The 144,179-nt window shown below is 27.2% G+C and overlaps 4 protein-coding genes, 1 long non-coding RNA gene and 1 pseudogene across 5 annotated transcripts; 1 reads left to right on the top strand and 5 right to left on the bottom strand.

Annotated features, from left to right (window-relative positions):
• Positions 1–11,311: 11,311 nt before the first annotated feature.
• Positions 11,312–12,946, bottom strand: LOC132924775 (uncharacterized; annotated as a pseudogene).
• A 22,662-nt stretch (positions 12,947–35,608) lies between these two features.
• Positions 35,609–48,891, bottom strand: LOC132924774 (uncharacterized). Its single transcript, XM_060989220.1, has 15 exons — positions 48,862–48,891; positions 47,418–47,508; positions 47,193–47,312; positions 46,980–47,096; positions 42,199–42,318; positions 41,881–42,137; positions 40,473–40,635; positions 39,503–39,596; positions 39,167–39,332; positions 38,770–39,080; positions 37,227–37,404; positions 36,891–37,165; positions 36,658–36,826; positions 36,248–36,586; positions 35,609–36,165 (listed from the first exon to the last, which is right to left on the bottom strand). Exons 1-15 carry the CDS (start codon positions 48,889–48,891, stop codon positions 35,752–35,754), a joined length of 2,844 nt encoding a protein of 947 aa, XP_060845203.1. The 3' UTR covers positions 35,609–35,751.
• A 3,476-nt stretch (positions 48,892–52,367) lies between these two features.
• On the top strand, positions 52,368–57,663 carry LOC132926337 (uncharacterized). Its single transcript, XM_060990685.1, has 6 exons — positions 52,368–52,638; positions 56,142–56,335; positions 56,433–56,558; positions 57,138–57,347; positions 57,418–57,489; positions 57,555–57,663. The coding sequence occupies exons 2-5, from the start codon at positions 56,245–56,247 to the stop codon at positions 57,477–57,479; spliced, it is 489 nt and encodes a 162-aa protein (XP_060846668.1). The 5' UTR covers positions 52,368–52,638; positions 56,142–56,244; the 3' UTR covers positions 57,480–57,489; positions 57,555–57,663.
• Positions 57,664–66,424: 8,761 nt separating this feature from the next.
• On the bottom strand, positions 66,425–69,036 carry LOC132926572 (uncharacterized). The gene is made up of 5 exons (XR_009661475.1): positions 68,099–69,036; positions 67,908–67,996; positions 67,606–67,834; positions 67,404–67,544; positions 66,425–66,675 (listed from the first exon to the last, which is right to left on the bottom strand). It is a non-coding gene; the product is annotated as an uncharacterized LOC132926572 (long non-coding RNA).
• Positions 69,037–73,385: 4,349 nt separating this feature from the next.
• On the bottom strand, positions 73,386–76,996 carry LOC132924773 (uncharacterized). The gene is made up of 4 exons (XM_060989219.1): positions 76,658–76,996; positions 75,570–75,667; positions 75,233–75,415; positions 73,386–73,926 (listed from the first exon to the last, which is right to left on the bottom strand). Exons 1-4 carry the CDS (start codon positions 76,893–76,895, stop codon positions 73,420–73,422), a joined length of 1,026 nt encoding a protein of 341 aa, XP_060845202.1. The 5' UTR covers positions 76,896–76,996; the 3' UTR covers positions 73,386–73,419.
• Positions 76,997–102,139: 25,143 nt separating this feature from the next.
• LOC132924580 (piwi-like protein Siwi) lies at positions 102,140–122,011 on the bottom strand. The gene is made up of 17 exons (XM_060988972.1): positions 121,667–122,011; positions 116,013–116,508; positions 115,866–115,905; positions 114,057–114,271; positions 113,801–113,983; positions 113,089–113,265; positions 112,208–112,363; positions 111,989–112,125; positions 109,609–109,717; positions 109,252–109,541; positions 109,021–109,178; positions 107,027–107,154; positions 106,765–106,936; positions 103,891–104,012; positions 103,621–103,796; positions 102,578–102,743; positions 102,140–102,498 (listed from the first exon to the last, which is right to left on the bottom strand). Exons 2-17 carry the CDS (start codon positions 116,487–116,489, stop codon positions 102,382–102,384), a joined length of 2,823 nt encoding a protein of 940 aa, XP_060844955.1. The 5' UTR covers positions 116,490–116,508; positions 121,667–122,011; the 3' UTR covers positions 102,140–102,381.
• Between the last annotated feature and the right edge of the window lie 22,168 nt (positions 122,012–144,179).

The raw sequence follows: 144,179 nt of genomic DNA, 5'->3' as shown, positions 1-144,179 counted from the left end.
TTAAACTAATAGCTGGAAATATTTACAACCCCAAAAATTCTTGGAAATCTTGATAAGACTTATCAAAGATTCCCATATGCGCTTGAATATCTTGGTGCAAGACACAAATTACTTGAAAAAAAAGTCGGAAATATTTACAACTCCAATAATTCTTGATAATTATGATCAAAAATATCAAAGATCCCCATATATGCTGGAATTTCTTGATGCAGAACACATAATTCCTTGAAAAAAATGGTCTAAAACAATAAAATTACCTAAAATTCTTGAAATGTATCGTCAAAAATTCTCATAAACAGCGGTATATATTGATGTTGGATACATAATTCCTTTAAACTAATAGCTGGAAATATTTACAACCCCAAAAATCCTTGGAAATCTTGATAAAACTTATCAAAGATTTCCATATGCGCTTGAATATCTTGGTGTAAGACACAAATTACTTGAAAAAAAAGCCGGAAATATTTACAACCCCAAGAATCCTTGATAATTATGATCAAAAATATCAAAGATCCCCATATATACTGGAATATCTTGATGTAAAGCACATAATTCCTTGAAAAAAATGGTCTAAAACTATTTAATTACCTAAAATTCTTGAAATATATCGTCAAAGATCCCCAAAAATGCTTGAATATCTTGATGTAGGACACATTATTCCTTGAAAATAATAGTTGGAAATATTTACAACCCCAAGAATCCTTGGAAATCTTCATAAAAATATCAAAAATTACCATATACGGATTAATATCTGTGTCTCAGAGAAAATATTCCTTGAATACAAAAGCCGGAAAAAATACATCCCCAATAAATCTTGACAATATTGGTCGTAAATATCAAACATCCCCAAAAATGCTTGATTTCCTTGGTGTGAGACACTAAACTCCTTGAAATTATGGGTCTATTATCTGTTAATTTTCTAAAATACTGATAAAATTGAAGTAAAATTCCCAAAAACTATTGAATATCTAGATGTAGGAGACATAATTCCTTTAAACTAATAGCTGGAAATATTTACAACCCCAAAAATCCTTGGAAATCTTGATAAAACTTATCAAAGATTCCCATATGCGGTTGAATATCTTGGTGTGAGACACAAATTACTTGAAAAAAAAGTCGGAAATATTTACAACCCCAATAATTCTTGATAATTATGATCAAAAATATGAAAGATCCCCATATATGCTGGAATATCTTGATGCAGAACAAATAATTCCTTGACAAAAATGGTCTAAAACAATAAAATTACCTAAAATTCTTGAAATGTATCGTCAAAAATTCTCATAAACACCGGTATATATTGATGTTGGATACATTATTCCTTGAAAATAATAGCCGGAAATATTTACAACCCCGAATATCCTTGGAAATCTTGATAAAACTTATCAAAGATTCCCATATGCGCTTGACTATCTTGGTGTGAGACACAAACTACTTGAAAAAAAAGACGGAAATATTTACAACCCCAAGAATCCTTGAAATTCGTGATTTAAAATATTAAATATCCCCATATATACTGGAATATCTTGATGTAAAACACATAATTCCTTGAAAAAAATGGTCTAAAACAATAAAATTACCTAAAATTCTTGAAATGTATCGTCAAAAATTCTCATAAACAGCGGTATATATTGATGTTGGATACATAATTCCTTGAAAATAATAGCCGGAAATATTTACAATCCCAAGAATCCTTGAAATTCATGATTAAAAATATTAAATATCCCCAAAAACGCTTGAATATCTTGATGTAGGACACATTATTCCTTGAAAATAATATTTGGAAATATTTACAACCCTTTAATCCTTGGAAATCTTCATAAAAATATCAAAAATCACCATATACGGATTAATATCTTTGTCTCAGAGAAAATATTCCTTGAAAACAAAAGCCGGAAAAAATACATCCCAAATAAATCTTTGTCAATATTAGTCGTAAAAATCAAACATCCCCAAAAATGCTTGATTTCCTTGGTGTGAGACACTAAACTCCTTGAAATTATGGGTCTATTATCTGTTAATTTTCTAAAATACTAATAAAATTGAAGTAAAATTCCCAAAAACTATTGAATATCTAGATGTAGGACACATAATTCCTTTAAACTAATAGCTGGAAATATTTACAACCCCAAAAATTCTTGGAAATCTTGATAAGACTTATCAAAGATTTCCGTATGCGCTTGAATATCTTGGTGTAAGACACAAATTACTTGATAAAAAAGTCGGAAATATTTACAACCCCAATAATCCTTGATAATTATGATCAAAAATATGAAAGATCCCCATATATGCTGGAATATCTTGATGCAGAACACATAATTCCTTGACAAAAATGGTCTAAAACAATAAAATTACCTAAAATTCTTGAAATGTATCGTCAAAAATTCTCATAAACAGCGGTATATATTGATGTTTTATACATAATTCCTTGAAAATAATAGCCGGAAATATTCACAACCCCAAGAATCCTTGAAATTCGTGATTAAAAATATTAAATATCCCCAATTACGCTTGAATATCTTGATGTAGGAAACATAGTTCATGAAAAAAATGGTCTAAAACTATTTAATTACCTAAAATTCTTGAAATAAATCGTCAAAGATCCCCAAAAACGCTTGAATATCTTGGTGTGAGACACAAATTCCTTGAAAATAATAGCCGGAAATATTTACAACCCCAAGAATCTTTGAAAATCATGATCAAAAATATCAAACATCCCCCAAAACGCTTGAATATCTTGATGTAGGACACTAATTCCTCGAAAAAAATAGTCGGAAATATTAACAACCCCATAATTACTTGAAAATCATAATCAAAAATATCAAAGATCCCCATATATGCTGGAATTTCTTGATGCAGAACACATAATTCCTTGACAAAAATGGTCTAAAACAATAAAATTACCTAAAATTCTTGAAATGTATCGTCAAAAATTCTCATAAACAGCGGTATATATTGATGTTTTATACATAATTCCTTGAAATTAATAGCCGGAAATATTCACAACCCCAAAAATCCTTGGAAATCTTGATAAAACTTATCAAAGATTCCCATATGCGCTTGAATATCTTGGTGTAAGACACAAATTACTTGAAAAAAAAGCCGGAAATATTTACAACCCCAAGAATCCTTGATAATTATGATCAAAAATATCAAAGATCCCCATATATACTGGAATATCTTGATGTAAAGCACATAATTCCTTGAAAAAAATGGTCTAAAACTATTTAATTACCTAAAATTCTTGAAATATATCGTCAACGATCCCCAAAAATGCTTGAATATCTTGATGTAGGACACATTATTCCTTGAAAATAATAGTTGGAAATATTTACAACCCCAAGAATCCTTGGAAATCTTCATAAAAATATCAAAAATTACCATATACGGATTAATATCTGTGTCTCAGAGAAAATATTCCTTGAATACAAAAGCCGGAAAAAATACATCCCCAATAAATCTTGACAATATTGGTCGTAAATATCAAACATCCCCAAAAATGCTTGATTTCCTTGGTGTGAGACACTAAACTCCTTGAAATTATGGGTCTATTATATGTTAATTTTCTAAAATACTGATAAAATTGAAGTAAAATTCCCAAAAACTATTGAATATCTAGATGTAGGACACATAATTCCTTTAAACTAATAGCTGGAAATATTTACAACCCCAAAAATCCTTGGAAATCTTGATAAAACTTATCAAAGATTCCCATATGCGCTTGAATATCTTGGTGTAAGACACAAATTACTTGAAAAAAAAGCAGGAAATATTTACAACCCCAAGAATCCTTGATAATTATGATCAAAAATATCAAAGATCCCCATATATACTGGAATATCTTGATGTAAAACACATAATTCCTTGAAAAAAATGGTCTAAAACTATTTAATTACCTAAAATTCTTGAAATATATCGTCAAAGATCCCCAAAAATGATTGAATATCTTGATGTAGGACACATTATTCCTTGAAAATAATAGTTGGAAATATTTACAACCCCAAGAATCCTTGGAAATCTTCATAAAAATATCAAAAATTACCATATACGGATTAATATCTTTTTCTCAGAGAAAATATTCCTTGAAAACAAAAGCCGGAAAAAATACATCCCCAATAAATCTTGACAATATTGGTCGTAAATATCAAACATCCCCAAAAATTTTTGATTTCCTTGGTGTGAGACACTAAACTCCTTGAAATTATGGGTCTATTATCTGTTAATTTTCTAAAATACTGATAATTTGAAGTAAAATTCCCAAAAACTATTGAATATCTAGATGTAGGACACATAATTCCTTTAAACTAATAGCTGGAAATATTTACAACCCCAAAAATCTTTGGAAATCTTGATAAAACTTATCAAAGATTCCCATATGCGCTTGAATATCTTGGTGCAAGACACAAATTACTTGAAAAAAAAGCCGGAAATATTTACAACCCCAAGAATCCTTGATAATTATGATCAAAAATATCAAAGATCCCCATATATACTGGAATATCTTGATGTAAAACACATAATTCCTTGAAAAAAATGGTCTAAAACTATTTAATTACCTAAAATTCTTGAAATATATCGTCAAAGATCCCCAAAAATGCTTGAATATCTTGATGTAGGACACATTATTCCTTGAAAATAATATTTGGAAATATTTACAACCCCAAGAATCCTTGGAAATCTTCATAAAAATATCAAAAATCACCATATACGGATTAATATCTTTGTCTCAGAGAAAATATTCCTTGAAAACAAAAGCCGGAAAAAATTTATCCCCAATAAATCTTGACAATATTGGTCGTAAATATCAAACATCCCCAAAGATGCTTGATTTCCTTGGTGTGAGACACTAAACTCCTTGAAATTATGGGTCTATTATCTGTTAATTTTCTAAAATACTGATAAAATTGAAGTAAAATTCCCAAAAACTATTGAATATCTAGATGTAGGACAAATAATTCCTTTAATCTAATAGCTGGAAATATTTACAACCCCAAAAATCCTTGGAAATCTTGATAAAACTTATCAAAGATTTCCATATGCGCTTGAATATCTTGGTGTAAGACACAAATTACTTGAAAAAAAAGTCGGAAATAATTACAATCCCAATAATCCTTGATAATTATGATCAAAAATATCAAAGATCCCCATATATACTGGAATATCTTGATGTAAAACACATAATTCCTTGAAAAAAATGGTCTAAAACAATAAAATTACCTAAAATTCTTGAAGTGTATCGTCAAAAATTCTCATAAACAGCGGTATATATTGATGTTGGATACATAATTCCTTTAAACTAATAGCTGGAAATATTTACAACCCCAAAAATCCTTGGAAATCTTGATAAAACTTATCAAAGATTTCCATATGCGCTTGAATATCTTGGTGTAAGACACAAATTACTTGAAAAAAAAGCCGGAAATATTTACAACCCCAAGAATCCTTGATAATTATGATCAAAAATATCAAAGATCCCCATATATACTGGAATATCTTGATGTAAAGCACATAATTCCTTGAAAAAAATGGTCTAAAACTATTTAATTACCTAAAATTCTTGAAATATATCGTCAAAGATCCCCAAAAATGCTTGAATATCTTGATGTAGGACACATTATTCCTTGAAAATAATAGTTGGAAATATTTACAACCCCAAGAATCCTTGGAAATCTTCATAAAAATATCAAAAATTACCATATACGGATTAATATCTGTGTCTCAGAGAAAATATTCCTTGAATACAAAAGCCGGAAAAAATACATCCCCAATAAATCTTGACAATATTGGTCGTAAATATCAAACATCCCCAAAAATGCTTGATTTCCTTGGTGTGAGACACTAAACTCCTTGAAACTATGGGTCTATTATCTGTTAATTTTCTAAAATACTGATAAAATTGAAGTAAAATTCCCAAAAACTATTGAATATCTAGATGTAGGAGACATAATTCCTTTAAACTAATAGCTGGAAATATTTACAACCCCAAAAATCTTTGGAAATCTTGATAAAACTTATCAAAGATTCCCATATGCGCTTGAATATCTTGGTGTGAGACACAAATTACTTGAAAAAAAAGTCGGAAATATTTACAACTCCAATAATTCTTGATAATTATGATCAAAAATATCAAAGATCCCCATATATGCTGGAATTTCTTGATGCAGAACACATAATTCCTTGACAAAAATGGTCTAAAACAATAAAATTACCTAATATTCATGAAATTTATCGTCAAAAATTCTCATAAACACCGGTATATATTGATGTTGGATACATAATTCCTTTAAACTAATAGCTGGAAATATTTACAACCCCAAAAATCCTTGGAAATCTTGATAAAACTTATCAAAGATTCCCATATGCGCTTGAATATCTTGGTGTAAGACACAAATTACTTGAAAAAAAAGCAGGAAATATTTACAACCCCAAGAATCCTTGATAATTATGATCAAAAATATCAAAGATCCCCATATATACTGGAATATCTTGATGTAAAACACATAATTCCTTGAAAAAAATGGTCTAAAACTATTTAATTACCTAAAATTCTTGAAATATATCGTCAAAGATCCCCAAAAATGCTTGAATATCTTGATGTAGGACACATTATTCCTTGAAAATAATAGTTGGAAATATTTACAACCCCAAGAATCCTTGGAAATCTTCATAAAAATATCAAAAATTACCATATACGGATTAATATCTTTGTCTCAGAGAAAATATTCCTTGAAAACAAAAGCCGGAAAAAATACATCCCCAATAAATCTTGACAATATTGGTCGTAAATATCAAACATCCCCAAAAATGCTTGATTTCCTTGGTGTGAGACACTAAACTCCTTGAAATTATGGGTCTATTATCTGTTAATTTTCTAAAATACTGATAATTTGAAGTAAAATTCCCAAAAACTATTGAATATCTAGATGTAGGACACATAATTCCTTTAAACTAATAGCTGGAAATATTTACAACCCCAAAAATCTTTGGAAATCTTGATAAAACTTATCAAAGATTCCCATATGCGCTTGAATATCTTGGTGCAAGACACAAATTACTTGAAAAAAAAGCCGGAAATATTTACAACCCCAAGAATCCTTGATAATTATGATCAAAAATATCAAAGATCCCCATATATACTGGAATATCTTGATGTAAAACACATAATTCCTTGAAAAAAATGGTCTAAAACTATTTAATTACCTAAAATTCTTGAAATATATCGTCAAAGATCCCCAAAAATGCTTGAATATCTTGATGTAGGACACATTATTCCTTGAAAATAATAGTTGGAAATATTTACAACCCCAAGAATCCTTGGAAATCTTCATAAAAATATCAAAAATTACCATATACGGATTAATATCTTTGTCTCAGAGAAAATATTCCTTGAAAACAAAAGCCGGAAAAAATACATCCCCAATAAATCTTGACAATATTGGTCGTAAATATCAAACATCCCCAAAAATGCTTGATTTCCTTGGTGTGAGACACTAAACTCCTTGAAATTATGGGTCTATTATCTGTTAATTTTCTAAAATACTGATAATTTGAAGTAAAATTCCCAAAAACTATTGAATATCTAGATGTAGGACACATAATTCCTTTAAACTAATAGCTGGAAATATTTACAACCCCAAAAATCTTTGGAAATCTTGATAAAACTTATCAAAGATTCCCATATGCGCTTGAATATCTTGGTGCAAGACACAAATTACTTGAAAAAAAAGCCGGAAATATTTACAACCCCAAGAATCCTTGATAATTATGATCAAAAATATCAAAGATCCCCATATATACTGGAATATCTTGATGTAAAACACATAATTCCTTGAAAAAAATGGTCTAAAACTATTTAATTACCTAAAATTCTTGAAATATATCGTCAAAGATCCCCAAAAATGCTTGAATATCTTGATGTAGGACACATTATTCCTTGAAAATAATAGTTGGAAATATTTACAACCCCAATAATTCTTGATAATTATGATCAAAAATATCAAAGATCCCCATATATGCTGGAATTTCTTGATGCAGAACACATAATTCCTTGACAAAAATGGTCTAAAACAATAAAATTACCTAAAATTCTTGAAATGTATCGTCAAAAATTCTCATAAACAGCGGTATATATTGATGTTTTATACATAATTCCTTGAAAATAATAGCCGGAAATATTCACAACCCCAAGAATCCTTGAAATTCGTGATTAAAAATATTAAATATCCCCAATTACGCTTGAATATCTTGATGTAGGAAACATAGTTCATGAAAAAAATGGTCTAAAACTATTTAATTACCTAAAATTCTTGAAATAAATCGTCAAAGATCCCCAAAAACGCTTGAATATCTTGGTGTGAGACACAAATTCCTTGAAAATAATAGCCGGAAATATTTACAACCCCAAGAATCTTTGAAAATCATGATCAAAAATATCAAACATCCCCCAAAACGCTTGAATATCTTGATGTAGGACACTAATTCCTCGAAAAAAATAGTCGGAAATATTAACAACCCCATAATTACTTGAAAATCATAATCAAAAATATCAAAGATCCCCATATATGCTGGAATTTCTTGATGCAGAACACATAATTCCTTGACAAAAATGGTCTAAAACAATAAAATTACCTAAAATTCTTGAAATGTATCGTCAAAAATTCTCATAAACAGCGGTATATATTGATGTTTTATACATAATTCCTTGAAATTAATAGCCGGAAATATTCACAACCCCAAAAATCCTTGGAAATCTTGATAAAACTTATCAAAGATTACCATATGCGCTTGAATATCTTGGTGTAAGACACAAATTACTTGAAAAAAAAGCAGGAAATATTTACAACCCCAAGAATCCTTGATAATTATGATCAAAAATATCAAAGATCCCCATATATACTGGAATATCTTGATGTAAAACACATAATTCCATGAAAAAAATGGTCTAAAACTATTTAATTACCTAAAATTCTTGAAATATATCGTCAAAGATCCCCAAAAATGCTTGAATATCTTGATGTAGGACACATTATTCCTTGAAAATAATATTTGGAAATATTTACAACCCTTTAATCCTTGGAAATCTTCATAAAAATATCAAAAATCACCATATACGGATTAATATCTTTGTCTCAGAGAAAATATTCCTTGAAAACAAAAGCCGGAAAAAATACATCCCAAATAAATCTTTGTCAATATTAGTCGTAAATATCAAACATCCCCAAAAATGCTTGATTTCCTTGGTGTGAGACACTAAACTCCTTGAAATTATGGGTCTATTATTTGTTAATTTTCTAAAATACTAATAAAATTGAAGTAAAATTCCCAAAAACTATTGAATATCTAGATGTAGGACACATAATTCCTTTAAACTAATAGCTGGAAATATTTACAACCCCAAAAATTCTTGGAAATCTTGATAAGACTTATCAAAGATTTCCGTATGCGCTTGAATATCTTGGTGTAAGACACAAATTACTTGATAAAAAAGTCGGAAATATTTACAACCCCAATAATCCTTGATAATTATGATCAAAAATATGAAAGATCCCCATATATGCTGGAATATCTTGATGCAGAACACATAATTCCTTGACAAAAATGGTCTAAAACAATAAAATTACCTAAAATTCTTGAAATGTATCGTCAAAAATTCTCATAAACAGCGGTATATATTGATGTTTTATACATAATTCCTTGAAAATAATAGCCGGAAATATTCACAACCCCAAGAATCCTTGAAATTCGTGATTAAAAATATTAAATATCCCCAATTACGCTTGAATATCTTGATGTAGGAAACATAGTTCATGAAAAAAATGGTCTAAAACTATTTAATTACCTAAAATTCTTGAAATAAATCGTCAAAGATCCCCAAAAACGCTTGAATATCTTGGTGTGAGACACAAATTCCTTGAAAATAATAGCCGGAAATATTTACAACCCCAAGAATCTTTGAAAATCATGATCAAAAATATCAAACATCCCCCAAAACGCTTGAATATCTTGATGTAGGACACTAATTCCTCGAAAAAAATAGTCGGAAATATTAACAACCCCATAATTACTTGAAAATCATAATCAAAAATATCAAAGATCCCCATATATGCTGGAATTTCTTGATGCAGAACACATAATTCCTTGACAAAAATGGTCTAAAACAATAAAATTACCTAAAATTCTTGAAATGTATCGTCAAAAATTCTCATAAACAGCGGTATATATTGATGTTTTATACATAATTCCTTGAAATTAATAGCCGGAAATATTCACAACCCCAAAAATCCTTGGAAATCTTGATAAAACTTATCAAAGATTCCCATATGCGCTTGAATATCTTGGTGTAAGAAACAAATTACTTGAAAAAAAAGCAGGAAATATTTACAACCCCAAGAATCCTTGATAATTATGATCAAAAATATCAAAGATCCCCATATATACTGGAATATCTTGATGTAAAACACATAATTCCATGAAAAAAATGGTCTAAAACTATTTAATTACCTAAAATTCTTGAAATATATCGTCAAAGATCCCCAAAAATGCTTGAATATCTTGATGTAGGACACATTATTCCTTGAAAATAATATTTGGAAATATTTACAACCCTTTAATCCTTGGAAATCTTCATAAAAATATCAAAAATCACCATATACGGATTAATATCTTTGTCTCAGAGAAAATATTCCTTGAAAACAAAAGCCGGAAAAAATACATCCCAAATAAATCTTTGTCAATAGTAGTCGTAAATATCAAACATCCCCAAAAATGCTTGATTTCCTTGGTGTGAGACACTAAACTCCTTGAAATTATGGGTCTATTATCTGTTAATTTTCTAAAATACTAATAAAATTGAAGTAAAATTCCCAAAAACTATTGAATATCTAGATGTAGGACACATAATTCCTTTAAACTAATAGCTGGAAATATTTACAACCCCAAAAATTCTTGGAAATCTTGATAAGACTTATCAAAGATTTCCGTATGCGCTTGAATATCTTGGTGTAAGACACAAATTACTTGATAAAAAAGTCGGAAATATTTACAACCCCAATAATCCTTGATAATTATGATCAAAAATATGAAAGATCCCCATATATGCTGGAATATCTTGATGCAGAACACATAATTCCTTGACAAAAATGGTCTAAAACAATAAAATTACCTAAAATTCTTGAAATGTATCGTCAAAAATTCTCATAAACAGCGGTATATATTGATGTTTTATACATAATTCCTTGAAAATAATAGCCGGAAATATTCACAACCCCAAGAATCCTTGAAATTCGTGATTAAAAATATTAAATATCCCCAATTACGCTTGAATATCTTGATGTAGGAAACATAGTTCATGAAAAAAATGGTCTAAAACTATTTAATTACCTAAAATTCTTGAAATAAATCGTCAAAGATCCCCAAAAACGCTTGAATATCTTGGTGTGAGACACAAATTCCTTGAAAATAATAGCCGGAAATATTTACAACCCCAAGAATCTTTGAAAATCATGATCAAAAATATCAAAGATCCCCCAAAACGCTTGAATATCTTGATGTAGGACACTAATTCCTCGAAAAAAATAGTCGGAAATATTAACAACCCCATAATTACTTGAAAATCATAATCAAAAATATCAAAGATCCGCATATGCGCTTGAATATCTTGGTGTGAGACACAAATTCTTTAAATAATGTAAACAATAATTCACTAGAGCAGAAGATGTGTCGTAAATTACCAAAATCGTGACGAAAATTTCATTAGAGAAAAGAAAAAAATATATATATATAATTATTCACCACATTCTTAGTATCAATACTCTCACTTCAATTTATACATCACTCGTAATGCAACGAGGACCTAACAGCACGTATGCGAAACGTACACACGAAAAGCACAGGCATGCGACATCCTATAACGCGGGCGATATATGTGCACTCCGGTCACCACGGGACATACAACTTATGGGCAACTTATAACTTAACATCAATGTGTTCACGGACCTAACGTGGGTAAAATATTTAAAATTCGGTCTACCAACCGTGATAATATGATTAGTTACCAGACCGTACATATCACGGTACATAGATAATATAATATGTTTTTTCATTATGCCATATACACATATAAATATCGATTACATCGATTTATCATTGTTATGAATTATATAATATGCGAACGCAGAAATAAATACGGCGGACGGAGAAGTCTTAATCACAATACGATTTCAGGCGAGAAAAGTTGACATACTTGCTGATTGGTGATAACGCCAAATCAGTAATAAATATATTGTACATAATATACTGTATTATATTAAAATAAAATAAAAATATTATAGTGTCGTAAATTAGAACGAGGGGATATGTTAATATTAATTATTCATTCATTCATCGCTTCTGTCATAAACGAAACAGGAAATCGCAAACGATATTGAATTGCCAATTAAATTAATATAGTGTTTAATTTAAACATTTGGTGCCAAAACATGTTGGAAAAATCTCCTTTCTGTTGGGTGGGAGGGTTGGCAAAAACCTCTGGACAGTCAATGTTTTTATTGATCTGCGATTGGTGGGGAACATTGTGTTCAATTTTTAAAGACTTTAAGTACGAGATATAGCAAAATTTTTACAGCACTGCTGTCAAATATTTTAATGGAGTCTTTAATAAGTTTGGCAGTCTTTCTTTTCCCCAATTTCTTCGTATTGAAATTTAATGCAACATACTCTCCTGCTGCCTTTATTATATCCACTCTTTTGTTTGCAATAATGCTTTCCTGGATATTTTCATCTGTCATGTATTTTATAATTTTATCAACATGACCACATCTAGTTAGGACATGTATATAATATATTTGATTTTTTTTTATTATTGTTATTGTTATTTGTATTATTTGTATATTTGTATATATTTTAGGATATTAATATTTAGTTAAGTAAATCATTGTATATACCTCATATTTGCAATTGATGTAAAATTGGATACTCTTCATATTTTGAATAAGAATTGTATCCATTTTTTCAATACTTTTTATCTTATAACAATAACTTTTTAATAAATAAAAAATGTGTTGTGATGTAATGTGGAAATAATCAGAAGCACTCAAAAAACGGATAGCCGACGCGGTTGCAATTAATGTATCCTTGAAAAGATAAATGTATTTTATTTTTAATTAAATGTTAATAAATTAATTATTAAGAAAAAAGTGGTACCTCAGATGGTGTATACGGCCTTTCATTATTTTAACGGTTTCAAACAATGACTGAATAGCATATGGTTTATAATATTATTTTCATTTATAAATTTTGCCTCACAAAACGGGCAGATTATAAACATAATCTGTATTTTGCGTATGACAATACATTTTTGATTTCCGTTCTCACGTTTGACGCGGCGAACGGCGATCGGCGTCAATACCGGTCCGGACTAGTGTTGCGTCAAAACGTCAACTAGCAAATTTTCGTTTCCCTATAGATTAGGTTCCTAATTAAAATTTTAATTTATAACGGTATATAGATAATTATAATAATATTTATTATATTAACTATGTTAAATACCCTGACCTTAATTGGTTGGGGTAGTCTGGTCCTCCAGGTTGGGGGTTTCTCGTAGGGCTAACCACCCTACAGTGTCAAAAAAACCTGGTTACGAAACAACTACAAAATATGCCTCGGATGAAAAATATGGAGCTTAAGGATTTTACAACTGGAACCTGGAACGTACAAACATTATATAAACCTGGAAATTTGACGACAGCGATATTGGAACTTGAACGATATCGGCTGGACATTATTGCGATTCAAGAAGTAAGGTGGACGGGAGAAGGAAGCTTAAAAACTGGAAATTGGACAGTGTTCCATAGTGGTGGCGATGAACACCAGGGTGGTGTTGGTTTCATTGTGAATGACAAAATATTACATAGAGTTAAGAAGTTTAAGGCAGTTAATGACAGAATTTGTCATATGGAGCTGGAGTGCCGATGGTTTAACGTGATACTAATTAACGGGTACGCCCCAACTGAAGACAAAGAAGATGAAGTCAAAGATAATTTTTATGAAAATTTGGAAAATAAGTGTGACCGGATACCGACTAACAAGGTAAAAATCTTATTGGGAGATTTTAACGCAAAAATAGGGCAGGAAGTAGAGTATAGACCAACAATTGAGAAGGAGAGCCTGCATAGAACATCAAATGATAATGGCACAAGATTAGTTAATTTTGCTACAACCAGTAACATGATAATAAGTAGCACCACATTCCCACATAAGGATATACACAAGGAAACCTGGGTATCACCATCAGGACAAATAAAAAACCAAATAAACCATGTTGTAGTGGACAGACGTTTCAAGAGATGCGTCATGGATGTCCGGAGCATGAGAGGGAGCAGCGCAATGTCCGATCATTTTATAGTAAGAGCAAAAATCAAGTTACGTCTGTCAGTTGAATGGAGAAAAAATAACGTCTCTATCAAAAGGTTTAATATAGAAGACCTAAAAAACCAAGAAATCAATAGACAGTACAAGAACAAACTAAAAGACACCTTGAGTCTGACGGAGAATTCAAATAACGTAGATAATAACGTAGATAATCTATGGAATGAGATTGAAAACTCGATTAAAACGGTGGCCACAGAAGTACTAGGATTTGAAAAAAGAAAAAGGGGGGAAAAATGGTTTGATGAACAATGTAAAAAAGCGAATAATGAAAGAGATATTGCCCGAATAAAAATGCTAAAAGACCCAAGTGAGGAAAATAAGAGAGTACTATCGACTAGACAAAGGGAAACTAAACAATTGTTTAGAAAAAAGAAAAGAGCGTGGGAAAATTCTAGACTTGAAATAATAGAAAACAGCTATAAAAACAATGTAAGACTTTTTTTTGAAAAGGCGAATGAAATTAAGAATGGATTTAAGACAAAAGCAACAATTATAAAGGATAAAGAAGGATTACTAATAACGGATAAAAAAAAGACTGCAAACGAGTTCAGGAACATGTTTGAAACAATGCTGAACCAACCTACTCAAGGAGAAGTGGAAGAAAACCTCAACACGGTCGAACAGAAATTAGACGAACCCACGTTAGAAGAAGTAGAATGGGCAGTAAATATGTTGAAAAATAGGAAAGCACCAGGGGAAGACGCAATTGTTGCAGAACTACTGAAAGAAGGAGGAAAAGAACTAATGACACGACTGAAACGACTAGTAGATAATATATGGAAACAAGAAGAAATACCAGTAACATGGCATATGTCAGTCCTATGCCCAGTTCACAAGAAAGGAGACGCCATGGTTTGCCAGAATTACAGAGGAATATCCTTACTAAACACATGTTACAAATTAGTTTCGATCATCATACTAAACCGTATCAAGCCATACACAAGGGAAATAATAGGGGAATATCAGGCAGGTTTTATGTCAGGGAAATCTACAGTGGATCAAATTCATACAATAAAACAAATAGTAGAGAAAATTCACGAGTTCGACATAGATGTGCACCTACTATTTGTGGATTTCAAACAAGCATATGACTCCGTAAATCGAGGTAGATTATGGAAAGCAATGACCCAACTCGGAATCCCTACAAAATTGGTGAGATTGATAAAGATATGTGTGCAAAAGTCCAAGTGTATAGTTAAGTTCAACGGAGAAATATCTGAAGATTTCTCAGTTGAAACAGGTCTTAGACAAGGAGATGCGTTATCCCCCACATTATTTAACATAGCCTTAGAATCGGTAGTGAGAGAAGTACTTGATGATGTCACGGTCCTAAGAATTGGAGGAGGACACCAAATCACACTAGCTGCGTATGCTGATGACATAATAATTATGGGAGAAACCGAAGAGGACCTAAAACGGTCGGCAGAAAAACTAATAAGTAAGGGAAAAGAGATTGGACTACAAGTTAATGAAGGAAAAACGAAATACTTAATAGTATCACGTAGAGAACAAGTACAAAATTCGTTAGTAGTCGGTGGATGTACCTTCGAAAGGGTAACAAACTTTAAATACCTTGGAGTAGATGCTAACCAACAAGCAAACAGCCATGATGAGATTAAAAGGAGAATAACTGCAGGAAATAAGAGCTATTTTGCGCTCGTACCTATATTTAAATCAAAATTAATCTCCAAAAATACAAAAATAAGACTATATAAAGTACTCATTAGACCTATAGTATTGTATGCTTGTGGAGCATGGGCATCAACAAAGTCGGACGAGAAAAGATTACTACTATTTGAAAGGAAAATACTGCGGAGAATTTATGGACCCAAAAGAAACGAGGGAAATTTATATGAACGAAGAACTAATGCAGAATTAAGGGCAATGTTCAACGAGCCAAACATAGTGGGAATACTTAAAAGCAGACGAATAAGCTGGGCCGGGCATGTATGGAGAGCGGAGGGCCAAACAGTACATAATGTCACAATGTGGAAACCAAATAAGAAACGACCGATAGGGAGGCCAAGACAGCGATGGACAGACCGAGTTAAAGAAGACCTCAAGCTCCTGGGGATTAGAGAGGGAGAACAACTGGCGAAGAACAGAGAATTGTGGAGAGGTGTAGTAGAAACGGCGATGGACCTTCAAGGCCCGGAATAAGCCAAAAAAAAAAAAAAAAAATGTTAAATCTATATTTTTTTTTATTAAAATAACTTATATTACATTATTTAATTTTAATTTATTTAACAAATGGTATCTTAATTTTAAAAATAATGACTATAATTTTTTTTGGATTATTTTTTAATTTCTAATTCATTTATTAAGGTTAAAGGTTTTAAGTTAAATTAAACTATTAATCTTCAAAATTAAAAATATTTGTTTTCGACCTTAATTAAATAATTAATACCTTTAAATTTGCAATTTAATATGATATAATTTGAATATAGTGTTAATGATAAAAATATTTTTAAATATATATAGATAGATTTACAATTTATCTAATTATAAAGATATTGATACTTTATACTTCTTATTTGGTATTTTATCAGGTATAATTGAATCTACTCTTAGTAACTTAAGTCAAATTAATTAAATCATTAATAATAATCAACTATATAATGTAATTGTTACAATTCATACTTTTATTAGAATTTTTTAATAACTATACCTATTGTTGTTGGTGGTTTTGGAAACTAATTCCTATGATAATAGAATGTCCTGATATATTATATTTTGTACGATTAAATAATATTAGATTTTAATTATTATCTCCATCAATAATAATAATAATGATTAAATGATATGTAGATTTATAATAATTAATAATGAAACAGAAACGGGATGAAAAATTTACCCACCGTTGTCAAATAACATTGAACTTAATAATTATTCAGTTGACTTAACCATCTTTTATTTACATTTAGCAGGAATTTCATCAATTGTAGGAGTAATTAATTTACTTACAAATTTTAAACATAATACCAAACAATATAAAATAAAATAAAATACTACTATTCCCATTATCAATCTTAATTACAGCTGTATAATTAATTTTATCATTACCAGTTTAAGCTGATGCTATTACTACGTATTTAACTGATCGAAATTTAAATACATCATTTTTAGACCTGGCAGGAGAGGTGACCCTATCTTTAGTAAATATTTATTTCAATGTTTTGGATACCCATAAGTATACATTTTAATTTTACCAACATTTAGATTAATGTCACATATTGTCAGTAAAAAATTAATAAAAATGTAACATTAAAATATAGAATAATTTATGCATTATGCTATATTAATTGTTGGATTATTAGAATTTATTGTTTGAGCACATCATACATTTACAATTGGGATAGACGTTGATACAAGAGCATACACCAACAATAATAGTCGGACTTTCAACAGAAATTAAAATTTTTAGATGATAAGCTACTATGTAGTTACTATGATCTAAAATTAATTTTTCACCATCAACAATTTGATCTTTAAGTTCATTTTTTTTTGTTTACAATTGAAAGTTTAACAGGTGTGATTCTCACTAATTTATTCATCTATTGATATTATTCTTCATGATACTTACTATCTAGTGGGTAGTTCATTTCATTATGTTTTAATTATACTCTATAGGAATTGTATTGGTTATTATTGCTAGTTAAATTCACTGATTACCTATTTTTACTGGATTTTCAATAAATATTTTTATTATTCTAATATTTTTTAGAATAAACATTACTTTTTTCCCACTATAGTTTTAACTATTTACTATAAAATAAAATGTCATCAATCAGATCAATAATTTATAAGTATAGCAGTATATATATACATGTACTCTCGGTGGCGGTGTCGCGATTTCATACTTTTTTCCTCACCCGCAAATGCTTTCTTACGGGGTGCCCAACGTGCTTAAGAAGTTTTCACTTCTACCGGCAGTCCCCCGACTGGTTAGGTTATTCTTTTTTTTTTACAGTAACATTACTGTCGAAGTAGAAGAAATGATTAACAGAGGAAAAACTATCTATTTTTGTGATGGTAAACCATATGAAATCAATCTGTACTTAATAGCACAGTAAGAAAATGTGATACAGGAAAAAAATATATATAAGGTATCAAAACATATCAAATATTAATTAAGACAGTTTACAATAAATTATATATAAATATATAATACATGTTACGTTTGAGGAAAGCAACTACCCATTAGTGACACTTTCATTTGGATAAAGAAATTTTTAGTTCTTTATATATTTCGAGTAAAATAATAAGAAAATATGTTGTGTATTTGTAAATACACAAATATTTTTAATGAACTTCTGAAATCTAAATTTCAAGACATTTGGATATTTTTCACACATAAAATCACGATTTCACATTAATTATATTTTTTTTAGGCTAACTCCAATATTTTACTGTTACTTAAATTATAATTTACTATACTCAATAATATTTTAAAAATATTATTTTTAAGCTATTGCCTACTTAAAGTTGTTTTACTAATATTATAATAAATGTATGTAATAGTAATTTAAATATACCTATATTATATGTAATTTTAATAGTACAAATTGTGGCTGAGCAAGTAAGGCGTCTACAAGATATACGCTCGATGATAAGCTATAGTCTATAAGTAAATTAATGATTAACAAATATTTGAAATACCTATTAATTTGTACATAGGTGATTAACTATTACACATGTGTTTTATTTGTCTTAGTGGTCATGCAGATGTAGCCAACACAAACCTTATCCCATGTGGACATGGATGGTGTTTTGATTCATGTGGGATAATGCTCAACAACTGTGCTATATATTCAGACCAATTTACACAGATACAAAAAATTCAAATTATACACATTAATTATAGAACAGAGTGTAAATACTTGACAATTTTATTTTTTAATTTAAGGTAAGTGATTTCATATTTTTTAGGAATCTAGTTACAAAATAACAATTTAATAGATCTAATTGAAAGTCGATGTTTGGGATGCATAAGTCAAATGGGGGGATGTGCGTATCTAACCCAACAAACCAAATGATAAATATAGCATATTTATAGAACACTAAATATTAAAATAATCACTTTATGATGTGAATATTCGTTGAATGTGACAGCGTAATGCATATGCATCAATTTTAATACTTGTATTATATTTAATCTTGATTTAATTAATTCTATTAATATTCTATTATTCATACAAAATAATCCAAGTATACTTATTAGTTATTACATATTCTTTAGAATAGGCATTATATGAATAATTTGTTGTATTTTTGTATAATATATATATATATAAATATAGAAAATTTGATTTTATGAATTTCAAATTTTTCAACTGTGATATAACTAATTATTTCTTATACAATTTTAATATCATACCTACTGTTCGCGCCAAACATATTGCTTATCGCTTATGCGCGACGATGACACCGTCTTAATTGCTTCTTTTCCTCTCCATATTCCACTCCGTCCTTATAATCAAATTACTATTCTAATTTATAATATTTTGTTATTTATTCTCTTTGTTTATGTATTTTTCTGTAAAACAATTATTGGTCGGCCTTTTGCCGCATATGTTTATTATCATATTTTTTCATATCAGTCGTATTACTGATTATTTCTTATTGTTATTATTCTGCGGCCAACGCCCTTTTTTTTGTTGTATATTATTCTTTTATATATCTTTTTATACAGTCGCTCTTATAGCACCTCCCCTTTTTGTTGAGTCGAAAAACTCCTGTAAAATGATATAACATCGTTACATACCCTACATATTATACCAAATTTCGTTGTGTCTCGTACTCTCGTTGTCATTGCGACGCGAACTATTTATTATATTATAATTATTGGGTATTATATCAAATAAAACCAAACGACTACGTCTACACCAGTTGAGTGAGTTTTCTTATTGTTTTTATAATTATTATTCTGGTCACAAATGTGTAACTGAGAGCCGTACAATCGTTGACATCAACTCACTCAACTGTAACTTCCATCCTGAGACAGCGTCGATTTTGGGTCTACCTACTCCCTCTTCGTTATCCATGGTCGCCGTCTGCTTTGCGTAAGTCCGCCAACACCCATTGTGGGTTGTGTGAGAGGCCGCCCCGGTCGTCCAGTCGTACCAGTCATCAGCCCACTAGTCACCAACCCGCCAGCATCTGCCTTAGTTATAAGTAGTTTTTAAGTTGTCCCAATATTGATAGTTTCCCCACTGTGGTTATTGCACCAGACCGGATCGACCACAGGGCCCCTCGGCCCCATTTAAATAACTTGCATCATCCTACTTCCCTTACATATATATATCTCTTCCCGTTCCTCCGTGTCATCGTCGTGCGCATAAATTGCCTACTCGCAATTTATAATGCGTAAATATATTTGGTTGCCTACCTGCCAATTAGTCGGCGTTGTAGTTTTAGGATTGGCCTGTTTTTTTGGCACTTATTGTTCTCGGGCATTTTCCAAGTGGTCCTTCGAGAGCCCATTGTGTTGGGCACCTACACCTACTAAATGTAATTATCAAAATTATTTTTTAAAGATGATCATTGAATCCATTGTCTATGAAAAATAAAATAATATGTTCTTTTAGTAATAAAATAACTATCTTTATATTGAGGTCAGTATTTATTCAGCAACATAAATTATAATCCACTCATGGTTCCTCACTACTAGATATTAGATATAGGCGATAAAGCTATCCTTACTCTGATCTACTCAAATCTCAATTACCTATTACTTATTTTTTAGATTATTACCTTAAATATATGATACTCAATAAACTATAGGTTACCTACCTATTTATACATAAATTAATTAATTTTCATTAATACCATGAATTATTTTACACTAGTTATAATGACCCCAAGCTCATCATGAAATCCAATCACATACTACAATTTTCTCATGTGGTCAAGAACCATTTAATTAATTACACCCAACACTAAACAAAGATTTTTATATTTAGAATTGTAATTTAAATAAATAAAATAAGTATTTATTAGAAATACAGGGGCGAACTGGGATCAAATCAGCCAACTGTTCTGCAAAAAAAATTGTCGCTAGCGTAAAGCATCATCACACCTAGTGTACAAAAACAGTTAACCTCTTTTTTTTTTTTTAGTTCTCAAATTTTTAACTAAATAAAACATATTTATATTTTTGGATATACTGTGATTTAATTTTGATTCTCCTTAAAATGTAATATACCTATAATATAATATATATATTGCAAAATTAAATTATTTTTTTTTTACTGTTGTATCCAAGAATAAATTATAATAAGAGTAGTTTAATAATTAAATTAAATTGGTATATATAGTTTTTACTTTAAATCACTGTTTAATAATATGAATATATAAACATTGTTTATATCAATTTAAAAAAATACTGGCAAACAAACTAACAAATGCTATTATAATTTATAGCTCATACATAAAATAAATCTGTAGTTTAATAATTGCATACCTAGTAAACAAATTCAAAAAGTAATTATTTAATAAACGAAATAATGTTAACATATAATAATTATAAAATATGTTCCTCAACCTATTATGTATCTAACGAATTGTTATCCATCTTATCTGCCGCCGTCAATAGCACGTAGGCCAAATTTCTTCCGCTCTTTGCCGTCCGACGATTACGTATGTGAGCAGATCATTGCCTACCGAACGATCGTGACCGAACAGGCGAAAGTGGTGTGAGACTGTGAGAAGCGCATCGACCAACGATGAAAAACGTGTAGATAATAATTAGTATTATAGGTCTCATTAAAAACGGACTATAGCATATTGCGTGATATCATTCAATTAATTATATATTATTATTATAGATTGCTCAGTGGCAATACTGGAAATGCTCATTGCTCACTGTTATAGAAAATAATATGTTGCATGAGAGTTGAGTTCAATTAACTGCCAATAGGTCGCGATGCTGGTAAGGATATAATAATTTATACTCTATATTCTATAATACATTTATTATTTTGTTTTATTTTTGGTTGCGATATAATATATAAACGATATATCGTTTTTCATATACAATGATACCTGTAATTGCATTCAAATTTAACACATCCATTATAGTGACCTACTCTCCATCTCTAATATACAGTAGAGCGATACCCACTTGCCCACCTTTTTTGTTATTTAATAATACAAATAATTTAATTTGTTAATAATAATTATGCTAATAAGTAAAAACCTAAATATTTTCACAAAGTAGTCGTCACGTACTTTATAAATTAGAAATAGGCAAGAGATAATAGATACACGCAAATATAGGGTTTGTGATTTTTCTACATAAAAACTTTGTACCTAAATGAGTAATTGTGCAAAACTAAAGAAATCTCAAAATTTATTAAATTGTAAACGAATCCGTTTTTTTTTTAAACGATTTAAAATCAAGAATATCATTTTTTAGTTACCTACTTTATTAATGTTTTAATATTTATGGGAGTTGTAATTTTTGTTTAATTTAAGAAGTAAAATCCACAACAATTTTTTTTCCATTTTTCGACTCATTCGGACTTTTAAAAGCATGCATAAATTATTATCGTTTATTGTTTTGAATGATGCTTATTTTTTCAGTGTTTTTTTACTTGAACAAAAGTGTTTTGGTGAAATATTAGGTAATTCATGTAACGTTGCCAATGATGTGGTAGATGTTTGTACATCAAAGTATCAAACCACTGATAAACGCATCATTTAAGAATAAAAAAATTCATTAATCGTGTATATTGTATAAAAAGTTACTAAATAAATTAATAATAAAAAAAATTAGCAAAGTAATATTTGGATTTGTTCTCAAACATTTTTTTAGATTTTTTTAGCAATTTATTATTATTTTTTTAATATTTTGAGACGTCCCAACTTAGAAACAATTATTGTATCGCGTAAGTATAATGCAAAATTTGCAAGTAATTTTTAAGTTGAAAATTCATAAAATTTTTGTGGTTTATAGTTTTATACCTAAGGTTAAAAAATCTAATACAAGGTTCTCCATAACTTCTTCTTCAAATAACTGTAAAAAAAACTCCAGTGTCTATTTAGAAAAAATTGTATGAGCGTATGAAATTTAATTTTTTACGAAATCACGTAAAATAATGATATATCCTAAAACGATTTAAAATATTTGTTGTTATTTAAAAAGTATAAATAGAAAAAAATTTAAATATTCACCAGTAGTCGAGGAAAAAATTACTTGTATCAAAAAAAAAATATGTTACAATTTAAATGTAGATAATAATATAATATATCCTAGACTGACAAATCATCTCCGTTCAGAATCGTTTTTCGTATACAATCAGGCATGTCGTCAAAAGGGGGCCTTAAGGGGCCTGGCCCTCTAAAAAAAGTCAGTGGCCCCAAATTGGCCCGCTTGATTTTATTTTTAAATATTATGGCGTTTAATCGTCACAAATCCTGAATGTATATAATATTATTATTATATAAATAATAAATATATAAATTCTAAGATTTCATTTTATTAATATTTGTAAAAAAAATAAAACGATTTTCCAATAAAAAGGATACTTTAAGTGCTGTCTCATATTTACATTCTGGTAATGAACATTTTTTAAGTTTTGCACACATTCAGCCCTTAGCCAAACATTATGGTGCCAATACTAATGTACTAGTCGAAATTAAATATATAACCAAACACTATAAAAAAATATGAATTACAAAAAAATACAGTAGTTAAAATCATGATGAAATTATTGGAGCTATTAGAAAAATATAAGTTGGCTTTGGATGCGTGGAGTGGAGTGGTACGGGGTTACCCCGCAAAATGCTTGTCCACTACTCCGCTTGTTTAAACTTTAAATACGTATAACTCATGAACTACTCGCACTAAATTCAATTTTTATGTATCATAATACTCAGAATAATATTCTGCTTTGGAATATAAAATTAAAACTATGTTGTCATTCAAAAAAATTAAAAAATTAAAAAATTAAAAAAAATTAAGGATAAAAAATATAATTTTTTAATAAAAAGGTTGTTTTTTAACAACTCGAAACCGGGTAAAAATCATAATTTGAATAATAATTTAAGCATAAAAATGGGGTAAGCATACTTAAAAAATCACCTTGTACATATTATCGTGAGAAAACCACGGACGCAACTCGGACAAAATATTATTTAGGGATACAATTCGAATGTGCCGATTAAAATTGTAAATATTTTTCCCCATCTTATAATTATTATTTTTAACTAAAACAAAAAAAAGTAAATGCATATTTAGCGCATATTTCGATAGTTTTTAGTGCATAAACTTCCGGACCCTAGCCATAATCATACATAATTGTATATACTATATATCATAATAATAATTGTTTTAATTAATTTTAATATCGATGCAAGATTGTTTTTACATTCAAGCTTTCAAGCAATACCTAATAACCATTATAATTCATAACATGTAGGAAAATACAAGCTTTTTTTATAAGAGTATGTAGGTCCTTGAATTATTGCTGGAAATTGTATGTATAATTGAAGATATCTACCTACTGTCTAAAAAAAAAAGTTTGTAGTGGCGTAGTACCTAATTAAATTCTACAAATGATTGAACAAAAATCAAATGAATTATCCAGTTGGTCGATAATTATGGAATGCATATTATATACCATCTATGGTGTTGCCGTGTTGAGACGTGGTAAGCAAGGATAATAAATAAATAAGAAAAACGTAATTATTCGTATATAATATGTGGACTGTATTCCAAAGTTAACTATGTTTGAATAATAATATTTATAAACGTCACGGAGGACGCGTTGCGCACTTCGTAGTGTGCTTTCCGTGTTGTTTAAGCGACTGATGAGTGATGACGGCTACGTAAATCGATAGCGCGTCGATCACAACTACGCAGATCGTCGCGGCAATATTATAATTGATAATAAAATATATTTATAGGAAGTCACACACTAGGTACTAGGTACGCAACATATGGCGATTTTCTTATTATACCTAATAACTGTATGTCTGTATTTATTGTAATTTCTATAATATAAATAATTCATATCATACATCTGTTAAAATCATATATATTATTATCTCTTCATCGTATTGTACATTTGTACCTACTAGTATGTACTATATATGTACAGATTATTGAATTGTCTAATAAAAATTTTAAAAAAAAATACTATTCACCACTACTATTGATAATTATCTATATCTATATGAATCCGTTTCTCACGTTATTCGCGATAGTACAGTGTGATCGTTGTTATTTTGTTAGTTCGACACCCCGTTCAAACGACACGTTTGTCGCCGACGACACATCATACAAACATTACAAAACCACGTGGTCCATGGTCAATGGTCATAGAGACGTGAACAATCGTATAATCGCGTGATCCGGCAGCAGTATTGCACACCTGTCGCCGTAATCCGTCGAGTCAAGCCGCCGCCGCCGCTGTTTTTGCGTATACCGCCTACGGCCTACGCCCTATACGCGATTGTCACTCGTCATCTCAAGTCGCTGTCGTATTGCCAGCGTGGAAGTCACAATTTATTCCAGTCGTCGTGGTCATTGGCGACGTTGTATTTTGATATCTTTTTTATATTGTAAGCCCCCACTTACGAATGGAGCATTTTTTGCTAAGTAAACTATTATTATTATTATATATTTTGTATATTTCGGGCGCCCTTTATTTAATTATTACTACCTATTATTATTAGAGATTATTCTTAACGAAAAACCGATAGCGTGTTTAATACACGTCCAAAATATATCTGTAATGATTCTGTATAATGAAACAGTTTGTATTTTTTCTACACGTGAAAAAACATATATTTTAAGAAAAAATGTCAAGCTAACGGCCAGATGCCTGCATCCAAGGTATTGTATACGCATTTATACATATGGACAGAAAGTACGCGCATTATTATTTCGTGTGTTCGAAAATCGACCACCTCAGCAGGGTGTTATTTCAACACCGATGTATTATTCGACATATTATTTTGACGAAGTTTGCAGTGGCGTCGCAGAGACGACGTTTTTGTTAACATTCTATGTAGGCGTCAATGGACATTTTATTACAATTTTTATAAAAGTAATAAGTAAGGCGGGTGTATTCTAATGTATTTTTCCGGCGAATCTTTAAATCGCATGCCCTTAAATGGTGAAAAATAAAATGTACATTCGATTTTCATTATATTAGAGCAGAAATGTCTTCGTTTATTATACATTAAGTATGGTTCGGTAGGTATCAATATACCTACCCATATTGTAACAACAGAGGAATTATAATGGACGCATTTAATATACAATAATAATATGATCGAACTATAGCCTATTTTTTTCAACTGGCTTTTGTTGTCATAATGATACGAGTATACGACGTTTATGTTCTATATTTATATATAATATTAACTCATAGGACAATGTTCATCATAAAACAACCATAGGAGTAAATAAAATATTTAAAAAATTGAATACTATCAAACTTACTTTTGAATATAAATAAAAATGTAGTTGTTGCCTTTTCTATTTATAACTTATCTATTCCGTGCAATGACTTTATTATCCACTCTTGCAATACTAGTGATTTAAACGTAAAATTATGCAACTACCAAAAATTATTAAGTATAAGTCGAGTGAAATATTTAGGTCTAATTATTGACTGTAATCTCCGTTAGAAATTGCATGTCAAAAATTTGGTTATGAAATTAAGATCTATTATTTCCAAACTTTTTAAACTGAACAAATTTCTAGTAATGTGAATAAGAATAATTATTTAACTAACAAAAAAGCTATTGTTAAGTGTTAACTATTTGTTTCTTGAACTATATTTGTATCTTATATAGTATTTAAGTATTTTAATATTGTTTGAAATCATAATTTTATGTTTTGTTTTAGTTTTAATACAATTTCTACTTATTGTTGTTATATAAACTTACTTGTGTATTAAATAGGAGTTTAAATATTTCATATATTGCTTAAGTAATAAAAAAAAAAGCTAGGGTATCTTCTATAATGTATTTTTCCGGTCAAAAATAATCAACAATGGACTTAATAATATAATATGTACAAATTGTGGTATCTTTTAAATTGCTTGCCCTTAAATAGTTAAATAGTAAAAATGAAAATGTACGTTCGATTATATATATAGAGAGAGAGCGGAATTGTCTTCCTATATGCGTATATCGGACTATTCGCACAAGCATTATGCCAAACCAACAATTAAAGGAACAATTCAATATCGTGAGCAATATAAGTACGTACAGGTATTTTGTTAAATAAACATAAATTATTTTATTACAATATAAATATTATATAGTTCTTACTCAGGCCTTAGGGTAACTTACACAAGTATCAGTTAAGATTATGTTGTCGGATCCAATGTTATTTACCTACTGCATCAATCAAATATCATATGTTATTATAGGTAAGTGGTCACTTTGTACGGTCCATTGTTTAAATTTCATAACGCGGATACTTTGTACTATTATAAACATAAAATACATATTAATGTATATAGTAATCTATGTGTTATGTGTATATAATTTAAATTATTAAGATGTAAAAATTAAATATAAAAAGTAAATTTATTAAAAACGTTATAAACTATGGTATATTAATTTATAGGTACTATTATAGTCAAAATAATCAGTTTAAATCAATTAAAAATGTGTAAAATATAAACAAATAAACATATGTCAAAAAACGAGAAACAATGTTAAAACCAACGTATATAATGTATGGAATTTGAAAATTCAAAATTATTTCTTTGTTTCAGTGCTGGTTACATAAAGTTAAAAGCTTATTATTTTCACCAGAATTAGATTTTTGCTTCTATTATGTAGCCTATTGACACATTCGTCGACTCGGAGAATATATAAGATACTTAGATTTAGCAAATAATATTTAAACTTAATAACAATTTTAATAAAATTGTATATTATATATACATATGTATATATTTTACGTATATAATAGTACAAAGTGTCCGCGTTCTGCAATGTACTTTTTACCCGACCGTACAAAGTGTCCGTGTTCGCACTTTTGATGCTCGACCGTACAAAGTGACCTAGAACCGTTATTATAAATTGTGGGTAGGTGCTTCGACCTAAATCTTAAAGACTAGATGACAAATTCAAATCCGTTTTCAAAAATAAAATCTATTAATTGTTTATCGGCACGTACAAAGTGCAAGTTTTTGGATAAAAAAAATCAAAATGGTTTTTTAATGGAAATTTGTTAACAGAAACCTCAATTGAAGTTAAAGATAGATAATTTTTTTCCTATACGAATAGCCAATATACATAAAAAAAAAAAAAAAAAAATATTGTAAAACGAATACATTCATTACATCTATATACAGGGACTATAGGCTAATATTGCTGATTGAATCCATCTTAGTCCGCAATATAGAGTAGATATAATGTATAAAGAGTGGTATGGAGACTGTTGACATATAAGGTGTCTCGCAATAAGATTTAGTATTCTTATATCGATTATCTTATCCGTGGGACTATGAGTTTCGACTTTTCCATGAAGTTAGCGGCGTATGAACATACTTAAATGATTTAATTAAATAATCTACATTATTCGTATATCATAAACATACTGGTGTTAATGAATCAGAAAAAATGTGTCGTCACATCGTACCTACAATATTTGTCATAGGGTTTTTAATTTTTACTTAAATAGATTTATTATAATAGGGCTCGTGTAACAATATTTAAAAACAAAAAATTGACATTTTTACGTTTTTATATACTAATATTGTTTCAGCTACACACCTCATTGTATTTGTGAAGCTTTGAAACTAATTCCTTCGCCCCGGTAATGCATAATAGAATATAGTTTTTTTTATAGCGAGTTTTCGATGAATTTCGTATATAATTTTTAGATTATCCGACCTATCATTGTTTTAGAAGATTAAGCGAATGTCCCTCGCTTTAACATTCTAACAAATATGTAGATGTCTAACAAACTACAAACACCTACACTCTTAAAAAGACAAGTGACTGTATACATCATGAGAAAAAGAATACAATTGTTTAGGAAATTGTTACGGTAAAATATTTTTCATAAAAATACGAACCTGTGTTTATCTGTTAGATATAGGCGGTAAACAATGGGAAAAATCCTATTAATGGAGGTGAATGGAAGCGCGACTTGTGTACTTTTTCTCTCATGAAACGAAGTATATAGTACTATAGCAGTGCTATTAATTAGTTGGACTAATTATTTATTTAGAACATTTGGAATTGTTTAAATGGGTCGATATCCAACTTGTATATGGTATAATCTTATATTGCGAACGCGAATGTATACCTTAGATCTTTTCAATGAAAATACAATTTTTTAGATAATATTTGTATGTTTAAATATGGTAAAACTTAAAAATTATTTAACCGTAAAATAAATTAACACGAAGAAAATAATAATGTAATAATAATACATAATGTCACCGGTAGGCGGTAATTGATTAATCTTTTATTGTGGTAGGTACCTTAAATCTTTACAGGTAAAATATAATTTCACAATTGTAGAATGAAATATTTTTGATAAAAATACGATATTTTAGGAATTTTTGTTCATTTTTTAGATTAACACAAAACGTGTTATTGCCGACCGTGAACTATTCATTACGCCGGTATATTATGTCCACCAACGTACCCTATATTACACCAGGGGTACTACCGTAGAATTGTCTGAATTAGTACATCGCAGCTTGTGACATGTAAATATCTGAACATTTTATACAGTAGAACCTCGATTATCCGTGACTCGATTAACCGTGCTCACTCTTCCGAAAATTTAAAAATAAGTATGGACTGTAGATGTATTATGTATAACATTATTGTATATATTTCTAATTATAATTAAATAAAATAATTCAAAATTGTACCTATGTATGTCTAATTATAATTTAAAAAAAATTAGATTATTATAAAAAGTCTCGATTAACCGTGGTTTTCACTTATCCGTGTGACCCCCTCCCCACCATTACCCAAGATAATCGAGGTTCCACTGTATTGACATATTATGATATATAAATATTTAGTTCATTATCAGTATGAACACTTACAAATTGTTTATCTATTATTAATAAATTATCTAATTATTGTACTTAGTCATAATGAATATTGTTAATGCGTATTAAAAGATAAATTAAGTAAAAATAATTTTCAGTTTGGCGCCCCTTCCGTGCTGGTGCCCTGGGCAGTTGCCCAAGTCGCACATAGTTTTCGCCGGCCCTGCTGTTCACTAACGTAATTTCCAGACTTCTCCGGAAAACTCAGGGAAAGGACGCAAGAGTGATAATACGGGAATTTTTTGTCCAAAGTGTCAAACAGCCAATTTAGAGTTTTTTTAAGTAATATATTGCCAATTTTTTTGAAATTGTACTTAACAAAATTGATTTTATATTTTTGTCCTATTATAGGTTCTAATCGACTTTTGAGATACCAACATGATGTGATCATATCAGGGCCGTAGCTAGGAATTTTCTATGGGGAGAATCCAGTTCCATAGATAGGAATTTTATAACTTACTAGGTGCTTTTGCTCATCTGTCAAACTACCGCCAATAGCATTAATAAACAAACCAATATCATTATTTCGAGGATCAATAACCTTTAAAAAAGCTTGGATATTAAGCTATAAAGCAAAATGCATTGTCAAGCTAAGAAAGTTAACTAATAAGCTATTAGCTATTATTTAAAAAAATAAAAAAGTGGTTTCGGGTTTAGATAGATAGTAATCTGAATAGTCACTAAGGTAAACAGGAAAAAGTCTCCAGTTGCAGTATAAATAAAACGAAATAAATACAAATTTGCAGATATTCCTGATTTTTTAAAACAAATAGATCAAAATATAATAAAGGGATCTTTTATAACTAAATAAATATATTTTTATATTTTTAAATTATATTATTATAAGATATTTTTTTTAAATTTTATATTTTATATATTTTTATATATACAACGTAAGATTTTTTTTTCGGGGATTAGATAAAAATATACAATATGTATGTAGTATGCCCAAAAACAATTAATAAACAAAATAAAGAGGTTTTTTCTACTTAAATTTTGAATTGTCACTGATTTATTATTTATTAACAAATGCATATTAACTTTTCATTTAAAAATACTGTTGAATGAATAATAACTAATAATTATACTGTATAATATTAAATTATTATAACCAATTTATAAAAAATACTTACTTAATTTTAGTCAATACCAATAGGCGCTAATTCAGATGATCGAGAAACAATTTCACTATTATTATCATTAACAGTAGAAAAATAAAAAGTGATTTGTGTAAGACGCTTTTTTAAAGTATTCGAATGTATTATAACTACACAATATGCTAAATTATCTAATATTATAAATATTTTATAAAACGTTAACTTGGATCTGTAAATTAAAAATTATGACTGATATCAATGATATCACCATCAATATACACCTTGAGCTTACTGTACTATATTATATTAAGTATTTAAGTATTTATACAGTTAAAAAAATTGGTTTGAAAAATTTTAAATTTTAGAATATACTAGACATTTTTACATTTAAATTTTTTAAAGGTGGTTTGAACCCCCTAAACCCTTCCCGTTGCTACAGCTCTAGATCATATGATTCAAAGTGATATCTGCCGAAGAAAATAATTTAAAAGATGTAACAGAAGAACAAAATAAATTTAAACCACCACCAATTCCAAAAGAAGTAAGTAGTTATTTCAAAAATTATTATTTATTACAGCAGTACTGTAGCAAATTTATTAGTTCCATTTTAGTATTTATTAACATAATATTAGAGTGTTTAACATTATTGTAATCATTTAAAATTAAAATTAAAGAAAATTAATTTTGATTAAGGTTGAGTATAAACTATAAAGTTTTGATTTTATTTACTCAATCATTCCCAAAATAAATCTGACCCAAAATTTGGCAAATATTTTTATTATGTTAAAGTTTTATAAATATTGTTTTGATAAAAATAAATGTGATGTTATGATGAGTTATTTCATTGTACGTATGTAAGTTTCAAAGCTCAGATATATGATAATAATAATAAATAAAAATAATAAATAAAGTGTTTTGAAATATAGATGTTTATAATTAGGTAAATACTGTTAAAATAATAAATTGTGTTAGGTTCATTATTAAATTGATTAATATTTAATACATATACTTTAAATATTTTGTTTCATACAGATTGCTGTAAAGATAAAAACTATCTTTTCTTATGACGGAGACAAAATTACACACATTGATCATTATTTCATCAAAATCAGTTGAGTAGTTTTGGAATGCATAGAGAACATAGTAAGGTATTTTTAAATAGAAATAGTAGATAATTGAGACATATCAGCTAAATACTCGGTGGAACTCATATAGATGTCCCCAATGTTTCGGTGAGACATGATAGAAAACTCCGTCAATTTTTTGTTATGTGGATCACAATAAGCTTGCGTACTTCTCTGGTCATTTGCTCGGTGCCGTATATATAAGATAGAAGAGCGAATTAAATAAACAGGCACTACCTCCTGTATAGGTACAACGATGTGTGGTATACCATTTCCGCATTCACATTTAAATATTCTGTCATATTAAAAATTAAAAATCTTTAATAATAATTATGTCCAATATGCACTTAAATATGTCTATTTTTTTTATTGATATTTTTAGTATCCTAGCAATCGTTAAAAATAAAATTAAAAAACTTGAAATTTTGTACAGAGGTTCCTTAAGCAATGCGGGGAGGGGGGACTAATAATTAACTTTATCGAGCTGATTTGTGAATCTAAACTATCCAGGGCATCACCCAATTCGTTCAAATCGGTCCATCCGTTTAAGAGGAGTTCAGTGACATACATACGTACAGTAGAATTATATATAATATATAAGGACTACTATAATTGTCCAATGTTATAGTAATAAATTAGGGCTGGGACTTCGATGTACTCTTCATTTTTTTTCAGAGGTTGCTGTACGATGCTCATCTGGTCACAAATCCGAACTTAACGTGTACTTTTGAATGAGAATAAGAAAATTTATTTTTCATTTTCTGACATTTTATTTTAAAAATTAAACACGCGAGTTTTATATAAATTTATATATATCGTATATATTTTTTGTATAACAAACAATAAAGTAGGTACAAAATAGTTTAAAAATATTTAAGGAAATAATTATTTTTCAGATTAAAAGAAATCCAAGTTGAAGTTTAGCCTATGGAAAAATTATTTTATTTACTTTTATTTCAATTTAATTTATTTCATCAAATATTATTTAAAATGTATACTAAATTTATTAAAAATAAAAACAATTTACTTGAATTTTTTTAGTGCTAGTGCATTAATTAGAATATTTAGGGCATTAAATCATTTTTTAGGGTCTTTCTGGGCATTACATTCCCAGCCCTAGAATAATACTGTTTTAAGATCTCCAAGAAAAATATGTAGCTATAGTTATATACGGATTTAAATGCTCTAAAAAAACAAGAAAAATTCCTTAAAAAATACGATTTAATGCATTCATAACAGAATTTTTTTTAGACATAAAAAAAAATGTACTAAAAATGTCAATGCAGAATAAAAGTTACATTTTTTAATTCCTTGATGTATGAAATGAAATGTATGTTTGGAAAGCAATGTTTTCGGACATTCAGAAAAAAATGCAATTTGCATTTAAATCCGTTACCTATAGTTATAAGTATAACAATATATTGCTCCCGTGATTTATAGATACAGAGATTCTTTTTAATGACTCGTGCGCATTAATAAAAAATTATTTAATTTAAATATAGTGTTTTATTCCGAGTATTTATATTTATAATTATAATATAGGTCGTCGAACATTTTTCATCTACGAAAAACAGGCACATAGATTTTATTCATAAAATAACTCCATAAATTAGTTATTTTTAAATTATATTTTAATATACTATAATGATTTGAATGATTTTATGAATAAAATAATTAGGCTTATGGTAATATGTGTGTTGTGTTTAATTTTATTATTTTCATTATATTTAATTTGACAATTTGTTATATCTATGACTAGGGGCATTTATGTATTATAATTAAAGTCACACCCCCATCACCAGTACCCACGAGCCGCCACTGATAATATAGATTTACAAAACACAGATAATTATGCATTTGCATATTTATATTAGAGTAATATGACTATAACTAAATCACTCTAATTTATATGAATTACTCAAATAGTTTTATCATCAGAACGGTTACAAATATAATAATGTTCTAAGACAACTGTTTGTTGAATGGATTTAACTGCCTCATACAGTCATATTATTATAAACATACAATAAAAGTTAAATTTGAAATTTATGCAAAATGAGTATTAATAGCTTTTATATAAATTTTGTATGAATGATTATATTATCTAACAACTATTTATGTTATAGATAAGTTCTGAATAATACTAATGTAGAAAACTTAAAATTGTTGGCTGATTTGGTTTAGGTTATATAAAACGCGTCGGTGCAACGGAAGATCAATCAATCCACTGATTGATTCATTTTGCGATTGCCATATTTATAACAATTAAATTCGTCAATTCTAGAACATTCGACGGAAACACCAGATCGTTATCAAATCGGTAATCCCGAAGACCCGATAGGCGCTCCGCCGAACATTCCAGAATAGACGCTAACAAAATATTTTTACATACAATTTTTAATTTTTGAAACAGTAAATTTATATAAATTATATTTTAGTAAATTATTTTCATCAACATACAAGTTAATATAGAATTTTATATGAATAATAAACAATTAATACTAAGTGAAAACTTGAAATATAATTTCACTTACGTATCAATTTAAAGTATTATAACCAAAAAAGAGTTAGGTTATTTATTTACCAATTGCTTGAAAAGTTTTATTTTGTATTTAAGCAAGGCACATAGTCAGTTATTGAAATTGAATTATTTATTTTATAAAAAAAAGTTAATTAACTAATAAAATCATATCTAAATTAAAGACAATTGGTTTCAGTTTTAAGAATGATATACTGTGTGAATTGTTTTTTTTTTATAAATAGTATACAGAATACTTAAGTTTGAAACAAAAATGAGTTATAAATGAAATAAAATTATTACAATTATTAATCTATTAAATTTATGATAACATTTATGCTTAATGATCAGTTTTATTATACATACAGAAAAACATAATACATATGCGATATGCATTATAAGTTATAACTAATAATTTAAATTGTTATTAATATCTTCAACCTTGAATTACAATAAAAAAATTTTCATGCTCACAAAAATATAATCATAATATGAAATGGTTTTAATGTAAAGAAACAAATGAATACTAAACATTTAATTCAAAGATCATTAAACAGTTCACTCAAATAAACTCTAACTGTTCTCGAAAAAGGAACCTTAATTACCCTAGTTTTAGCATCCGGCATCATTGTATTTAACAATTTCTCTAGAGCAGGAATTGAAAGTAAATTAACGTCATCTGATTTGTCTTGATTCTTGTCCTTTTCGGGAGCAGACTCTTCTCCTGGTCGCTGTCTGGGATGTCTTGTCCTTAGAATAGGTATGTAGTTGGTCTTTTCTTTGGTATGGGATAATTCTAAATTATAACCAATACTATGCTGGTTTCGTTGATATTGAGTTATAAATAAGTCAGTAGCGATGAGTAATTCACGTGTCAATCCCCAAACCAAGTGTGTTAATGTCTTGGAGAGTTTCTCGAGGCAGTCAATCAAGTGGCAGTTGGTAGTTGCAGACTAAAAAATAAAGACAATCATAATATCGAATATAAATAAATAGATGTTATAAAATAATATAATGCATATTAAGTATACATACTTTGCTCATATAAGCAGGAATAATCAGTAAAGCTTTAATGCCAACACATTTTTCCAATTCATCTTCAACACAATTACTGAATTCTATGTTTACCAATTCCAGAATAGTGAGCTTTTCAAGACCCCTAATAGCAGTTAAAACGTCTTGTGCATAACTTTCCCATTTACCGTAACAATTTTCCAATCTCAACGATTTCAAATTGACAAATCTTTTTAGTGACACGGCAAAATCTTTTGATAATAAATTGCAATCACCAATTTCTAAAAACTCTATGTTATCAGTAATAGTATTCAAACTCTGACAGATGTTTTTTGGAAATGAATCTATAGAGGTTAATGACTAAATAATAAAAAACATAATAAATATTATAACTGTTTTTCCATAAATATTAAGTTATTTAATAAACTTACAAATTTATTTAAATTTATTAAATTTTCAAATGATGGCAATGGCATTAATGTAATTCCAGTTAAACCTTTTAGTCTTAACTCAGTGAGCTTTGTCATTTGGCCTAAATAATTTAAGTTTAGGGCCATAAGATCATTGAAATTTTTCGCCTTTTTTGTTACATTTGGATTTCTAAAAATTAAATCAATTATTAAAATAATTTTTAAAAAAAACTGGCTATTATTTTCTTTATTACTTTATTGAAGTTGCATTAAGTACTTCAAGTTGAGGTAATGAGTGAATAATATCTTCAACTACATGGATAGGACATCTATACAATTCTATGAATTTTAACTTCTGTGCTCTTTTCATTGCTTTGGAAAAATGCAACCAAAAATTTTTGATTTTATGAATTTGTACAGGTATCGACATTCGTCTAGTATCTAAAGTATCAGTTCTTTGTTGATCAATAGAGTCTAAAAACCTTTCCCAGTCATAGACCATAGAATTTTTTAAACGAACATTTTGCCACTAAAAATAATTGAATAAATTAGCAAAAATATATTGTGAACAATTATAAGTTTATACTTACTAATGACTTGTTCATTGCAATTATATTCCAGGCGGTACATACTCTAGAAGCGGATAAAAGCTCATGTGTATTTAAATATTTAAAAACGTGTCCCAATGCTTTAACCATGTAGCTTAATGTTTGCATGGATGCCAAAGGAGTTGACATTTCTTTAAATGAACCATTCATTTCAGAATTCCTGTAAAATTAAAAAAAAAATTCAGTATATAGGTAATGATTTTATTGATCTAATTATATAAAAGCATTCTTAAATATTTAATTATTTATTTATTAAACGTAATAGTATAAAATACAAAACATTGTGAACATTACATAAATAAATGGTTTAGCCCCCCAATAGAAACGATGGATCCTCGTTCGCTAATCTTGCGTGGTGTAGGACTGTTTTGTAAATAGTTCACAGAAAAAAAGGAATATGAAAAGGGAAGATAAAGTAAGAATTAAAAGTCGGGATCTTAAAATTGATCGTTTTTAAAAGAACTGGCTAGTCAATTCGACCATCAATGAGTTTTTCCAATAATGATACTAATAATAATGATATTTCAACTCTCCTGGCAGCCAGCGTGATCAAGCCCAGGCGGAAAAGTACTGGGTTGTAGTCATGAGGAGGACAATCAATTGATAACCGGAAAGATGCACACTTCAGAAACTTGCGTTGGACTCTTTCATGTTCGTAGCTATGATTCATAGTTGTTGGACACCAGATTACAACCCCATACTCAAGTAGAGAACGAACAAATGAGCAGAAAATTCTGAGCAAGTACCTAAGTATTTTCATGGAATTACATGACATTTTGTCTAAGTGTGCATTAAACCTAAGACAGCGATCAAATGTTATACCCAAATCATTTACAGACGCGCCAGCAGGTTGAAGGAGGACACCAGATATAGAATAGTTAACATTAAAAAGGCATATAGGAGAACGCTAAAAAGACATAAATATACATTTAGGGATACAGAGATCTAACCCGTAGGTAGCAGCCCATATAACCAAGGAATTGAGGTCATCTTGAAAAAGGATGCAATCCTGAGGAGTACTGATACGATGGAATAATTTTATATCATCGAAAAACAAGAGAAATTGGCAGTGTTTTATGACCTTTTTAACGTTGTTTACAAATAAGGAGAAGAAAACCGGAGACAAGTGGCCTCCAAGAGGGATTATACGTTATATTTATATCTATTGGAAAGGTATAATCTAAACCAAGAAATCAGTGACTCCCCAAAGCCAAAGTGCATGGTAATTATGTTCCTGACCAGGCATATATAAAGACCACTAGGTTTTACATGCAAACAAAATTAGGCCTTGAAACATATTGTATGAAACAATAAGTAAACAACAAATAGGGGTTAAAAGGAATATAGGAACGGTTGACTTCCTACTCGAATCTAAAAACAAACATAACCAAATGATTAAAGCAGTAAAAAATACGAAATTAACTTACACTCATTCATACAAGCAAGACCAATGACCAACGCTACTGTGTGCCTGGTCCATTATTACATTCCCCCAAAGGATAGGGAAAATTAAATATTAACTTACTCTTCCAAATTTTTGGGCTCTTGAATAACACAAGTCATTAAACTAGGTTCTCGTGTTTGTTTTATTTCATAAACATACTGTTCGTGAAAAGTACCATCAACCATTTTAGTTTTGAATACATTTCCATCTCTATATTCATCATTTTCATAATGTGGTTCTTCAATTTTAGAAATTGGCGTACTTGGTGCTTGATGAACTTGTCTTATACGAATCGGTTCAACGCGTAGTTTCTCCGGTTCAGTAGCACCAACAACCAAAGTATTAGATGACTGTATACGAGTATCTCTTTGTTTCATTTTAATTCGACAGTCCTAAGTAAAAAATATTAATAAAAAAATGGAATAAACAGTTTTATAGATGAAAAAAATTAATAATGAAAATTAAAATGATCACTTACTAAACATACATAACCAACAATTTTTAAATGAGCATTTATGTTGACACATTCTGAATGATACTGTACTAGACAACGAGTACACGCTAAAGAGCAAGGCACATCAATATTAGAGCACGGCTTACCACAACGAGACTGCATGATGATTTTCCTATCTGATATTGCCAACCTATTTTTATCATTCACGTATAATATGGTTTGATTGAGGAAGGATTATGTAGAAGCAAGCATAAGGATTACAACCCCTTAATTTTGTATTATATTTGTGAAGCCAAATAATAAAATAATAAGCAAAAAATTGTTTAAGCAAAAAAATAAAAAATAAAGCCAATATTTTACCGTTTTTTCATAAAATCAACGATCTCAAGTTTAAGATAAAGTTTTCCCGATACAATAGATTGAATAGCTCGCAGCTTCTTTAATTTTGAATTCCCTATGTAATAATGTAAAACATTAATTCTATATTCAAATAGCACAATAAAATATATAACTGTACATTTTCAGATTATTAAGCAAATAAATACATACAGAGTTACACTGAATATGAAATTATCATATTTACATGCAATTTTAAATATATGGAATAGAATTTAATTTAAATATATATATTTCATAGATAGATTGGATTGTGTACTCAATTTCGAATTTCACAATGAGATGCATTATTTAAGAAAGGTGCATACTCTAATTTATCAACAATTCTGCGTATCAACATTTATTTTTCAAAATAGGTTTTTTATTTAAAATAAATTTAAATTTAATTTACAAACAAATTTTAATATTATAATTGGTATACTAAACTAAAATCAATTCCTTATTAAGATGACGTCACACTATGGGTATAGACTATAGACAAACAATACTAATGACATTTTATAGCTAATTGATTTGATTTGGATTTGACTCAAGACCGTAGCCAGAAAAAATATGGGGGGGGGTTAGAGTATAAATATTTTATATTATACAAGTTTTAAATATAATAGTCATTTAAACCTATTCAATCTTATTTCAAGAAAAAATTTCGGGAGGGGTCTGAACTATGGCTATGCGCCTATGCCCTTGAACTTACTAGTTGTATACTCATATGTTGACAAGAGATGGGAAATAAGTATCTACTTGTCAGTGCTACTTGAGAGTCAAATTAAAATAAAAATATTAATTAAGTGGTAAATTATTATACAAATTGTTAAATCTTTATTATTTTATATTAGAACATAACAACATAATTACCTGTATTAAATGTTTGTGGTAGTTTACATTTAAAAAAGTTTAAATGTTTAGCTAAATAATAAAATATATTTATATTTACCTTTTTTGGATCTTGATCTTGAGGAAGTCTTCCCATTTTTAAAAACCATTTTACTAGCAGACTTTTTGTTGCCATCACCTGTCAATTCACAATCAAATGGTGAGCGCTGTTTAGGTGTTTTAGATTTTTTAGGTTGAACAGCACCACCAGCAGTAGTGTCGTGCTAAAAATATATGAAGATAATTGTTAATGCTCGGTTTTTTAACAGTTATATGTATAAAATATGAAGAGTTTATGCATAAAAAGTCATGTGGTTATGTGCATAGTGAGTGATCCATTGTAAAAAAAATCACATTTACTTCCATACTAGAACATTCCAAACTTGATGAAATTTGAACTATTAAATTGTTCAAATAACAATTTTTACTAAAATTATAACTGTTTGAAATTCTCAGTTTAAGATGTTCAGGATTCAATAAAAAACTAAGGAATAAGAATTAAAAAATTGTATACAAATTTAAAGCTGTACTTTGAGGGTGGTCAAACTGCTCCTCTCAAAACTGTCTTGCATTACACAAACTTAGAAATTATTTTATCATTGTTTTATACACTCTTTACTACGATTTGTATAACTCTCCTCCACCAATTTTTTTTTTCATGAAACTTCATGTTCAAGTGTTATTTGACGATAAAATAAATTGGTAAATACAAAGAACATAAATTAAATATAAAATTGTTTTTCGCTGTATACTTATTGAGTCCTATACCTGAACGGGGAAAAAAATATATTAATTGAGTCCCGAGTATAAACGGGACATATACGAATTGAGTCCGAGGATTATTTTGAGTAAAATATAATTTTATATAGTTTTATTCATCCCATCCAAACATTTAACAATTTATAAACATTTTGTACAATGTACAATGTGAAAACTGAAATGTATATAAAAGTTAGAAGCTTTCCTAATTTCCTATAATTAATACAAGAAATTATATAAAAGAAAAAGAAAAAGATATCGGGCATCAAATGCAGCTGTTGCAATCAAACTACCTATATTTGAATATAAACAATGCTTATCACCTACATTTTTACCAATATAAACAATGTTATTTTATCATTATCTATATTTATTTAATTATACACAAATTATTCATTTTATATTATACCCTAATATTTTATTATATATTTATATTATGAAATATTTATAAAAAAAATCCTTTTTAACCATACCTGTAGATTTTTTTGTTACAAACAGTCCTAAGCCTGTAAAAATAGGAAGGAAATTTTTTTTTTTTTTTTTAATTGACGGGACTCAATTAATATTAAAACATGGACTCAATTAGTATTATACCTATAATTTCATTGGACTTATTGGTATATACTATATACCCTAAAACAAAATGTGGTTCAATTCGTAATAAAAGGTTATACTAGGACTCAGTTCATATGCAGCTTTGTTTTTATTACCTTAAATGATTTGAAATGTGCATCTCTGATCAGTTCTTTTGATTTATCATTGACGCCAATTGGTTTTTTTGAAAAAGTAAAACAGTCTACAGTAAGAGAAGTTTTATCAGATAAGATATTCAATTGTTCCTGAATTTCTCGTAATGACCGTAGTTTTTGGTTATTTGGAGAATGATAGTATACATCAGCTTTGTTATGTGCCCGATTAAGAACAGCAGATTCACCTGACGTTCTGTATACTAATTCTCGTTTCCATCCTGAAAAATATTTATCACAGATAATCCACCAAAATAAATCATTAATAATTAATTTACTTACCATGCTCAAATGGAAGTTTAAAAATATTATTACTAATATTCGGCTTAATCTTATTGTCTCTACTATGGCGCGTTTTAGTGTTAGAAGAAGAAATTAAACTTAATGTAGGAGTGGTAAGTTCTAAAACATTAAAAATCAATTAACATAATATATCAAAACTGTTTTGTAATAATATTTATGATTAAATTCTATCTTTATTCATATTTAGAAAACCTTGAACAAAGTATGAAACATATTATACCAAATACGAAATATAATAGGTACTATTTATTTGTATAACATAAGATACATCAATGATTTATTGTTGGCCTTTAAATCTGAAATGTCATAGGAATATTATTATAAATATAGAGTAGTAAAATAAACATATTTATCTTATTATTTAATGTTGTTTACATTAATTGATAATTATGCACTAAAATATTGTGGTTCTAAGTGCCGCATGTTGTAATACCAACACATTTTTTAATTTAACTTGTGTATTGTTCGTTTAATCTATATGTATCTATTCTTTAAAACTTTAACACGTTACACAATATTATTATTATTTTACTAGGTTAGTAAGATTAGCAATCGTAATTTAAAATAAAAGAAGGATAATGGTAATTAATAAAAAAAAAATGTGTAAAAATTTAAAAACAATTACTTTTATAGAATGAGCCATTAACAAAAAATAATTTATTATTTGACATTTAGATATTAAAATAAAATATAAATAATTCTGATATATTTTTTTTTAAACATAGAAATTAAAAATTATATTCTGTAAAAGTAACTTAAATGTGACAATATCACTAATACAATTAGCCAATTAAATTCAACATACATAATTATAAAAACAATAGTCATCAAAATGTAAAAAATTCAAAGAACTTAAACATAAAATTAAATAAATGCTGTAATTAGTCAAATAAATTTAAATATTTATTAGAATTTCATTCGTCTAATAAAAAAAATATCAGTATCAATTTAGTCTTTATTTATGATATTGATACACGCAGAACATAATTTTACCTAGTTTTTTCATTAGCATACCTTCTCTCTTTGGGAAAAATGTAGTTTTAATTTCTTTAATTTAAATAAATAAATTATTAGGTATAAACATAATATAATATGTTTTCAGGTTTTCTGTACTTATTTTAGATTCTAAGCAGAGCAATTTATGTATTGATTTTAAATTTATGTTTTTTTGTTTATGACAAGTAGAAGATAAAATGGGTGGTTTTGGATAGAAAAGTTGATTTAGTTTGGACTTACATGATATAATTTTAAAAATAATTAGACACTTATTAAGCTGTTCACAAGCATTAAAATATTTAAATTATTTTTCTATAAATATTGATCATTCACTGGGTCTAAATTCTTAAAAATATGATACAGGGCCTAAGATAAGTTATTCTTATAAACATTATACAATTATATAGGTATATACAATTTTTCTTATATGCATTTAAAGCTCAAATAATTACAAAATTTGTCAAAATTATAAAAATTTGTCAACTGCAAGTATTTAACACGTTCACGGACACCTCACTTTTTGATATAATTTATGTATCTACATCAGAAAAGCACTTTTTTATTACTGCTATAGCAGTAATATTTTAGTACTGCTATAGAAGTATTGACCTGCTGCATATTTTTGTTTTTAGTAATTGGACATTACTGTTATAACAGTAATAGTATAAAATAAATTCAAAACCATAAAATAATAACTGAACTTGAGTTTTATTTTAAAAATCAATACCAAACTTTAGAAATATAAAGAGAAAAACATTTTTATTGCATGATTTCAACTTGATTCATGATACAAATTAATTTAAAACATAATATAAGTAAATATAAATAAAATTGATAATATCATAAGTGAATTTAAACAAATATTTATTTCTTATTGATTATAATTATGCCATTCTTCAAAACATCTCCCAGGACAAAGAGGTTTACCACAGACTTTACATTGAAATGATGTTTGTTTTCGTATTTTAGTTTTGTAACACTGAATGCAATTTTTAAAGTATGTGAGTCTTTTATAATTTTGTGGTATGGGAATTTTTTCTGCATAGTGATTGTTTTCAGGTGCTTGAATTTTTGTTTTTTTAATTTTAAATAGATCTGTTGCTGTAGTTTGCATTGGAAGTCCTATCAAATTTTTAATTAGCTGATCACGAAATTGCTTAAAGCTTAAATTTGTATTAAAATGTTTTTTGTAAATAAAATATGAATTCCATGTAGTAATGTCTAACATATGGTACAATACTTTCTTATACCATCTTGCCGATTTTCTCGGAGACGAGTAATAGCTGACCATTTGATCACTGCGGTCAATGCCACTCATGCAGTTGTTATAGTCCACTATTTCTGCTGGTTTATTTTTGAGTATGCCGTATTTGTTTTTTGATGGTATAATTTTTGGATGATTTTTAGTAGTTAAACATAAAACATCGCGTTTGTCTTTCCATTTGGATACGTAAACATTTTTGTTGCGTCTCCAAATATGATCACCACGTTTCAATTTTTTAGTGGTTACTTCCTTTGGGTTTCCTCTGCGATTGGACCTCAGAGTACCAGTTGTGTGGGTTTTTTTTTCTAATAAAATATTTGATAAAGTTACACTATTATAAAAATTGTCCATGTAAAGGCTATGCCCTTTATTTAAAAACGGTTTCATAAGGGTTAAGACGATATTGTCAACTTTTGATACCCCCTCCTCAACTGCTGACGATGTTTGTTTGCCTTTGTACATATCGACATTCAAAACGTAACCATCATGAGTACATAGTTCATAGAATTTTATACCATATTTAGCTTTTTTTCCTTTTATATATTGACGCCATACCAATCTACCTCGATGTAATAACAATGACTCATCCATTGATAGATTTTCATCGGGAAAATATGACTTTTGAAAGTTTTGAATTAACATGTCAAATACTGGATAAAGTTTTTTCATGGGGCCTACCAATGGATTCGTATCATTTGCATATTCTACACTAAAACATCTACATAATTTCTCAAATCTCCGTCCTGACATAATGTGACCAGCAATAGGATGATAATATAATGGGTTATTAGAGAACATGTCTCTAACAACCGAAAATTTGATGGAACCTCCAAGCAAACACACTGCCAAAAAATGTACTTCTTCAGAGGTTGTTGGCTTAAAATGCGTAGATCTACTTCCTTTATTGTGAGGACGACATTGGAGACTCATATTTTCACCATATTTATTAATAGAAGATACAAATATTTCAGTTATTTCGTCGGTCCAAATTTGTTTAAAAATTTCAATTGGATTATTATGAGCACTTTCATTAATTTCTAGTTTTATTCCTATCGAATCACTATTAAAACCAAAGTCTGGAATGTCTAAATAATTGTTCACCCTTAAATTACTATTATCAACAGGTTCATCATCGCTGCTATCACTTGAGCTTTCGGAAAACGATTCATCGGCTGATGGATCGTCTGCACTTGTTAATTGTAAGCTTTGTGATGGCCCAGCAAAATTAATATTAGTATTATTCTCACCTGGTCGATATTCCGGGTCGGCATCAGAATCATACATATTCGATATGTCTGATTCATCTTCAAAACTTTCATCTAAAAACTCTTCAATAGCTTTTTTAGAATTATTAGCCATTTTTAATTATCACACAGTAAATCATTAACACGAAAATAATGACGTACGCTTTGTCTTGCGTCCAAAACACGACTAAATTGTTATTCTATAATCGTTTTCCGTATAAACGTTTTAATAATAATATTATTGTATCATAATATCATATAATTACAAAGCAAACAACATCCATATCAACATAAAAACGAAAATTCCACCAGAAAATGTAAAAATAGAACATGTCACATTTGGAATAATATTATTGTGTGATAATGTTACGTGCCCAAATATATAAGTATACGTAATGGGTCAGTCTTATTTCTAGTTTCGTATAATATCATTAAAAACAGTACTGTATGAGCAGTAATGTCCAATTTCGTTAGTTTTGTAAATTACTGTTATAACAGTAGTGACCAATTACATAAAAATTGAAAAAAAATGAAATTACTGGTATAGCAGTAACTGACCGCGAACGTGTTAAGTATTTTATAGCAAAAATTTTTAAATTCTCCAATTTGTATAGCTGAAGTATGAAAATTAAATTCAATGTTCATCATAAGTAGTTTGAAATTAAATTAAAAATGTCTTAAAAATATTTAAATACAATTATTTTTTATAAATATATTTATAAATTAAATTTGGACAAAATAGTGTATTTTAACCATGTTAATTATTTTATTATCTTTCATAATTTTTAATTGTGGTGACTTAAATTTTTATGTAAATTATAGATTTTACTCTACCAATGAAATTATAAAAGAATGTGAATTTTTTAAAGATATAATCTATTTATATTTTGAACCTATTTGCACTGTTTTACAGTACACCAGATACACTGTATACAACAGATTGATACCCATTTGTCTATCTTATTTTACTACTTATTTATTAACTTTAAAAAATATATTATAATATTATGTTGGTAATCCTAAGATTGTTTGTAGGATATATGATGGATGTACATAAAACAAAGAATATTAATATGTCAAGAAAGATTAGCAATAAATATATCAAAAATTAAGTTAATAACATCTATAAAAATTAACATTTAATGTGATTATATATATTTAATGTGAATGAATTGGAAAATTTTGTGTACCATGTGAGAATGAATTGGGAGATTTTATGTCTTCCGATACATGTATTATACATTTCTACCACTTACCTAAAGAAGGCGGAACATGTAATTTCAAAGATTCTAAGGTATCACTGCGTGTGTTATCATTCTTATGCCTCTTATTACACCGATTATTCTTTATATCATTAGGTCCTGGTGTTGATACTATAAATTAATTAAAAAATAATACATATATGTTTTACTCATGTTATAAAACAAAAGAATATAAACAGGTTTACAAATATAATTTTTCTAACTTACTACTTGATTTAGATTGTTTCTTTTTATTAACATGATTATTATGAACAATGGATGGACTGTCAGTTGGCTCTTCTACTTCCATAGGCTCACCTGTTTCTTTACTAAGTTCCATTTTTAATACTAAATACAACCATACAAATTTTATAAAAAAAATTTGTAATAACATTGAATTTTAAGTTAAATATAAAAGCTGTGTGAACATATTATAATGATTGAAAAACTTACATTTTTTCTTATTTTTAAATCTTATCAATACTTCATCATCAATATCAAATCCAATAAAATTTGCTTCTAGGTTTAAAAGATTATTGGTTTTCTAAAAATAAACAAATTAAAACTTTTTTTTAACCGATCATAAAATATACAATTAACACAGCAAAAAATTATTTTTTAATTTATTATATAACCTAATCTAGACTAAATTTTATTAATTTAATAAAGTTGTGTTTTTACAAAAATTATGCAAATTATACTAAGTTTAATAGTAAAAAATATTAATTGTTATTGTATTATATATTTGTTTTATTATATTAACATTATTTAATAGGATTAGTGAATGTTAAATTGAATGTTATTTAATAAGAATTAATCTGTACTAAAATAATACAAACTAAATTTGTAATATTGAATTTTTGTAGTTCAATTCATAATTTTTACTTTAACAGAAAGTGTTTTACATAAAATAAAATATGTATTTATTAACTTACCATTAAGTTACTCATTTTTTAAACCATTATTATTTGTATCTATTAAAATAATAAAAAAAGCGGATATAATAACTTAAAAATTTTGAACAACTAAAATGAATAATAAAAATCCTTCAACATACCAACATAGAAATCATCCTCTACATATTATTAAACATTAGGTATATTAAAATGAATATTGAATTTTAAAAGATATAAAAAATGTCTAACCATAAAGAATATAACTAGTGTTTTATTAAATTCATAAAAAAAAAAACAAAATGCTTTATAAAATTGTATATATCTTAAATTTTAAATACAGTAAAAAGAAAATAAATAATTAAGCGTAGAGGTGAAAAATTCAAATAGTAACAATAGTTATATAGTTAAACAAATTGATTAAAATCAGAAGTTGTTAATTTTGCAACAATAACATTAGCGCAACAATAACAATCTACAATGAAATAGTCTCAAATGAAATTTAAATAAAAAATGTAGTACAAAAAAATTGTTTTTTTTTTTAAATGAATAAATTTTTTTTAAAAGGGTTGTTTTTAGTGTATAAACATACAGGATCTATTTATTAATTATTACTTTTTATAATTAACTCTGTATAATATGTTTTATTTATCTACATACATATATATATATATAATAAAATAGAACATTTTTTTTTAAATTTACAATTAAAATTACTGAAACCAAGTTACTTTACCAGGTGTTAAATATGAAATTTGAAATTGCATTAATATTAAAACTTAGTTACAGCAAAATTCTGAATTTACCGTTGTTTTCAGCATACTAAAATCCACTTGTTAACAGAAAAAAAATTGAAAAAAAGATCGCCTGGTATAGCAAATTTATATAAAATTAACATATGTTTAAATCATACTGTTAAATTAAGTATTATTAAACAATCTGTGATGCATAGTATTAGTAGGTAGTTATAATTTTTAATTATGATATACAATTTTGTTAATTACTTTTAAACCAGCAGATTTCTTCCTCTTCATTGGTATCTAGAATAATACAAAATTAAAAAAATATTATTAATATTTGAATTTATAAGTGCTAACAAGGAGCTAAAACTAAAACAAATAATAAAAATAAGGATATGAAATAAAAATAAATTATACAATATGTAGTAACAAATTTCGGAAGTTAACAGTTTCCACTGATGAAATATTCATAAGAAATAATGTTTATATGCAAATAAACATATATGTTACATAATAGTGAGATGGATTCTTGAACTTATTGAATTTTAAGAAATTTGAATGCTTTTAACTTTTTGAAAATTAATACTCAAAAATAAATTGAATATTTAAAAACATTTCCAACAATTTGATAAAATCAAGTTTAATATTGACAATATTTAAATATAAAGTCATATCTTTAATATAATACTTTAATATTGCAGTTGTAGGTCAGTGGCGTAGCAAGGGTATGGCGAACTGTGCCTACGCCAGGGGCGCAAATTATGAAGGGGCGCAAATTTATGCTTTAAAATTGGTACTTATTTTTATTCTACTTTCAAAATGACATTTCTATATTACCTGATACCTATACGGCTATACATTTTGAAATGTGTATGATTTTGTTTATCTTGTTTATCGTTAAATTCGTTTTTTACTAGATGGAACGGTGCGTGCTTGTGTGTGTGTGAACAATGAACATCGAGCTTATCGTTATCGGATCGCCCGTGGCCCGTCTATAAAATATATTATGTATTATATAAATATATTATTTGTCGTCTATATTATATCAATAATTTTATTTTTAAAAGTGACGATAGTGCGTATTACAATGCATACGATGCGGGTAATCGTATTGCCATAGTAAAGCTATCTTCAATGGATTTTGATGAAATTAAAAAATGGACTAACGATTTAGCAATCAAATACGACAAGGATCTCAATGGATTCGAGCTATGCTCTGAAATGGAATGTTTTAAACACCAGGCTTCTGCATTGATGACCAATTTCAAAATGGCTGCACCGATTGATTTATTAAAATTTATTCATAAACAAAACTTACAAGATATTTATCCTAACATAGAAATAGCGTTAAGAATATTTCTCACTATTCCAGTAACAACTGCTAGTTGTGAAAGAAGTTTTAGTAAGCTTAAACTAATAAAAAATTACTTAAGATCAACTATTGGACAAGAGAGACTAACAAGCATGGCAATTGTATCCATAGAACATGAATTTGCTAGACTGATAATTAAATAATGTTGTATTTCCTAATTATATATATAAAAAATAAATGTTAAAAAATATCATTCCGTATTTTCGTCAATTTTTTTAATTTTTTTAAAGGCGCATTTTCCTAGGTTTGCCAGGGGCGCTAACGAGTCTTTCTACGCCACTGTTGTAGGTGGACAGAAAAAAAGTTAATAATATGGAAATTATAATCTGTTAATCCAAGCAAAAAATAAAGATATTATTATTTTTATAGACCAATTTTTTTAACTATATTATTACTTGTTATTCAAGATGAATTGAAGCTGTTCGTCATAACTCATAACGTATACGATTTATTAATTAAAGAAACATATTATAACATAATTATAGAAACATAAATTAATATAAAAACATTTGAAATATTTTATTATTATTTATTATTGTATTATATTATATTAAATATTTACGCTGATAAATGGTCTTCGCTCAGAATCAGTTTTCATCGTATACATTGATTTATAATTGAATTCAAATAATACTACTCATTGGCGGCTCGTGTATTGTGTAGTATGTGTGCACAAGTACACGTACACCGCTTACCCATATTCAAGAAAAATTGAAAATATAAATCATAATAATACAACTAAGTATCTGTAGTGATTTTAAGATTATGTTTTCAAATATAAAAATAATATAATATTTGTATTGGGTTGTTTCGAAGACAAAATGGCCGGAGGTAGTCTGCGCCAGACCGGTATCGCCCACATAGCAAAACCGTAATATTTATATTACAATAATATTTCTCCCAGGTTAAATTCATAATATTTATAGTTTAATATAACTATAATTTTAATAAAATATTAAAATCAGAATATTACTTACGAAACATTTTCTTAATATTTTAGATGGCCTATTTTTATAATATTAGGAAGTTAATGATGTTGGGATGTTTAAGAATATTATGTTTATAATATAAAATAATATTACATTTAAAATATTTCTTTTATATTAATTTTAAGTTATTTTTTCAACATTAAAAACTTAACTATTTAAGAATATTTTTGAAATATACAATTTATAATGACGTTATAAAATGAGAAATATATGAGTTTTTCTAAGTTGTGTCTCGTCTCACATTGTCTCACGTGTCCATACGACCATAATATTATGTTGAAAATTTAAAAAAAAATACAAAGATAATATATAGTTTAACTTATGTTATAAATATCAGAGTATATTTAGTTTGTATCCATGATTCGTGAATAATTTAATGTACCATACTAAGGGGCCTCACTACTGCAGTCAATTTGAGCTCAAAAGACGTATAATTTTGACAAAATTAAAGTTAGTTTATATTAAGATATTATCTGATTTTGATTTTGAAAAAAATTCTGAACTCTGCAGACAATTGTCTATAGATCGTACGGAATACTTTGTAAAAATTAAATCTTTTATTCTAATAAAGTGGTAATAAAAATTTGAAAATATGAATTTTTTCAAATTATAATATTAAATTTAAAATTAAAATTAAAACCGGAATGTTTTGTACGATCTACAGACATTTTTCTGCTGAATTTAAATATTTTTTTTCAGAATTAAGATCGGACCACGTTAACTAACTTTAGTTTTGTCATATCAATAAGTAAGTTGTCGTAAAATTCGTACAGTGAATTTGTATTGTTATCGAGTTATTGACATGTGCATGCGTGTACGAGAGTGGCAACCGTCGATGACCCCAGCCGGAACCAGCATTGCATTTCATTTACACTAATAATCATTTACAACTAACACATAGATCTCGGGCGGCTAAGACGAGATTATGAATTGCCTAAATGTTGTCTCTTAAATAATAACCGTAGCCAGGCCCCTTAATAATAATATATTAATATAATAAATACCTAGATACCTAGTCATTAATAGTGTTAGTACTCTAAAGAAAGTTACTTCATCAAACAAGTATATTAAGCAACAAATCTTTTTTGTAATTTTTAGTTTTGATAACAAAATACAAAAATCTTATTATCAGAATTTAACAAACATAGTATCAAACCATAACGTATCGCTATGTATCTGTACGAACCGCAATTATATTATTTGTGGAACCAGACGCAGATTGGAAACAATAATAATATTGTAATCAGTTATTTATAGATACTTATCGATAAGGAAAAAATAACGAGCGTAATCGTAAATTATTGTACAATATTATTTACTGTTTAGACTGGTTTCGACGGACGGGACTTTGTCCATATATATTATATTATTCCATATTATTTTGTTTGTAATGTTAATATCGTATTATCGTCACCCGACGCCCACCAGTACACGTTACAAATCACAATCGAATTTTGATCGCCCGCATTTATTTTTATCTATTTTGTTGTGTTCATTCAGTTAACTTTTCAGTGTAACCAATAAGTCATAACTACATTACATTTTATTCGTGTTAACTGCTATAATCGAAATCGTGTATTTTGTACGTAATTGTTGTTTACGAGACGTGTGGACGCTTGAACGCATATTGTTTTTCACACTGTGCACTGACAGTCGTCTCTCGTCTGACAAGAAGTCATTGTAAGTATAACATTATTTAATTTTGTAATTATTTAACAATATTTTTATATTTTTGAATATTTTATTATATTCGTGTGTATCATCTATGATGTATGTGGATTACCTATGTAGTAGTGGTAAAATTTAAGAGAATGCTTCTTCCGTAAACGTTTAGGTACGTTTCAGCTTACAATTAATGCATAAATCATAATACGTTTTGTGTATTATTCTATTTAACTCTGTAATGCTTAAAGTGATTGGAAATGGTGACTTTCTGTCTAACACACATGGAATATAGGAGTTTGCATAATAGTAAGTATAACAGAGTTAAATAGATTATTTGGGACATACTACTATATCTGATTCACTATGTGTTAGTAAGACGATACAATTTATATGGGTGTATAATCATTTTAAAAACAAATTCATTGAAAACTTAAATAAGCATTGTCAACTATAAAATATATTTAATTTAATATTATACTTAATTAAGCGTACAATACAAATCAGTTTTGGAATAATAATATATAGCATTAGGTATAATAATATACTACATTTTAATAAATAATAACATATCAAATATAATACATTTTTTGAGTAACCTACATATCTTATTCATATTTCTTATAAACTTTGAAAAATAATTAAATAAGTATATACTCGTAGATATCTAATACATTTTATGTTTTAACTTTTTAGCACATTTTCCTTTTATTTGTGTCTTTGATATTATTTTATTTTACCTGCATATAAAATGATAAAAAGTGAACGTACCAAAAAAAGAAAAATTCAAAATGAACTCAGTATTCTTAAGCTCATTGAAACTAATGTAATAACTTCAGACCAATTACAATGTTCCAACAAACCTGACGATAATAATTATGAAAATAGTCCATCATATGATAATAAGCCTCAATACATTTCTACAGATGTAAATGCACAATACATAACACCTGTACTAAATGAGCCAAATGTTATGCCTGAATATTCTGAAAACACTGTAAATCAACTTCCTGAATCTTTTTTTCAAAATGCTGAGTCTATAAAAGGTTTTTTTGCCAATTGGTCCATTAGATTTAATATACCTCATAATGTAGTTAGTAATTTGCTCAAAGGTTTAAAGGAACACAAATGTTTCAAAGATTTTCCAATTGATTCTAGAACATTATTGGCTACTCCCAAACAAACTTCTACAAAATTAAGAAGTGTGGCACATATTTTCATTTTTGATTAACAACTGGTATAATGAAATACACTCCAGATAATATGCTGAATGTAAAAATTGTGATAGGTATTGATTAGGGGTCGCGGTTGTGAACGGGTATTAGAATACACGGGCACACGGAGCCCGGATACCCGGGTAAAAAATATATTAAAGCCCGCGTATTTAATACCCGTGCATATATTGTATATTAATTCAAAATTCAGATATACTTTAATATAAATATTTTTTTTGCTAACTTTTCCTAACTCAATATACAAGTCTTTATAAGATTAAATAGCACAACAAGTTAATTATATTAATACTCATTTATTATAAGTTATTTTTATAGTTATTAGTTATGCTTAAAAATTAGTATGACGCATTCGTTTATCGTATAATATTATATAGGCATAAACACTAAAAGCTATAAGTATAATAATATATAAGAGAGTAATATTAAAACTGGTTTTAAAATTCAAACATAAATATTCGCGAAGTTATCATATTGCCTATTTTATTGCATTACATTTACGTACCTACTACCTATGTATGCTTTTTATCTAAACATTTTTGGTGATTTTAAAATTGCTCGATACGATTTTATTTAAATATATGAGTATTTAAGGACACGGGTATACACGGGTATTTTTATAACACGGGCTTTAACCCCGTCATAGGTAAAAACACGGGTATCCGTGTAGTTCATTACACGTGTAATTGCGACCTCTAGTATTGATGGACTGCCACTATTTAAGAGCAGTGGTGCACAATTTTGGCCAATCTTGGGATATGTAATTGTTTCACCTCCATTATTAAAAAAAGTTTTTCCTATTGGAATTTATTTTGGATACGAAAAGCCCAAAGATAGCAATAACTTTTTGTCTGATTTCATTACAGAAGCTAAAGATTTAATTAAGAACGGTTTAATTATAAATCAAGTAAAAAGAAAAATCTCAATTAATGTTTATTGCTGTGATGCTTCCGCTAAGGCATTTGTTCTAAAAATTAAGAGCCATACTGGTTTTTCTTCGTGCACTCGCTGCACAATTGATGGACAATATTTAAATAATAGAGTATGTTTTCCATATTCAACAAAAAAGTGTACAGAGAGAACTCATCAATCTTACACTAATTTTATAGATGATGATTTTCATACATCTAAGACTCTTTCAATACTTAATCAATTACCTGCATTCGATTCCATTAAACAATTTTCTCTCGATTATATACACCTGGTGTGGTTAGGAGTCATGAAGAAATTGATGCTCCTATGGATACAAAAAGGACCTTTACACGTCCGCCTTAATACTAGGAAAGTTAATGAATTGTCTTTATCATTGACATCAATGAATCTAAGTATTACATCTGATTTTACAAGAAAGAGTAGAAGTATGAATGAAATTCATCGGTGGAAGGCTATGGAATTCGGATTATTTTTGCTATATACAAGTCAAATTGTCTTAAAAAAAGATGATAAGTGATGAATATTACACTAATTTCATGGCTCTGAATATTTCGATGATAATACTTCTTAGCTCAGATCGCAGTGGTCTTTTACCATATGCTAAGTATCTTTTAGATTATTTTGTAATGACTTTTCAAAAAATATATGGAAAACATCTCTTATCACATAATATTCATGGCTTATTACATTTGTGCGATGACTACCAACAATTCGGTCCTCTAGATAACTGCAGTTCATTTTTATTTGAAAATTATATGAAAGAACTTAAGTCTTTGGTAAGAAAAGCTGATCAACCATTACAACAAGTAATTCATCGTTATTCTGAAATAAATTCAATAAATAGAAAAGAACCTTTTGATAAAATAAATTATAATGACAAACCAGAATTAAAGTACCCACATAACAATGGTCCAATGACAAAAAATATTAATGGACAACAATATTATACTTAAATATTTAGTCAATTTAAAATTAATGTTAAATTTAATAAAGATTGTACTATTTTGACCAAAAATGGAGAAGTAGTGAAATGTTTTAATATTATTCAAACTTCTGATGAAATATTACTAATTGGTAAAAAGTATGAAACATTATTACCATTTTTCACTGACCCTATAAATTCCAAAGTACCAAATATTTGGTTTGACAAAAAACATGAGATCTGAGCTTGGCCTGCCAAACCAAAACATGTAAAAAAATTTATTGAGTCTCAACAAAAACTCAATAAAAAAGATTTTACGTATCATCCTGCTAGAAAACTAGGGAATAAATCTTACAGTAAATTTTAATTATTTTTATAAATACATATGATATATAATTATATAACTAATGATAAATTTTCAATATTTTAATTAGCATCTTTAGCTGAAGCTAGAGCCAAATTACCAAAAGCTACTCGTATGTCTGATTTATCTAGTACAGACGATGATGTTAGGAAAAGAAAAAAAAATCTCTAAGTATGTCTCCTGATATGTTCAAAACAACCAAAAAACACCATTTATCAAATACATGCCCACCACCAAAAAAATATTCTGATTTTATTCAAGAAGGTAATCATTTTATTTTATAAAATATTTTCTTTAATTATTAATAGATAATAAATGTTTAATATTATTATATTAATCTTAATGTTGTTATTTGTTTAAGATTATATTGCAGCAACAACTAGTTCGTTAGTCGACAAAAAAAGTATTTTTGATGATATACCTTCCGATTCATCAGTTGCAGATGATTCAGACACTGATCCATTGTGGAAATTAAATAAAAATACAAGTAATAATAATAATTGTATTATACTTAACAGATATGCCTAGCTAGTAATTCAGGGAGTTAATTCAAAAAAAGAAAAAAGATCAGTTGATCATTTATTACATAATGATAACTTTTTTTAATTGACCATCCATGGTATATGACCATTTATTATAACATTTAAAATATCCTAGTATAATAAGGTTGAGAACTTTTAACTTACATTTTACTATAAAAATGTATTATTAATTAAATTTAACTGAATATATAAAAAAAAATAAGCCTATAAATTCATTTTAACAAATTAGTAAGGTTATCATAGTTATATTGTAGATTATCCTAGCTGTATTAGGTAAAAATGTTCTCTAAAAGTTCTTTACTGTTAACTCAACAATTGTATAATTTATTGTCATTGACACCTAAATTATAATATTTCTAATTTGGAAGTTTAAAATAAATAAGATTTTAATTATAATTATATTATGTTTTAGTTAATAATATGACAAAGTGATCAACATTTTGATATCTTTTATTTTAAAATATCTATAGTTCCTATTATACATATTTGTAATATTTGTTTAAATAAATTCTAATATTGTACAGGTAATGATCACGATGATATTAAATCTATAATTAGTCCTACTTTATCTCCAAAAAAATCGACACAAGTATTATGCTCTCCAAGTGCAAAGTGGACAGTGAGTAATGATGATGATGATGATGATAATATAATTTATGAAAAACATGAAAATGGTGACTCTTTAAGAGTCAAAAGAGTATTATTTCAGGAAAACAGCGAACCAAAGAAATCAAGTATGTATTATAGTTAAAATTAACTTACATTTTTTATTATTTTAAATTAATATATATTATGTCTTTTTAGAAATATTTCAAAAAGGATCAAATACATCTACAAAAAATAGTTTTAACATTGAGTCGTTTTAGTCACATCAAGGTAATTATTAATTATTTATCAAATATTTTTATTAAACTAAATTACTAATTAATTATTTTTAACAGATTATGAGTAATATATTTTCACAGCAGTCACCACTCATATGAAATATGATATCAATAATATGATGAATGTTATTAATGTAATTCATACAAATATAGAGTCTTTAATGGATAGTTTGACTGATAAATCTTTTATATCAAAGTTTGCGTCACTTGATAACCAAGAGTTAGATTTATATTCTATGTTTCCAACAAATAATGATGAACAACTTACAAGTATCGAATCTAAAATTATTCAAGATGAACAATTCCGGAACATTTTGGTAAAATTTAAATTTTAGTTTTTCCTATATTCTTTACACATTTTTAATTAAACTACCAAATTTGTAAAAAATATAGTTTTAGATAAAATTAGATTATGCTTATAAGTAAGTTTTAATTCAAGATATGTTGTAATTATGTGTTTATTAAACTTGTGAATCTTAAATGAAAATTTAAAAAATTTAAAATGATAATATCAATAAAATCATATGACAATGTCTAGATAATATTCATACCTTTAAATTTTATAATAGGTATATTTACTCTAATATTAAAGCTAACATCACAAAATGTATTCCGCTGAACAACGATTTGATATAATGTACGTTAGTAAGATAGAGACAACACATGCGGGTATAGCGTCCTCTTAAGTGCATAGAACCGAATGGGCACATCAATATTCCATTATAACGCGGGCTGCGTGTAGTGATTGTTTTATTTTTCACACTTTAGAAATGTGCACTACTGCACTACTATACAAACCCAGATAGCAAAATTATGTTATAATAATATTCTAACAATGTTAATCATAAAATAAAAATATTTTTTAAAGATTAACATAATGTTTCTTCAATCTTTTTAAATATTCTTATAACATTTTCAGAAAGTATTTTGTCAAAAATTTTCACATTCTGAGAATATTATACAATAATATCATAATAATCTTAGTCTTATAACATTAACATAATGTTATCAAAATAATATTCTTACAATATCATTTACTAAGCATTCTGTTAATATGATTTTTTTAATATTCCTGTAATATTGTTTTTATAAAATGATCCTAATATTATACATGTAACTCACTACTAATTTTTCCAAATAATATATATTAATATAAGCCAGTGGTGGCGTACACTTTTTTCCTTTAAAGCAACTACCTTAAGTACCCACCCACGATTTCATAACGGACAAAAATCCTAGTTCAAATCCAATTGTAATATCATATCATATACTAACAATATAGTAACAACGAAACAGCGTCAATATGGAGCGCAATTAGGTACACGTAAGATATCGATTGTGATAACGTTAATTGCAAATTCCTTTTGAATTTATGAAGTTGAAATACAATTTAATAGAAATGAATATATTATATAAACATAAATAAATAAAATAGATTTTTCAAGAAATATTAAAATTAAATTAATAATATAATAATAATGACAAAGATTATAATAATATGTACAATATTAATATAATATACGAACAAAATTTTAATTTTTCATTAAACAGATTTGTTTGTAGATTAATTTTACTTTTAAGACACTAAAACTTATTACAACGCACTTATAGATACTTATAGATACATACTTCTTATAGATATTAACCATCACGACGTCATAACGTTATGAAGTATTAAACTGTTGCATTGGACCGCCGAAATTCATTCTATAGATACAGGCGTTATTGAGGCATAAATGTTTGATTACATATTATTATTATTATTATTATTACTATTATTATTTAATAATATTATATATCAATAAAATATAGTATAATAATATTAACTTACCGAGTTGGCTTGATGTAGGCACAACAATACTAATTGTTTTTCGTTTGTCAGGTAAGGAGATACGTAATCCTAATTAGACGAAAGTACAGAACTAAAAAAATTAAACTGTTTATGTTTCGACTGTGGAATGGTAGTGCGGTGATCTCCCTGTACTCTGAACACTGTGCACTGTGGTACTGTGAGCGAGGAGTGAGGAGGAAAAAAAAAACAAAATTCCTTGTAGTAAGTGTGCGCGGTTGTGTGTATAGGGGTGGGAGTCGTTAGGGTTTCTGGCAGTTCACAATGAAGTAGGTAGTGGTGGTGATGCACTCGGTACTACTCGCCATGTTCAATATAATGTATATATAATAAAAAAAAATATATATATATCAGCTGTAGAAATCTCGGGACGATTTCCTCCATGACAATACGTGGTCGATTAGGGTGGCTAACTGCGTTTCGTTCGGTACAGTGCTTCTCAAAATGCGCTATTTATTATATTCAATCATGGTCAGTCAGCACTTCAAAATTCGGCATGAAGGTCACACAAACGTCATTTAAATAGTATACATTCATTTTCTATTGGTTCGGTCGATTCCTGTAAATGTTGGTATTATTACTATACAATACTACCTCCTACCATACCTACTATTATTTTACGCATTCATATTTTATTATAAAAATTATTAATTATCATTCAGCGAGTATAAAAACTATACTTGTATATTATAACTTATACGGGGTTTATTATACCTGTATTATCTGTACAATATGCCGTTCTTGTTATATGCAATTATGTCTACACTGACTGCACTATAATATGCACACGATTACAGCTGTATTTTATTTATAGGCCCATTCACCGTATTTTATACTTTTTTATTATAAGTATGTGATATTTTACAACTCTATACCTTATAGAGTTATATATTATAAAATATGAGTACGAGAAATATATTTTCGAAATATTAGGTAATACTCTAAACAAACTAAAATTACAACTTTTTTTCATAAATACTAAATACATCATATAAACTTTAATAATTTTTTATCAATATGTAATAATTTTTATAATATGTATAATATGTATATGTATTTTAATTTTTTTATCAGAATTTTTAAATTTATTCAATAATAGATATGTAGTATGTATTAAAGTAAATTAAAATTAAAGCAAAATATATAGTAAAATAAAATTCATAAAAATGTAATACATTTTTTCCCACTTTACCTATAAGATTCATTCAGTTATAAGACTCACCATTTTGTGCTGGTCTCTAAGTGAGTCTTTTAAGTGGCGTCCACTGTATATTACAATTAAAATTTTAAATTGTTTAGCACCAATAATTTGTGTTTTATTATTTGTGTAATTGTTTGTTGTTTTCATAGGCGTATTTATTCACTGCATTTTATACTTTATTTATGTATGCAAATTTGAATTTTTTATTTGTACCGGCTCCCCCCCCACCATTAGACATTTCTAAATGCGCTCCGGGTCATTTTGACTAAACACTTGTGTAAGTTGTTACATTTTAAATACAATATTACACGATACAACACGTACTAATAACCCAACCTGTAATAATCAGCTAGGTTCGGGACTTATAGCACTAAAAAGCACTAAAATATGCGCTTATATATGACCAGATAAACTTAAAAATATGCACTAAAAATGAAAAAAAGCACTTAAAAAATTATTAAAAATATAATTTTTTCATAGGTAGGTATGAATATAAAAAAAATTGTAATTTAAATATAATTATTAATTAATAAATTTAAAAAATGCACATAAAAATCATTAATAAAAAGGGATTTTTCATATAAATATAAAATAAAATATTGTAATTTAAATATAATATTATTAATTAATACATTTAAAAAAAATTAAAATAAAATCTTTAAAAATTGGGTTTTGTATGTTATGAAAAAAAATACACATTTATATTATAATATAGGTAAATATTTACTAAAAATTTGTTGTTATTAATAAAATGTTTACTTTGTGAATTGGACATTTGGACTATAAGGTGTTTTCGACGTTATCGAACTGGGTGGCTCTTCTATTATCGGTTTGAATGGACTTATATGCCGAAAATGAACGTTCCACCTTCCACGTCTATGGAAGTTTACAAATAATTGAATTCTAGAAGGAGCTAATTAGGAGCTCATTGAGGGTGCTAATAAGAACCGTTAGAACTCAATAGGTCCCAAATGACCTTATTTTAGTAAAACGGGTCACGACAAAAATAGGTAATAGTCACTAGGTAAATTGAGTTCAGAAAAAAAGATAGTAAGTAAGTTAATCTTTGGGAAAAAAATATATAAACTACAATGTATGTGGTTTTTATAATATTATTTTCTAAATAAATAATATACTCGAATGGTATAAATATTGTATAAATAAAAATATATGTGGTTTTTTAATATCATGTGAATAAATAATATTTGGTATAAAATATAAATAACTAAAAATTGAGTCCTGGGAAAAAATGTAAGTACGTATTAATATCATGTTTAAATGATAAACATTAAACAAATTTTGATTTAACAATATTATTATTAATACAAGTTTTTCGTCATTTTTCCCATTGTGTTTTTCTTTACTGAGCGCAGTGCCGTTAAAATCAGGTGTGCAGAGTGTGCACCGCATACGGGTCACAGCCTCACAGACCTCATACTTTATTGCAGGACCTCAAAAAAATGGTAAACAATCACTTTGTACTGTCCATTGTTTAAAAAGCAGAACGCGGACACTTTGTACGGTCTGGTAAAAAGGTACATTGCAGAACGCGGACACTTTGTACGGTCGGGTAAAAAGGTTCTTTGTAGAACGTGAACACTTTGTACTATTATATACATAAAGAATATATTATAAATATAAGTTTTATACATAAGTAGTAACTAATAATTATGTATAGTGTTAATTATTAAAATTGTTATTATTTTTATTTTTATTAGCTAATATTCTAAAAATTTGTAATAGTAAAAACTATTATAACTATAATTATTTACTATTTTCATATTATACTACCTTTTGACTTATTTATATTGGACACATTTTTACATGTAGTTTTTTAATTATTTTTCAATATTATATTTTTTTTTTTTTTGACGTTTGACATTTATTTCAAATTTGACATATTTCTATATTATCCTATTTTTATTTTTATTTTTTATTAACTAATAATCTAAAAATCATTACATCTAAATACTATTTATATATTATACTACTTTTTGACATTTTTTTTGATTTTTTTGATATTTATATTGTACACATTTTTACATGTAGTTTGAACGATATTATGTATTGATTATTTGTTTATTTAGATTATTATTATTATTATTATTATACAAATACAATCAATATTTTATAACAATTTTATTTTTATTTTATCTATTTTAATAATTAACACAACACATAATTATTAGTTACTAATTATGTATAAAACTTTATTTATAATATATACTTTATGTATATAATAGTACAAAGTGTCCGCGTTTCTCACTTTTAATGCCTGACCGTACAAAGTGACCTAGAACCCAAAAAAATGTATAATACGGCCACACAGGGCTTATAGATTTTACGGCACTAACTGAGCGTAATTTTCTTTTTTGTATTGTACTTCGTAAGGTTAGTAAAAAAAAAAAAAAGTTTTTGGAAGTCTAACCTATAAACTATTAACCATGTATAAACTATTTACTATATAGTATCTGTGATGCAAATTCATATAAGATTATAATAATTATATTTACTCCTGCACAATATGCTTTTTACATAACTTTTTTATATTATAAACATATTATATAAAAAAAAAATATAATTATTATACATGCATGTATGCATGCATATTTTTTTTTTAATTGATAAGAATTTTGAACATTTATATTCATAAAAAAAATTAAAAACTGATCTATAAGTTTAATATTTTTAAAGATATATTAAGAATTTAAAAAAATAAAACAATCACTTTTAATTTAAATCGGTAAAATTTGGTAAAAACAATTTTATCAGCTGATGAATAAGATATGATTCTTGATTTAACTATAAAAATATATATATTAATGTAATACATTCACAATCGCAATATATTATGTAATGTTTATATTTATATGTTTAAAAATACTGACAATATATATAAGTGTATTTACTAAATTTTTGAAAATAAAAATACAAATATTTTCTATGTATGTATCATACATTCATACATATTATCAAAACCATAGACAGATTACAAAACTAGATTTTTCCGATGAAACTCAAAAACGCTAATCGTTTATTATTTTTTTTTGATAGACTAAAACGCAAATCGTTTTGCGCTTTTGTAGTTTTGTATCTGAGTAGTGGGATAAAACCGTAAAAATAAATTGTATTAACTAATACAATATTGTACCTACTTGTTACACTACAAATTTCGCACCCATCAATTTACAATTTTATCGAAGTGCTTAAAGAACAAAGATTTGGGCACGGTACACCGTTTTTGTAGTCGGATATTATAAAGTACTTTGCGTCAAATTGATGGGTAACAAGATCGAGATTATCCGACTTTTGGTTCAGGAGTTATGATTTTTCATGTGTTTTTTGTACTTAAAAAATTACGTATTTACGTGTGTTTTGGATTTTGGGTTTTCGTTTGATCACTACGAAACACGAGATTTTTTAGCGTATATTGATTCAAAAAGGGTCTATGGTTGAAGTGCGTAAGACCATTATTTTGCCCGTAATCGGAGTAACGAAAAGTTGAAAAACGTATTACGTGTTTTTTCGTATAACCATACATTTCCTTATGGTATAGGTATATATGTCAGTTTAACTTTTTAATTAATAATTATTTTAAACTTTTTTTTCGTATTTAGTAGACGTATAGCTCGTTATTTATTAATGTACATCGATATGAAAATAATAAAACCTATATATAATACAAAAGGTCAATTCACTCTTTGAGCATTTTGAGCTAACAACACAAAATTGGAACAACGGCTGTACGTAAATTTTGATATATTCTATGACCACAATAAAATTTTTTTTTATAACATAACATATAATAACATATGTAATTTATATGTTTGAATTATAATAATAAAAACTTTTTGTAAATATTATTCCATGGTGTTTTGAACTTTTTTTTGATATCTAATGGACGTTTATTAACAACCATAATGGGAAGTCCATTAATTACAAAATATCAGTGTCTAATGGACATCCATAGAAATCCATTGTGGTTTATCTACCAGTTACTTTCTATGAATATCTAATGGATATCTACATAATGTCACAAACGTACTGGATATAAAATGGATATTTTGTATGTCTAATATATATCCATTGGATGAGTTGTGTTATGTAGGACCGGGCAGAAGTTTACTAAAAAATTCAATCAAATGGATGAAAAACTACAAATCACAGTTATAAAGTCAACTCTTATATAAAAGCTTGGAACTTGTATTTAGAAAAAAAAAATTCCTGGTTGGACTATTTAAAAACTGCGAGATTGAATAAAGTTAAAACTTAATTTTAAGATATTCATTATAATAGTTATATTAATAAGTAATAACTACTAATATGTCATTTAAATTTTAAATTTTTTACTTATTTTAATATTACATTAATTTTCATAATATCATTAACTTAATGTAAAACTTTAATTAACAACTATACGATTTTGATAAAATACGCTTAATTTTTGTAAAATTTATTTGGGCTTATGGTTTGTTAAAAATTTTTTTTTACATCTATAGAATATTTATTTTTGCGCTTTTGGGTTGTGTTTGGGTCATATTTTGCGATTATTAGCTATTACAGCCGATTTTTTTTATCATAAAATATGTTTTAATAATGTATACATAATCGCTTAGATAACTTCCAAATAATAGGAACTATCCATTCGTAATTATATTGTCGTTAGCCAAAAGACCTTAATAATCAGTATCAGTCACGGTAGCTTATATAAATGCGCGTAATATAAATTGAAGAATAATTATGATTTTAAATTAATTAGTAAATACCTTAAATCTGAACATATCATTGTTTTATGTGTAGATTTGTTATTTGTATGAATAAATATCATCATTATTATAATTATATATAACTATATTATATATAGAGATTTATTTAATATTAAATCAATATTAATTTTTATTAACAAAGTCCAGGGACAAAAAGTCCGCTTTAAAAAAAGTTGGACAAAAAGTCAGGATTCAGTTTTTATAGTCGGACAAAAAGTCCGAGCACATTTTTAGTGTCAGACTTGGAGTAACGGATTTGAATAAAGTATACTATGAAGTGTTTTAAATTTTAATAAGTTTTAAATTTGCTCTTTTATCAACATTTAAATTATTTGATTATTATTATTGACGCTATAGATAATTATCAATAGTAGTGGTAAATAGTATTTATTATAGTATACATTTATTTATATTAATTCCATATTATATTAAATTACATGACTCAACATTTAATAATACCATAAAAAATTAAAATAAAATAAATACCATAAAGTAACAAAACATATTATAATATATGTTATTATTATTAATATTACCATATTAGATAATATTTTAAAATAAATCAAAAAAGTTATGTGTATAAGACGTATAGTGACAAGTGACATTCATAATAATAATATAAAATAGGTACATAAAAGTTTAAATTGGGTACGACGAATAATGTTTTTAAATTATAACAAAATAATAAACATACTAACAATTATTTTTTGTTTATATAAGTATTTCGTCAAAATTTGAACTTAAAATGTCTAAAAAAATAATCATGTATTTAAATTCAAAAAATTATATACAAAAAGGAAAATATTTATGCATTTTTAATTAAAAAATAGTTTTTTATATTTTCGTAATTATAAAAAAATATTGTGACAATAGATTTTTGATAATTTAATTTATAAATTAACAACAAATGAAGCTTTGTGTTAATTTTTCAATTTTTTCTACCCAGAAAATAATTTTTAATCAACACTATTTATAAAAAAACTAAAACAAATTATAGCTATAAAAAGCTTAAAAATCATTTTATTGTAAATAACATAAAATAATATACACATCTGATAAAAATAGAAAGATATAGAATTATATAATTTGTACAAGGTAATGAACTTTTAATCATTTTTAAATCTTAACATTATAAAAAACAAAATTTACTACATAATTACTACAGTATATAAAAAATAAAATTGAAAATTGAAAATTGAACTAATATATTAAATATATATACTAACACTGGAATACAATGAATTCCTAACCTAACCAAACCAATTCTACAAGATTGTACATGTATTTTTTTTGTTCAATAATTGATTCACAATTAATAAATCTTGTGTCTTGGAACTTTTTGAAAATAATAATTGTATAATTCTGAAAAAAAAAATATTAAATTAAGTCCATAAATAAAATGGTAACTGCATACAATATTTGATTATTCATATGAGTAAGATTAGTTCACAAAAAAGAATAATAAACAATAAATTTACTTAAGCTAAATAAAAACAGTTCATATTTACAGGCACTTTGTCTAATGAACCTCAATAGTTACTATTGAATTGATCAAATATTACAAGAGAGAATCAGTCTAGAATTATTTATAAAAATAGATAATACTAACAAGGATAACAATTAGCATAGAAATAATGTGGATTTTCTTTAATTCATCTCGAGTGAAAAAAAATATTTATATTGTTATTGGTATAAAAATGTAAATAGGTAGTAGACAATAAGGTAAGAATAAAAATCATTGAAATTTAATAATATGTAATGCTAAATCAAATATTTTCATTCACATAATCTAACAGAATGTTTCTGAAAATGAAAACTATTCAAAAATAAATTGATTTTTCCTATAATTGCACAACACATTTTGTAAACTAGGTTCAACTTGATTGCTGATACTTAAAAAAAAAAATTGAATAACTGATTATAATTAAACAGGGATGATGCTCAACTGCCTATAACTATAAAAATATTATAGTACTTGCGATAGAAAACACAAAAAAATATTTACATACATTTTGTATGTAAATAATAATAATAATAATAATAATAAAAAAATTATTTATTGTTAACTATTCGAATTGAAAATAACTTACATGTATCAGCTTAAGACAAATGTGCCAAGTACTGCTGATGAATGAAATATAATATTGGCAATGTTATAGATTGTTATAGAACCAAGTAATGTACCATAACCTTCGATCTCGCTTATGAATTTCACCAGTAAATTATTATTACTATAATAACAAAAAGATAAATTAAAAAATGGCTTATTTATTTTAATTTGTTGCAGTTTACCTAATTCTTCCTATGAAAATTACTTGGATAATTGAAATCGAATAAGTGGTTCACTTAAGAATACCGCACAACCAAAATTCTTCGCTAAATAAGATTGCCATGTATATCGTGAGTTTGCTAAACAAACTTTTTCTATGATTCATAATCCTGTAGCGGTCGTAGCAATATACATGTCTGTTATTTCAAGTTTAGTACTCAATACATACAATTCAAATTGCAGAAATACTAGCTAAAATAATAAATAAATGCTTAGTTGATGTCTTATAGTTCCTATAAAATATTAACTGAAAAACATTACAAACCACTTGATAATGATGCAAAAGCATTAAACAAAGTGTAATTTCCTTAATTCTATGAATAGTAGGAGTAGTTAGAAGAATGACTGGAACATCTGCAACGAGTTTAATAGTGAAAGCGAATAATAATAATAATATTATTATTATGTATTCGAACAAATGAATTCCATATTCAAAAATATGTCAATTATTCTTACCATGTTGATGACCATTGATATAAAATTTGGTTTATGAAAATGATGGCTAGTTTTTCCAGTGTTAGCATAATTTGTGGAAAATGATTTTAGATAAATGTTAATGTTATAAACAATTACATGGATCTGATAACAGCACATATTCCAAATACTTTATATGATTTAACACATTTTTTATTTAAACTTTACTGGACAAAATATATATATATATTTTAAACAAAACTCATTTTTGTAATTAATTTAAAAAACAAAAACCATTGGATCTTAGTATGTTTATCAGTATATTTAATTGCAATTTAGAATGATTAGACGGATCAGATGGATTTTATGTCCCGTATTGTCAAAATAATGGTTATGATTGTGCGTACTGCGTACCGTAACTGTGGAGGTACTTGGCGAGCTCTGCCATATTCAACTTTTTTATAAAAACAGATTAATTTGTTTAACGTGTTTAGACCACTTCACGTATTAAATATGACTGAATATATTAAATTGATTTTAATATAAATATTTATTTATTATGCATTTACTATACTCCTAATAAATGCGTCAATGTCTTGAGCTTCCACATTTACATCAACTAATTTTTTCGTCGTTAACTCATATGCGATTAGTTGACGAAATGAGAGCATGTGTTCTTGTGAAAAGTTAAACACGGCGTCCCTGGCTATGTACTCCGCATATGTACAAAGAAATACACCACAATCATAACTATTCTTTTGAGTAGGAATGTTAGTTACATTTATAAAAGACCATTCTTTTGAATTTAATGGCGTTCCTCTTGAATGTAAATGTACATAACTCAAAAACTCAAAAATTTTTTTTAGGTATAAAATACCATCTCCTTGCAGACTATCATAATATTGCATTTGTTTCAACTCTAAATTCATACATACCAAAACCCAATGAGCCATAGTAGTTAAATTAATAGGGACTAATATTTTTGTCTTCGAAAACAAATCTAATTTCTTTGTCCACTGATAACTCAAATAATATCTTTCTCTACACAGATTTACAAACAAATGTGTGTTATATATATAAACATTTGAATTACGCTTACTAATAAGATCCAAAAAATTATTTATTACATTATCATTTAGATACAACTGAGTAGGGTCAAAAAAACCGCTGCCACTAGCCATACTGGTATATACGTATACTGGTATATAAGTATAATATAGCTGTCCACGAACTAAAATCATAAAAAATAATTAATAAACAATTTAATTGTACTAATTATTATAAAACTAATGGCATTATAGAATTATATATTATATAGAATAATGGGTTAAAATGTATGACATTATTATAATATGATATAACTAATATTAGATTGATAACTTATAATATACTTAGTGTAGGAACTTACACGAGTACCTTTTTTTACCGTGTAGGAACTTACATATGTACCTTATTTTATCGTGTAGGAACTAACATATGTATCTTGTTTACCTGCTTGGTCTCGTGTAAGAACTTACATTCGCCCTGTAAAATAAGTACTTTCAGGCATGTTAAAAAAATTTGATCAATGTATAGTTTTATCTGCTATTGACAGGCCTGTATTTGAACATTTTACGACCCGGGGCAAAATATTTTAGCTACCCTTCCATAACCCCCCACCCCCACCCCACATATACAAAAAAAGGTTTTTTTAAATATACGATATATATACTTTGTTGTAGAAATTGTTCTAGTCCACAGAAAATGTAATCAACTATCCTATATACAATAATGTGAAACCCATGCTTAGACTAATATAATACCTTCATCTTTTCGACTAATTATATTGTTATACCCGAAGGCAAAAATACCCCTCACATAAAAAATATAAGTAAATATTATAATTTATAATATAATATTAAAATTAAAAAAGGTGGGCAAGTGGGTATCGCTCTGCTGTAAAGTAGAGATGAAAACTAGGTCACTGGTCACTATAGGTATAATGGATGTGTTAAATTTGAATGCAATGACGGGTATCATTGTATACTAAAAACGATTCTGAACTGAGATGATTTGTCAGTCAATGATAATTAGTTGGATATATTATATTATTATTACTTATATTTAAATTGTAATATATCGTTATTTTACGCGATTTCGTAAAAAATTAAATTTCATACGCTCATAAAATGTTTTCTATATTGACGCTGGAATTTTTGTTTACAATTACTTAAAGGAAAACTTATGGATAACCTTGTATTGGAATTTTGAACCTTAGGTATAAATCACAAGAATGTTATGAATTTTCAACTTCAAAATTCCTTGCAAATTTTCGCGATTTTGATATATTTCGTAAACATTTGAACTTTAAATGCATATAAACAAAAATTGTGACTAACGATTTTTGATTTTTTTTTTTTACTACGATAAGTACATACTTATAATATTATTATATATCTTATTTAAAGTTTTGACAAGTGGAGTAGTGGACAAACATTTTGAGGGTTGACCCCGTACCACTCTACTCCACGCAACTAAACTTTAAATACTTATAACTCGTAAACTACTCGCCTAAATTCGAATTTTACATATCAAAATACTCAGAAAATTATTCTGCTTTGGAATATAATATAAAAATAATTAAATGATATAATAAGAATGACTGTTACATAGTGCAGGGGTAATTTGAGTAATGATAGTTGTATAATACATATTTAATAATAATAACAACAACGATATAGAGGCAAACAGGCTGTTTATAACTTATAAATTATATTCAAATTTCGCTCTTATACTATCCAGTTTATCATAGCGTAACCTAAATAGGGTATAAATACTTAATCATAACTATATCCACTAATGATCCTGGTCTAAATAGTATAAGAGTATAAATAATCATAAAATAGTAGGATTATTTAATTTTATGAATTTTAACGTTAAAATTAGTATTTTTCATTGAACCGTTAGTGAGTAACCCTAGCTGCTCAAAGTTGGGTGGTTTGAGGTTTTTAGATGTTCATCCCACCGGTTATTATTACGGCTGCGAGGCATCAATAACTACAGGTGCAAATAGTTTTTGTGGGTTTTCTGGCTACACATTTATTGTGTTTGCGTCTGTTAACTGTTAACAACAGTTAACATGCATTCTATATATTTGTGAAAATATTTTTTTCCTTAAGTATAAAATTATAATTTGATTGAAATGATTTGAGGTGGGAACGCCGAACAATGATATTTGATTCTTACGTAGAATATTTTTGTACATGCGTTGTTAGCTATTTTTTATTAAGGTGTTTGAAAATAGGTACATTAATTACAGGCGGTGATTATAATATATGAATGAATCATAATAATTATTAATTTATAATATAATATGTTAGATTATGATAGGGGCCGCATCGGTGTTGCAGGTAGTGTGACGAGTGATGCGGTGTGTCAGATACGGGTGATCTGGGTATGCGGTTTCTGACAGTGTTTGTGGTTTGCGCATCATCAGGTAAGAAATTTGGTTTGTCGTTTGTGCATCGCGAATTTTAAAAGAAATTCAAGTAGAAACAAATATTAAAATAAATAAAGAGTCAACCCGTTTAAGAAACAAAGAAATAAAAAATATACAATTCGTAAACGAACATTATTTTAAGTATACGAGTGGGGAAATAAATCAACAACAATTTTTAAGTATAATGGGACACAGGTTTAAACATATTTAGATTATATTTATATTTAAATAATGAGTAATTTATTAGCAATTTATAACGAATCTAGTCTCATAAGATGATTAAATAATATGGTAGTATTCGTTCAAAAATATTAATTTTTTTTTTTGTTAAGGTTAATAGATTATAGTTTTCAAATTTATTTTAAATATGAAAATTGACGATTATTTTTGTATACATTTATAGTTTTGTAATTATTGAATCATAATTTACGTAATAATAATTAATAAAAATTGTTATGTTATATAGGAAAACCTGGAAAACAATCTAAGCCTTTTTTAACAATAGCGTTGCGCAAACGGCCTACAAAAAAGGTGATTGGTAACAATAGCGATGCGCAAACGTTTCTGAATGGCCTTTTCTTACCTACTTATGTATAATATTTCCACAATTTATTGTTACAAACTTACAACATATTTTTGCTATTTGGGTTCAACCCCCCCCCCCCAGGACCAAAAAAAATTGATATTATTGATGAATTTTTTATTATTAATTATCCGTGTATACACAAACATACGTCATAATAATATGACTATTGAGTATACACTATACTTTACCAACAACGAAAAAAGATTTTATAACGAAATTATGGGTGCCATGCCCATATATCAATCAAAATAGACATTAAATGTCATAACATTTTGATTGTACACAGTCAGTTAGTTGCGTGCAGACAAAAATACATAATAATATTGTCGTTATCTCGACCGACTCTATCGGACAACGGAGAAAAAACCGATTACGTAAGGTGCGTCCACACGAGAGCACTCACAATCTGAGCATGTGTGCTCGCCGTGTGCGAACACAAATGCTTGTGTAGTTGTGTGTGCTCTAATTGGACGTTGCCTCGCACAACTTAATATTTGTGCGTCAAATTCGCGTTCCAGATTTGTAGTTGTTGTTCGGCGAGCATAACGTTAACAGTGTTTACAAAAAAAATTTAAATTACTACTTAAATCATGTCTATTTAAGAAAATAATTTAATTTTGTTGGATCATGAGCGTAAACTTAAAAGTGCCGCGTTAATAGTTTTACATTCTATTTTAAAAAACAAAAAAAAAATCAAGTCGACAAGATAGAAGATGGTGGATCACTCACTTGTGTAGACAACGAGAAGCTAGACCTAATTTAATGGATCATTTACAGTTTAATAAGACTACTGGACAATTTAAAAATTTTATTCGTATGGCATCAGAGGACTTAGAATTTTTGCTGTCCAAAATTGGACCAAAAATTATGAAAAAAGACACTACTATGAGAAACGCAGTTTCAGTTGATAAAAGATTAGCAGTTACATTAAGATTCCTTGATACAGGAGACTGTTATACTAGTCTTCAATATACGTTTTTGATATCAAAACAACTTATATCACTCATAGTACCAGAAGTTTGTCAAGCAAGCACTTATAGAAGTTCTGAAGACATATGTTAAGGTTGTATAAAAATTAAAATAATTAGGTAATTCTAAGTAAAAACACACAATAAGTATAGAGAAAAAGTATTTGAATTATAAAATAATCAAAATTACATAATATTCTTTTATCAAACAGAGAAAAATAAAATTATTAAAATAAAAACATATTATAACTTTATTATATTGAATAAACAAAAAATCAACTAAATGTATGAAAATTCTTTTCATAGTATTTTTAAAATAAAATAAAAAATATTATAAAATAATATTAACAAAATGAGTTTGGCCGAGTTTCAGCACCGTTGTTATATGGTTCTGCTGTAACATGAGCTTGAGATATTGGCGAATGAAACTCATGAAGTGGTTCATTTGGAGATAATGAAGTGGCGGGCGTGACAATGGAGAGCTTTGAGAAAATGTCGCAGATGGTGTTGAATAGGTATAGAACCTTGAATATTGAGGTTGTTGAACTATATTATGGCGATTATCTACGTCATATTTTCCCATGTCGGCTTCAAACAATATATTATTAAAATAATGTTGGACAATAGAACTTGTGTGCGGGGTATATTTGCGAAGTTTATTCGCAAGATGCTGCCCATAAACTGACCATTCATCAGGTGTAGTGAGAGTTGGATAAGGTCGTTTTAAAATTTCAATAGCTTCCTCTATGCATTTATCCGATACCCGTTTTTTTTCTTTTATTTGGCGGTTGTACAGGAATAGAAAATGATTCTGAGTCAATTTCATGTACTTGTTGAGTTAACTCACATTCTGGAAAGCTTTCGTCGTCAACGTCAAGCATCGTTTCTGACTCATTCAAAACATCTTCCTAAAATAATATTATATTATTATTATTATAATAATATATTATATTAATACGCGGTCCAAATTAAGATTTAAATTATTTATTATTATATATTATTTAATTTAAATAAATAGAAAGTACTATTTTATTGTAAAATATGAAAACTTATTATTAATAACACTAACATAATATTAGTAAAAATATAATTAATATATATACAATACATTACATCGATGATCGATACCATAATATTAGCATATCATAAGTATAGGTTTATATAGAATCAGTATTATAGGACTCATAACTCTTATTACCTATAAGTTACCTATAGACCATATGAATAACTAACTAATATTAATAAATTACAACTTTAATATTTGTATACCATATAAATATATTAGGTACTTTTGTTTTAGGTTATTTTATACTATTACGGATATGTTTTGAAAAAATTAAACAATTTTATAAATTTTGGCTTTATACTATTTTTTTGAAATTATCTATAGGTTTAAATTCTGTAAAACTACGCTTAAATCAGTGTAAATAACTACATGTAAATATTTGCAAAAATAAAAATATAAGATAAAATTGATTGATTACGTTAGCCATAAAAGTATTTGAATATATATTTTTGTATATAGATGCCTTCTTCTCCCGGAGAATGGACTGATGTAGCAGATCAATTTGATAAGCAATGAAATTGTCCTCATTGTTTAGGATCAATGGACGGGAAGCATATTATTTTGTAAAGCCCGATTAAAAGTGGAACCGAATATTATAATTACAAATCTTTTTTTAGTATTGTTCTGTTCGCGCTTGTTGACGCGAATTATAATTTTTATTTATGCAAACGTAGGTTGCCAAGGTAGGATTTCCGATGGTGGTGTATTCAAAAACTACGATCTCTGTAAAAAAATGGTAAATAATAGTTTAGATATACCACAAGCACTGCCGTTACCTCAAAGAAGGATACACACACCATTTATGTTTCTAGCTGACAAAGCATTTCCATTAACTAATGTAATAATAATACCTTTTTCTGGCACTCATTCTATGCAATCAAAGGAGCGAATTTTTAACTACCGTTTAAGCAGATGTAGAAGAGTAGTTGAAAATGTTTTTGGAATTTGTTCCTCAATTTTTTCGTATTTTACGTAAACCGTTATTGTTGGAGCCAGAAAAAGCAGAAATTATTGTGATGACTATTATTTATTTACATAATTTTTTAAGAAAAAGTAGTTTTTCTCGAAACACTTATACTCCTCCAGGTTGTTTTGATAGTGAGGACGGCGGACGTTTAATAGAAGGACATTGGAGACAGAATGACCAACCATTACAGCCCCTTAGAAATATTCCTCGTAAATCAAAAATTACAGCACAAGAAATAAGAGACGAGTTTGCAACATATTTTATTGAAAACGGAGCATTACCTTGGCAAAATAACTACGCATAAATATAATGTTTATATATATTATTTGTTATTCAATATGTCATAATTTAGTAGGTATAAGTGTATAACTATTAATAATTTACGTACTTATAACTTATTAAAATATAAATTATTTTAACTTGTTAATTATTATTTATTAGTTCTCACGTTATCTGTATTAAGAGTTGGCCGAGGATCGTCTCGGTCTAACAAAAACTGAAAAGCCTCAAAGGCAAACCACTTTGAAGTATAAACGTCTTTTCGTCCTAAACAATAAACAATTAATTAATATTTATACTTCTGTGTAAATTGTAAATTCAGAAAAAGTACGATTTCACATTATGACTACCTATTTAAAAAATATATCTACATATATATTGGTAAGTACTAAAGTAAAATGTATATTCGAGAATCTAATTCTTATTACCTTATATGTTATTTTATATTATAACTTTTGATAATTAATATGTAAAAATCATAAAATTTTGTTTTATATACATTATTATCTTATTTAGATTATTATATATTTATATCATCTGGTTTATATTATAATTAATATTAATATTTAACTAATAGTTTGTATTGCTTCTAATTTTATAAAATATAGAATAGTTGTTTACCACTTGTTTGTCATTAGTTATTTCTGTAAGTTATCTACAAGTCTTCAATGACAGCTCGACAATTTAATCTATTATTATTTATACTCCTTTAGGAGTTTGTTATTTATAATAATTTATATAATTATATTTAACGAAAATGTTTCAACATGAATTTTAAAATACGGAAATATTATTTGTGGCAAACGCGAGGCAATCAAAAAATTATTTATATACAGTACAAGAATAAATCAATAAAACAAATCTATAAATATTGATACTTATTTGTGATGCCAATAGTATCTATTGCGTATGACACATTTTTGTATTTTCAACTTAAAATGGAATTTTATTCTTCGCTAATGGTTCATAATGCTAATTTAAATATTAATTTATAATAATTTCAGTTGGTTTCTGTGTACACTAGACATCATAGTTATAACTTTATAAAGTCCCTGTAGAGCAACTATAAAGAGGATAAAAAGCCTACTTATTTATCTCTCCTGCAGAAACCTATTATTATATTAAATTATATATTTTATTTAATATTATCATTGATTATCACGCTAATATACTTATCTACTTATATACTAATGAAGTGTTTTAAATCAATGGAATTTTAATCATGCAATATTAACATAATATTATATTTTAACGTACCTGTACCAGTCCTCATGGTCTTCTTCCCTTTTGCCTTTTCTCGGCGAAAAGATCCTAATAAGCTCAACGTTTTTTTTTTAATTTCTTCGGGATTTTTATTTAGTTGTTTGGAAATTTTTTCCCCTGCATCTTGTTTTTTTATTTTTGAAAAATAAAATGCATGTTTTGGGTTCCACAACACTTCTTCTTGTTGATACTCATGATTCAACCGAATGCATTCATCGTTGCACCACTCCATTTTAATTTACTTATTTAAAAAAAAAACTAAGTTCAAGTAAACACAGTAGCACGTATAAATGTTGCGCTGGTCAACTTTTTCCGTCCAAACGGAGCAGTGCGTCCGGCAATTATGTCTTTGAGCAATTAGAATTTACCGACGACAATTGGATCGCGTTCGCCGTGCGTCGCGAAAATTCGCGCGTGCTCGGAACACCGTCCAAACGATGTAAATTTGTGCGACGCACGGGGTGAGCACACATGCTCAGCTTGTGCGTGCTTTCGTGTGGACGCACCTTTATAATCGTAAAATTTCGCGTGAACAATAATACGGTGAAATGGATTCTATTTTTATAGCACTATCGTAAATGATCTTGTTAAACATTTTCGTTAAATATAATTATGAATGAAATCGTTCATTCTGTTTTATTCTGCCATTGGAGAAGTTTATGTCAAAAACTAATAACTATTCATGGAACTCCATAAATCATAGGTAAGTATTTAGATAAGATTAATTAGAGTATATAACATTAAAATTGTTTATTAACAAAACATTAAACATTAAAATTTAAAATATTAAAATTAATTATAAACACACAAGACTGGGCAAGTTAATGATTTTTTTTTTTTCATATCAGTAAAATTAATATGCATACACATATAGTATAATTATTATATTGTATTTTTAAGTTTAGTAGTTTTAGATTTTAGTATTGGTATTTATTTTTTTCCGAAATGACGACGTCGTGCATCGTCGATCGCCGATAACAATAATATTATATCATAATATACAGGCAATAATGTTTTATTATCATTATCATTCGATATATTTTAGGTTTTGAAGGTAAAATAAATAGTAATCATGGCTGAAAGGAGACTAGAATTTTTATTATAAATAATTAATAATATAATATATATAATATTCTGTACTCGTATATATTATGTGTATATTAAATAGTATTTAACAGACATGAGTTATGTAAACCTTTGTATTTGTTTTGCTTTTTTGCGTATTAATATTTATACGTGTAATGTGTTTGATTGTTAGAAAAATGGGTAGTTTTAAAGAGAAGGTTTTAATGTTAGTTATTTTTTTAAACCCCTCCTAGAGCAAATTTGAATGTACGCCACTGCTTATCGTATTCGCTTACATGTAAGAACCTATTACGCCTATTGTAAGAACAATGAGGTATTACTTGTTTGAAATATACTCTTAAATATATGACAATATTCATATAATAATTATCATAAATATCAGGTATAACTATAGGTTCTATCGAATTGAACTAGGTTTATTAATTTGTATTAATATAGTAAAAGTAAGAAAAAATTATTAATAATACATTTTTCTTTTTTGTAGTTACCTATTAAAGTGAAAAACTGATTACCTTAGAATATCTCTAAAAAAAAGCAGCAAAAAAATGATTTATTTATTCTAACTTATGTTTTTTAATTACAAAAAGTAAAAATATTATACACAAATTAACATATCAAAAATTAATTTAGCGAACTGCTCATAAAATAAAATAAAATATTAATTAAATTAAAATTTATAGGTATATCTAAATGTTCTACAACACACTATTATTTAAATATTTTACAACTTGTATATGTGTGCTAAAAACACAAAAATAGTCCCTAGTAACAATAATAATAAAATAATAAAAATTATAATGATAAAATATGTCAATATGAAAAAAGGGGGGAATAGTTTAAAATTATTTAATTAACTAAATTACACTGAAAAATTACAAATAATAATAAATCAAAAAATCAATAATAATAATAATATACAAAAAATCAAAATTGAAGTTTAAGTTTTACATATAAGTACATCGTACATGATAAAAAAACGTATGGCTACACGGCATGCAATTTGGACATACCCCTCTAAGAGGTGGCATGCAATTCGAACAGACCCCTCTAAGAGATTGGGACATTTTTTTTTTTGGCATGCAATTTGGATGCAGCCGTTTAAATAACTCCCTACAGTCACTCTTTTGAAGCTATTGACAGTATTGTATACAATGTCACTAGTTACTATTCAGTTATAAATTATTGTATTTATTTGTTTATTATTATTCTTTACGCACGTTCGCGACTGAGCGCACCCGTTTATCCCCGTTGAATGTAAACATCTAAATACACGCGTGTACTATTTTGGGCGATTATTGTCCGCGATTTAAAAACGCGGACGCCCGCGTTTAAATCGCTCCGTGTGACCGTGTGTAACGCTCGGTACCTTTATGCTAACAACCAGTCAGTGGATTATTTTGTTTCATTTTTGTTCGTTATACATGCGATTTGAAAACAATACGACCCGTAAGTAACTTACATGTCCCCAACCCCACCCATTCAAAATGTTGACATTTTTTTCAAGTCAACATTTAGCAGTCATTTAGCAACAATTTGCAAGCCTATTTTTTAATCAAAAATAAAAATAAAAAACTAAGGGGGGCTAGAGACACATGTCCCCAGCCCCACCCTTATCATTAAAATTATATTTTCAAATTTTTCTCGAACCATCATTTAGCAGCCAATTAGCAACGTTTTGCAAGGTAGTCGTCGAAATTTGCAAATCAATATTTCCTCCGCAAAATACATTTTCGAAATTCACGTATGTCTCCAGCCCCACCCCGTATCCAAAAACATTTTATTTTGGTCTATTTATTCAGTTTTTTTTTACAAATATTATAATTTTTATAATGTAGAGTTTTTTTTTTATAAATACCTATTTCAGTTTTATTAATTTAAGTTTTTTACAAAGCTATGCATTAACGAGTTAATAAGTTAAAAGTTAAGTTAATTTTAACTTTATAACTTAACTTTAAACTTAATTCATGTATTAACAAGTCTATTAACTTAACTTTAAATTTAATTTAATCAAAACATACTTAATTAATTTAACTGAGTTAGAAAAAAATCATTAACTTGCCCATCCTTGGTTTTTTAATCCATAAAGATTATTTTTTTATGTATTATAGATTTTTTTATTAATTTAGGATTTTTATTAAATTTGGAATTTTTTATTTAACTTTTCTAGATTTATTCAGTTTTTTCATTCTAATTAGATAAAAAATCAATGTTTGATGAATTATTCTTAATTGAATAAATAAAAATAATGATTCTATATAAAATAAAACAATCTAATAACTGGAATAAAAAACGACCATGAAATGAAAATATTATTTGGTTAAAAAAAGTCAAGTTGAGGACAAAAGTCTTTATTGTAATTATAAAAATGTAATTTGAATACAAATGTTCATAAGAATAAAAAGTTAGTAGCAATTTTTCTTAAGAGGTTTTTGGTTCGGGGTGGGGCTGGAGACATGGGTTCTAGGTCACTTTGTACTATTATATACATAAAATATATATTATAAATACAAGTTTTAAACATAAGTAGTAACTAATAATTATGTATAGTGTTAATTATTAAAATAGAAAAAATAAAATTGTTATAAAATATTGATTGTATTTGTATTTGTATAATAATAATAATCTAAATAAACAAATAATCAATAATATCATTCTAACTACATGTAAAAATGTGAACAATATAAATATAAAAAAAAAAAAAAAAAAATAGGATAATATAGAAATATGTCAAATTTGAAATAAATGTCAAACGTCAAAAAAAAAAAATATAATATTGAAAAAATGTTTAAAAAACTACATGTAAAAATGTGTACAATATAAATAAGTCAAAAGGTAGTATAATATGAAAATAGTTTAGTAATAGTTTTTACTATTACAAATTTTTAGAATATTAGCTAATAAAAATAAAAATAATAACAATTTTAATAATTAACACTATACATAATTATTAGTTACTACTTATGTATAAAACTTATATTTATAATATATACTTTGTGTATATAATAATACAAAGTGTCCGCGTTCTGCAAAGTACCTTTTTACCAGACCGTACAAAGTGTCCGCGTTATGCATTTTAAACAATGAACAGTACAAAGTGACCGTTTACCGGAGACATGCGCTAATTTCGAAAATATTTTTTACCGGCACAATATTGGTTTGCAAATTTTGTCGACTACCTTGCAAAACGTTGCTAATTGGCTACTAAATGTTGATATGAATCTCGGCTCGAAAATCGTAATATTTGGATTCGGGGTGGGGCTGGAGACATACGTGAATTTCAAAAACGTTTTTTACCGGCGAAATTTGATTTGCAAATTTCGACGACTACCTTGCAAAACGTTGATAATTGGCTGCTAAATGATGGTTCAAGAAAAATTTGAAAAATTAAATCTATTACTATTTAATTTTAATGTACGCAGTATGCGCGTTGGTGATTTATACGGGTACAAAGTACAGATTTAGGTATAGTGACAGCTTTTTATGTTTATATTATTATTGACAATATCAATAACAAAACATAGACGATCGTCGGGACGACTGGGACGTAGGCCGGATGCCGGGAATCGGGATCAGTATATTATTGTGTATTTGCGCCTATTGCATACGCTATCGTCGCATATTGTATTATTCTGCCGCGTACTGGGTTTTTTTTCAATTTTTATTTTAAAGTGAGTTATGAGTGTTATGACTAGGGTTAGAATCCTTAAGCACTAAAAAATGTATGAATATGTTCCTATCCGCTTATGCACTAAGACACAGTTAAATATGCATTAAAAATAAAGAAATGTGAACCAAAAAAAAAATGAAATAAAAATAAAAAAACTAATTTAATTTTTAATATAATATAAACGAACTGGGTTGATACTGTTTTTACGTGCTCATTATATTAACTATTGTAGTATATTAGATTCTGAACGGAGTGATGAATGTATTGATTTTACAATGATGTGTGTTTTTATTTTTATTTTTGTGTCTGTCGTCACTTTTTGAAGTAGTAATAATGCTTCGATTTTTGACTTCAGCCCCTCTTTGAAAAGGAAAATTCATCTAATTGGTACTTTGGGGGTCAAAAGTAAAAAATTTCCAATAGTTTTCAAAAGCGTCGGGAAAAACCCTGAAAAAATTACGGAAAAAACGGGAATTTATACGCATAACCACTTTTTGATAAAATCGAATTTTTGATTTTGCTGTAACTCGAAAACGAATCATATTAAATACTTGAAATTTTCACCAAATGTTTATATTATAATTATCTATTTATGATTAAATTTTCAAAATATTTAGAATTTTTTAAGCTACTTATAGACAATTGAAATTTTCGACTTTTCTAAGTTTTTTTTCTTAAAATGTCGATAAAAAAAATTTGGCTATCCAAAAAATCTTTAAAATTTAATACAAGGTTTATTATAAGTATGTACTTATGGTAGTAAAAAAAAAATCAAAAATCGTTAGTCACAATTTTTGTTTATATGCATTTAAAGTTCAAATATTTACGAAATATATCAAAATCGCGAAAATTTGCAAGGAATTTTGAAGTTGAAAATTCATAACATTCTTGTGATTTATACCTAAGGTTCAAAATTCCAATACAAGGTTATCCATAAGTTTTCCTTTAAGTAATTTTAAACAAAAATTCCAGCGTCAATATAGAAAACATTTTATGAGCGTATGAAATTTAATTTTTTACGAAATCGCGTAAAATAACGATATATTACAATTTAAATATAAGTAATAATAATATAATATATCCAACTAATTATCATTGACTGACAAATTATCTCCGTTCAGAATCGTTTTTCGTATACAATGATACCCGTCATTGCATTCAAATTTAACACATCCACACGACCAGTGACAGCAGAGCGATACCCACTTGCCCACTTTTGTATTTTTGAATTTTCTAATTTATTATTTTAAATTAAATTAAATATATAAAAAAAATACATTTATAAAAGAGTTACATTGAATAATAATTATTGTTTGTTTTAAATGTTTCGTGGTAAATTTTCTTCTACTAATCCGTTTTTGAATCTATTAGAAGCAAAATCTCTAACACCAAACTCGCATTATAGGGACTTTACATCGGTCGTAGACTAGACGGCAACTAATTACTAATTATAAAATGTCCTGTTAATATATTTGATAAAATTGTAATGGCTAGCAGTTTTAAGATACATTTTGGTTGTGATAATTGACGAGGGTTATCGAAAATTATATTTAAGTAGGTACCTTTACTTGCTCAACACGCAGTATACGCAATTACCATATTGAATTATTAACAATTATTAATAAGTGATAATTTGTGAAATACTTTATAAAAAACAGATAATCAAACTTATATTAGATTCAGCTAATAAACATAAAATTACGGTATTTTTCAGAATTTTGCATTGAAAACCGTATATGCGGTTAAAAACAGAAAAACACAAATTATGCACTTATGAATAAAAATAATGGTAAAATATGCAATTATATGCAAAATAAAATGTTAATATTTTGAATATAGATATCATGAAACACATTTCTATACAAGAATGAAAGCTATTGGACAACCTAAAAAAATATGCCAAATCATAAAAATCCTAACCCTAGTTATGACTGTTGTATAAGCATTTTAAAATGCATCCTCACGTGCTCTTAAACATAAATGTTGTCTATAATCCATACATTTTATAAAAATATATTATAACAATTATTAATAAGACTGCAATACATATTAAATTACTAAATATATCTGGGAAGGGTGAGTATTATATTAATATACTCGTATAATGAAAACATTGAAAACATATAGGAAAATATAATCAAAATAGGTACTTGGTACCTATTTTACAAAATGACATGGATAATAATTTTGTCCAAAGCCCCGCAAAAATTTAGGGCCGGTACCGGGATAGACGGATAATAAATTGTACAAAACAAAATTAAATCAATGATACAGGTTACAAGGTGGGAATGTAAAATTATAAATAGATTCACGATTTTATTATTTTTTATCAGATTCTGTTTACGAGGTAGGTAGTCGATATAACCAGGAAGTACCTAGACAACTTATAACTCATAAATTGTAACCAAATTTCACTCTAGTCTCTAATATTATCAAGTTTATCATGGAGTAGGTATCTCAAGCTTTATTCTAAGATGTAGTAGGACACTAATTGTGCAATAGAAAATAGAAAATGTGCTGTTGACTAAATAAACATGTGCATTTGAGAAATATTTAAAACATTAAGGTGGCTGAAGCAGGCCGGAAAAAACATGTAAAACAACCAATAAGCCAGACAAAATGTTGAGACTTGAGGTTGATGGATTTTATTTTTAAAAACAAATTTTTATTTTTATTCTAGTCTTCTAAGTTTCGATAGAGGAGATTTTTTATTTTTGAAAAATTGAACACGTACTTAAGTCTTAAACTAAAGGAAAATATGTATAGTTTTCTACTATATTATTATTATATATTATATACTATATTATTTTTACTATATTTTTACTAGTTTTATATAGTATTTCTACTGCGTTACCATTTTATTAGAGTGACCTTGTTATTTAGTATTAAGTCTTACACACACATCACCCACACACTAGCACTCGCAGGATTTGCTCGGCGACCCTGTCAGTGTCCACCTCCTATCAAGTGCTATATACATATATATACATATCTATACACACAGTTAGGTTAGGTTAGGTAGTCGGTCGGTGTGTCGGTATCGTGCTTAATTAGGTAACCGCGCGCGCGTATTATTTTTATCATAATGCTCTCGGACCGTACACCACTAATATTGACAAGATTATCATAATGTAAGAAATATTTAATTTGTAGTAAAGCTGATTGCGTACCGAACTACCTAATAATATGTCAGTAATTTCAGATCATGCATAATATTTTGAAACCTTTAAAGTTTGAAGTGTAATTTTAATAATGTTATGTGTACCAGGTACTATATGTAAGTATAATAGATTCAAACTTCGAAGTGTATTAGATTAACAATACAAACGCTGAATATCTTTAGTCTGTACCAAACAAGAGCGCATCCAAATAAATCCGGACCCCCCTCACCACCGGCAGGGTCTATTCGCTCTGTCATTGTTGGTCGGTCGTGTTCGCCGCCGTGAATACAGGTTTTCGTGCACCGTCAGGTGTGTTATTATTTAATACAGACTATAGATTATAAAATTAATTGACGTATATTATTGTATAAAGCGAATGGTGAATGTTTCTTGTATAAAAATTTACCCATATATCACTTTCAAAAAAATATTATTCCTATAAATTTTACTGACTTTCAAACGCTTTAAATAAAAAATTCAAATATAGGGGTGCCAGGGTAACCCACCTTTTAAATAACTCTTTTTTAATATATAAATACATAATATTATCATACCTGGAACCTAGTACGGCTTGTCTTGCTATTGAAAAACCAGTGAATAATTGTTTTTCTCCCATATTTATTTATTTAAAGTACCTACTGCTTTACAATAAACTCAATAGATATACGAAGATAAGGGGTACCTAACAGTGGATACTGGGAAAAAAACTAGGGGTGGGAGCGCTATATATAATATATTTAATATTATCAAAACCCTTACACCCCTCCCACTGGTTAAAATATATATACCTTAATCCCACAAAAAATTGTCAGGGAACAAGTGCCTGCCTTGACCTCCCCCTCCCCCATCCACAATTACTTCACTAGTACCTAATACCTATACTTTAATATTGCAGTTGTAGGTGGACAGAAAAAAAGGTAATAATATGAAAATTATAATCTATAAATCCAATCAAAAAATAAAGAAATCATATTTTTTATAGACCTATTGTTTTTTGAAATTGAATATTATATTTAAGCAAAAACAACTATTTTTTAACTATATTATTGTTTTTATTCAAAATGAATTGAAACTGTTCGTCATAACGTATACAATGTATTAATTAAAATACATAGAAACATAAATTAATATAAAAACATTTTAAATATTTTATTATTATTTTATTATATTATATTAAATATTTACACTAATAAATCGTCTTCGCTCAGAATCGTTTTTCATCGTATGCAATGATTTATAATTGAATTCAAATAATATTACTCATTGGCGGCTCATGTATTGTATATAATACGTGTACACAAGTACAAGTGCATCGTCTACCCAAACTCAAGAAAAATTGAAAATAAAAATCATAATAACACAACTAAGTATCTGTAGTGTTTATAAGATAATGTTTCAAAATATGAAAATATTATAATATTTGGATTGGGTTGTTTCGAAGACAAAATGGCCGGAGGTAGTCCGTGCTAGATCGGTATCGGTATATTGTATAGTAGTATACAGTAGTGCACTCTTACAGTGTGAAAAATAAAACAAGCCAATACACGCAGCCTGCGTTATAATGGAATATTGATGTACCCATTCGTTTCTATGCACTTAAGAGCCAGTGGCGGCGTGAACTTTTTTTCTTTTAAAGCAACTAAAAAACTAAAATAAGTACCCACCCACGATTTCATAACCGACAAAAATCCTAGTTCTAATCCCAATGTGTAATATCATATCACATACTAATAATGAAACAGCGTCAATATGGAGCGCAATTAGGTACACATAAGATATCGATTGTGATAACGTTAATTGCAAATTCCTTTTGAATTTATGAAGTTGAAATACAATTTAATAGAAATGAATATATTATATAAACATAAATAAATAAAATAGATTTTTCAAGAAATATTAAAATTAAATTAATAATATAATAATAATGACAAAGATTATAATAATATGTACAATATTAATATAATATACGAACAAAATTTTAATTTTTCTTTAAACAGATATGTTTGTAGATTAATTTTACTTTTAAGACACTGAAACCTGTTACAACGCACACCTGTAGTTTATAACAGATTTTGTCTGTTATATACAGGTTTCACTGTAATAATAATAATAATAATAATAATAATAATATACTTCTTATAGATATTAACCATCACGACGTCATAACGTTATGAAGTATTAAACTGTTGCATAAGACCACCGAAATTCATTCTATAGATACAGGCGTTGAGGCATAAATGTTTGATTACATATTATTATTATTATTACTATTATTATTTAATAATATTATATATCAATAAAATATAGTATAATAATATTAACTTACCGAGTTGGCTTGATGTAGGCACAACAATACTAATTGTTTTTCGTTTGTCAGGTAAGGAGATACGTAATCCTAATTAGACGAAAGTACAGAATTAAAAAAATTAAACTGTTTATGTTTCGACTGTGGTAAGGATAACTGTGGAATGGTAGTGTGGTGGTGGTAGTATCTTCCTGTACTCCGAACACTGTGCACTGTGGTACTGTGAGCAAGAACTAAAAAAAAAACAAAATACTTTGTAGCAAGTGTGCGCGAACGAGTGTATAGGAGTGGGAGTCGTTAGGGTTTCTGGCAGTTCACAAATAAGTAAGTAGTGGTGGTGTTGCACTCGGACCCTATTCGACGTGTTCAATATAATGTATATATATATATAATAAAAGAATAAAATATATCAGCTATAGAATTCATGGGACGATCTCCCCCACGATAATACGTAGTCGATTGGGGTGGCTAACTGCGTTTCGTTCGGTTCAGTGCTTCTCAAAATGCGCTATTTATTATGTACAATCATGGTCAGTCAGCACTTCAAAATTCGGCATGAAGGTCACCCAAACGCAGTGGCGTCATTTGTGAGATGCAAGGGTGTACAAATGCATCCCATGAACGAAATTATTGTTATTTGTTTTATACTATAATTTCAATAAAATGATCTACATTTTCACAAAAACTGTGTTCAAAAGAATTCATGGGATGACTCTACTATGCGAGTGACTGGTATTACTATTTATTACTATTGATAATAAATTGAATAGATTTTCAATATTGGTTTTGCATCCCATGAAAAAATGTGAAATGACGCTCTGCCCAAACGTCATTTATATGGTATACATTAATTATCTATCGGTTAGGTCGATTTCTGTACATATTGGTGTTATTACTATACAATACTACCTACCTCCTACCATACCTACTATTATTATACGCATTCAAATTTTATTATAAAAATTATTAATTATCATACGACTAGCGAGTATAAAAACTATAGTCGTATATTATAGCTTATAGGAGATTTTATTATACCTGTAGTATCTGTACAATATGCCGTTCTTGTTATACGCAATTATGTCTACACTGACTGCACTATATATATACATACACACGATTACAGCTGTAGACGAAATATTAACTAGTAACCATAGGACGACTATTAAAAGTACTCATTTTGTAAATTGATACATTTCTTTAGATATTAGGTGGTTGTGCCAGTGATCCAAGAATACATCAATTTTTTTAAAATGTTTTGGCCAGCCCTTCACTCTATACGGCCGATTTCAAAATACCGTTCAGGCGACACTGCGACATGCAGAGACTTCCTTCGGCTATCCTTTTTCTCTTTCGGCATATAACAATGTTAAGCATTTCTAACGTACCTATTGCCGCGCGTTACAATAACATTACAAATACGTTTCGCGTTAATAATACGAGATTTTACAATACGACTCGTCTTTTTCAACAGTTATGAAGATTTTTTACTAGGGGTTTCCAATTTCTGCGTCCGACAATGGAAGATGGTAACCTATGACAAAACTACACCTTTTCTAAAAGTCGATATGTAAACTATGCCAAAAAATAAAATTAAAATTATACAAACTGCGACAATTTATTTTATATATAATATTATATAGATATTATGTACAATGTACATAACCGATACATTATTATATTTAATTAATTAATTATGTTATAGTATTGGTAAGGCGGTATAAGCTATAGATTGTGCACCAAAAATTATTTTTCTTGTAGAGTAATATTTTGGTTATTTAAGACCAATTTGGCTTTGCATGTTTTTTTTGAGCAAATCCATATCGAATAACCGCTTAATTTTGAATTATATACAGTGGACACCGCTTATAAGACTCACTGATATAAGGTTCAGTCGCTTATTAGTTGTTAGACTAAAGATCGTCTGGAACAGCCGGTCTGGACGTATCCAAATACATTATAAAAAAAATCGATTATAAGATTCACCACTTCATTTATGAGACTCAAATTTCGTAAAAAATAAACATTTTTGATTGAAATTTAGAAATAAATTGGTTGTCAAAAATAACTTATTTTTTGGGATTATTTCTGGTTTCAATTCATGCTTTTTAATGGTTGTATGTACATAAAATTTTATCGCATTTCACATTGTTCGCAATTATCGTTAGGTATTGTAATATGAGTACGAGAAATATATTTACGAAATATTAGTTAATATTCTAAACAAACCAAAATTACAACTTTTTTTCATAAATAATAAAATCCTAATAAAGGATAGCCGAAGGAAATATTTTTTCTCTTTCGGCATAATATAACAATGTTAGGTACCTACGCATTTCTAACGTATTGCCGCGCGTTACAATATTACATATACGTTTCGAGTTCATAATACGTGATTTTACAATACGGCCAGTGGCGGCTCGTGCATATTATGTGCGATAGTGCGGTCGCACTCACCATAGAAATGAACAATTTATATAGTACAAATATATTTACAAAATAAATAGGTACATATTTTAGTACATAATATATTATACAATAACAAATTAACAATTAAATATATTTTTAATTATTATTAAAATTATTTTCATAGTTTATTATAATATCGTTACGAATTCGCGATGTTATTATACGGGTATATGGATTATACGCCTTGCAATGCCGCAGCCTGTGCGACATAGCGAATTGCATATAAAAATACCGGTTTCTCATATAAACTATAGGTTTAATAATTAATAATATTAATATACGATTAATAATATCATCACGACGGCGACGCGACTATAGAAGTTTATGATGTACGATGAATTTTATCGCTCAAATCGGACGGCAACGACGTGTTTAATTTTTTATTATTATTTTATCATTTTAATTTTTTGTATGATGTGTTATAGTTCTTTAATTTGTTCATTGCACTCCTGTGCTAAATTACTACGAGCCGCCACTGAATACGGCTCGTCCTTTTCAACAGTTATGAAGATTTTTTACTAGGGGTTCCAATTTCTGTGTCCGACAATGGGAGATGGTAAACTGCGACAAAATTACACCTTCTAAAAGTCGATATGTAAACTATGCCAAAAAATAAAATTAACATACAAACTGCGACAATTTATTTTATATATATAATATATATTATAGATACTATGTACTATGTACATAACCGATACGATAACACATATACGTTAATCGTTTAATTAAATATCTATGTTATAGTATTGGTATAGGTGGTATAGTTATTGATTGTGTACCAAAAATGATTTTTATTGTAGAGTAATATAGTAGAGTATATATGTAGAGTATTTTATACTTTTTTATTATAAGTATGTGATATAATAAAAAAAAAAAAAAACATAAATAAAAGTCTAGAATTGAAGTAGTGTTGTTTGGACACTCCCTTCCATCAAGCCGTCCAGTTTTGTATATAAAATAAATCAACCATATTACTTATTGTATAGTTAATACAGATTGTATATATTCTTTTTCTAATAAAAAAAAAAAAAAAAAAAAGTATGTGATATTTTACAACTCTATACCTCACGCACGCAAATTTGAAATTTTTTATTATGTCTCCCCACTTCCATTAGACATTTCTAAATACGTCCCTGGTCGTTTTGACTAAACACTTGTGTAAGTTCCATTTTAAATACAATATTACTTGACACACCACGTACTAACCTATCTTGTGATAATCAGCTATAGGGTTCGGGATTTATTATAGCACTAAACAGCACTAAAATATGCGCTTATATATTATGACCCGAAAAACTTAAAAATATGCACTAAAAATGAAAAAAAAAAGCACTTAAAAAGGGTGTTTTCGAACGTTGTCGAACTGGGAGGCTATTATCGGTTAGAATGCACTTATATTCCGAAAATGAACGTTCTACGTCGACGGAAGTTTACAAATAATAATTGAATTCTAGAAGAGACTTTTCTAAAAATATTTTATTGATAAGTACGTATATCAGATGTTTTTCAATTAACCACCTCAGATAACTACAGGGTTTTCGATTTATTGAATATTTATAAATCACGTTCATGTGTAACATTTTTGTTATAGGTAGCTACACAAATAGTATTACTACACTCAAAACAAATTTTTGTAATTAATCATTCAACACGTTAATTAATTCATTTTAAACAACAATATTATCCATCAATTGTTAAAAATCGTCGAGTATGCGTCAGTATAACTAAAAAAAATATATGAAAAAAACCCCCAAAATATACAAAAACCCTCAAAATATGCAAAATAAAATTTTATATTTGAATTCTCCGTACTATAAAACGTATTTGTATATCACTCTGGTATGTTTTTACATCATCTATGATGGATATGGAAATACTATAAGTCCCGAACCCTGGTGATAATCTTGTACTTTTGAAGGAGCCGATATTTAGTATATTATTGCGTTAAACCTTAAAATTAAATTTGAATTTTCCTTACGAATTTGTCTCCAACATAACATATTAATTAAATTACATAATAACACATAGGTAATATGAATATATGATGCATTTATATACCTATATGTTATCGTATCGGTATATGTACATAGTATCTAGATATATTATAAATTTAATTGTCGCAGTTTGTATAATGTATCTTATCGGTTTTGTCGCAGTTTACACAACAAATTTTAGAAAAGGTGTAATTTTGTTGCCGTTTACATACAGCTCCGACAATCTGGTCGTTATTTATGAATTTATCATATTATTTAAGATTACTTATTTACACACACATAAATATCCATAATTTTTATATAAATACAAAAAAAATCATGAAATAAATGTTTTACTGTTTCAGACGTTTCAGTTATTTATTATATAGACTATACTACTATAGAGTAATTGAATATAATGTATCTCCTCGTGTATCTCATATTATACGCAGGTGTTATACAGGAAACTCGTTTAATGATTTATAAACCGCTAATGTAAATATAATTAAGAACATTATAATGTACTCGTAATACAATTTTACAGATTTAAATGTAATTTAATATTGGAGTACTGCAAAAGACCTTGGATTGTATTTATTTAAAAACAGTTTTATTTTTTGATAACTATAATAAATAATAACTGTATTAAATAATACGTTTTAGGACGTTTGTATGATTTTTGTTATCTATAAAAAACCACAGTCAACACATAAAAATATATATATTAATAAAATATAATATAATATAACCATACTTTAATATAGGTACTATTCTATATTACAATATTGGCAGTGCTCGAAGTGGTGGAAATACGCGAGGGATGATTCTACTTTTTTAAACTTACATTTTTCTTCCCTTTACTTAATTTGTCAAGAATAACCCATCCTTTCTAAGATTTGTATATTTTTTTAAATTAACTATATACATATTAACATTTTTATATTATTTCATTTAAAATTTAAATGATAGTATTGTACTGGAATTATACTTTTATCCAAGAGATCATTTTTAATTTTACAGTGAAAATAATTGTTTTATAACATTTTTGGTTCAGCTTATATTAGTGTTGTTTAGTATAGGCCGTTTCGCAATTCTATTATCTATAGCCTTGTTTAGAGCCAATAATATAATATAATTGATAAATATATTCTAACTAAAGCCAATTAGCGTTTAAAATGTACAAATATATGTTTTTACAAATAAAAATAAAATGAAAAATCACAGAACAATAACGAAATTAATGATAATAAGTAGGGACATAGGCACATAGCTATATGCTAAAATAACTAAACGTAATTTCTAACAATGTTTTGTTGATAACTGATATGTAGACGTGTATGGTATGTCATGTGTAATTGCTAAATTTATAAAAAAAAATATTAAACTATGTGTGAAAAATGTAATGATGAAATGAGGAAATTGTTAGGCATCCCTCCACTTATTTTGTGCCATTTCGATCATTGAATATGGGCTATTTTGTATGTCTGGCATATGGACTATAAAGTATAAAGTACCTATCATGTAACATGAAGTCATAATACTTGTATATTTTACGCTATTTCGCACACAATACAATAAATATTGGTAAAAACTAGAGATATTGAGTGTATCCCAAAGAGATGTATGTATCTGTCCACCTAATGTTCAACATAATAAATTGTACGTTTAGAATAATCCATTTTACTCTGTTGTAGAGAGGTACTCTTGAGTATTAGAGAAATTTGGTCTGTTTTAATTCTTGAGTGAAAAATTATTATACGGGGCTTCACATAAGATTTGCTTGATACTCTAATTTTAAAACAAGTTATAATTATTTTAAAATTGTAAAGGTTTTTTTAGGTTTCATAACTTGTTTTAAAATAGAATTATAAAAAAAAACCCTTATGGGCCCTGATAATATTTTTACTTTCGAATTGTATAATAAATTCACTATTATATTAAAAATTTAATTATAAAATGAATTTATTATTCGTTAAAATTTTGATATTATATAGTATATACCTTAGTAAAACAGATACAACACACACGTTTACGACATTATATTAATGACCTAATAATTAATAATTTCATATGCAAATAACTAGCCTGAGATTGTAAATTATAAACTGATTTTTTAATATCTACTGCAATATGGCAATATGCATATACAATAAACATTTAAAAAAATTACTGTTTTGAGTTTGTGTCTCCTTTTTTATTGCCTAAATAATCACGTACATTACACTGGCCCTCTCATTGAACTTATTAAAAAAAAACCAAGTCACTAATTAGCATGGATTTGCATGACTAATTTTGAAATTTGCACGACACTTTTTTACGAGTAATTTATAAAAAACTATCAGGGGCTGGCGTAATGTTACTTATTAAGATCCCTCCCACAAGTGAAATAAATACGTTTTTACTACATATATGATATTTGTTACACGTAGAATTTTTTTCTAATCGTCTCATCAAAAAATCACATTTTTTATTATGAAATGCATTGGACATAACCTAATCAAGTTCCTATGATTTATCTGAAAATGTCTTGTGTTCCATGGACCCATAGCAATATTGTTAAGTACTTGAGTAAGACTGTACGAGTATTAAAATACTTTTTAGGTACCTAAGTATGTATTTTTTTTTAAATATTTGTATTTTCAAATTCTTAATTTTAGATGTATAGGTACCGAAATTAAAAATATATTTTAATTACAAGCAAAATAGCTTGATCCTAATTTGTAACAAATAAATAAATAGCAACATATAAATTTATTGTTTTTTTATTGTTCATGAAAAACATAAGTGTAATATACTGGACCATTTTACAAATATTAAGAATTTTATTTCCTGATTATTATACTGAAGATTAGTTAAGTACCATAATTATTGTTATACCTATTATTATAATTGTTTGATTTTGAATAGGTGTTTTTATAGTTAAATAATATTGAACTGTATTTAGGTTAATTAAAATATATTATTATATTTTATATATTAAAATATTATACCTAAGTACCTAACCTACCTATTTTATTAATATTACTACTCTTTAAATTTAAATTATTTAGAGATTTAATTAATTATTCACTGTATTCTGTTTAAGTTTTATTATTATGATTATTATTATTTCTTTAATATTATGTACAAAATCTCAAATGAATAGGAACATTATATTTTGTTATGAATTTGTCTATTTTATTGTAAATTATATATTGCTTACTTTGTGTTGTTGACTATTAACAATACTATATAATAATTTACAATGATGTTCCTTTATTCCTTACATAATCAATACTTCTTGGAGAGGTATTTATAACTAGTTTTAAATTAATGCATACTTTTAGTTCACTATGAATCGTGGAAAAAAATTAGTAGACATGGTTAAAAACAGTTAGACACTACATCAAAAAAATCTAAATTCATCAAACACAAAACTAATGAAAATGTCAAAAATTCATTAGACACAGGAAATTTAGATCACAAATTCTCAGAAATGTACTATTGATCATCTCTGATACAAAATTTGAAGATTTTTAATCATTAAAATCTATCATAAAAAAAAGAGTATCACCATTTTTATGAAAATTTTCCACATTTCAAAGATACAGAAAAGAATAAATACAAGACTTCGATAAATTTAATGTAGGTAGTTCTATTTAAAGTGAAATAATATGTACCTACTCAAAAAATTATAAGGGTCAGACCACAGCACACAATGCAGTATTTTTGGCAGCATTTTATTTTAATTATCAAATTTAATATAATATTTAAAAATAATGATATATGAAACTAATATAATATTTAAGTATATAGATTTTAATCTATATGATTTTACGTGTAAGACAAAATGACACATTCCATCATGCTATCATGGTTCAAAAAACCACAAAGGTATTACTAGAATAAAGATTTTGATCATTTAAACTATGTTTTCTATAATTACAATTTAAAATGACGATTAATGTTGTTGCCCCTCCCATGTATCAATTTTCGCAAAAAAATTTTTGACGATATTTAGTACGTCATTTGTTTGTGAAAACCAATTTTCCGAGGTGAACCGACATCAAAAAAATACAAAGAACAAACAAATCAAATGACGTACTAAATATTGACAATAAAAGTTTCCGCCAGACATACAATATAGTCAATTTCATGACACTCGACCTCCAATTCATTTAGTTTTATCGATTCTAAAAGAAACTCAAGCCGACACAGAGATAATAATTTCATCAATAAACAAAGGCCTAGAAAAATTGATGGCAAAAAAAGATTTAGATAAAATTGAATTAACTATTCAGAGCTATAATGATTATAAAAATCGCCAAAACGTATAACAGTAGGTAATTAAAAAAAATTAGTTGTTATTACTTATTATATAGGGGAAAAAATATAAATTTAAAAATTTAGCACTGGTTTTTTATTGTTTTTTTTTAGATTTTTTCACTTTTTTACTTATGTAATTGCATATATTAAAATTGTAAACTTTTATAAATATGTATACTAAGCGCTTATACTCTTTAATTAATTATTTTTTAACTTATTTTTATAATCATAATATTGTAGACTTTAAAGAAATACGTCAATTAACAATTATCATAATTTGTATTTTGTATTAATAATATTACGTCTACGATATTTTATGTAGGTACCTAATTACGTATATATCTAAAACCGTGTTGTAATTAATGCTCATTAGACATCCAGACGATAAGCCTATCATAAAATTGATAAACGTTGAGCTCGAAAAACTGCGTCGCACAACTTGGCTACGTTTCGTCCGGAATCGTGTCATTTTTTTAGTACAAAATAATACCAATTGTCATATAGCGATCGTCCGCAATCGTGTAGCGAAAAAGGTAAAGCGTCCGCAATCGTGTTTCACCCGTACACGTAAAAATGTCAAATATACACACAAACATCTATATGGCAGTTATGTGTCTATATCTATATTATTTTATGGATTTAACAACATATCTGTAAAACGTAGAGTTGTGAACAGTTATCAATGCTTATTCAACTCACTTTAGAACCACTGTATTTGAGTTCATTAATAAAATGCATCAATGAGGCAAAAGGTCCAAGAATAAAACGCTTATACCTATATTTGTATAGTAATAAAAAATATTAAATAATAAATTTGGTTATGTACTAGGTACCTAATTATTATTATATTAATTATACTTATTTGTGTATTTTAAAATATATATGTTATCAATGTTATCATTCATAAATTATATAATATAAAAATTGATAACATTTTCTTAAATATTGTTTCGTATTGACTTCGAATTATATAAAATAAATATTTTATGATTTAAATTTTTTTCGACGTGATAATTCGAGGAAATAGTATTAACCCTTAAAATATAAGTAAATAAAATCAGAAAATTTCGGAAATATGCCCTTAAAATTGATCTCATTAACCAGTTTAGTGAATCCAATAGTTGAAATTAGTATTATTTGTAATCGACATCAACCTATTTGAGTATATGTATCAGGCGAATGAGACAATTAACCGCGAATTCTATAAGGCCAACGACTATTGTAGTACATTGTATTATTATGTACATTGTATATTACCTCGCAGAGTGTACTCGCTGTTAAATTTATTGTAAGCACTTCCGACAAATAAAAATTGTCTTATACAATATCTGTTTGACAGTTTTAATACAAATGTAAATAATACATATTGCATGTGTAATATCCAATTGTCTCCGGTATAAGGTGGGTGACAAAATTTACTTCAAAACAAAAAAAATATCGTGTTCACGCATTCATCGTGGAGTCATAATATGTCGGATGGTCTTAATCTATCATGATAATATATTTTTTGATTACACGGCCTAGTGACTGTTAAAACTGTATAATAAAAATTGCAAAATAAAATTTTATATAATATTATATAACATTTCGTGATCGACACTACTTACATGAAACGCGTTTAATAAATTTATTAAAGCATAATATAAAATAATATAGGTATAATACCTATACCTAAATAAATTAAAAAATAATTGAAATTGAAATTCACAAATGCCAAAAGAAGGTATGATAAATAAATAAATACATTTTTTTTAGGTATACACATATTATTTTCTAATACTATAATATAGAAAGTTCTATTATACTTACTGAGACGTAGCAGCGATGGTTGGAAAAATATTGTTCTGCTCTAGACCAGCTGTCTAAACATCTCTCGGCACTGATCGATAACTGAATTCTGAATGCCAAGGCGCTAGTACAAAACACAGTAAGCTATACCGCTAGAGGCACGCACTGTTGCCGAAATTCCGGAGAAGCGGATTGGTTTCTAAATGTTTACAGCCTATAGGTACACATACGCATGCGCATACGTTCAGACACGATAATATAGGGTCACCGGTTTGGTAATATTACTTCGATATATATAATAATATTTATTGTATCGTCTATAGCTGTGGAAAATAATAATTCGTATTTCGGACGGCTTATAACTGTACAACTATTATAAATTATAATATTCCGACAAAAAAGTATTCGTGCTAATAACCTATCCAAATAATATTATAATATAATAACTAGACAGCGATAAAGTGAAGTGTAATTTTATTAGTGTAAGACGACGTAGATGAGTAACATTTTCAAAAAATGACCTCATTAATATTTTCAAATAGTCCGTAAAAATGAGACAGGGGTTCTTAACATTTTTATGCTCACAGCACATTTTTTCTTATAACCATATATTTTGGACGGAACACTATAATATAATAGACAATAGTAATAAAGTAATGCTATACGCGCGTATCGCGCGGTCGCCACTCGAGGCCATCAACTGTAGCGGCTATAGCTAGTTCGGAACGCCGAGGCGGGAAACACTGCAATACGAGATAAACCTTACCATGACGGCCGTCAGTCGATAAGATAATATTATAATGCATACGCGTCGAAGGGTCGGCGGCACTCGACGCGACGCCATGACGCATAATAATATGTATTAATGTATAGTCACACGTATTCCCGTGAGTTTGTGTGCATACAATATGACGGCTTGCGTCGACGACGTGTTGTACAGAACTGTTGTTCGTTTTAAATCAATAAAATTAAAAACTATATATTGTGTGTCTGCTTATAACTATAATAATATGATATTAACTATTTAGCGTTTACTAAAAAAACGTTTCATATCAATCTAATCTAATCTCATTAATGATAATGAGTAATGGCATTCCAGTGCGAGCAAATAACGGGCTTATACTACCATATTTTGGCTATTAAGTATCGATAAATCTGATTATTGGTTAATGGGTTTTCTATACAGTTTTATGTGTTTGCGTCTGTTAGCATGAATTCTATATATTTGTGAAAATAATTTTATTCCTGTACGTATGATAAATGTTTTTGACTAAAATGATCTGGGGTGGGAACACCGAACAATGATGTTAGATCCTTTTTTTATTCGTGTATATAAAATAACTTTATAAAAACTTAATATATTAAGGTACTTGAAAACACGACAATTAAAGGCAGCGATAATAATATGTGAAATAATAATAATTTTGTGATAGCAGCACCGATAATTGATTATTATAATATATTTATATATGATAGAGAGCGATCGGGCCGGCGACGGCGATGGCGGCGTCGGATGAGTGAGTAGAGGCGATTATATTTGAAATAATATTATAATAATAACTACTGATAATATTTAGGGCGCTGGGGTCTTTGACGGTAGCAGATGTGCTATTTGAGTGATGAGGGATGCAGCCATAGGCGTGTTTAGCGTGGCAGGGGGAGGGTAAATCCCCCCAACATAAATTATTCAATTGTTTTCTAAAATATTAAAAAACCTTTTAAAATTCAACTAAAATTCTTATATTTTTTTTGGAAAAAAATTTAACTATTTAATTTTTATACAAAGTTTATAATTTTTAATATTTTCTATGATAAATATTGCAAATAGGTACTATAATGCTAAAATACTATAATTTGTATTTAATGGAAAAAGTAGCTACCTATATTACTTTCCCGATTTCATCTTCCACATCAGAACGCTACTATTCAGCGATGAGGAGGATAAACACATATTTACGTTCCACGATGTACCAACATCGGTTTAGTAACCTACCAATCTTCATACTGAAAAAAAATATTGAGATTAAAATTGATGGAAAATTAAAAATATTTATTGACAAACATCAATTAAAAATGAAATATGAGTAAATAATTATTTTTTTTGTTTTGTATGTTTTACTTTTTTAAATTAATATATATATAGAGATGTGAAGGCAACGCCTGCACGGGTTACTTTTAATGTAATATCAAGAAGGGACTACAGCCTCTTCCCCCCTTTATTGAGCTATGATCACAACAACGATGACGACCTTATCGTTCAGTAGCATAGGCGTGTCTAGGCTTCATTCGCAGGTCGTGCACAACAGTGGCATGAAAAGAAACTGAAAAAAATTAATGTTATATTATGCACTACAATTTATAATGTAAGTTAGGTCAAATTTTGCAGGTAATGCCTGGGGCAAAGTCCTATAGTATGCTATTATATTCGGAGTAAAACAAACAAGTGAATTTAACGACGAAGTACCTAGAATGTTGGGAAATATAGTGACCGAAGCTGAGAGGCGAGAATACAGTTGATGTCGAGGATATGAGAACAGAGGCAGCGAATCGTATTATTAAATCACAGGAAGCGAATAGAGTGCATTATGCGATGCGGAATTGCGAAACATCAAGAGGCAACCGTTTATAAAGAAAATGATTACGTAATAATCACTGACACATATGTTACTGTGGGATGTAATAAATTCCAAAATATCGAGCACTGCACGCAAAATTAATAAATAAGCATTAGATCGAGATTGACATGTTGTGAGTGATTTGAGAGGTTCCAAGTCACACTGTACCCTCACGAAGGCATAGTCGCCCGCCAGTCTGGCTAGATCGTATAAGGAGATGACCCAAAATAATAATTAAAAATAAAATAAATAAAATATGTAATATTATATTAATTTTGTTAATTATTTGTCATTTATATAAAATGTATTATTCGGGACGAACAAGTATCAGAATAACCGAATTGTACGATTATTTTATTTTCACTAGAATAGAATTTTGCAAATACTGACGGTATAAAATAAAACGGTCGTTCTTATCGATTCGTACGAACATATTTCGTGTCTGATTATCATATATTTATCACATTACAATATTATTATTTCCAAATACCGAGATACCGGTACGCAATACCGAGATCGTCGTTGATTTATAGACCTCAGGTATAGGAGAAGAGGGCCAGGGTAGCCACACATCAGTAAGCACATAATCAAATATACCAGATACATTGATCTTTCATGACTCACACTTCTGTATACTATATTAGACTAGCCTATGTTATAAATAAACAAACTATTTTAAATTACAATTGACTAAACAATAATTTCAAACCAGCGACTGAAGCAACGGAAAGTAAGTACGCTACAATAATTTTAAATAATCTTTATTCAATACTTCAGAGTTCAGAAAGCTTTTTAAATAATAAGTTTTGTATAATATAATTTAAAGTATTTGTTATAGGTCCTGTACTTAATTTAATACCATAATAAGATCAACATAAAATCTTAATTTTGCTAAGTCGTTCTTCACCAGTATTGCTTGTCTGATTTCTGCATATAATTTTCAAGCATAGGGAAAAGAGTTGAACTAAAATTAAAACATAATTTTGTAAATTAAATTATGAACTGAAAACATGTAATACTTTAAGCTGTAATTTCAATCAATCGTAGTTAATGCTATCCATATACCACATAACTATTAAACTATATTAGAGACCAATACAGCCAATATTCTACTGTCGATTTTTTAATTGTACGATTTCGTTAGTGAAATTTGATATTTAGGTGCAACTGCGTCAAGTCTCTAGAATTTCAAGGCGATATATTACCAATATTGAAGAAGTTATAAGATTTCAAGTTGAATTTCAAAACACATAATAAATCCAAATTGTTGTACCCAAATCATTTATAAATTGTATATTAGAGCAAGGACCTCATAGAAGTTTGTATGTTTTCTAATATTCATTCAAAGCTTAGTGATATAGAAATTTGTTTCATACTACCTCGAGACAGGAGTATACAGACATTTTTGTTTTGCATATTTTTCATATATTTTAATGAAGTTTTTTATTTTATTTAAATTGGTAAAAAAAAATTATCAAAAATACTTATACCTAAAAGAATATTCAAAGACATAAGTATGAATCAAATTTTCCTCGTCTGCGCGACCATTTATTATAGTTGAAAATTAATTATAAAAAAAATTTGATATAAAATTAATAAAAGGAGTTTTTGTTAATTTTTTATACATCCTTAAAAAGACCTGAAATCTAAAAAAAAATATAGATTTACTGATTTACACAGATTTAATAAATGTATTTCATTTTTATACAGCGTACATTTATATAATATATATATATATATATATTTTTACACCATAAATTAATAATATTACCGATAAGTATCAGGCTTAAAGTCTTTTCAAAAAGAACATTATATAAGATATAAATATTGTTCCTAATTACTAAAATATTTTTCACTTTGATCACAAAACAAAAAAATATATATGTACTTAAATTATAGAACTACAAATGCGTATGAAGTAAATTTATTTATTTTAAGAAAATATTATTAATAATATAATATGATATGATATTTAACTACTATTAAAATATTAATTTGTTAAAAAAATGTACATACTTATTATTATTATGTATACATAATATATAAATATAATAAACAGTTATATATAAATTAATAAAAGTTTTTATATCTAATAAAATGGCCTCCACCTACACAGTTTGTTTCTCATTAATGTGCTGTAAAACTTCAGCTGAAAACTACTTTTTACTACAATTTTATAATTTATAATTTTAATTTAATTTTACAATCTATACAAGATTTTATTTATTCTAAAATGTTACAATATATACCTTATCCAAAAATATTCTGAAAGATTTATAAGAAAAAACAATATTTATACTTATGTAAAATGTATTAAATTTAAGTCTATATCCCGAGACCAGTAAAAATCTATAAATAAAATAGAAAGTCTTCCAAAACAGGATTAACAGGACTCCTGAGTGTCTTTGCAGCCATAAATGCCAATCTGTGTGCCAGATGGCATGGAGCAGGAACTCTTATTGTGCCCTTAAAAAAAAAATGGCCATTAAAATGATAACAATACAAAGTTGATTTTAACGTTAATCATTAATCAATTAATACTTACCGACCAATTGTAGTACAAGTGTGTTAACTTATAGGTAATCTTTTGTATATGTATCGGTGAAAGTTTCATAGCTTCACTTAGACTTAGACTATTAAAAATGACCTTATAGTGAGTTGGCGTGACTGTACCCTGTTTTGCATGTTGAGAGACCAGATAGAAATCGTATCTGTTATGCATTAAAATATTATCCCATTATTAGATTAAAAAAAGAAAAAAAAATGAATTGTAATTATAATTGATTTAACAAAAATAGATTTGATAAAATCTTTATTATATTTTTTATGATTTTGTGAAAATTAAATTTTTATATAGGTAACTGATAATAGTTACTAATAAAATCTACAAGTGACAGAAGTATCAGTAAGTAAGTTCCATTATTTCAATATGACAAAATAAGAATCCTATATCTTCATTACAGCATTATAATATTATGTAGGTGCACAGTAATTATCAGGTCATTAATCCGTGTATGTTTCCTTTATTTATTTAATTAACAAAAATAGTTACACGAATAAAAAACATTTTTTTTTTAAATATCTTATAATTTTTAGAACTCTATACGATCAACGTATGGATAATTTGTATTTAATTGAAAACTATATCAAATTTCAAATAAAATAAATAAAAAAATATTAAAAATTTCAAATAGGTATCAATATAATAATGTCTATGTCTAAATAGTACGAAAATAGGCAACACGTTTTGAAAACTAATGTACATGAGTTATAGTTTCATGAATTCATTGGGTAACAGCTAACAAGATAAACTCATCTATTATTAAAGGTAATATATATAATTGGAATGGCTAAACACAAAATATATGTATGTAAGAATGTAAGATTGATCTTACTGTAGGTACAATAGTTAGTATATCTATTTAAAAAATCAATATTTAATGCAACTTTTTTAAATTTAATTTTAATTACCAGACTGTCATATAGGTGTGACAAATAAAATGAACAACAACATTGTTAATATTTGATGTCCAATTCATTGATTCCAGTAAAATAATTATACGTATTATACATTAGTTAAATACTCACAGTGTCGGGTTACTCGGGTCACTCGGGTCAGTGACTGTAGAATCAACAACTGTTCCAGGTTGTGGATTTTCATGTTTTGTATCTTTAAATTTAAAAAATTTTGTGTTGATACGTTTTTTAACTATAATAAATGCCAAGCCAACTTTTTGATCTTTGTAGATTTGTTTACAAGCTTCCTGTTAAAAAATCATTTAATTGAAATTTAGTTATGAGTATAATATAATATAATACATTATACATGGTAACTTAATTTTAAATATAGATACCAACCTTAACCTGTTCAACTTCAGTTTTCTGGACATATTCTATCTGCCCATCTCCTACACCATCTCTGTATATAATGATAATATCGGGAAGTTTATTATTTTTAATTTTAAATTTGTTTAAAGCCTCTAAAAAAAAAATTCAATTAATTATAGATATAGGTTTTAAAATTAACTTCATAACAAATTGATCATTAATAATTTATTGTAGGTAGAGCAATCATTTTTTTATAAAAGTAAAAATGTTTCTACTGTTGCAAGTATCTTAAATTTTAAAAGCGATATTACTTAAAAATTATAATGATTGGGGCAATAACAACAACAACTCAAGCAACTGTGTAGAATATTTTCTTAAATAAATGTTCGCGTTTTATTTAATTGACAAAATTGCCACACACGTTGTTTTTTTTTTTTTAAATGCATGGAGTAGGAGGTGCTCCGGAACTCAAGCATTCGTTGAAATATTTTCCACAACGTAGTGTACCCATTAAAATCATTAATATTTTATATTCAGACTTCAAACTATAAAAATAAACAATATAGAAACAAATAATATTTTATTTTTTTTAAATCTATTAAAGTTTATATATTTCTTGATATAAATATCAAAACAAGTTGCAAAAAAAAATGTTTCAAATTAATAGATTAACTTGAAATATTTTAAGTAAATAAATTAAAACTTGTGAAGATATCGTTCACAATTCTTTTTTCGTCGTGAACAGCTAAACAATTGTTTCAGTGCTAAGAACATTGAAAACTATTTATCATTTACTATTGTTATACCTACTTCATAAATACTAGGGGCGTATTTAAGGGAGGGGCACATGGGGCCCGTGCCTCCCCATTCACCGTATTTTATACTAATTTTTATTATATGAAAAATTTTACAATTCTATGCCCCATGTATGCAAATTTGAACTTTTTGTTTGTGCCCCCCTTAAGACATTTATAAATACGCCCCTGATAAATACCTAATTAACGTTATATATTTACGATTAAATTTTCAAAATATTTAGAATTTTTTTAAACTATTGAAATTTTCGATTTTTCTAAAATTTTTTTCTTGAAATGCCAATAAAAAAAATTTGGATTTCCAAAAAATCTTTAAAGTTTAATACAAGGTTTATTTTAAGTTGTACTTATCGTAGTAAAATAAAATCAAAAATCGTTCGTCACATATTTTGTTTATAAGCATTTAAAGTTCAAATATTTACGAAATATATCAAAATCGCGGAAATTTGCAAACAATTTTGAAATTGAAAATTTATAAAATTGTTGTGAATTATACCTGATTACCTGGTAATGTGACCAAAAATATTTGGTACAAAGGAAAATGAAAATAATGTGAAATGATGAATTATATAGAATTATCTTTTTAGTTATTATGTAGGTAGACGCGTATCCGGTAATAGTTACATAATATATTATTGTCGTTAGCATGAGACGCGAGTTCGACCTAACCTAGTACAATTATTAATATTAATAATATTAGCTTATATCTGACTTATGACAAATATAATTTTGATAATTATTTAATAGATACTATTATTACTAAATTTAAGTTTGACGTTGTTTTATTTTTGTATATAGACTGATATAGATATATATTAAAAATATATAAAAAAAAATAATTATTTAGGTTTATAAGGTTTAAAAAAATAATATGCATTTACCATTTTTTTAATTTTAAATGATTTATTGTGTAGGTTACGTACAGTAACCAACGAATAAAGATTTTGTAACTATCACTTTTTCTAATTGAAAATATTTATGGTTTTTAATCTGTACAGAAATAATAATATGATTACCAATTTAGTAAACAATATTTCAAATAGAAATTTTTTTCTAAACGTTTATAAAATACAATTAAAAATATAAGGTTGTTAAAAGCCAGGGTAGGGTTCACCCCTTATGCTAACTTTTTTGAATCTAAATATTCGAATGCCTGAATTAGACATTAATAAAATTAATTTATAGATATTATATGGACTTTTAGTACTAGGAAGACGCACTCAACCTAATGAAACAACCTGGTAATAGCTATAGGTAATGTATTAATACGTCTAAAGTGTATATTATAGAGTATACTACAATCAGTTTAAAAATACCTCTTCAGGGACGTACACAGGGGGTCTTTTGGGTGTTCAAACGCCCCTCCTCCGAAATACTTGGGTTTTTGCATGGTTGTTTACTTTTTCAGTTTTAATGTTAATTTTGTTATATCAATGTTAGTATTTAAAAAAAGTATTTTAAGTATACCTAATTTTTATAATTTTTTTTTGTATATTTATTAAAAAAAAGTTCTACTTTCCAATAACTGATTTTCAAAAACACCTTCCAAAATTTTTTTCTGCGTACATCCCTGACCCTCTTCGAGCACGCATGCCGAGCCGCCGGCACAGTCAACACTCGGCTAGGCGAGATCAAGTACGCTGTGATTGGTCGCCAGTTGTCTACCTCGGTCATTACTCGTCACGTCCGATAGCCACCGCCGCGTGTACAGATGATTATAAAAAACATTATAATGTATTTTATATTATAATATGTATACTTGATGGTCCGTCATAGCATAGTGAACGGGTGCAATAATATTTTTATATTTATTTTTGGGTATCTATATCGAATTCATAAATAATTTCAATACATGTTATTAGCGGACTATATAGCGTTAATGACAAAAGTAAACGAAGAAATCATATTCGGAGATTTCTTATCTGGTAAAAGGTTGCATTTTTTAAAAACGAAGAGTTAGTATTGCTATCAGTACATATTATAACTTACGAGAAATTTAAATTGAATATTGCTCGAAGGTTGCTAAAATACTAAATTCTATATTGTAATAATTTTAGTTTTCAAATAAATAATTTAATTTTATACATACTTATAGTATTAACTGAAAAAAAGGTTGAAAGTTCCTGTCCACTAGTGTGTTGTTGAACACAGCTGAAGAAAGAAGTGAAACATGTGTCCATTGTGGCTATGAATGCGCCATAAGATTTACTTTTATTTACCGTATCGTGACAGACGTCATATCCAATTATCATCATTGAATTCTGAAAATAGACATCATACAATTATTATTCTTAGCATATTGAATTTACCTAAAACAAATGCATAGGTAATTTATAATAAATTAATCATACTACAGGTCCAGGGATATCGACTCGCCACGGGGCTCCATTTAGTTTAGAATTAATTTGTATGACAATTTTGGTGCACACCGACATATTTCTGTTCATTACATTTTTCAATAACACAACTTGTGATAATACTGAAAAAATATTTTGAGGTATTTTAATTATTTGAGTTTATACGGTAGCATCTTTATGATATTAAAATAAAACATTACTATTAAGTTAAGTTATGTTTATATAATTATCATCGAGGACTCTGAACCCGAATTAACCCCTTAATTAATGGTACCAAGACGCTATAGGTACTCAAAAATAGAATAATAATGTTATAATAATAGAATACCAACATTCTAAAACTTCAGGATTAAAATATTTAATAAAACTGAGTTTATATAGAAAATAGATTTCGGTAATAAGTAGTGAATACTATATTGTTTTGATAAGAGAACGTTATTAGGTTACGCCAGAATATTAATAAAAACAAAATATTATTAGTATTACAAGAAAATGATATAAGATAAATTTAATCTATAATTTATATGCACTAAAATTACAATTATTTTAAATTTATATTATAAATAGTTTTCTGTAAAAACTAGGGTTCAAGACAGAATATTGGGTTTTGAGATTGTGTAGTTAGAGATTGAGTATAAAATTAATCAAACTACCAATTAATTATAAATATTTAACAACAGCTACCAACATTTTCAATATTTATAGTCAACGAGCGAAACAAGAAATGTATTTATTTTACATTTATGTGTTGTTTTTTTTTGTGTGTCTAGGGACACGTTTTGAGGCAGTAAAAATGCGTCAATTTTCAACTTCAACAGCTTTTATGGTAGGAAAGTAAATCTAATTGATACTTTGGGTAGTAAAAAGTAAAAAATCCTAGTATTTTTCTTATTATTCACGATAAACAAACAAAAAAATTAAGGAAAAGCTGGAACTTTTACACAAAACCGATTTTTGATGAAATTATCACCGACATTGGCATTATCATACAATTGTAAACCATACAATTTTCAAAATATTTTGTCTTTCTTGAATTATTTATAGGCATAAGAAATTTTCGACTTTTTTAATTTTTTCAAATTATTGTCGATAAAAATTTTAACAAAGTTAACAACTTGTAAACTTAATGCAAGGTTCCTCGTAAGTTGTTGTTATTAGAAATTATAAAAAAAATTTGTCTATAAATCCAAAATAAATATTTTATGAGCGTTTGAAGTTAGTCATTCGATATTCACCAGTAAATTAACAAACTCTTATTGAACGGTTTTCTGTTATATTCAATTATTTTTCAAAAACTATTAACCCTAGACTTAAAATTTTCACCAAAATTTTTATTTAAAATTTTTTTTTTTTATTGAATATCAATAATTTTGTTGAGTCGACAAGCTTGAAAATGTAATACAAGATTCCTCATAAGTTGTCATAATAGCAGTTAAAACATATTAAAGATACATAGACATGATTTTTTTTATCATAAGCATTTAAAGTTCAAATTTTGACAAAATTCATCATAATCTCAACAATTTGCAAATTATTTTGTAGTTATACATAAAAAAAATATTTTTATCTCTAAGATATGAAAATTTAATACGAGTTTTCTCATAAGTTTTTATAATAGCAATTGAAAAACATTAATTCAACATGTCGGCTACCGTATAAGTGTATAACCAATAGATATACATAGGTATCCTATGCTGACGAACCGTCTCTGCTAAAAATCGTTTTTCGTATTGAATTCAAATGTAATACCTTTCATTACAGTATCCCACTTATAACCTACTGTAAAGCAGAGCGGTAGATACTAACCCACTTAACCAGTAACCCAGTAACGTTTTATTACTATTTATTTTATATCCTAATTGGTATAAAATATCAATAGTCCAATTAATTAATCATGAATAATCAGAATCTGAAGCTAATCCCGTATTCAATAATTTAGACTTAAATTCATGACAAAATCTATAAATTAATTTTCAGAAATGTATTACCTCCTCTTTCATTACACAGTTTTTTTTTTATGGTACAGTAAACATCTTCACGTGCACGTGGAATGATACATAAAATAAATGATGGATTCTCTGTATTTAGTATGGTCTCCAATTTTGCTTTGAGTGATTCTAGATTAGCATTAAAATTAAATTCATCTCTAAAAAAAAAAAAAGGTTTCAAACGTTATAGTATATTTCGTATTTGAGTATATAAAAATAACAAATACTGACATTATTGGCTGTGGCAAATCAAAATTCAATTTCTTTGCTATATTACGTAAAGTAGAGATAAATTCTTCAACTGCAGACTTATTGCCGGATGGAAATATTACTAACCATTTTTTTAAAATAACAGTTCTATACATGGGTAAATTTTGTATTTCTTTTGACCAATCAGCATCATAGTTATATGAACATTGACTTTGATTTCCTTTTATCATTTCTTGTCTTAATATACGACCATTAAGTTGAACGAGTTTATCACTCAATGTTAAATTCCATTTGTTTAATAATTCTTTAGACTTAAATATTCAATAAAAATTAAATTTATGTTTATTTCTTCATAAATATTTCAATAAGCATATTTACCTCGGATGTATTAAGAACCCGTTCTATAAAATCATTATATTTACTAACTCTTGCAGTGGGATTCAGTTTTGTATGATATGCGATATCTTTCATGACATAAAAATCTTTCCTGTAATTATAAACAGTATATTGTACTTTACAAGTAGATATTAGATTATTGCTTTAAATTTTATCAATTTTTCACTATAAAATAATTAACTTATTTTTGCATTATTAATGAATTTTTTAAGATGTTGACTAAAAATATAGTTTTTCGTATAATAAATAAAATTGTGACTACATATCAATGTATCATCAATGTATTTTTTTAATTTTGTAAAGAAAAATACATGACTACATGAGACACTTTATAAATAATTTTCAAGAAATTTTACGCTCAATTAACAACTTTATCGTACATAATATATCAACAAAAAAAAAAACGAAAATCTTAAATGTCCATGTGTAACAAGAGTCGATTACTCTAAAATGTATATCATGTATAGTAAATGCTAATATACAGCGTGATTCTTTCACCATTATACACTCATTATTTCATCAAGTATTCATTTTTTTTCATTTTTTTTTTCAAAATATTTGGTGTCACGCTTTTCTCAAACTGTATGTAATTTTTATTTTTTTCACCTTTTTGTTTAATAGTGAAACCATTATCAAGTTTTGATTTTTAAATGGTAACCTATACCTGTTTTAAGTGTCATAAAATATTTAAAATGTACTAAATTAATAGGGCTATTTTTTTATGAATTTTAACGTTAAAATCATTATTGTTCTACAATTTCCCTAAACTGCATAATGTATAAGATAATAATATATATAAATGTAATTTATAAAATCGTATAAAAATAAAGTTCATTTAAGTAGAATGTTGGGTATGATATTATAAATGAAATCATGGATTTGTCACATGCTTCTACTATCAATAAATTTTCATTAAATTCAACATAAAAGTAAAATGGTACATAAAACATAATATATGTATAGAAACATTACAATTAATATATTTATGTATACTATACACATATTAATATAGTATACACACTTGCGCACGCGATTATTATGAAAATAATAAAATGATATAACAAAAGTATAATTTTGTCTCCGAAAGAATGACTTGTTATATAGTACAGGGGTAATTTGAGTAATGATAGTTGTATACTTGTATACATATTTAAATAATAGTAACAACAACGATATAGAGACAAACATATATATACAAATTCGCTCTTATACTATCCAGTCTATCATAGCGTAACCTAAATAGGGTAAATACTAAATCATAACTATATCCACTAATGACCCGGGTTTATATCTATATTTAAAATGTCATAAAATAGTAGGGTTATTTTTTATGGATTTTAACGATAAAATCATTATTTTTCATTTAACCGTTAATGAGTTATAGCTGCTCAATGTTGGGTGGTTTGAGTTTTTTTAGGTGTTTATCCTACAGGTTATTACGGCTGCGAGGCGTTAGTATAACTATAACTACAGGTACAAAGCTCATCACTGCATCAATAGTCAATAGCGAGATTATTGCATATGATAATACATAATATGTACTTTGTATTATCTATTGCCCATGTGACTACTAGTTTTCAGAAACAAGAAATATTATAAAAACCGAAAACCGCCCAACATTGAAAAACTATAGGTATCTTGCTAAAAAAATTAACGAAAAATAATAATTTGAATATTAAAATTCATAAAAAAACAGCCCTATTAATTTATTACATTTTAAATGTAAGTTGCCATATGGAAATCAAAAGTTGATAGTGGTTTTACTATTAAATAAAAAGATAAAAAAAATAAAATTTCATACAATTTGAGATACAAAATATTTTGAAAAAAAATTCAGTAATTGACGAAATAATGAGAGTATAATGATAAAAGAATCATTCTGTATATATTTGGTAAACATTTCAAGCTACAATGATGGTTATTTATTTGAATTATAAAAAAATTGATTTATCAAAAATTTTTTATGCGTAAAATTCTTGTGTTTCCTTAAATTTATTTTAATTTTTCAAGATTATCAAGTAGGTACTGGACTTTTTTTCCTTTGAACCTCCGTCCCATTATATGCCCTCTAGAACCAATTTTCTACCAGAAATTAATCTTGAATTAGAATATTTAAATAATTTTTTCTACCATAAAAAGAGTACAAGCACAAAAAAAATTACATAATTGTAAAAAATTTGTTTGCTTTACACAAAATCAATAATTAAATTAATAGCCCACAAAATTACAGTAAGTTCTTCTGTTGTCTTTTTAAATATTAATATGTATAATTTATTATTACATTAGTTTTTTGTATGCAAGTATGCTATTTCGAGTAAATTTTTTATAAGTAAGTAGTAATATATTCTATAAATATAATTACCTTAAGCTATCATTTATTCCAGTAAAATGACATAATTGAGGAACTAAGTACACAAGCTTATTTTCTTCGTCTTTAGCTTTATTGTTTAACGATAATAACATTGGCTGAGTTCTGTTGAGGTTCATTATTTGATATTTCTAAAAATAAAAATATACATGCATGCTTAGAAAAAAGCTTGAATATAGAAACTACAGTTATACAAAATTATAGATGGCATACTTCTTTATAATAGTTTTCATATGTTATTCTTGATCCATCTTTTTTACAAAATTCTGAAGTTATTCTCATGTCTTCTTTTATTTCATGAATTTTGTAGGTCCGATTATTGTATCTAGTTAGAACCACACTTCCTAGGACAACTTTTTTAAAGGCCTCCTAAAAAATAATATTATATTACTATATTGTCTACTCCAAACATCCTTACCATAATGCAAGATAATGTGACTCCCTAATGTTTCTAATATCGAGGACAACAGTTATAATAAATACTAATATCTAAATATAGAATACACTAAGGTTGATTTTACAATTATAATAACGTAATAACAACATTATTAAGTACCTATAGTCATAATACAAAAATATTCAGGATTATAGTAACACATATTCGTGTTATCTGTCTTACGCGTGTAGTTACCAAATGTTGTCGTGAGAACAACCGTATGATTTTAACAAAAATAGAAATGACAAATTTTTACTTTTTTTAAATGTTTTTGAAATTTTAACACATAAAACACGAATATTAATAATATTTTTCACGCAAACCAATGCTAATACAATTTTTCAAAATATAACTTTTAATCATACGTATTTTTCTTTTATAGAATATAAATTTATATTAACCACCAACCCACCTATTCCCAAAAAAGTGTTAAAATTTAGTTATACATAGGAGTATGAAATGTATGTCACTGGACGTTAGTACTACATATAAGTTTTCTGTTGTTAGTGATTAAATTATGTTCAAAGCCTTTAGAAAATGAAAGTAAAATATTTGTTGAGTTTAATTGACAAATTGAAATATTCAATTATTCACAAGTAACTGGCTTATAAACAAACTAAATAAGTTTTTATATTTAATTATTATATTAATTACTGACCATCCAATTGGGACTTCTGTCTCTGTCTTGTCCACATTTTACCAAATAATCGTAGACAGTATCTGTCCTCATAATTTTGGTTGAAATTTCAGATCGCAATAATAGACCACCATCAAATTCTCCAATAGTTGTTTCATAACCGGGCCAAAGTTCTAAATTGTATTTAGGAAAATCAACCTGTAATAACCAACAAATAAATACAACGTAGATTTAAAGAATTTTGGTAAAATCAAGTTCTATTGATTAGGTCCTATCACTGGATTGCCTTTCTTCTCATTGTTATCTATATTTCTCGTATTGTATTATGTTTAATAATATACAAATTAAAAACATGAGTTTTAGCATAAAAAGTATATTTTATTTAACAAATCGAAAATATAGACAAATTTTAAATGTAATGTTAAGAATTTTGGATATGGTACTACGTTTATTAGTAGGTATAAGTATTAATATATTATACTGTTAAGTATTCAATGTTTGTATATCAACGGTTTTAGAAAAGTATTTTGCATTAATTCCAATTTTATAACTAAAAATATAATCATTTAAAGAATCCTAAAGTAACAATATTTTTTTAGACTAATTATAAATACAGGTACAATATCTTTTTTTATATCATAAATTACAATTATTTTGTTTTTCAGTATAACCCAAAAATATATGAGTCGTACTTAGAATCCCTAATATCAATAAGATTTGTAAAAGCTTTTACTTTTCTTTTTTCGTCATAGTAATGTCTTCCAACTTGTTGTAGGCTTAAGCTTCTGATGCATTTTCGTAACAATATATTTAACAATTGGATCATAGTATTACTTTCCTTATCAACAACTTTAGTAAATCTTATTTTAATTGATATTATTTGGTTATCAAATCGGGTTGATGACAGCACATTAGGCTAAAATAAAAATTAATTTGTTATTACTTTGAAAATATAAATTTATACAAATAATTTATTTTAAGAAACTTACATTTGTTTGATATTTTGTGCTACTATACAACATTTGTCCATCAAAAATGTATGATCCTAAAACTTCTTGGTGTACCCCCAATAGCCCGCTATTAATGCGTTTCACTTCACAGTCTGGTTGAAATTCAACTTGATACTGATACAAGGTCCAATTTGTGTAAGATGTTATTGGAAAATAATTTGTTTTTAACTTAACAAATTCTGGTACACCTGACCCTATAGAAAAAAATAGTAAAAAAAAAACTAGAGATTATATTTTGAAAAAGTTCTTATACGGGGTGATTCTTTTATCATATAACACTCATTATTTCAAAAATATTCATGTTTTTGAAAACATATTTTTACATAGTTGTTAAAAACACTACGTTTTTATTAAAAAAATTATATGTTTAAATATTTTTTATCCTTATATTTTTTTTAATTTTTTTAGTTTTTTGAATGACAACATAGAGTTTTAATTTCATATTCCAAAGCAGAATAATTTTATGAGTATTTTGATACATAAAAATCAAATGTAGGGCGAGTAGTTGATGAGTTATACGTATTTAAAGTTTTGACAAGCGGAGTGGAGTGGTACGGGGTTAACCCGCAAAATGTTTGTCCACTACTCCGCTTGTCAAAACTTTAAATGCGTATAACTTATAACTCATAAACTACTCGCCCTAAATTCGATTTTTATGTATCAAAATACTTAGAAAATTATTATGCTTTAGAATATGAAATTAAAACTCTATGTTGTCATACAAAAAAGTAAAAACCTTAAAAAAATATTTTAAAATATATTTTTTTAATAAAAACGTAGTTTTTTTAACAACTTCAAACTATGTAAAAAAATGTTTTCAAAAACATAAATACTTTTTGAAATAATGAGTGTTTTATGATAAAAAAATAAAAGATACAGTTCCATTTTAAAATTTATCTTTCAATCATATTATATTTATTATTATTAATTTTAAAATTAATAGTTATATACATTACACAGTGTAAAGAACTCTTGTACATTCTATCTTAAAAACAATGATAAATTAATAATAAATAGGTACTTTTCTTTTTGTTTTTAAAAAAAAGAAGTTTTTAATTTTATCTCTTTCAAAACGTACCTATACAATATACCATAGATTTGTCTAATTATAAATAACCAATGGTAAAAATATAACTATCAACTGGTTCTCTAAAACCAATTACATAAATGGGTTATTATGATTTGCAGTAGTAGCATTTAACTAACAATTTTGTATCTAAATTGATAACATAGTTCAAAAACAATAGTAGGTAGGTACTTATTGATTGTTTTAACTCCTAGTAATAAAAGTTCCTAATATTATACCTAGTATCTACCTTGTTGTCCACTTCTGATTGGTAAGTCTGAAAAAACTATAATGTTTTCAACAAGTCGAATCATTCGCACAAAAAAAATTATTCAAATACAAAAGCCTGAATGAAAACTTTAAATTTTAATCTGTGATTGATAAAATTCATGTTAAATGTCAAATTACATTTGATTGACGAAAAAATAAACAACTTATATTTTGTAAAGAATGATTTAGTATTAATTGCTACAATATTATTATGATAATAGTTATAGTTATTAAAGTTTATAGTTCGCTAACTTTAAGCCAATTTATTAATAAAAAAATATGTTTATGTATATATGAAAAAAATATATTACATTTAAATTATTCAAAAGGTTTTTATATCTCAACATTACTTCCCCATCTCTTATACTTTTAGTTACCAAATGTTAACTTTATTGAATTTTATTTTTTAACTATCGTACACTTAAAACATATAAGATATAAGTAAGCTGTACCTGTTGTCATGTTTTTCATTCTACCCGTTACTTGTTCAACCTGAATAAAATACATAAATACATTTTTTTAATTTATTTTTAATTTAAAAATAAATTTCTGACTTGAAATCCGTGCGTTGGATCAGATGGACGTGGCCTATATCTTACTTGCGATTGCGATGATGATGCATATGCTGGTCGAGGTCCACGAGATTGTTGTTGACGTTGTGGTTGCGATGATGATGCATGTGCTGCTCGAGGTCCTTGAAATTGTTGTGGACGTTGTGGTTGCGATTGTGGTGCCTGTGCTGGTCGAGGTCCTTGAAATTGTTGTGGACGTTGTGGTTGCGATTGTGGTGCCTGTGCTGATCGAGGTCCTTGAAATTGTTGTGGACGTTGTGGTTGCGATTGTGGTGCCTGTGCTGGTCGAGGTCCTTGAAATTGTTGTGGACGTTGTGGTTGCGATTGTGGTGCCTGTGCTGGTCGAGATCCTTGAAATTGTTGTGGACGTTGTGGTTGCGATTGTGGTGCCTGTGCTGGTCGAGGTCCTCCAACTTGTTGTGGTTGTCCTGATTGATTAGTAGGAGTTCCTTGTGATGGCCCACGAGCCCGACCTCTGGAACGCCGTTTTTCATTGGGATCCATACCGTATCTATTAAACTATCTATAAACACAAACAATTTTCATAAAATAAAAATCTACTAAAATTGCGAAGATGGTGAATTATTCTCATTTAATAATATATTTAGGTATCTTAAAATGTTATTGTTTAAATATTATATCCTAATCATATTCATTCATTCAAGATCAACCCTAGAGTTTTTAGAAATATTCCAATAATTAGGTGTTTTTACTTTATCGTTATTAAATTGAACTTATTTTCATTAAATTTAATATATAGGTATAACGGTACATAATGTATAGTATATATTATATATATACCTACGCGCGAGCGAGTTAATAAATAAATATTAAACAATATAATAATGTGACAAAAATATAATATTGTCTACGAAAGAAAGACTTGTTATATAGCACAGACTACAGATGCAAATTGAATAATGATAATGTAAAATTAATGTTCACATTCTTTAAAAAGGTCGTTCATGATATAATTTTTATTTTATTAATTGTTTACTAAATACTTGCAGTAAATATAAAAATTCGTAAGCATATACGATTCAACCCAAAAATAAAAACATAATTTAGATTTTAGACTCTAAAATTATAAATAAATATTTTTAATATTCTTAAAGCTGTCGTGGACCTCCAACATGAGTATCGCGGACCCCCAGAGGGCCGCGATCACAGGTTAAGAACCGCTGCTTTAGAGCATATGCATTTTGTAAAATGTAACTAGTATTACGTACAAGTCCGTTTCGCCAGCACTGCCACTTTCGAATTTTTATATCAAACCTCGTCAGTATTATGCATAGGGCTATTAGGGCTGGGATTAATATGTAATAAAAATCAAAAATATATACATAATATATATATATGTAGTTAAAATGGTCAAAATATGTAGTATAAAATAAAAAATATGTAGGTAACAAGAAAAATTTTAAATTATGTTAACGTGTAAAATTAAAAATAAATTCTAAATAATTTTTGAATAATATACAATTAATTGTTTTTGATTTCTAATCAATTTAATTTAAAAAATATAAAATATAAAGATATTTACACAACCACGCGAACGCAAGTACTGACACTGTTGAAAATTCGTAAATATATTTTGTCTAATAATTGTTTATTAATAATTATTTTTATTAGTTTAATCTAAGACCATTAATTTATAGTTATCGAACAGAAACAAATAAGATAAACTATAATCAAGTTATTAATATTTAACTAATACTTTCATATACTTGTTTCCCATATGCATTGTACACTTACAATTTTTACGAGTACTATTATCGAAATATAAATGTATAATACTACTAAACCACCGAAATTGTTAAAATTTATGAAATATGTAAACAAAAAGCAAAAATTTTACAAATAATGTTAAAAACGCTTACCAAGTCAGAGATCAGCATGTAACCTTTCTTGATTTTCAATTTTTAGAAATTTATTAATTGTACGCAATATGTATGTATAATGTATTTTATTTTCATTTTCATTTTCATTTAGTGAGATAAATCTCTGAAACCGGAGAGCGGATTTTGTTGTATGGGGTCTTGTTAGATTCACATTGGCTAGGAAAAGTGCATTATGGATTTTCAGAATTTTATTTTTTATGGTTAATTCACTACAGAGCTTCAAAAAAAAAATTAAAACGCATTTTATTGAGCGTTTTTTTTTTGTTTTTCAGCTTATAGCTTTGTAGTGAGTTAACGATTGAAGATAAAGTTCTGAGAATCTTTACAGCACTTTTCCTATAGCCAATGTGACTCTAACAAGACTCCAAATAACAAAATCCATTCTCCAGTTTCGGTAATCTACCACGCTAAATGAAAATCTAGCAAAAAAATAACTATTTTTTTTAACTGTGAAAAATTAAGTAATTTTTTTGAAAATTTTTAATTGCACATTTTGTATCTACTTGATAATACCTTTTTAATGAGCTATCAAACAACTTTTTAACTATTATAGTTTTGGAGAAAAGTTAAAAAATAGAAATTTTGGAACTGTTCACGCCGACGTTTTTGTGGATTCAAATCGTTATACCGCTTGGGTGTGTTATCGAATCTCTCTCTTTAATATTTTATTTTAAAGCTAGCTTAATTATCCACCTACTCATTACAATTGAGTTACATTTTTATAATTTTCCTATTCAATAAAAATTCTTGAAGTTTTAAAAATTCAGACTTTTTTCATTTCAATTACGATACTTACTTGATTAAAAATCAAGAAAGTAATATATATTTATGAAGAAATATGTAGAAACATGTAAAATAAAATATGTTTTGTTTAATTGCAAATAACGTGAAATGAATTTATCATTTCCAATACTTAGTTTATCATGTTTTAGTAGAAATATGTATTTACATACAAATCCCAGCCCTAATTATGTACTTTTTTGTACAATTTTATATCGATTCCGCCGGCTACTGTTTATCCCTCCCTTGTAATTTGTAAATGTATTTTAAAAAATACAATCCTATACATAATATATATATATATTAATAAAATATATAAAATGATAATAATTGTATAATAATTCAAAACTAAAATGTATAGTCTAATTAATAAGTGTATGTATACCCATGTTTTTAATACAAAAATACAAACTGACACTTACATACATATAAATGGAATAAATATTAATACAATCAATAAAATTAGTGCTTTTAACAAAAACAAAACAAAGTATTAAAAATGTATCAAATGATTTGAACAATAATACAATTTCTAGGATTTATTATTTAAAAAATTTATGTGTCTAAATATTACTAAAAGTAGTTACTTTTATATTATATTTATATTAATAATTAGGTTTTAGATTTCGATTTTGAATTATACAATTATTATTATTTCATCCTTATTAGTTATTATATATACTATAATATTATAATATTTATTACAATTTAGATTATATACATTTTAATATTTTATAATATATTCCCATATACGTATTAATTAGAATATACATTTTAGTTTTGAATTATACAATTATTATTATTTTATCCTTATTAGTTATTATATATATTATATATTTTAAAATACATATACAAGGGGGGGAGGATAAACAGTAGCTGGAAGAATCGATACAAACCTTTTTCCTAAACGGTAATCAGTCAAAAAGTCCGTTTTAAAAAAAGTTGGACAAAAAGTCCGGATTCAGTTTTTATAGTCGGATAAAAAGTCCGAGCACATTTTTAGTGTCGGACAAAAAGTCCGAAAATACAAAAAAATTTATATAATTAATATTTATTTTAAAAACTTAAATATTTAAAAATATTTATATATCGTCATTATACACATTATATTATTATATTTATTTCTATTTTCTTATTTTCATTTATAATTTATTACAACATATTAGAACAACAATATCAAAATTTATTTGTAACTAAATAAATTTTAACAAACGATGAATTTTATTTAATTTATAAACACGTCAATCTAAACAAAACTAAAAAAAAAAAAGTGGGCAAGTGGGTATCGCTCTGCTGTATAGTAGAGATGGAGAGTAGGTCACTGATCACTATAATGGATGTGTTAAATTTTAATGCAATGATAGGTATCATTATATACGAAATCAATTCTGAACGGAGATGATTGGTCAGTCTAGGATAATTAGTAGGATATATTATATTATTACCTAAATTTAAATTGTAATATATCGTTATTTTACGCGATTTCATAAAAAATTAAATTTCATACATTCATAACATTTTTTCCATATCGGCGCTAGAATTTTTTTTTACAGTTATTTGAAGAAAAAGTTATGGAGAACTTTGTATTGGGTTTTTAACCTCAAGTATAAATCACAAAAATGTTATGAATTTTCAGCTTCAAAATTACTTGCAAATTTGCGCGGTTTGACATATTTCGTAAACATTTGAACTTTAAATACGTAGGTATAAACGAAAATTGTGACGAACGACTTTTTTGATTTTTTTTTTACTACGATAAGTAAAAATTATAATAAACCTTCTATTAAATTTTAAAGATTTTTTGGAATGCCAAATTTTTTATCGGCATTTCAAAAAAAAACTTAGAAAAATCAAAAATTTTTACTGTCTATAAATTGCTTAAAAAAATTCAAAATGTTTTGAAAATTTAATCGTTAATAGCTTACTGCTTCGTTTTTGAGTTACAGCATAATCAAAATATCGGTTTTGTCGAAAACTGGTTATACGTGAAAATTCCCGTTTTTCCGTTACTTTTTTAGGGTTTTTCATGACGCTTTTGTAAACTACTGAAGATTTTTTACTTTTGACCCTCCCCCCTCCCGTACCAACTAGATGAATTTTCCTATTCAAAGAGGGGCTGAAGTCAAAAATCAAAGCATTATTACTACTCCAAAACGTGATGACAGACACAAAAAAAATAAAAAAAAATTAATAAATAAAAAAAAAACACACATCATTGTAAAATCAATACATTCATCACTCCGTTTAGAATCTAAAATAGTATATCATAATTATAATAAGAAAATATAAATTTGTCATTATTATAGGTACCTAACTATACTACTATAGTGGATTTCCGTTATATTTTTGTTAGTTATACGAAAATATAATAATATGTGTTCAGCATTTTTAAATTTAAAAAAAATATATTAATTAGGTATACAAAATGTTTTGTATTTTCGGACTTTTTGTCCCCGGACATTTTATCCGCGATTCTTCCTAAACAGATAGTTTCGGCGGAATCAATCATCCCCCCCCTCCCAACAAAATCTTCCTATGCGCGTGCTGGAGAAACGTAAATAAGTACGCACGTAGCACGTTAGTAAATATTGGTCATATCAATTACCTGCAATGGTTAAGACAGTGGAAAATTATATGCATAAACTAAGTTGGGCCTAGTGCTCCTATATATACCCACGACTAAATATTAACATATTACTAAAATATCATAACTATAACCACAAACGACCATGGTCCATAAGTAATTGTTAACGTAAAATTAATTATAATAATAACAATAATAATAATAATCATAATAATATACGTCTAGTACTCTAGTATTCTATAACGTTATGACGTATTATAAACTGTTGCAGAGTACCGCCGACATTTCGACGAGAATCATTCTACATTGGTGTCGAAACATAAAATATGTGTGTTTGATTACATATTATTATTATTATTGTTTTATAGTATTTCTAATTGCTGTTAATTTAATACAGTATAATAATATTATCTTACCGAATTGGTTTGATGTAGGTATAACAATACTAATTATTTTCCGTTTTTCAGCTAAGGAGACGTAAATACGTAATTACTAATTAGGTGAAGGCACCTGTTGGCTGTTACGTATTAAACGCAACCATATACCGATTGACGTTCAATATATTATTATGAGGATTATTATTATAAGATAATATTTAAAAGATCAGAAGAACATTGATTTACACTAATAACTGTGATTAAAACAAATTTAATTAAATTAAACTATTTAATTTATTTTTATTTCAGACCTTACGGACTGTGGTAAGGCTAACCGTGAAATGGTAGAGTAGTGTACTCTCTGTACTACGAACACCGAATACTGAGCACTGCGGTATTGCAAGTGAGGGCGGAAAAAAAGCCACAAAATACTTTGCAATAAGTGTGCGCAGACGTGTGTGTGGGTGGGAGTTCGAAAAGTTGCTAACAGTTCGCCTAGTAGTAGGTGGGGGTCATCAGTGGCGGCTCGTGGTGTTAATAATAGGTGGTGCACAAAATAATAATTAACAAGCATTGACGATTGACTATAATGTAACATGTTTTTACTGTTTTAAATGAATGTATCTTATTAATATGTAAATGTAAATAATTTTTTTTTATTACTATATTATTATTGAATAATTACATTAATATTTTAATTATAATTTAAAAAAAAAAGGTCGAAAAACCTCAAAATTAACGTAAATAACTTTTATTATTAACTTTTTATAACTCGGTTCACAGTAGTAACTGCGAACCAAGTTACATTGTATTTGGCGATCCCCCACTCACAGTGTTGCGCACCGATTATAATCACACCAATCGATTGGTGTGTGCATATTTCGTAACTCTTTTTACTTTATGAGCAATAATAGGTACGGTCACGACATGGAAATTCTTTACCAAAAAATATTTTTGAATAATTTTTTTTTTAGCACCCCGAAATTCTTAATGAACAGTTTATAAATATAAGCTCTAAAAAAAAAAAATTTGATATTATTTTTTAAAAATTTAGATTTGAGATGTGTAAATATTGTAGTATAAGTATCTATATTTTTACTATAGGAAGTAAAAAAAATTTCAGTGGTATGCAATTATTATTTTTCAAGTCAAGGATTGTGATAACTTGTGTAAACAATTTTGGGCAACTTTTAAAAGTTCCATCCACAAATATTGAATCAACTTCACTAAAAAATTTTAAAACCGGACGCAATTCGTGTAGTTGTTTAGAAAAAGCTAGACGCAATTAGTGTACCCACTTATCAATTTTTTATTTCGGGACGAAATTCGTTTATTAAAAAGAGGGATTAAAGAGTTGAGTACTTGAGTCCCGACCATAGACAAGAATCCGGGAGGCTTGAGGGGACTAAGCCCCCCCCCCCAGTTTTAAATGCAGGTCTTGCCCCTCTGGCCCCTCTGGCCTTCAAAATTAAAAAGCGCCTGAATATACAATATTTTTTATAGATTTAATTAGTTGATGCTTTTTCTAATAAAAATCAATAAATTGTACAGAAATAAATATATTATATTTATTATGTTATACACCTACATGGCCTTTTTGTTTGAACAGATATTAAATTAATAATTTTAGTTTAGAATACTTTGTGTATTTGTCTGTTCCATAATAAAACTGTTTCCAACAACTATATTTAGTGGTGTACTGTTGTTAAAAGTTCGATGTCCTTGCCTTTCAAAGTTCTTATACAATGGCGGGGTATAAATAACATATGGTCATATAGGTTCTATAAAGGAACATATTACGTTAAATAATAATCGTATCATCGTACTATACCTCATTAAAAGCCAAAAGGTAATAGTGTCGGCTAAATTAGCTTCGGGATGGGGTCATTGCCTTTAGAGCGTATATATACGAAGGTAAGACGTTTCAAGTGTTAGCGCATATTTACTCGTGTGAAAACTATATAGATTTTACTATCTTTATTATATTTTATTTTAGTGAAAATATATTAATACGCACGTAGCGAAGAGTTACAACGATTGTACCCATATCTATATCTTGATTATTGACCATTAAGATAATGCATTTAATGTACTGGGAAATTATCCAAGACGACGGCGACGCACAAAAAACATTTATTTCTAAATTAAAAACTAATGCATGTATAGAAACCTGGACATTTTTAAATTTAAATTTAATAGTTAAATTTAATTTATTTTTCACAATACGTAATTGTATTAATATTCAATATAATAATATGAAATTTTTATTATATATAGGACTTATAGGTATTATATTATTGTATATATCCGGAATATCTATTATTATTATTGATTATTTTTATTTGCAAATAGGTAAATACTATTATTAGTAGTTCCTACTATTATTACTAAAAAATATTATTTTTTAAATTTTATATTTATAATATATTTGTGTAGCTAATATTTAAATTGACTGTGGCGGACTGGGTTTCAAAGGCCCCGGGTGGTTCAGATATTATATATAGGGCCCGGAATTGAGCTTATTAGGTATAGGTATAAGTATAATGTATATTTATATATATTTTAGTTGATTTATCTTTTTAGTCAATAGACTATTAGGTATATTCAATATTGATATAAATCTATTAACTTTTTCTTACACTTTTACAATTTATATAATTATATAAATATGAATAGTCTATTTATCTATATTTTTATTCATTTATTTATTAACAGACAAAGTCAAATATACAATTTTATTATAAGGTAACGAGGTTAATCATAATATAATAATAGTAACAGTAATTATAACAATAATTATGATATTTTTACTCTGGGTTCAACAAATTTAAAGGTTTTTTTGTAATTATACTCGTTCCCAAAATTGAATAAAATTACATCCAACTAAAATGTTCAAGGCTACTAAAATACTACATAAAAACTATTATAGTTACACTTGAGTACAACGAAAATACAAAAGTGATACAATAAAGTACTATAAATGAGTTATATTCGGGCTGGTATTTATTTGTGAAACGTTTTTGTAAAAATTCAAATTTATTAGTAGTACCTATAATACGTATTATTAATTAACTAATTAATTAATTATATAATATAATGATAAAAAATACTTTTTTCGCGAATATTTTTTTTTGATAATTTACCAGCAATTAAAAACATTTAAACGTTAATATTTTAATTCTAGAGTGTTACATGTACTTTATAAATAGTAATTAAAACAATAATCGAATTCCCCGATTTTTCAAAGTTGAAATAAATTAGGTAACTGAAAAACAACATTTTCTTCCAGAATTATACGGTATACGTAAGTAAAGATCGGAGCCCCTTTGCTGGTACTTGTCTTATATAATATACTCGTATACATATATAGGGAGAAAGAGAGAATAAAAACAATTAAATTATTTCATAATAATAATGATAATAATTATTATTATTATTATTATCTACAAAATATTTATATTATAGATATATATATTATATATAATAATATTATATAGTAATATGACTTAACAATGTATAGCATGTAGCGTATATAACATTATATAACATTTGTCGTTTTATTCTTAGTATCTATACTGATAAATAAAGTTCATAATTTAATGGACTTGAAATAGCCAAAATGAGTATACACGAAAAATTATAAAATATACATAAAAAAATGTTAGTTTTAATAATTATAATAATTATTGTTACTATATATACTTATATATTAAAAAGGGTGGGCGAGTGGGCATCGCACTGATGCTATATAGTAGAGATGGTGAGTACGTCACTATAACGGATGTGTGTTAAATTTGAATGCAATGACAGGTAGGTATCGTAAGACGAGGTGTCAAACATCCTGAAATTATAAGAGATTCGTCAAAAACAAATACATCAGTAATGTTCTGCGCTTCAGCTGATGGTAATATTGTCCCACCCTATATACTGTATACAAAGCTGCACATTTATATCCAACATGGGTAGAGGGAGGTATAATCGAAATCTTAGTGGTTGGTTTGATATGGCAATATTTGAAGATTGGTTTACATTTTCATTTATTCCTCATATAAAAAATTTGGTTGGCACTAAAGTTTTGATAGGAGATAATCTTGCAAGCCACTTATCGATAAATGTAATTAATCTATGTCGCATTAATGGTGTTAAATTTGTACTATTGCCTCCAAATTCAACACACTTGTGTCAACCTTTAGACTTGGCTTTTTTCCGTCCCTTAAAAGCGGCGTGGCGTAATGTTCTAGATAAGTGGAAAAAGAAAAATAGAGGTGTTCTGCCAAAATCTGAATTTCCACAAATGCTAAAAAAAAGGTCTGGAGACCGTTCAATCTCCAAAGTCAAATGTCAAAGCTGGATTTAAAGCCGCTGGAATAGTTCCGTTCAATAAAGAACGTGTATTGGCACTAGTAAAATCTAAGCCAGAAGATGAAGAAGTGGAAGAACTGAATAGAAATAGATCGTGGACTGATGCATTTGTGGATATTTTACAAGATGTTCGTTTAGGAGAAAATACTGTAAAAAAGCCAAGGGGAAAAAAATTACAGTAGAGCCTGGAAAAAGCATCAATGTAGAAGATTTTAGAGGTGATGTCAACGAAAATAATGTTAATGACCCTGAAACTGATAATGATACTGAGATAACAGAATTTGATAATGAGCCAGAACCCTCAACAAGTCAGGCAGTTCCAAATCACCTGCAAGAAATTCCAGTTGAATTTGAAATTAACGATTTTATCTTGGTAAAATATGAAACAGTTTTCGACATTATATTGGTCAGATTCTCAAAATAGATTGCCCGATAATAAACGTTAATTTTTTAAGAAAAAAAATTCTTTAACTGGACCTTCAACATTTGTGTTCCCAATAGTTGCCGATAAGAGTAGGATTAAAATGACGCAAATTGTCAAAATAGTCAAGCTATTGAGTAGACAAAAACGAGACAGATATATTTTCGATATTGATGCTTCTAAAATTGAATGATTAGGTTACCTATCTACTTAGTGTTTTGTTTTTTTTTATCTACCTATTTATTTAATTTTATATTGTTTTACATTGTTAATAGTTTTCAAAAAGTCAAAGTAGACTAAGTTAAATTGCTAAAATAGTATATTGATACTAGGTAAATCGGTGTTAGTTGATTTGTTATGTTTTGAGTTTATTTTATTAATTTGATTAGTGTGATTACCAAAAAAAAAAAATGTATTTTAAGACTGCAGTAAGATAAAAAAAAAACTGTAAAGAGTATTTTTTTAAGGTAATATTTAATTTGTATAACACAAGATAACCAGTAAAATTTTCAATTCTGGTTTATCATTTATTTTGCTAATTTAAATCTCAAATATTTTATTATTAATGTATTTTGAAAGATAAAAAAAGTAAAAAATCAAGAAAGTCTATAGTTATGTTTTTTTTTTAATTTAAATTGTTGTCCGAAGTCATACAATACAAATTTTAATACGATTTTGTGTGAAAATAGGTATGTTAAAAGTTCAAAGTTGTCCGAAGTCAACCCATAAATTGGTCGACTTCGGACAACTTTGAACTTTTAAAAAAAGTATGTTAATGCAGTTAAATTGTAGTTTAAATCATCACATACTATAAGATAACATGTGTAGATGATAAATTATTTTTTTTGAAATTTTTACTTTATTATACAATCATAAGTTTTAGAAAAAACATGAAAAATTGTCTGAAGTCACCCCACTTTACGGTATACGAAAAACGATTCTGAACGGAAATGATTTATCGGGCTCGGGACTTATAGCATTTAAAATCTTTAAAATAAGCACTTAAAAACAGCATTCAAGTTTCTAGTGTTTTTACATACAAACTTTGACGGTTTATTGATTTGTTAAAATTTATTTTTAGTCGTTCAACGTCAGCGTTGTGACCATCACGAGCAAGTAAAATAGACAAATAGTAATATTTTCAAATTCATTGGACAAATCTTTTTACTCCAAATTTAGATCTTCCAAATTTAAATAATACTCAAAACAACAAATGTATTTCTAATATTAGCATTACAAATTACAATCAAGGTTAGCTACTCGCATTCAGGTTTAATAGTATACCTATACTAACAAAATATTCATCAATATATAGGCTCTTATCTACGATATAAAAATAAATTATAAAAAATAAATTACGCTAAAATTGATTTATTAAGTGCGCATCTTGCTTTTTTAAATACGCAAATTAAAGTGCGCTTTAAAGTAGGTAAGCCCCGGCTGCATTACTTATTACTATAACATATACGACTTATATACTTTGTAATTAACAAATACGAATAAATTAATAATACGATTATAGTTTTTTGTATAAATTGGGCTTAGCCAGCAATTTATTTTTTTATTTATATATTATATATGTATAACAATATTTTATATTGTATAATAAATAGTTATATGTATACATTTTATCCGTATATAGTATATACACACTATATACACTGTATTTACGAAATATATAATATTTGTTTTCCGTAAGTAAAATTAGGTCCTTATAGAATATAGGCTATAATAAAACAAGTCCGACTGCCAACTGGTGTTTTCATTTAAAGGGGGGAGACCCCCCCAAGACCCCCCTCGGGACAGCCCTGCGTCTCGGTCTAATAATCAGCCAATTGATAAAACGATATGAAAATAAATCATAATAAATGGAATAAATCTTTATATGTATAATAATAATAATAATTAAAAATATTATATTTTTATGATATATGGAGCTTAATTCATGGAGTTCAACTGAAATTTAAAAAAAAAATGATCAGAAGGAACTAATTAATTTTTTTTATTTTAAATCGTGAAAGTTTAACTATTTTGGCGTTTTTACATGAACTTACATATAATGCGTGGCATTTTAATATTTGAGTTTCTATCATTTATCAATATTATTTATGTTATTGTAAATGTTTTTAATTGTAATTATTTAAATAGACGATCAAATAATAGCACATATAGTACCTACGTACTACCGCAGTGCCCATATTTATCATCGGCCTCTTGATGTCTGATCAACCATTTTATAACCCCCTTCTTTTACATAGCTTAATATCATTTTAAGTATATTATTTTAAATATTTTATACTAAACAGGTACTAGTAAATTAATATAAAGTATAATTATCTAACAAATATGTATAATAATTATGAATTACATAGCTAGAAATCATAAATGTATTTTATGTACTTAGAGAGACATTTGTTTATTACCCATATTATTAAATTCATATATTAGGTACTGCATTTAAATCTACCTTCTATACCATTTCTTGTTCTGTGAAATGCAGTAATAATGACTCCAAACGTTCATGACCCATTTTACTGCATAATTTGTTTTTTTAAATTTGTTTTTACTATGATTAATTTTGAAAAAACGCGTTCACACATCACACGTACAGCTAGTTACAGCCGTTACAGGTGTGATTGTAAACATTTTTAAAGTTTTAAAAGCACAAATATACATATACTGTAGGATTTCCAGTTTTTTTCAACCAATGAATCCATTCATAAACAAATTCACTAGTAGCCCCATTCAGTTGTAAAACATTTTAATAACTTTTTAATAGTTTCAGTTCAGTAAATAAATCTTCCTCTGAAACCTTGGAAAATTTTTATAACATTTTTGTAATATTTTTAGTTATATTCATATGTCACATGCATGCCATAGCATCAACCAAGACAGATTTATCCTGCTTAAATCTTAAATTACCTAATCATAATGAATAATTTTTTTTTAATTCGCTTTAAAAAAATTATCTAAAATTGAATGAATTTAATTATTTATGTAGATAGAAGCATAGGGCGCTTTGGCCCATGAAAAATCACAGGGCCTGCCTGGGCACACTCGGCGCGCCCTGTGCGCACGCCTATGCGTATAATATATGAATTGTGAATACAATTTTTTTAAATATGTTACTTTTATTAACAAGTACTTCAAAGTTTAATTTAAATACCTTTTTTAAGAATCGTGTTATTCATGACTTGCTTAACAGTGCTTTGAATTTAAAGCACATTTGTATGTTGTTTTGCTAAAATTTGTTTTGTTTTATTTATAATTCAAATACGAAGTCTTATTTTGCATATTTATGAGTTAGGACATATGAATGCATGTTTTCGTAATTTTTTCATAGTTATGCTATTTTTTTGGTCATCCGATGAAACTATTATATTTTTAGATGGGTATTAAACTTAAATTGTTACCCAATGATAAAATCATTATTGTTCTGATATCTAAAAATCCGTAATCCGTATATAAATTCGTAATCTTAGATAAAATAGGACTTTATAACTAATTGAAAGATAATATATAAATAAAAGACTAAAATATATTAAGAGAACATCGCAGTGTCGCACCCGTATGTGTGTCTCCGTCTTACACACGTACGACAAACACGTTTTGTCTTTGTCGTACGTGTGTAAGACGGAGACAACAAATGCGGGTACGACGTCTTCTTATTTTTAATTATTTTTATAAATCATTAATTTCAACTTTTTTAATACCGAAAAATTTTGCATATTTTTGCATGTTTAGGAACTTTTCAGTGGATATTTTACCTTTTTTAGTGCATAAATGCTAAAATGTATACCTACATATTTAATACTATTTTAGCGAGTTAAATTCACAGCCGTGCTTATTATATTAGAGGGCTTATGGATTAATATTTAGTTGAATTTTACCTCGTTACTATCGCCCGGTACCTCTGGTATGTTAATCGTGAATGATTATTTGTGTGAAATGTAAATGTCATAGTAAACGCTATATGGTTGCGGGGATATCTAGCACAATATGATAACAGTATCGCTGAACCGAAAAATTAAATAAGCACGGTCTTATGCTTAAAGTTAAAATACACGTTACAGTATAATCTGTATAGTGTATATGTCTTGTATAGATTGGTCTGATGTCAATAATTTTTGTTCATTTTTGTTATAAAGAAGAAGAATTTTTACACGGCACATTATTGGACTCTGATTTTTGATTTTACATTGCTAAAAACAATAATATTAAACAATTATAAACTTGTAAAAATGGTGAAATTCAAACTTTTATTGTTGTATTTAGAAAATAAATCTCCAATAAGTCCTAAAAGAAAGCGTGAGAATTTTTTCTATACAATTGTATAGGTATGGTTTTGAGCAAAAAACAGGTTGAGGCTTAATTGAATTTATTTTCGTGTGATTGCACAGTGTAATAAAATAGTTGACAAATAAAAATAAAAATTAATAAGTTAAACCGTTAAACGTGTAAACAAATTAAGAAAATTATATGAATAATAATTAATATGAGTATAAATAATATAAATATTATATTATATTTTCCATATTAAAAAATACGAATACATTTTTTTTACTGTACTTACTTTACTTGTAACGTAAGCGTCTATAAGTTATATAAATATAAAAGGTAGGCAGGTAAGTACCCCTTAGTTTTACATTAGGTCACTTAAATTACTATGATATAATGTGTGTATTACATTTTAATTCAATGCTATATAATTGTATACGAAAAATGATTCTGACAGTATCTCGCACTATATCACTAGCTAAGAATATTTCGTGATATTTTATTAGTGATACAAGGTGAGACGCGTACATCGTAATCATTACTATTTGATTAATCTACATTGAGGGGTTCTCAAAATATCCTAAATAATTAATTTTTTTTTTTCAGCGGAAAACGGTCATGGTGAATGAGTACAATTAAGTACAATTCATACGCTTAATATAAGTTGGAAATTAATAAAATAATATCTGCTTGTTTGACACAACCGAATAATAAACAAATTAGTATAAAATATTATATAATATGTAATAAATAAAACAATAATAAATAATAATAGTATATAAATAAGGATTCATAATAACAATATAGTCGGTGCACGGCTGGCCAACTGTTATCTATGCCTATAATAAAATTAATACACATTATACCCGCATGTGTTGTCTCTGTCTTACTAACGTACATCATAACAAATTTTCGTTTAGCAGAATACATTTTGTGATGTTAGCTTTAATATTAGAATAAAGTGACCTATTATCAAATTTAAAGGTAAGACTATTATCTAGACAATGACATATGCTTTTATGATATTATTATTTTAAAGTCACATATTATTATTTATTATTATTTTATAATCACAAAATGTACTCCGCTGAACAACGGTTTGATATGATGTACGCTAGTAAGACAGAGACAATACATGCGGGTATGGCGTCCTCTTAAATCACGATGATTCGCACCCACAAATAATATAAGATCTCACACACGCAAAAAACACGAAAAGTAATAAAAGAATAATAGTAACGGTATACATAATATCAGGCACGTACACAAGGGGGGTTCACCCCCACCAGAAATTTTTTTTTATATACGTGCCTGCATAATATAGGTATACTTAAATATATAGTATAAAAAGATGGCGATTCGCGCAAGGCGCACACCAAGAATATAATGCTACTAATTATAGTTATTACATATAAAAAAAAGGCGAATTTTAACAAAAATATATTTTGCCTGTCACGGACCTGTCACCTAACCTAACAGGGCCTTTGGGTAACAGTGAAGTTCTACGGAACACTAATATAATATTATATAAAAACGTATACGATAATAAATTTTGTATAACATGCAGCCGGGGTCTAGCCGTCCTTACATAATATTATATTATATAACACATGCCACAATAATAATGAAACAAAAATACGATAATAATAAAAATAAACAAATAATATGTTGTGTGTGTGTCGATCGGTGACTAGTCGGTGGTATTGGCGGAGTACTACGGCATAAAACAATAATTTAAATAATGTATATACATCCGGGCGCAAACACATACTCATCCGTGGTAATTATTTCATAGAAATGATTAAACACAATCAAATGAATTACCTAGTCAATCAGTGATAGAATATGAATATATGATGAATGAAAGTATGAAAGTCTATAATAACGAGCATAATATTTATATCTGGAAACGTTTGTCGTCGGTACGACTCACGATCGGGCTAGACGGTCGTGGTTGAAATTTACTTTTTGTCGTAGTGCAGGTGGAAGCACATGATAAGAATGAAAAATTAAATGTAAACACGTTTACGCAAAACAAACAAAAAGCCAATAAAACGTGATTTTAGAGTAAAACACCTATAATACATTTTATATAGAATAATATTTCGGAGGAATCCTCATCGTGGTTTTTTATCAACCTAAATACACGACTCAATATTAATAAAGGAACAAACATTTTTTTTTTACATTTTTTAATACTTAATTTAAAAAAACTTAATGAGATTTCCTCTTTAATATTGTTTTCTATACATTTTATGAAAATAGTTTTGCTCTAAAATAATTTTTAGATGCCGTTTTGTTTGTTTTAAGTAACAGTATTTTTATCGCTGAAAATGACCAGAATAACGCCCATCCAAAGCGAAACGAATACAATTGCCAAGAAAATGCGCTGTTTTGCGATCCGCAACTCCATCCACTATTCGCAGTTGGTGGTCCGTCGACAGCTGCTCGTTCGGGAGCATTACTTATTATTATAATAATATGAACGTTCTAAACACGTTATATTTTTAAACAAATATTTTGTAATAAAAAAAAAGGGTAGGAGTGTGAATATATACTTATTATACTTTTGTATTCAAGCAATTAAACACGTACTCTCAAAATTCTGTACGCCACACACTGACTTGTTTGATCATTATTTAAAAAAAAAATGTTTAACAAATAATACTCGACGGTTGGAAGGATAATTTTAATTTTTAATTTCTAAAGTTTATTGTTTCTATTTTTTTTCACTAAAAATGATTTTCATTTTGAATTTTAAATATAAATTGATCAACGCACTATAAACTTTACAGTATCTCTTCACTCTAAGTCACATGACGTACAAGTTATCGTAATATTAACAGTTATAAATTAAATTACTACGTGATTGTAAATTGTAATTACATTAATCGATAAGAGATCATTAATTTATTATGAGATACAATTTTCGTAAACTCGCCAAGTAAAAATCAATTTGTGTTTAAATAGATTTTCACACCATATGGGCCAACTGTATTATTGACAGTCTCTGCTTCTTGCTGACCACCCCTGTTATATGGTGTAGAGCCATTTTTAAACACTATAATGTAGCTCTGTACGAACTTCTTCCGACCAAAATTTCTGTAACCCACCCAGAGGTGCGCCGCATACCTATACATATATCATGTATTATGTCGAAATTGTATTACCATCATGTATTATAATATACAAAATAATTAAAATAGTATATAATAATAATAATAATATTAAAACCAAATAAATATTAATGACAAAAAATATATTGTTATTTTGATCGGAGAATAATAATAATAATATAACCTTTATTGGACATCATACATGCATGTGTTTTCTCTGAAAAACAAAGAAATAACGAAGAATATGTCAATATAGAAAATTTGTGTTCAGCAGAATCCATTTTATCCTGTTAGCTTTGATATTATAGTCAATTAACCTATTATCACACTTAAAGGAAAGAATATTATCTAGGGCATCATGTATTAGGCTTTTATTATTTTAATTTTAAAGTGAATTATATGAACATTTTAAATTCTAAATATTTTACATAGCTATAACTCAGTTTAAAATTAAAATATCAATAAAAACCTGCTTAATTCGAGCTTGATAATATTCTGACCTTTAAGTTTGATAATAGGCCAATTACCTCTAATATCAAAGATAACATCGTAAAATCGATTCTGCTGAACTCAAATTTGTTATGGTGTACAACGTACGTTATAGTAAGACACGAAGACAGTATAATATTCGAGTGTACAATGGCGATGTCCTTGGCGCAACTCGAAGTCGGCTCCAGCCGTCTGTTTGAAAACCAAAAAGGGCGCGCTGTAACTATGTATTACTATTGTGTTGTAACCAGATGGTGATTTATCTTTGTGTTTACTACAAAATGATATACTCGCAGTAGGTACCCCTCCTTCACACATGCATTTTGGAGTATTTCTATGCTCACAATAAGTCGTGATCACATAAAACGTTTGGGATGGTTTTTAAATGTAACATTACGATAAAAGTATGTACAGATGTTTCTTACAACCTTACCTAAATAATATATATTGTGTTATATTTATATGTATATTTATTATTTAGGCATACACAAATTGCTAATCAAGTCAGCAAGTCAGTTAAATTTACATTTTTTAATAAATTTCGTTAGGGACGTAATTCGCGTTAGGTACTGTACTTTTGCGCCTACAATTAAAATTCATAAATGGATCATTAAGTAATATTGTAAAACACAATTTATATTTGACCAAAAATATAATGTATTTTTTTAAAGTAAAGATATAATAATACTAAATAGTACTATCACTATAATTAAAAGTAACAGTAAATTGCAATTTGTGAAATAACTATACTTAAAATTATACTATTTATACTCACCACTTACCTTCATATTTTATAAATCATAACATCATATTATTTATAAATAAAAGTAGTCGTCAATAAATTTAATACCCACATTATGTAAAAATGCTCTTCAATAATTATTTTTAATTTGTTTTTATATATTTATTACTTTATTAACTAATAATAATATGTATTTGCACATAATTTATAATTTTTTTCTTACGTCATTATTTAATTGACTTATTTTACATTCTATTGTTATGTATTGTACATAATAAAATTCAATCTATTATATATTTATATCGATATTGTGTATTTTTTTTTTTATTTCATAAAAAATATTCATTATTGTAGGTGATATAAGGTAATAATTATTCTAAGATCTAAGATATTACTTTTTGGAATTAACATTATCGATGATACCAAAAGTGCAAATTGTCTACTTTATTAGTGGCTCATTAACGCCGAAAATAAATTGTATTATCTGATACGATATTATTACGATAACCGTTGCACTGTAAGTTTCAATTTAAAATTTGACGCTCATTATATTATTTAGTTTTCAATTACATGGTATTTTTATATTTAAAAATAATAATGATCGAGTTCAATTGAATTTAAGTATTATCGTATCGTATTTTATCGTAACAAATTACGACCATTGAATTATATGGTATCATATTATAGTTCAATGATTACGATTTTACGACGTGGTTTATCATTTAAGATAATTATTTTTTACCGTATAATAAACATACATTAAATGTGATTTATGAAAATTATACTTTTAAAATATACAGATTGTGATATGAATTTATCATAAGTCGTTTTTTTTAATTGAAGCGTGTTTGAAAATCGAGTGAAATATTTTAAATTGTATACCAGAGGATATGCGAGTAAGTAAGCTATAATATAAGCTGTTGATTGCGAGTGGTATATGGTATATACGTCAGCTTGATATTAATGAATAATTAATTTTAATAAATACATTTTATTATTCTAAAATTTAATCGGGTTTATGCCTTTATGGGTTGTCGGAAATTTAATTATTTTGTTCATTTGCGTTTGGGTCATATTTTGTGTTTATGGGTTATACGAACCCCAAAATTACAGATTTAACTGGAATCTCGATTCGATTAAATGTGACACGGTACGCAACGGCAGCCAGTACAAAGTACCGGCACCGCAACGAACCGGTCTACACTGTCTCAATCGTCACCACGACGGGTAACGACTGCGCGACAACGTCGACAAATTGACATTGGGTGCCATTATTATTATTTTTTTCTATTGGGCCAAAAGGGTCATAAGTCATAACTTATTTATTCTATTATAATATACTATTTATCACTATATTCATTTGAGTTACCATTTTTTATCAGTTACCCACATCCCTAGTTGTAAGCCTACACAGACCATCTACATACTAGCACTCGCAGGATTTGCTTGGCAACCCTGTCCACTTCCTGTTGAGTGCTATATTCATAGATACACACACAGATGTCACAAACAGATCGAAGTGCAATCCGGCAATCAATTTCTCCAAAAACGAGATACCATTTTCCTTCACTGTCCATTTTCCTCCAAAAAAAAGGTTGGTTTCCATTTTCATCCACATTACTTTTGACTAAAATTATGTCTATTTTTCTCCAATATTTTAGTCAGTGTTGTAGTGTTGTGTTCCGTATTATAAAGATAGAGTATGGCTAGGATCATATTTTGCGCGTATCTGTTGATTAAATTCTGGTCACTTCATTTCTAGGTATGTAATTATAAAAAGTAAAATAATTATTCATATTATGTGCCCTTTTCCACGAGCGTTTTTAAACGCGCGAACGCGAGTGAGTTTAGACGCGCGTTTATGAAATGTATTGAAAGAAATACAAGCATACCCATCTAAACGCGCGTTAGAGATAGCAATCAATTGCAGAAGATTAGGACGTTTCCACGGGAAGAAAAACGCGCGTCTCAGTTTACAAATTATACTATAATTTATGCAAAAGGTGTTCAATCAGTGCAGGGGTTGGTATAATTGGAAAAGGTTCGAGAAAATCATGACTGTCAAATTTCAATAAATGCAAATTGTTTTATCACGAATATACAAATATAAAAAACTGTTTTTTCGTTTTATAATTTTTTAATTTCTTATACTTACTATGGACTCGTTCGGGAAACGAATGTATTGATACTGAACTATTTATAAGTACAATTGAAAATGAAAATGCAATATGGAACACTCAAACTGCTGAATATAGCTTGAGAAATTCCAAGTCAAAGGCCTGGGAAAATATAAGAAAAATATTTTACGAACATTTTGGCGATAAACCAAGAGCAGAAAAAAATAACATTGGTAAGTACACTGTACATAAACTATATACCTATTACTCATTTTTTTTATATATACCATCATTTTTACAATTTTATTTATGTACTTTGGAGCTGACGCTTATAATTTCAAAATCTAATTTCATTTCCATTATAACCAGTTAGGTATGTCTCATTAATTATAATTATACCTATCAAAATAAACAAACACATTTACATGGTTTTAATAAACCATGTAAATTACTACCGTAAAAAGATTATAATTATAATTTGTATTTTTTATATATTATATATTATATTAATAAATAAGACTAAATTAATCGAAAGTTAATAGTGAAATCACTCTCACAAAAAAAAGTATAATATAATAAACTATAATATATATTATAGAGATATAGGTAAATTTACTATACACAATTTATATGATAAAAATAATTACTAAACATAAATTTATAATAATATGTAATATAGTTCATTAAATTTTCGAATCTTGCCACGGTACAGCTTCGATATCACTTTCAAAATACATACGTAGAAAAATTATCACGAATAGTGTTTGCTACCAAGGTTTATAGATTATACAGGTTGCCTCATAGTCCCCTAAATATTTCGATTACCCCGCACCATTCATTGACTACTGACGTCACCCGAAGTATAAAATTTACGGCGGCGTATTAAAAATGCATGTGAACGTATGTATTTTTATTTAATTATGCTATTATTTTTTATTATACTTAACTGATTTACTGCTTATTATTAAATAATGTATTTTATTACTTAATAATAGGCTATTATATGTGTAATTATTCATTATTTTTTGTTTTTCTTTTGGACAGGTTTTAATGAAACTCATATAATAATATATTTTACTATTTTTTTTAATTTTTACAAATCGTATCTAGACATCCAATTATAGTTACATGAAATTATAAGCAGCTACTCCTGTACTTAAATTTTTTTGTTGATCCAAAATTGTAATTTAACTATTTGAACTTAACTAAAAAGTTTGACTATTATAGTTATTACTTAATATTATTTAATTAAATAGAAATGTATATTATATAATGTGTGTAATTATTTTTTTGTTGATATTTAGAGTAGGTACATTACAGATGAATCCAAAGCCGTATCTGAGGGGGTCCACGGGTTAGGACTCCCCCCCCCCCGAAATTTTTAAAAGTAGAAATATTTTAATGGTGAATATAGTTTATTGACTAAAAATGTTCAGCATTTATAATTTAAAAACCTGTTGGCCACCGATAAAAAATACATGTATAAAAAGACAGATTTATTTCTGTATTAAAAAATTTTACTACAATATATTATTATTTATTTTAAAATTTAATACAATTAATACAATTTAAAAAAATTATACCCAAAAATATTTTGAAAATTAAATTATGTAAAGAAAATACCAAAATACGTCTTTTTAATTTTTAATAAAAAATATTACATATTTTAAATCTTTCTAATATTATTAGTAGACTATTATACTAAATAAACTATATAGCCTGATAATTTTTTACTAATAAATGGACTAATTTTATACATAAAAAAAAACCTACGAAAACATTCAAAACAAATTATATAAAAGTTATAGTGGTGGCTTAACTCAATGGACACTAGATGAATATTTGACAGCTATTGCTCACACAATAAAACTATTTTAATTATTTTTTTAACTTTTTTAAATTTTATTAATTGCATTACATTTGTAATGAAGTTTTTGTAACATTGAAAACGTTATTCAATATACAAAAATAAATTCATGTCTTTTTAACGTTTTTGATTATTACGCTTTTGATCAAGGTTTTCAAAAAAGTTATTTTTCTATAATGTTTCCAAATATTCAATTTTATTTTTTTTTTCTAACAAAAGTTTTATTACAAACTAGCCCAAACATTATTTAAAAATATTCATAATCTGATTTTTTAAGAATGAGTTTATTTTTTAGTGTTAAAACAAGAGTTGAAGAGTGACTTGAAACATACAAAAACATGTATAATTTTTTTATGATTATATAATGTTTATATATTGTTAAAGCAATTGCTACAAATTTTTTTTCTATGTTAAACTACTTAACTTTATTAGAGAAAGTATAAAAAATTATGTTACAATAACGAGAATGTAAGTATTTTATTTTATATTTAGGTTCCTATTAATTTCTTTAGGTTATCATATGAACTAAGATGAGTTCTAAGTAAAACGTGAGGTAGGTTAAATGCTCAAAAACATTAAAAAAAACCTTACTGTTCCATGTCATCCGAAACTCAATGTGATGACTTGGATCATCCACTTTTTATATTTTTTTTAACCAAGTTATGGTTAAATTTCATTTTTTTTTTACGCAAATATATTCATTTATACTGTGAGCTTATACTAGATTTTTTTCAAATTAAAAAAATTAACATTGAAGCTGTAGGAGCCTGGAAAAGTTAAAAATCGTGTTCATTTTACCCGTGTTATATGGCAATAACGAAACAGTTTATACTTCGGGTGACGTCCCACTCCCAAAATTTCAAAAATGCGAAATGAGGCAACCTGTTTAATCTATAAACTTTAGTTTGCTACTACGCCACCTTACACATTTTCCTGCTGTTGTAAACTATTTAATTCGTAGTCGGTCGTGTTTTAAGGAAATTAATGTAGGCAATATAACATGATGACACTTTAGTGACCTATAAGTGTGTGCAATGTAAACTAATATAAGTGTGTGTGAGTCTAATCTATCTGTAATCGTTTTCGGACAATATTTCTTAGAAACCATCCTTCGTCGATACCAAACATCGTAAACAATGAACAAATTATGCGGGCCATAAATATTGTTGTAAATAGTAGATTATTTTACCATTTTACTATTTTTTATTATAGTATACGTATACCTGTAAACGTATAGGGTATAGACTATACACTTTTACATAATTACCCAATCATTCCATAATTTTCATTTGTTTAGACTACAACTAGTAGCATTCACAGTTTACTGTATTTTTTTGTTGGTTTTTTACATTTAAATAGCACATTCAAAGACGAATATCGGAAAACATATGTATGAATAAGGAGCTAATATAAAGGTACATATAACCTATTAAATAATATATATATAATTTGAACAATATAGTTAACGTTATTACACTCACAATTCACATAAATATACATAGTATTATAATTTGTAGGTGAGAAATGTTAGAAAAAAATAATGCAATCTAAGTATAAAGACCAAGTCAAAATATTTATATATTTGAAAATTCTTATATTATGCAATTAAGTACACAAACGTAATCTGGTTAGTCACGTAGACGTCGATTTCGATCAATTCTTGAGTCTATTAACTCTGGTAACATCGCTTCAAAATAAAATTTTTCTAATGATAATTTCATTTTGGTTTCAAAAAAATTATCATCTCTTAAAATTGTTTGGTTATATTATTATACCTGTAAACATAAAAAATTACATTAATTATTACCAATATTAAATTGTATAATTTAAACATTATAAATTACCTTTAGGTGAACATATTATAAAATAACAAAACAATTTTTGAGTTATTTGTAATTGACACATAACTTGAAAATAATACTTGTCACTTGGTTTTAATTGTAAATTATTGCATTGACTGTCTAGAGTTGCAAACTTTAATTTCCCAGTTTCTATTGCTTCTTTTGGAGTTAAATGTTTGATTGAAGAGGGACATTTTATTTCAACTATATACCGTTAGTATATATTAGTCCATCAGGACTAGCTGCTAAGTATGGCAATTGTTCATGAATGAAAAGACCAGAATCTTGAATTTTAAATCCTAATAATTTTTCAAACTCTGTCCTCATGTTCAAAGTTGTAGCCGTCTCGTTCTCTTACAAAATTATGTAATATACAACAAGCAGGTATTCATTTGTTGCTGAAATATCAAATAATTATAAAAAATATAATATTATATACTGTAATGATTTTATTATATTTTATATATCTTATAATATTTTACATATTGTCTGGTTGCGTTATCACCAACTACTTACTATTATCTAATTTTGTATCAATATTTTATTTATTGATTGGTGGATCTTTATCGACGTATGCACTTTTTATTATATTCATTCTCTCTTTAACTACCCGCCAAGTTCGGTGCGTACGGTGTATTATTATATAGGGCTCGGGACTTTTAGCACTTAAAATCATTAAAATAAGCGCTTTAAAACATCATTATAAGCACTCAAATATAAACATTTAAAAAACTTAAATTTGAGCAAAAGCGTTTAATCAAAAAAATGTTTACATGATAAAGTAGGTACTAGACAACATTTGTAACTGTGCTAAAAATAATATAATTAAAGATTACAACAAATATTGAAACAAAATGATTAGGAAAAGTTTCTAACTAAAAAATCAATAAAAATAAATAAATCTTTATATAATAAAAAAATCAAACTTCACTTTTGAGACATTTTGCCTTAGTATTTATAGATTTTCCAAGGGATTTTCTGAAAACAGCTGTCAGAACAGCTGGACATAAGCATCTTTTTTAAAAAGTCGTTGAAAAAAGCAATTTTTTTAAGTAAGCCCGGCTTGGATAAGTCAAATTTTTATGGTTTTTTTTTCTTTTTAATATTTTATTTATTAACTAATAACTATAATTTACTTAATAACATATTTATAATAAAAACATTTAACGGCTGCGGCAATTTTAACAACAAAACAAATAATCAGTTGTTATTAACGTATACATGTATATGTACTATGTAATATGTTTATGTTATTATTTTTTCATAGAAGCCGGACCGACCCGGGTCGGGCCAAATCCAGACCGGTCTGAGACAAGCCCGGCCCATGCAGGTTTTACTGTTCAACTACAGTTGTCAGTTGAGTGCTAAATACATAATATACAGGGTGTCCCGCCAGGATTTACCCATTGCGATATCTCCTGAAATAATAGAGATATCATAATTCTGTTTTTTTAATAAGATTCACAGGGACAAGAACTACAAATTTTTCATGTTTTAATTTATTTTTATGTTTTGGTAAAAAAGTTAAAAAATTTATTTTTTTATTTAATTATTTAAAAAAAAATTGAAGATAGCCATTTTGTAGAGTTTTTTTTTCTGAAAATATTGACGTTTTAAAATTTTAATTTCATCAATTTCCTGATTTTTAATATTTTTTCTAGTTTCGAAAAAAACTGCGAATTATTTAATACGATAGTGCTATACGATAGTGGTATCATTGTATCAAACATGTGGCCCGCCGCCCGCGTGCTCGTACGGCTGGCGAACGGGTGTCAGTGTGGCTCGCAATAAACGTCATATTTTATTTCTTCAACATTGTTAAATTGTTAAATAAAGTTAATAACTACCTATTGTACAAAATATCAATATGTACATTTTTGTTATACCTAGTATTAAATATTATAATTATAATAAATAGATAAAACAAATGTATTTTGTTTACTTTGAGTTTGAATTTAGTAAAAAAAAGGTGTTTCTATTTATTATAATTATAATATTTAATACTAGGTATAACAAAAATGTACATATTGATATTTTGTACAATAGGTAGTTATTAACTTTATTTAACAATTTAACAATGTTGAAGAAATAAAATATGACGTTTATTGCGAGCCACACTGAAACGTCTGAAACCCGTTCGCCAGCCGTACGAGCACGCGGGCGGCGGGCCACATGTTTGATACAATGATACCACTATCGTATAGCACTATCGTATTAAATAATTCGCAGTTTTTTTCGAAACTAGAAAAAATATTAAAAATCAGGAAATTGATGAAATTAAAATTTTAAAACGTCAATATTTTCAGAAAAAAAAACTCTTCAATTTTTTTTTAAATAATTAAATAAAAAAATAAATTTTTTAACTTTTTTACCAAAACATAAAAATAAATTAAAACATGAAAAATTTGTAGTTCTTGTCCCTGTGAATCTTATTAAAAAAACAGAATTATGATATCTCTATTATTTCAGGAGATATCGCAATGGGTAAATCCTGGCGGGACACCCTGTATACACATTTTTACACAGGTCGGTCGGTATGTGCGTGTCGAATTATGAAGTAGTTAGGTAACAGGGCGTGCGTATTATTTATATATATATATAAAAATGAAGCCAAAAATGTATAAAAATTCATCAATTAAGAATGGTTGGGCCGATTTGGCTTAAATTTTTTTTTAATTGTTCGTAATGGGCAAGAGAAGGTTTTTAGGAAAAAAAATGTTGGAAAACCCTTTTTTTAAATTTTTTTTTAAACATTTTTTTGATGATTGATTTTTTGGGTTCCGGAATGTTTTTTCAAATTGAAAAAGCTACAGCAAGCTTTAGCTTATAAAATTGTCCATACGACATACCTAATTAATCGTTAAAATGGGGCCCCTGGCCAATACTAAAAAAATGGATCAACATGGAGAAAACGATTTTAACGTGGGTTTAATACATGGGCTTAATAACCGTATTACGCTCCCATAATTCTAACAGTAGTGGTGGCCGAATGGGTTAAGGTGTGTTAAATAGTGGTGAACTTATAAGATATCAAAACTTTTTTGCAGTTTTTTTTTGGCAAAATAACGTTTGCCGGGTCAGCTAATAATATATAATATAAGGTCCCGGCCTGTTCAATGCTAAAACATTTTGAAAACGTATTACAAGGTTCCTTAGTTATCATAAGTTATTATTACTGGAATTAAAACTAAAATTTGATCGTTTATCGTTTATACATTTTTTTTTATTATTATGTTATGTTTAAAAAATTTTAGAAACGCAAAATATGTTTATAATTTATTATATATATTTTATATTTTTTATTATAATATATAATAAA

The sequence above is a fragment of the Rhopalosiphum padi genome, chromosome 3 (genome assembly GCF_020882245.1).
Source record: "Rhopalosiphum padi isolate XX-2018 chromosome 3, ASM2088224v1, whole genome shotgun sequence".
Taxonomy (NCBI): Eukaryota; Metazoa; Arthropoda; class Insecta; order Hemiptera; family Aphididae; genus Rhopalosiphum; species Rhopalosiphum padi.
This window is presented reverse-complemented; position numbering and strand designations above follow the sequence as displayed.

Coding starts and splice junctions, on each gene's coding strand:
- LOC132924773 (XM_060989219.1), bottom strand. CDS start 76,895: ATGGAGTGGTGCAACGATGAATGCATTCGGTTGAATCATGAGTATCAA. Junction 75,416..75,569: donor CAACTCTTAATACAGATAAC/GTGAGAACTAAT, acceptor ATTTATGCGTAG/TTATTTTGCCAAGGTAATGC. Junction 73,927..75,232: donor TATCAAAACAACCTGGAGGA/GTATAAGTGTTT, acceptor AATGTGAGTTAA/CTCAACAAGTACATGAAATT.
- LOC132924774 (XM_060989220.1), bottom strand. CDS start 48,891: ATGAAGAGGAAGAAATCTGCTGGTTTAAAA. Junction 47,097..47,192: donor GAAACAATCTAAATCAAGTA/GTAAGTTAGAAA, acceptor ATTAATTTATAG/TATCAACACCAGGACCTAAT. Junction 36,587..36,657: donor TAATAAATTTAAATAAATTT/GTAAGTTTATTA, acceptor TTTATTATTTAG/TCATTAACCTCTATAGATTC.
- LOC132924580 (XM_060988972.1), bottom strand. CDS start 116,489: ATGGATCCCAATGAAAAACGGCGTTCCAGAGGTCGGGCTCGTGGGCCA. Junction 115,906..116,012: donor CATCATCATCGCAATCGCAA/GTAAGATATAGG, acceptor TATTTTATTCAG/GTTGAACAAGTAACGGGTAG. Junction 104,013..106,764: donor TTTTTCAGTTAATACTATAA/GTATGTATAAAA, acceptor TTTTTTTTTTAG/AGGCTTTAAACAAATTTAAA.
- LOC132926337 (XM_060990685.1), top strand. CDS start 56,245: ATGTCTCCTGATATGTTCAAAACAACCAAAAAACACCATTTATCAAAT. Junction 56,336..56,432: donor TTCTGATTTTATTCAAGAAG/GTAATCATTTTA, acceptor TATTTGTTTAAG/ATTATATTGCAGCAACAACT. Junction 56,559..57,137: donor GAAATTAAATAAAAATACAA/GTAATAATAATA, acceptor AATATTGTACAG/GTAATGATCACGATGATATT.